General features: G+C 43.5%; 1 protein-coding gene across 1 annotated transcript; it reads right to left on the bottom strand.

Annotated features, from left to right (window-relative positions):
• Positions 1-54,422: 54,422 nt before the first annotated feature.
• Positions 54,423-90,513, bottom strand: LOC311134604 (protein Wnt-7b). Its single transcript, XM_084168339.1, has 4 exons — positions 89,963-90,513; positions 79,213-79,439; positions 60,940-61,211; positions 54,423-56,740 (listed from the first exon to the last, which is right to left on the bottom strand). Exons 1-4 carry the CDS (start codon positions 90,037-90,039, stop codon positions 56,261-56,263), a joined length of 1,056 nt encoding a protein of 351 aa, XP_084024465.1. The 5' UTR covers positions 90,040-90,513; the 3' UTR covers positions 54,423-56,260.
• Between the last annotated feature and the right edge of the window lie 53,666 nt (positions 90,514-144,179).

Raw genomic sequence — 144,179 nt, 5'->3', positions numbered from 1 at the left:
GCATACCCAACTTTAGCCCCCTCCGTGGCGAAGGTCCTTGGCTGCAAGGAGAACTGAAGTCGGCAGCTAGTCAGGAATGGCCGGACCTGGGTTGAATCGCCGTTGAACCGCTCGGGGTTTCCAATCTTGGGTTCCGGAGCAGCGGCTGCAATGACCGGGGCAGGTAACTCGGGGGCAGGGCTGGTGGGCAGACTGGCTGGGGTCAGGTTGGTGAGGAGTTGAATGATCATGGCGAGTTGTTGTTGCTGCTGCTGGAACTGCTGCTCATGCTCATCGGTTTCCATGTCGGGGAAAGTGTGCGCTGAGTCCATAATGGTCAGATCGTACTGTCACGGTTCAGACAGACGACCAGAGGACCACAATTGCGTCACACCAGAAAGTTTATTAAACTTAAGGGAAAAGGGAAGTAGGGAGTGAATGAAGGCTCCAGGGGTAACAGGGATCCCGTCCAATGTGCTGGGTCTGTGCCCCCCCCAGTGGCAGCGATGCGTCCTATGAAGCCGGTGGTGGGTGGTCCAGAAGTCCTGGGGGGGGGGGAGACACAGACACAACAGGGCGGAATGAAACAAGGCAGCAGTACAGTTCAAGGGAAATCCAAAATACGTAGTAGCAAGGCAGAAGGCTGGTCAGAGTTACCGGGATTGAAGAGTAGTCAGGAGTCGTAATGGCAGAAGCAGGTCTGGATCTCCTGGGGCAGACGAGTATCCAAAAATCAGGCAGGTCCGGGGTCACAAAACCAGGGTGAGCCAGAAGCGCGAGCAAACAGGTTCCGGGTGTGAGCTTTGCAGACGATCTGACACCGGAGAGCTGAAAGACAGGGCCTTAAATACTGGGAGAGGTAGTGGGTAATGCAGCGCAGCTGGCAGAGTAATTAGAGCAGAGCAGAGCAGGGACAGGTGGAGCTAGTTAGGCTGAGTAGAGAGAGTGGTGAGCAGAGTGGAAGAAAATTAAGGTGGTAACCCGGTGGAGTGAGAGGCTCATGACACTTCTTAACAATGGTAAGGGCATAGCACAATTGGTGGTGGATCTTGACATATCAAGACCATTACCGAGACCATGATGCAACTCAAGTTATCCATATTCCCAAAAACCGCCAACCCTCTCCTGTCCTCAGTCTTTCTACTTGGTACTACCCCATACTCACACCCTGAGAACACACTACAGTGATGATAGGTCGGGGTAGGAGATCTTCGTTAACAGAGGTGATCCCCAGACCCTATTGGTTCAGTTCTTCTCTCTAACTCTGCATGTGTTCAGTGGTGCTTGCATGTGTTCTTACCTTTTTGCAGTGGGCAATGTGGACCCAGGTTGCTCTTTCTGCTATTCTAATGGCAAAGGTAGTTACCAATATAACCTGATAGGGCCCTTCCCAACAGGCCTGCTTCCAGTTTTTCTTCTTTAGGGACTGGATGCTCACCAGTCACCTGGTTAGAGAGTGGGTCACCTTCTCCTTTAGTTCACCTGTGGGGCACAAAACCTCTGACATACGGGTGTGGTAAATAAACTATCTTCACACGTGTTCAGCTCTCAATTTCTATTTCTGACTGCATTCTCTTTCTAGACTGTATCTAAAAAGTATTTTGTCCTCTCCTTCGTATATATTTATTATTTAATCCTACCATCTCCTACCATCCCCCTTTTGACACATGTTTTGCCCATGTGTCAATATTACCACCTACCTAAACAATCACTTAGGTAATATTGGTAATTTATCATCCAATTGCCATCCCTTATTTTTACCCCCTAATTTTAACATAACAACCCTTTCTAACCATCATACTAGGTGTGTTGTTTTTTATTTGAAAAACCCAATTTGAAAAACAACAACCACTAATAGCCAGGCCCCACTTAATTTGGTAGCTCACTTTTATAACCTAAATACTGCCTAACTTCACTACTGCTCCCCCTAGCCCTGGGCAACATTCCAATGAGATAAGCTAATGACTTTCTCCTGGTTATACATTTTGTTAACCTTCAATTACCATCAGTAATCTAAAGATGGTAGTACACACAAAACATGATACAGATATCCCCAGTCCTAACCCATCAATAATTGTTTGTATCAATGTAATTCCTCATAACTAATCCATAAAACCACTCAAAATTCCTCGAGTATACAATGATTATTTAATTGATTACCCTAAATCTGCTACATGTGATCTCATCTCAAATGATCCATTATCAATTATTTGATCAACCCCTTAGGAAAATCTGGCTCCCCTTCTATTGTCCCTGTCCCCCCTGTAAATGTAATATTTCATTTTTTAGCCAATACAATCACGGTTACATCAAATGTTCCCTCCTTTGGCCATTTAGTTATTATCTTTCTGGTCCTTTTTCTCATTTGTTAGAGATATTACCAATATCTTCACTATTTTCTGGGAACCTTCTCTTCATGATTGCTACTGGTGATCCTGCCATCTCTACTTCTGGTGTGGTCTAATGTCTATATTAGGGTGTAAGGTAAATTATTCCTGTTGTCTTTTTCAGCTAAACATTTTATATCCCTCAGTTAATGGTATTTTCTCCCTAATATATCTTCATACTCTTCCTCTTTCCCTAAATGAGATTTAATCCCTTGCCTTTCCTCTACTATCCTTCTATCATTACTGGATCAATGATAATAACTGTAATAACTATTAATAATAATTGTAATAACTATTTCTCATTAAATTGTGCCTTATTCTGATAATGTTATAATAGTAGCCTATTGCATTACTTTAGTTTAAAATATAAGTTTGTTTATTTAACAAATCTAGAACCCACTATAGGTTGGTGCTATTCCCTCAGCATAATAGCTAAAGCTACTTGCATCCCCTGGTCCCCGTAATGAAAATAAATTATCGTTCTAGAATTCACCAACTATTTGCATACACCACTGGTGTTAAGCAACCTATCGAATAAAGTAATAACAATTAGAATTTATCAAAGCACTGCCTTCCAGTCAAGTATTTAGACCTCTACTTGAAATCTTACAGCTCAATCTAACTCGCTGGACTGTCTCTATTTTTTTTCTTCCCACTAACCAGAGCCATAAATTATTCTCCTTTGTCCTCAACTCAATTTTCACAGCTCTATCGCCATTTCAGTTCGCTATTCAATTTCTTTAACTGTTCTCTCTGATTAGGCCCTAATTAATAAAACAAATACTTGCTATCGTTGATAAGCATACATTTAATGATATTCCTATCATTTGAACTATCTCTCACCCCTCCCCTTGCTCCTTCCTACACAACGGGGGAGGCGCGGGGACCTTGTAACATAGTTTCATAGATCTTTCTAGAATACTTCTACTTAAGCTATCTAATTCAACCTTTCACATTTCTCAATCCACGTAGTAATCTAGGTCTATAGCCCCAATGTGAAAGCTTTACCCACTGTCCCTACCTGGGTTCGAACCAGGGACCCTCCACAACTACTTCCAGTTCACAGAGCAAGTGACGTCACCAAATGAAAATCGCACTAGCTTTCACCTCATTCAGCAACACAAAAACTCTCTCTCTCTGCACCCACTCCCTATCGAATAAGTGAGTCTTTCCATTCAACCCAAACCACGCTACAAATCTTCCATTCAACATCACCAAACCAAACACTCAGTAGTATCCGGTTACCACCCATACCAGCCGTCGAATTCCCCTCATACATACAGACCCCACCCCATGCCACCGAAATGCCCAACAAAACATAATAGTTCAATGGAACCCCCTATTGGCTCTCCACTATTTATACATTACTTCCATAACCACACCAGTCATGGTCCGATTACCCATTAAACCTTATCACATGATCAAACAACGGTACAACCTTAAACTCATATGGGGCGGCAGGTAGCCCAGTAACCAAGAGCACCGTGCCAGCAACCGAGAGGTCGCCGGTTCCAATCCCCGAGCCGACCAGGCGAAAAATCTGCCGATGTGCCCCCGAGCAAGGCACCCAACCCCAATTGCTCCTGCAAGTCGCTCTGGACAAGAGCGTCTGCTAAATGACCAAAAATGCAAATGTAAATATTCTCTACTTTCTCACCCATGATGTACGTCTACGTTCGGGTGAGCAAGTTCATACGTTATACATCTAAGGTTGCTGGGGCCTCTTTCATTCCCTGCCAATAGATTAGGTAAGGCTATCAGTGGGTACTTGCCCCCTCCTACTCTCTCTCTCTCTCACTGCTTCTTCATGCTCTTCTCCCATGTCTATGAAATGTCCTCTGGGAGGAGAGGCTGCTCTACTTCCTTGTTTCCTTTCCTCACTCAGATCTCGCATGGTTTTCTCCATTTCTTTCAGCTGCTTTGCGCCTCTTCTCACTTCCTCTTCCATTCTTTTAACTTCCTTTTTTCTTTCTTCTCTCTCTCTGTCCTCTCGTTCCTGATTTTTAAGTACTGATTGGGTCAAACCCCCATCAAGCATCAGGCTTCCCCTGTCGCCGTCACCCGTCAGGCTCATATGACTTTCTTCTTCCTGTAATCTGGACATGTTCTCAACCCCGTCTCGTATAGCTCTTGCTGCTTCTAGCAGTGCCCCTACCTCCTGTCTCCGATCACCCAGATCGCAAGCCCTCACTCATTTTTCTTCTTCTTCCTCTTCTGGTCGCTTTTGATATTCGACTTTCCCCACAATATCCAGTGTTGGAGCCATTAGCTTAAACTCATATGGGGGTGGTGACGTAGGCAGTTCTGGGTATAATCTGGGCGGGGGCGGAGCCGTAGGCAATCTGGATTCTTCTTTCTTGTCCCGCTTCTCCTTGTTGTTCTGTTTTTCTTCCCACATTTTCTTAAGTTTTCCCAACATTGCCAGTCCTATTCTTTCCTTCAGCCTTGCTTTTTCCATTGCTTCCTTGATTTTGCCTCTTCTGGGTTCTCCCTCTTTCTTCCACTCCCCTTCTGTCTTCTGGGCTTTCCGCTTCAACGTTTCCAGTATTCTCCCTGGTTCGCCTCCTACAGGCACTCCATCGGGGGATAATATACAACCCTCTTCTATCCATTCCATATAGAGTTTCTCTCCTCTCCTTTTCCATTCCTTTCCGTCTTTTCCTCCATTAACTTCAAGGGCAGATCTTAAAACCTTCAAAGTTCTCTCCGCTTCTCCATTGGTAGTCATGTTATTATAATTTTTTTGAATCCCTCGATCGATTTGTTTGAATTAAGTGGTTCCCCACTTAATTATACTCGATATGTATTTATATTTCAATGTTACCCAAGTTATTTTCAACCTAATTATTCTACGTTGGTATTCTCTGCCGTGTCAAATATTAAACATTTGATTCAACTTATAAATCCAGGTATTTCATTTCAATTTCCCAGATCAATATTGTGTGGCGTTAAATATAAAATATTTATATATTAGGGAACTTAATCTCATCAAACCAATTTCATGTTGTTTTAAACCTCAAACGTTAAATTGATGTGGCGTCAAACATAAAACATTTATATTTGGGAACTTAATCACATCAAGCCAATATCATGTTGTGTTGAACATCCAACGTTAAGTTGAATAATATCACATTTCAACTTAATTTCTTCTTTAAAACCAGTATTATGTTATTTCAAACACCAACGTTACAGTTTAATTATATCAGTTCAATACATTTCAATTTAGTTATATTGACTATTCATTATCTTTACCTTTACATTGTCAAATTCAACCTCGCCTACTATCCTCCTCCCTATCTAAAAAATACTCCGCTGAACCTAGCCATACCCTCGTAGTTACGGACCTTGCCAGTCGCTAGTATTTATCTAAAATTTCCCGAACCTAGCCGTACCCTCGTAGTTACGGACCTTGCCGGTGTAATTCTTCTAACCTAGCCGTACCCTCGTAGTTACGGACCTTGCCGATAGATTTCAGTATTTTCCCCGAACCTAGCCGTACCCTCGTAGTTACGGACCTTGCCGGTGGAACAATATTCTATGGTACCATGGTTTAACATCACATTCACCACAGGTTTGCATGTCACAATATGGTGCTTATCTACTCATAATAATTCGTATAATAATTCATAATTTAGTTCACTTACATCAAACAGGTGTTTCACAAAATTAATTTGGATAAAGCCAATGTGCAGAACTTTAGTTATATAACAATAGGTGTCTGTTAACCTTTTTTTTAGTAGTCCGGACTCTTTGTGAAACATACCGTCCAATGACAGAGATGTCCAATGGGCCGGACAATACCCAGCGAAGTCCCTCTACCAGATCACATCGGTGGTCACCAATTGTTAAGTTGCGTCAATTCAAATCTGGTATTGGAACAAAAAGAGGTCAATACACGTCTTCTAAAATAGACTAGTATTTTAATTAATGCAAAACACTTCAATGGTAAATATGATGTTCGTATATACGGGTCCACTGAAACACCACGCAGGGCAGTCAGAGAACTGAGCCATTGTTATAAGTTCTTCTTTAAATACTCTGACAGAGATAGTTCCCGCTCCAGGCAGGCCTATCAGAGTAGAGGCTGGGCGTGGTTTAAACTTACCCAGCCTATCGTTGGCGCTCAGGCTGGTCCCAGCCCCTTGGCGCTTCACTGTTGCCACGTGTTAGTTGTTTTGCAACTTGTCCAGAGAGTCAGCACTTTTGCAGTACACATGTCCTTGAGCGGTTTAACAAAGAGGCTGTGTGTGAGTCACAAGCCTGTCTCAGCCTACCCCTAACAGTTCCTCACATTAATCACAGCTTATTATGTTAAACAATCTATATCAGTACAGCAAAAACCTATTATGTTTAATCATTAATGCATTATTTTTAAGCTAGGCATCACATCTAATTATAAGAAAATAGATCCCCACACCAGCTATGGGTAACTGTAGCTAGCTACGTGACAGGAGTGCTAGCTAGCTACGTTAGCTTGATAGGTACATTAATAGCTTTATTTTTTAATTTTTTTAGCCCAACTTCAAGATTTCCACCAAGGACGTTGCCTCTCCGATCAGCACTTTCCCACGCTTGGGCAAGGGACATTTAAGGTACACTCGGATGTGACGATGTAAAAAGTCATTCAAAGGCTGAGGGTTTAAGGCCGAGGGCTGTCTACTTTGTGTTTGGACTGCAGCCAGTGCTAAATTTGAGCCGGATCCCACCAGGAACAGGATCCGGCACCTCTCAGTTTTGGACTGTTTCATTCTGGAACCTATTTATCCCTATAGCCTACCTCTTGTGGCATTAACATTTTTTTGGTTCACTGTTTGCAATGTAAAAATTATAATACAAAAGTTAATTTGAGTTGCCTCCTCTGTAAATCTCCTGCCCCCTAAAATTATTAAAATGTTTTGCCTAATGTGAAAATGTAGATTTTCAGCCCGTGCCTGATATTCTAAGAATTGATTTGGGTTAACCAGCCCAGGTTTATGGTTTGCGAGAGAAGTGAGCCTGTATCTCACAGAACTAGAATGAGATTCACTTCCTATGATCTCTCTCCCTCTCTGCTCTGATAGACATGAGCCTGCAACTATCATCTCTCCAGCGTTGCACTTCATCATTTATTTCCTTCAAGAAACATAGCTGCAGCACCCCTGATAAATTGAAATACATTTGCCAAGTTATAGAATTACTGCTCTCTGTTCAGAAAGACATTAAATAATTCAGAATACTACACCAGGAGTAGGCCTATACATTGTGTGTAGCCCAATCACAAGGCACAGCCAACAGTCGGGAACAAATCTGTCAGTGAACAACATGCAGTCAAAACAAGCCTTTCGCAATATTTCAAATACAATCGGGAAAACACAGGTTGGAAAGCAAATGGCTCCTGCTGAAAAGAGAAGACTCTAATCTGTCTGTAGGCTGCCAACATATTTTATCAACTTCCAAATAGGCCCATTGAGCGAACAGCATTGTTTTACAAAGTAAAACAAGAGAGAGATAGGCTTTTTGGACAAGGGCAACGGCCATCACCGGTAGGGAGCTGTGCATCATTGGGTGAGTTCGTGAAACTGGAAAGCTTTTTTAGGACTATCATTTCCTCCTCATATTGTACAATATGCATGTATCCACACACCTAGTCCTAGGCTATTGATGGATTCATGATTAGTTCATTTTTATTGATCTCAGATTCTCAGTTTGTCAGTGTAAAAGTAGCCTGTCATTTCGATCATTTGTGCTGTATAAAAAAATATTCTGCTAAAGTTCCACAGCATCAAACACTCACTATATATAAAAAAGTAAGTGGACACCACTTTAAAATTAGTGGATTCGGCTATTTCAGCCAAACCCGTTGCTGACAGGTGTATAAAATCGAGCACACAGCCATGCAATCTCCATAAACAAACATTGGCAGTAGAATGGCCTTACTGAAGACCTCAGTGACTTTCAATGTGTCACCGTCATAGGATGCCACCTTTCCAATAAGTCATTTTGTCAAATTTCTGCCCTGCTAGAGCTGCCCCGGTCAACTGTAAGTGCTGTTATTGTGAAGTGGAAACGTCTAGGAGCAACAACGGATGGCTCAGCCATGAAGTGGTAGGCCACACAAGCTCACAGAATGTAACCGGCGAGTGCAGAAGTGCATCTGTCCTCGGTTGCAACACTCACTACCGAGTTCCAAACTGCCTCTGGAAGCAACATCAGCACAAGAACTGTTCATCGGGAGCTTCATGAAATGGGTTTCCATGGCCGAGCAGCCGCACAGTAACCTAAGATCACCATGCGCAATGCCAATCGTCGGCTGGAGTGGTGTAAAGCTCGCCGCCATTGGACTCTGGAGCAGTGGAAATGCGTACTCTGGAGTGATGAATCACACTTCACCGTCTGGCAGTCCGACGAATCTGGGTTTGGCGGATGCCAGGAGAACACTACCTGCCCGAATGCATAGTGCCACTGTAAAGTTTGTTAGAGGAGGAATAATGGTCTGGGGCTGTTTTTCATGGTTCGGGCTAGGCTTCTTAGTTCCAGTGAAGGGAAATCTTAACGCTACAGCATACAATTATATTTTAGATGATTATTTTCTTCGAACTTTGTGGCAACAGTTTGGAGAAGGCCCTTTCCTATTTCAGCTTGACAATGCCCCCATGCACAAAGCGAGGTCCATACAGAAATGGTTTGTCAAGTGTGGAAGAACTTGACTGGTGTTCGATGAGCAGGTGTCCACATACTTTTGGTAATGTGGTGTATATCTACTGTTTACTTATCTCACCCACCTCTACATCATCAACGTTTTCAAAGTGGAAAGACATGTCTGAATCTGTATCACCAACCAACATAGATACATACAGCCTCTTGCGCTGTAAAAATTAGTGGCCGCTTTGGCGCCGTCATTTTGAGTAAAAAGTCTGGTTGATGACAACAGCCATGTGAATAAGACAACAAGTTCTTAGCAAGTCAATTTAGCAATATTGACAAATATATTATTGTAAGAAAAACAAGGCCAGTCGCAGCCACTATACAGTGAGGGAAAAAACGATTTGATCCCCTGCTGATTTTGTAAGTTTGCCCACTGACAAAGAAATGATCAGTCTATAATTTTAATGGTAGGTTTATTTGAACAGTGAGAGACAGAATAACAACAAAAAAATCCAGAAAAAAGCATGTAAAAAATGTTATAAATTGATTTGCATTTTAATGAGGCAAATAAGTATTTGACCCCCTCTCAATCAGAAATATTTCTGGCTAACAGGTGTCTTTTATACAGGTAACGAGCTGAGATTAGGAGTGCTCCTAATCTCAGTTTGTTACCTGTATAAAAGACACCTGTCCACAGAAGCAATCAATCAATCAGATTCCAAACTCTCCACCATGGCCAAGACCAAAGAGCTCTCCAAGGATGTCAGGGACAAGATTGTAGACCTACACAAGGCTGGAATGGGCTACAAGACCATCGCCAAGCAGCTTGGTGAGAAGGTGACAACAGTTGGTGTGATTATTCACAAATGGAAGAAACACAAAAGAACTGTCAATCTCCCTCGGCCTGGGGCTTCATGCAAGAACTCACCTCGTGGAGTTGCAATGATCATGAGAACAGTGTGGAATCAGCCCAGAACTACTCGGGAGGATCTTGTCAATGATCTCAAGGCAGCTGGGACCATAGTCACCAAGAAAACAATTGGTAACACACTATGCGGTGAAGGACTGAAATCCTGCAGCGCACGCAAGGTCCCCCTGCTCAAGAAAGCACATATACAGGCCCGTCTGAAGTTTGCCAATGTACATCTGAATGATTCAGAGGAGAACTGGGTGAAAGTGTTGTGGTCAGATGAGACCAAAATGGAGCTTTTTGGCATCAACTCAACTCGCCATGTTTGGAGGAGGAGAAATGCTGCCTATGACCCCAAGAACACCATCCCCACCATCAAACATGGAGGTGGAAACATTATGCTTTGGGGGGGTTTTTCTGCTAAGGGGACAGGACAACTTCACCGCATCAAAGGGACGATGGACGGGGCCATGTACCATCAAATCTTGGGTGAGAACCTCCTTCCCTCAGCCAGGGCATTGAAAATGGGTTGTGGATGGGTATTCCAGCATGACAATGACCCAAAACACACGGCCAAGGCAACAAAGGAGTGGCTCAAGAAGAAGCACATTAAGGTCCTGGAGTGGCCTAGCCAGTCTCCAGACCTTAATCCCATAGAAAATCTGTGGAGGGAGCTGAAGGTTCGAGTTGCCAAACATCAGGCTCGAAACCTTAATGACTTGGAGAAGATCTGGAAAGAGGAGTGGGACAAAATCCCTCCTGAGATGTGTGCAAACCTGGTGGCCAACTACAAGAAACGTCTGACCTCTGTGATTGCCAACAAGGGTTTTGCCACCAAGTACTAAGTTAAGTTTTGCAGAGGGGTCAAATACTTATTTCCCTCATTAAAATGCAAATCAATTTATAAAATTTTTGACATGCGTTTTTCTGGATTTTTGTTGTTGTTATTCTGTCTCTCACTGTTCAAATAAACCAGTATTCTGGTCTGACCCGGTGGATCATAGCTCAATAACCCCACTAAGTGACCCAACTGTCTGGGTCAAAAATAACCCAATGTGTGTTCTGTCCACTATTTACCCAGCACCCAGCATTTTTTTAGAGTGTAGGAACTTTTACACAGAGCCTGTCTGCTGCCTCTGTCCACTGTCTAATCCAGAGCCTTACAGTATATTATGATATTCTTTATAAAAGGCTCTGGTCTGACCTTTGGAGCGTGATCCCACAGAAGAGGTCTGGACTGAGGATCTCTGATCTCTGACCATTGACCAACTTCTCCTTTCAGCGGTCAGTTTACCCAGTATCTCTGCCCTTCTGTGAACCTGGTCTGTGCCTGGTCTTTGCATCACTGCCCTCCTCCTCTCTAGCTGTGTCTTTAAACCCCATGACTCATCTGAGCTGTATTGTTCACAACACCTCCTAATAGGCTGGCTGTAGGGTAAGCAAACATGACAGTGGCTTTTTCCACTTTCCCTCTGCGTTGGTTGGCTCTGGTCTGTTAATGGTTTGTTTGGCCACAAGCGGCGGCTCATAGAGCAAGGGGTTGAGCTAACAACAGGTCAATGCTACACTACATTTACTGTTGCAGATGTCAGGCTTGTTAACGTTCAAGATGTGTCCATTTGGTTATGAAATACCCTTTCCTTGACATTTGAAATGTATTGTTTTATTTGTTTCTGATTGGTTGAGGAGTGTCAAAAAGTCAAGTGTAGGGAGGAGTTTGTGATTTGCCTATAGCTAAGTCTCATTCTGACATACACAGTGCTTGTTTTGTTACAGCGATCAATGAGACTGGTGGTTGGTGATGTACTGTAAATGAAGGCAGATGGACCATGGTTGTTTTCATCAGGAAGTTGAAGCACAGAGAAATTGAATACTTCCTGTCTTCATCCCCGGCACAAGGGGCTCCGCTTTCATGATACCAGATCAGGCTTATGAAACGATGGACAGCATAATAGCAGCTTTGATATCATTATTCGTTGCTGTGGTACATCCGTGCATTCCTCCATTCCTCCTCTCTTCCCAGATGGTCCTTGTTTTCAGTCGCATGCCGTTTTTTCATCACTCAACATTTCTACCCATAAAATTACTTTTAGTTCTCAAGTCTCTGTTCTTTAAAATATGCAGCTCTGTATTTTGCAATTCATTTTCCATTATTGTCATTACCTTATGGTACACATTATTAACAATCAAACTAAAGCTGAATAGGAACTTGTATGGCTTTGGGAAGTTTCCCTATTGCTTTCTTTGATTATATGAAGGCTGACCAAATTGAAATACCCTCACATTATAAAGCTCAGTGAACATTTTCAGGGCTTGGATTTAATACCTAACATCTGATGATTATTACATTTTCTACATTGTGACCAATGTCCACCACTTGCCTGTTGTGGATCCATGCAGTGAGAAGGTCTGGTTGAACTGAGTCTAGACAGTAAAGGGTTAACTTCAGGAGGGTAGTTGGGGTTGGGAATTCCTGTGTCCATAGAGGTGAGGAGAGGCCTCTGTGTCCCCTTCACTCCCCTTCACTCACTCACCCCTCTGGAGTGGTACACTTCTTCACCTTCGCCCCGGCCTGCCAAGCAGTGGGGTCCACAAAACACATAGGAGTAATCCATATAATAAAACAGGTATCTGAATGGGTTTTGTCAAGAGCAGAAAAGGGGTAATACTCTGTGTTTTCTAAATGGGGGACTGGGAGGGCTTTTCAGAGTGAAAACATGCTGATTACTGTATTGTAAAGTGCCTTTTGATTCCCCCGCCGGCTCTAATCCCCAGGACACAACAGTTCCCCTGTGTCCCACCAATGGCAATTGAGCCTCTAAAGAGACTTCTATTACCAGCCAGGGGGGATTAATTCTCAACCCGATCGGTCATTAAGGAAGCCAGGCCCGGCTGAATTGGAAACCGGTGGGCCAGTCCTCCACATGGTCCTTTTGACCGTTGTGCCTCAATCTTCATAGAAACTGGGTTCACAGTTTGTTGTTTCAAAACAATGTGTAGGCTTGGATGAATAAAGCCTCCCCACTATAGATTTTTCTTTTTTTTCTCTTCTTCTCCTTTGCATTTTTCCTCTTCTTCCTCTCCTCCTGGCTTCCAGGGAACGCAATTAAAGAGGGGGATTTGATGGGAGGATGGGGCTGCTGAGGGGAGTGGGCCAGTGTGCTATTATCCCTCAGATAGGCCTGAATGGGTCGCCCCCCTCAGAGCACACAAAAGGAGTGGCCAGGGCTGAGCTGTGCTGGAGAATGGTCCGATCTGAAGAATGGTAGCCATCGGTATTATCGGCTCCCAGCATGGCTTTATCCCTGTACGTCCACCAAGGAGGAGGAGACACAGTTTATCTTTTCATTTCATGGTTCTCATTTTACAACCTACTAAAGCACATGTTGAAACTCAGATATTCTGTTTTAAGCAGGGTGATGAAAACATGTGTCCCTATAATCAAGAGGAAAGAGAGGGAGGAGAGTTACAGCGATGGTGATAGCATGGGGATTGACCTCTGAAGTTCATTGCTAATAGCAAGCCAGACATACCATTAGATTTATCTTTGGGCACCTGCAGAAGTAGTGAAGTAGTATCTTTTTTGCCAAGGATTTACTCATGTGCCTTCCCCAAGGTCTTCTCCAAAATCTCAGAATTAGCTTGAGATTCAGAAACAACTGCTAAACCTCAGTTTTACCTCAGCATTCTTAGCAGACGCTTCTCAGTCTCTCGACAATGGTCGATTGAAGACACCCCTGACAAATCTCTGTGGGGCTGGGGCCTGCACTGTGCTGTAACATTACTGCTGTGCTGTGAGCTGAGCTGTGTGCCAGTCTGGGTAAATAGAGGCAGTTTAATATCCGGCAGGGGGCAGAGGGGTGGGAGAGGGGTCAGTGTAAGAGTACAGACTGGACTGGACTCAGTGCCCCCAGAGCAGGTACATTACATTCAGCTCTCAAGTTGTCCTGTAATGGGGTTCAGATGCACACGCATGCACACTGTGCATACTGTAATAAGTCAATATAATGACTTAGTGTTCTAACCCTAACCCTGTGCAGAGAATCTTCTTATGACTATTTTCAGTCTTCCTGTTGACACTTTAAAAACTGTTTTGCAGTTTGCTGGCGATCACATTTTCCTTCCTCCCATGTCACCCCTGCCTGTGACACACAAGGGACCAGAAAAAAGGTCTTACGCATTTTCACCACGCGCGTATCAGGAAAAATCGTTACCCTGTGGCGTGGAGGTTAAAAAAAAAAGAGGGAAAAGCCAAAGTGAAGTGAGTCTCCCCTCTATATTAGGCTGTGTGGTGGGGTTTACTTTACTGGCCTCTGAGAGAGAGAGAGAGAGAGAGAGAGAGAGAGAGAGAGAGAGAGAGAGAGAGAGAGAGAGAGAGAGAGAGAGAGAGAGAGAGAGAGAGAGAGAGAGAGAGAGAGAGAGAGAGAGAGAGAGAGAGAGAGAGAGAGAGAGAGAGAGAGAGAGAGAGAGAGAGAGAGAGAGAGAGAGAGAGCTGCCTGAACGATAACCTCCCCACACAGCTCCATGGAACCCTGCCCTGCTAATAGTTTCCACGCCGGGAGAGGAGTAGAGGAGGAATAGAGAGGGAGCGGTGGGAGACACTTCCTGTGGCTGGGTGCTGGCCACACCACGGAGGGAGCAGCGGGTGCTGCAGTGGGCACTGTGAAGGAAGCTCAGTCAGCGAGCCACTGAAGGGGCCTGGGACTGGGGCAAGGCTGTCTCTCTCTCTATGCCCAGCCACCAGCCTGGGCCCTGCTGATTTCCCTCCAGCCTCTCCCTGACCAGCCAGGCTGTTCCCTTCCCCACATATCAACATGGTGCAGGCCAAGAGCCTTTTAGCCTCTCAGGATTACCACCAAGGGTCCATAGATTTCCTATAGATAAAGAGGGCATTGGGTCTGTGATGTGATGTAATCCAATGTAGTAACATAGGATTATTTGGTAACGCTTTACTTGACACCCAGTGTCATAACACGTTATGACACAGTCTTAAACATGTCAATATATGTCATAACAGCTGACATAACTTGTCATAACCTGTCATAATATGGTCATAACACTGTCATGACCCATATATTTACACCTGTTGTGACATATGTGTTATTTTATGGCTGGTTATGACACCTAGATAAGAGTGTCAAAACCCACATTTATTCAAATTAGTTTTTTCCCTGCCAAGAAGTTTCCTTTCTTTTAAAAGTTTGTTTCTTAAATCCTTTGTTGTTATTGTAATGAATTATTTGCACTCATGTTTATGTCATCATATTTTAAATTACTTGTAGAAAATACACTTTATGACACTGTCATGAAGCATTATGATCATCATGTGTCACTTTACTTGGACTAAGAAAATGCATTTATGACACTCTCAAGAAGCATTATGACCATCCTCTGTCACTTTACTTGGACTAAGAAAATACACTTTATGATACCGTCAAGAAGCATTATGACCATCCTCTGTCACTTTACTTGGACTAAGAAAATACACTTTATGACACTGTCATATAAGCCAGATAGGCCTATTATGTACATGCCCTTATATCAGTCATCAGTCAAAAAGAGGGTGTGTTGTCCTGCTCCTGAAATCTGCTCCTGCATTCATCCCAGTCATCAGCAACAGAGCTTTGGGGTAGGTGCATGTCTGACATCAATGTGTGTGCAATTACAATGATAATTTAATATGGTAAATTAAGAAATATATAATATTACATAAACATGCTGTTGACAAGTAGGGTATGGTGTAATGAATGTTTTGCCTTGTTTTGTGGGTTTTGACACACTTATTTCAGTGTCATAACCAGCCATAAAATAACTAGCATGGTAGGTTTTGTGGGTTTTTACACTCTTATGTAGGTGTCATAACCAGCCATAAAATGACTACCATGGTAGGTTTTGTGGGTTTTGACACTCTTATGTAGGTGTCATAACAAGACATAAAATAGTGCAATATATGTCACAACAGGTCTAAATATATGTGTCATGACAGTGTTATGACCATATTATAACAGGTTATGACAAGTTAAGTCAGCTGTTATGACAGATTATGACATGGTTATGACTGTGTCGTAATGTGTTATGACGCTGGGTATAGACTTGTCGGTTAAATGCCATTTGATTAAATTGCCAACTTTTAAATTCCTACTTTGATACACCATGTAATGATACGCTATATATATAAAAGTATGTGGACACCCCTTCAAATTAGTGGATTCGGCTATTCCAGCCACATCCGTTGCTGACAGGTGTATAAATTAGAGCACACAGCTAACAATCTCCATAGACAAACATTGGCAGTAGAATAGCCTTACTGAAGAGCTCAGTGACTTTCAATGTGGCAGCATCATAGGATGCCACCTTTCCAACAAGTCAGTTTGTCAAATTTCTGCCCTGCTAGAGCTGCTCCGGTCAACTGTAAGTGCTGTTAATATGAAGTGGAAACGTCCAGGAGCAACAACGGCTCAGCTGCGAAACAAGCTCACAGAACAGTACCGCAGAGTGCTGTAGCACGTAGCGCGGTAAAAATTGTCTGTCCTCGGTTGCAACACTCACTACCGAGTTCCAAACTGCCTCTCAAGAACTGTTCATCGGGAGCTTCGTGAAATGCCAAGTGTCGGATGGTGTGGTGTAAAGCTTGCATTGGACTATGGAGCAGTGGAAGCGCTTTCTCTGGAGTGATGAATCACGCTTCACCATCTGGCAGTCCGACGGACAAATCTGGGATTGGCGGATGCCAGGAGAACGCTACCTGCCCGAATGCATAGTGCCAACTGTAAAGTTTGGTAGAGGATAAATAATGGTCTGGGTCTTTTTTTCATGGTTCGGGCTAGGCCCCTTAGTTCTAGTGAAGGGAAATCTTAACGCTACAGCATACAATGACATTCTAGACGATTCTGAGCTTCCAACTTTGTGGCAACAGTTTGGGGAAGGCCCTTTTCTATTTCAGCATGAAAATGCCCCTGTCCATACAGAAATTGTTTTTCGAGATCGTTGTGGAAGAATTTGACTGGCCTGCACAGAGCCCTGACCTCAACCCGATCGAACACCTTTGGGATGAATTGGAATGCAGACTGCGAGCCAGGCCTAATGGCCCAACATCAGTGCCCAACCTCACTAATGCTCTTGTGACTGAATGGAAGCAAGTCCCCGCAGCAATGTTCCAACATATAGTGGAAGCCTTCCCAGAAGTGTGGACACCGTTATAGCAGCAAAGAGGGGACCAACTCCATATTAATGCCCATGATTTTGGAATGAGATGTTCGACGAGCAGATGTCAACATACTTTTGGGCATGTAGTGTATGTTAAACGTACCTAAAATGTATATACAGTATCCAAGGTTAGGTTACTTTCATAAAAGAGTCTAAGCCCTCTCTAAGCAGGGAAGGGGGGGGGGGGGGGGGGGTTCTTCTACTAAGCTATATGGAATTGTTTTAAGAAGGTCATACCAAGGATAATTTAGCTATTTGATTTGTATTTCTAAGACCCCTTGAAGTATAAAAATATATACTGTACCTGTTCGTGAGAGTCTCACCTTTGCACACCTTTGCACATATTAGTGTGTAGTCCTAACTGTTCGAATGCTACAGACAGAAGTTGGCAGATCGGCTGTACTGACTTCAGACGAGTCCCAAGATGCTTGTGGGGGTCATAGAGCAAAACGGAGAACATCATTGTGTTTGTGAGAGTCTCATCTTTCCATAGTTTGTAGGCCAAACCGTTCTGACTCTACAGACGATTTTGTGAGAAGACAGATTTTCGGGATGTCTCATGGTCTGGCAAACACCGCTCTAGCTCTCTCACCTTTCACCACAGATGCGGAAGTGCGACATAGGCAGATGCGATGGATTGAGACGCATCCAATGCAGAACAGATATCTCTATCTTAAACTAACAGGTTTTGATGGGGATTTTTTTTGTAATGTTAATTAGATTTCCACGGGGGCGTGGACATCGACCTAAGGGGGTTAATGTAATCCGTTACAGTTACTAGAAACCTGTCCAAAATTCGAATCAGTAATGTAATCTGATTACTTTTAGTTACTTTTTGATTACTTTCCCCTTAAGAGGCATTAGAAGAAGACAAAAAGAGCCATCGAATGTATTTGGTGTGTCATCATAGTGGTCTCTGACTTGTGGTCAGACTCGTTTGGGTGGAATAAACTTAAACTTTCACCTTTTTTCAATGCTGAATTGAATGTCATTGAGAAAACAGAAAGGTGTCATAATATTCTTTTTTTTCGGCAAACACCATTTCTGTATTTAAAAGTAATCCAAGAAGAAATTATCTAGTTTTGCTGGTAATGTACCTGATTACAGTTACAGTTGTTTTTTTGTTTTTTTATCATGTCATGTTTCTCCAAGCTCCATTATCTCACCACAGGGTCATTCCATTTCATTTCAGCAAGCCATGACACCCACCATCTCAACTCTTTCTGAAATTATATCTGTAGTTAGAAACAGATAAGATAAGCATTCGTGCGACATCATACTACAGTGAGGGAAAAAAGTATTTGATCCCCTGCTGATTTTGTACGTTTGCCCACTGACAAAGACATGATCAGTCTATAATTTTAATGGTAGGTTTATTTGAACAGTGAGAGACAGAATAACAACAGAAAAACGCATGTCAAAAATGTTATAAATTGATTTGCATTTTAATGAAGGAAATAAGTATTTGACCCCCTCTCAATCAGAAAGATTTCTGGCTCCCAGGTGTCTTTTATACAGGTAACGAGCTGAGATTAGGAGCACACTCTTAAATCTCAGTCTGTTACCTGTATAAAAGACACCTGTCCACAGAAGCAATCAATCAGATTCCAAACTCTCCACCATGGCCAAGACCAAAGAGCTCTCCAAGGATGTCAGGGACAAGATTGTAGACCTACACAAGGCTGGAATGGGCTACAAGACCATTGCCAAGCAGCTTGGTGAGAAGGTGACAACAGTTGGTGCGATTATTCGCAAATGGAAGAAACACAAAAGACCTGTCAATCTCCCTCAGCCTTGGGCTCCATGCAAGATCTCACCTCGTGGAGTTGCAATGATCATGAGAACGGTGAGGAATCAGCCCAGAACTACACGGTAGGATCTTGTCAATGATCTCAAGGCAGCTGGGACCATAGTCACCAAGAAAACAATTGGTTACACACTACGCCATAAAGGACTGAAATCCTGCAGCGCCCGCGAGGTCCCCCTGCTCAATAAAGCACATATACAGGCCCGTCTGATGTTTGCCAATGAACATCTGAATGATTCAGAGGAGAACTGGGTGAAAGTGTTGTGGTCAGATGAGACCAAAATGGAGCTTTTTGGCATCAACTCAACTCGCCGTGTTTGGAGGAGGAGGAATGCTGCCTATGACCCCAAGAACACCATCCCCACCGTCAAACATGGAGGTGGAAACATTATGCTTTGGGGTATTTTTCTGCTAAGGGGACAGGACAACTTCACCGCATCAAAGGGACAATAGACGGGGCCATTAGAAAATCTGTGGAGGGAGCTGAAGGTTTGAGTTGCCAAACGTCAGCCTCGAAACCTTAATGACTTGGAGAAGATCTGCAAAGAGGAGTGGGACAAAATCCCTCCTGAGATGTATGCAAACCTGGTGGCCAACTACAAGAAACGTCTGACCTCTGTGATTGCCCACAAGGGTTTTGCCACCAAGTACTAAGTCATGTTTTGCAAAGGGGTCAAATACTAATTTCCCTCATTAAAATGCTTTTTTTTATTTTTTTTATTCTGTCTCTCACTGTTCAAATAAACCTACCATTAAAATGATAGACTGATCATGTCTTTGTCAGTGGGCAAACGTACAAAATCAGCAGGGGATCAAATACTTTTTCCCCTCACTGTATGTAATGTATTCTCAGTCAATTTGGTGATATTCTTTTTCCCCTGTTCAGAGAAACGATTTCAGAACAATCTGTCAATCCTATTTTTTGTGCTTTTTGAGGTGGAACAACTCCACATGCTAGTGAATCAAGCTAGTAAATGCTCCTGTCCTCAGGTGGTGAGATATGATTTTAGGGCCTGCGAAACAAACACAAACGTCCAGGGCCTGCACCACCCAAACCACAGGGCTGCCAGGAGGCTGGGAGGCTGCTGGGACAGTAGTATGTAGTAAAGGACAGCTGTGCATCACATATTATACATTCTGGAGTGGCCCCCGTGCTACAGTCAGCTGGCGGAGAGAGAACCCTCGCTCTCCCTCAGGGAGACTCTGACCCTGGATAGAAACCAACTGTAGCAGTGTTCTGTTTTCTTCTATAGGGTAGTATGAAGGCTTAACATGCAAAGCCCTTCAACTACTAAAATAGGAGGAATATATCTCCAGCAAAGTCAGTCCACCATGCTTGACTGGAAAAGTCACAAGGGTCTTTAACTTCTTTATTGTGTAAGAAGAATATTTTATTCCAGAACATTCAACATGGAAAACATTGCCACTACTACGCCATATTGAAAGTCATATTTACGTAAGAAAGTCTGGAGATGTGCTAGAAATTGCCCAGAACCTAGCAATTACCATCATGCCATTGTCAGTTTAGCATTAAAAAGTGTGTAGAAAGTGACAGAACTTCACTGTCGATCACCTTTGATGCTTTAGCAGTGTAGCATCGGACTCCCTATTCGAGAGCCATATGTGACCGACCGGATTGATTCGGTCATGTAGCACAATTTGAAATTGTGTTTTTCACATTGGATAAAAGTAGAGACTCAGAGCTAGAACATAGTATATCATACACTACAGTTGAGGAACAATGGGAAAGTAATTCTGCTTTGAAAGTTGATTAACTTGTAACCCCACTTTTGAAAAAATGGCCCTTGAATGTTTTGGTACACCTTTTGGAGAGCTCTTCTTTGTCTTCACCCATTCTGCATCGTTCACACCCTCTTAAGCCTTATCCCTTCCCATCTCTTTAAGGATTCACATGTGAGGCCATGTGCTAAACAGAGTGAGTACAGTAGTGTACTAAACAACTAAAGATTTCAAAACTAAAGGCTGGTTTATACTACGTCTATCGACATGTCGGTAGACAGTTGTCGCAGTGACATCATGAACATTCTATTGTCGTCCAACATCAAACTTGTCGTTGTCTTTATGAAAAAGTATAAACACAAAAATGACAGGCTACATGACATCAGCAGCCTGGTGGTCCAAAATAGCATAACTTGTGTATTTTAACACCAATAAACCCATCCATTTAAAAAGGAATTTAATATTCACTGTATGTCAATTTAACAAATCAGGCAACTAAAAGCAGCTTTCTAAACAATGTTTTGGTTAGTTTCTAGCTTCTTAGCTAGCTAGCTAACGTTAAGTTAGCTGGCCAACCAGTTCAAATAATGACCATATCATAGCTGACAACGTCTTAACTTTAGGTCATTTTAATTCATTATTACAGGAAAATAAACACACAACAAGATCATTATTCACAAGTTAACGGTGAGCTAATTACAGAAAATAGCTTACGGTTGTGAGTGTGGCGAAATAAAAGCAGGACATTCTACTGGAGAATTTTAGAACTTGGACACTGTCTCGTTGGCCTAACATTATATCCTAATTTGATTTTCATGCAGGTCATGTTGTTCTTCACATTACCGTCTCTGGTAAACACACACTATATCAAATAAAATCAAAGTTTATTTGTCACATGCACAGGATACAGAAGGTGTAAACGGTACAGTGAAATGGTTACTTGCATAGTGGAGTCTTTTGTTTAGACATGTAGCTAGCTAGCTAAACAATGAAACATAATTCCAACTCATAACATTACTACCATGCATGAATCTGCAGGTAGCTAAAGCTAAACAACTAGGTTCAATGTTAGCTAGCTAGCTAACATTAGGCTATAACTAGCAATACAAATGCTTTCTGAGATACAAATAATATTACTACACAGATCATACACGTAATGTTAGCTAGCGAGCCAGCCAGCTAATGTTAGCTAGCTAGCTAACAGTACGCTTTAACTTGCAATGAAAACAACTTTCTGCCAAAATTAGAAATGTATAATATCTGAAAATGTAGCTAGCTAGATTATCTTCCCGTATACATGGATGAACGCTTCTCCCTCTCTGTCACGGATGCTATGGTTGCCCTTAGTTTGAAGATGTAATCCAGAGACAGGTGTTTTATACAACAGCCTTCTGTGTGTTCTCTTTTCGACTCCCTCCGCATATTTGCAATCAAACGCCAGAATTTTCTCCATCTCCTTAACTATCATACTCTGCTTCCACTGGGCATTCCACTGATTTCAAAACTCTGTCAACTTCGTCTGTGACAACAACACTGTTGATCGCTGTTTCAGAAGACTCTACAATGTCTGGTTCAATGAAAATGTTTTTACCTAAATCAGGGATTTCCTCATAGTCTGATTCATTTTTAGTCAGAGAGAGTCAGCATGGCATGATCGTCCTCCAGAAAGTGGAAAGCATTAGCAACACTTTTGCAGTTTTTCGTGATATCTTTTTTAAAAAAGCCGTGTTTGAAAGGATTACGTACACATACTGAGCAGCTCATGTTATAGACAAAAGCATGCTACATGGCAGACCAATCCGAACTCATCTCTCGGCATGTCCAGCCCATCCATTATCTCAGCCAATCATGGCTAGCGGGAAGGTTCCTGTCTTTTTCTGTGGCTAAACCAACTAAGGTTGTAATTTAAAAAATGCATTCGTATTTACAGATGTCATACAAGTTTGATATTAAGGCACATGAAAGTTGACATGTCCAAGAAGGTATTTCTGCCAAAAAACGCATTTTGATAAGAAAATAAATGTTTACGTTCAAATGCCTCTCCTGTGAAGTAGTGACGTGCGACATACGCCTACTTTCCTGAAACGAGTCACATATGTCCTTTCAGAATTCAATAACTACTTCGGCAACCATCACATATCATCACTTCCCATCGATCACATCATCTGTCAGTGAACACATCATCTGAAGACAATAATTGTGGAGACAGAAACTGGTTGTCCTGAAAACCTTCATAATAGGGGGTCATTGAGACCTGACTTTAACCAGCCCTTAGCCGTGGTATATTGGCCATATACCACACCCCCTCAGGCCTTATTGCTTAAATATACAACGTCTCTGAAGTACAGCATGCTGAAAACATCGGGAACGAGTCCAAGAGCAAAGTGCGTTCGAAGAGGAGAGGGAAGCAGATTGACATTCTTTGGTTTGGTGTGTTTGTTTTTCTATCGCGTCTGTCTTCCTCTGCGAGTCGAGCTCAGAGAGAGAGAGACACGCTGGCCGGGAGGAAACGCTCTGCGCCACACCGCGGCCTTGAGATGGGACGGGAAATCGCCCGCACATTGCATGAGACTCAATCATTGTTCGGTGGTATCTGTGACAGTGGTCGTCAACACAGCATTAATGAAGAATAAAAACAAAGCATAAACAATAAACACAAGGCCACAACAGCCACAACTACCCCCCATACCAATTCTAGGCCCAGCCAAAGAAATTAAATACAATAATACTTTCAAGATTTGTTTCCCCCGCTAGAGAGCCCAGCTATGTAAGGGCAATTGAAATGCAATATTAATCAGATAGAAACGTAAGGATGTCATTAATTGGAAACCGAGCAAGCCGGCATTAGATCCTGTTTCACATGGCAGGGCCTGGCAGTTCCGCTCTGCAGATGTGCAACTTGGCATATTGAGTAATTTCTAAAATAACCTGTTTTTGAGTAGTGTGTGTGTGTGGTTGTATGTGAGTAAGTGAGTGCGTGCAGGGGTTTTTCGGGGGACAGCTGTAACAGAATCACTTCATAAGTGAAATACCACTCCGGGTACAATAGCCCGCCACAAACCAGAGCTGTGGTACAAATGTTTTTCCAACATGGCATAGATTTATCCGAGCGTATTGGGAGTAAAAAACATTCATTCTTCACTTCCTTAAAACAAGAAATGAAAGAGGTTGTGACTCTTGTGTTTGAGTTTGGGGTCCAAGTCTCACACTCTTGAGTAATGTTGGCAATCTTTGTAAAATGTCAAAACTCTGATATTGATTTTCAAGGAAAAGGGAGCACAATGAACACTTCTCCTTTGGGAAGTTTATCGGTCCATGCATTTGTCTTCAACACTGGTTCACTGTTTTGTTTCTGACAAGACATTTACTAAGATGTGGTCTCGGATCACTCTGGTTTAAGTGAGAAGACAGTCTATTCAACGGTAGATAATGCAGGCACTGAAATGCATTAATTCTACATAATTTCACATGGCGAGGGGTATTTTGCATCCCCTTAAGAGACAGAGAAACAATGGCCTCTCACCCTGAATGTTCTAGAATTGCTTATTGAGGAGGGCGAGGGGATGAACTACATTCCACAGGCCTGGTGGATAGAAAACAAGATGGCCTCCTGTCAGTGTGTGACATGTGGCTTTGTTGGTCCAGCCAGGGATGCCTCTCACGGCCATCAGTGTGTCAGAGTGTGTTACCTTTAATCACAGCTGATGGGTGGGGACCGAAGGACGGATGGCTGAGGGAGGGAGGGAGGGAGGGAGGGAGGGAGGGAGGGAGGGAGGGAGGGAGGGAGGGAGGGAGGGAGGGAGGGAAACACAGCAGGCAGGGCCTCGTGATTCAAATCACAACCGGTTAAAAAAGGACCATGACCACACATTGAAAGCTTAACATTCCACATGTTTAACTCATATCTCAGGCAGCTAGGAGAGAGCTGTGAACCACCTTTCCCCTGTCCCCTTCCCCTCCCTCCTGGCCTGAACCTGGGTGAATATTACCATTGGAATGCCCATCGGAATGCTCAGGATGGAATTCCAGTGAATGGTCGCTGACCTGACTCACCACTTAGTGTCGGCACAAGGCACATACTCAATGATTAACAACTGGACCATGGTGACCGCAGCGCTGCAGAATGGATGTCTTGACCTGCCTGGGCCTTATGACTGGCACAGCTACTTATGGGAATGGGCGAGTGGTCAGGGAATCCCATGTAGAGCTGCCTGGCTGCAGTTACTGACCATTAGAAATGACCTCCCATCCATTAGCCATGGTGGGACCAAGTTGTGAGAAAGAATAGCAATGTGAGGGTTTACCTAGACAACTTTTGTCTGCTTGAGTTTGAAAAGTTACTAAAAGGACGAGAATAGAAAGAGATTCGAAATATCTGTGGTATGTTGTAGTTTAAAAAAAGAGGCTCTAGTTTGGAGAAGGGATCCACTCTTTCTGTTGTCAACCGTCACAAAACGGGTGTCAGCTGTTGAGTAGGCAGCAGGCATGGAATGTCCTCACCCAAACATCTAGTTTGGGAAGTCAATTCAGGTTAGAGAACCCTTATATATTTGAGCAGATTATATGGTTGCATAAATTGGTGCTCAAATTCCTCAAATAGCAACTACCCTGACTACCCTCTTCTGGAATTTTTGTCCTCTTTTGACTCACCACCCCTCACCACCAGTGACTGCATTATCACCCTTCAGTAATATAAACATGAGTTCGGTGCCAACCTAGCAATTGTGATGTGAGATGTCTAAATATCGCCACCTTTTATGTCACAATCAGATTCATCATTTTTTGCCCCCAATGTCACGTCTCATTTCCTGTGGCAATGAAGCACATCCCAGTGTCAGACAGAAACATGCACACAGAACATTACATCAGGCATACAGGAGTTTGTAATCACATGATGTAGAGTCTCTCAAGTCTCACAATGCAAAGCAGAGCTAGCAACAAAATCAACAACAACAGAACAACCAATTTAGGCCAAATGTGACAACAGTCTAGGTATGCTGCTTTGATCATGCAATTCACCCCCTGTACACAATTACAAGTGTTCATCAACTGTCTAATTGCCTTGACCACTGACAGACGGAATGCATTCTGCAGGCAGCAAGCTGTGTCCAAGTGTCACTGGAAGGACTTGTCACTTCATCCGATTCACTCATAGTGCCTTACACCAACTCTAAAATACTTTAGGCCACAGATGATAATCTAAATGAACCTGAAAAGTAAGAACGAGACATACAGATGTAGGATCTTAATTTGATCACTCTTTTGTTGCTGATAATTTCCCTGCAAACTTGTAGTGTATTTGAGGTTGGTTGGGGGGGGGGGGGTAGAAAGCATGTGTGGGGCAATGAGAGAGAGAGAGAGAGAGAGCAGGTGTGGGGCAATGAGCGAGAGAGAGAGAGCGAGAGAGAGGGTCAGGAGGAGGCTGATAGCCTGAGCCCTGGAGAGGAGATGGAGAGACAGACAGGTCTAAGAGCTGAAGCATTCACACAATGGGCCCTGAGAGGCTCCTTTCTCCCAGTGGCACCTTCATTTGATCACTCTTTTGTTGCAGGAAATGTTAACTTGTAGTGTACAGTTGAAGTCGGAAGTTTACATACACCTTAGCCAAATAAATGTAAACTCAGTTTTTCACAATTCCTGACATTTAAACCTAGTAAAAATTCCCTGTCTTAGGTCAGTTAGGATCACCACTTTATTCTAAGAATGTGAAATGTCAGAATAATAGTAGAGAGAATGATTTATTTCAGCTTGTATTTCTTTCATCACATTCCCAGTGGGTCAGAAGTTTACATACATTTAATTAGTATTTGGTAGCATTGCCTTTAAATTGTTTAACTTGGGTCAAACGTTTCGGGTAGCCTTTCACAACCTTCCCACAATAAGTTGGGTGAATTTTGGCCCATTCCTCCTGACAGAGCTGGTGTAACTGAGTCAGGTTTGTAGGCCTCCTTGCTCGCACACGCTTTTTCAGTTCTGCCCACACATTTTCTGTAGGATTGAGGTCAGGGCTTTGTGATGGCCACTCCAATACCTTGACTTTGTTGTCCTTAAGCCATTTTGCCACAACTTTGGAAGTATGCTTGGGGTCATTGTCCATTTGGAAGACCCATTTGCGACCAAGCTGTAACTTCCTGACTGATGTATTGAGATGTTGCTTCAATATATCCACATAATCTTCCTTCCTCATGATGCCATCTATTTTGTGAAGTGCACCAGTCCGTCCTGCAGCAAAGCACCCCCACAGCATGATGCTGCCACCCCCATGCTTCATGGTTGGGATGGTGTTCTTCGGCTTGCAAACGTCCACCTTTTTCCTCCAAACATAACGATGGTCATTATGGCCAAACAGTTCTATTTTTGTTTCATCAGACCAGAGGACATTTCTCCAAAAAGTACGATCTTTGTCCCCATGTGCAGTTGCAAACCGTAGTCTGGCTTTTTTATGGTGGTTTTGGAGCAGTGGCTTCTTCCTTGCTGAGCGGCCTTTCAGGTTATGTCGATATAGGACTCGTTTTACTGTGGATAGAGATACTTTTCTACCTGTTTCCTCCAGCATCTTCACAAGGTCCTTTGCTGTTGTTCTGGGATTGATTTGCACTTTTCGCACCAAGTACGTTAATCTCTAGGAGACAGAACGCGTCTCCTTCCTGAGCGTATGACAGCTGCGTGGTCCCATGGTGTTTATACTTGCGTACTATTGTTTGTACAGATGAACGTGGTACCTTCAAGCGTTTAGAAATTGCTCCCAAGGATAAACCAGACTTGTGGAGGTCTACAATTTTTTTTCTGAGGTCTTGGCTGATTTCTTTTGATTTTCCCATGATGTCAAGCAAAGAGGCACTGAGTTTGAAGGTAGGCCTTGAAATACATCCACAGGTACACCTCCAATTGACTCAAATGATGTCAATTAGCCTATCAGAAGCTTCTAAAGCCATGAGATCATTTTCTGGAATTTTCCAAACTGTTTAAAGGCACAGTCAACGTGTATGTAATCTTCTGACCCACTGGAATTGTGATACAGTGAATTATAAGTGAAATTATCTGTCTGTAAACAATTGTTGGAAAAATTACTTGTGTCATGTACAAAGTAGATCTCCTAACCGACTTGCCAAAACTATAGTTTGTTAACAAGAAATGTGTGGTGGTTGAAAAACTAGTTTTAATGACTCCAACCTAAGTGTATGTAAACTTCCGACTTCAACTGTATCTGAGGTTTAAAAAGGCTTCTAAAGTTTGTAATTTCCCTAACAAAAAATGTATCAACCCCTACAAAAATTTCAGTTATTTATTATCCACATAATAATTCAAATGTCCTATTACTGCAGGATTATTTTCCTGCTGTAGCAAACTGTCTCTAATTAAGATCCTACATCTGTACAGTTTCTATGTGTGAATAGTAACTTTGACAAAGTGAAATCTAGTTACTGTGTGATGATGATGTAGAACTTTGTGTAAACCGGGTGAAACATTTAATTCATGGCCATATCAGTTGAGATGTATGCGAGATAGACAGTAAAGTGTGTATGGAGTAAAATCAAGCGAGTGGAAACAGAATCCGTTGGATTACTGCACATGTGCAGTCAGGATGCGGAACCTCTCTGCCAACATTCTGAAGGTTTCCTAGCTCACCACCTCCACACATGGGGATTCTATAGTATTTATCTTCTGGCACAGGCCCGCTAACACTAACAGTATTCTATATGGGTTTTTCACTTTTTCATACAATGTCATCACTACCCTTCTGAAAAATCCACAAGGTCTTTATGTGGATTCTGAGTGATATGGGGTTAGTTAGAGACAAAATACTATTTCCATTCCATCAGGGTGGTGGTGGTGGTGGTGCACCTGTTTAGACCAAACCCAGAAATGGCCAGAACACTGTGGCTGATGATGGCATGTCTTCTTCAGAGAGATTGAGTGGAGTGCAGTGGGTTCATGTATCACATTGCTGTCCTAGATTGAACATAATTGGTTGCTGAGCTCATGCCTTGCACTAAGGTATTTTTTTTTTTTACAATAATTTTGTTACAGATGTGAATACATTCCTTACATCCTCATGTATTCCTTACATTTAAACAACTGTATAATGACTGTTTGTCTCTCAATTAGCCCTTTGACTGGAGCAAACTAGGCCTATACTGTAAAAGTAGCCAAAGAAAGACACCACAGCCATGTAACAGCTGGTGCACTGGGGAGAGAATGATGGGAATGGAAAATACGTAGACTAACTTGTCACTGCTTCTTCTTTCCCTTCCCGCCTGGGCAGTGTGGCCTTCGACTCCCTTTCAGGGGCCAGTCAGGGGCGAGGAGGGACCTGTGAAAGGGCCTGCCACTGGGAGAAAGGAGCCTCTCAGGGCCCATCGTGTGTGAATGCTACAGCTCTTAGACCTGTCTGTCTCTCCACCTCCTCTCCCCCCTGCACAAACTTTTCAGTTTGAAGGAATAAAGATGCATGCCACAATGGCCTGTGTTGCTCAATATGCCACGGTTCTACATATAACCCTTCTGAATCTGAATAAGCTTTTGTATTGTCTTTTTTTCCTTTACTTTAAATAGTGCCTGAGTATTAGTGTTTACCTCAGTGTTTAAACTTTAACCCTCTAGAGTTTAAAATGATAGGTGTGAGAATGATTTAAACTGTACCTACATGGGAATATTTGTACATAGCAAATTGGTCAGTTTTACCTAGTTGATTTTTCAGTGAAACATCGTAGAGTTGATTCGTGTGTTAAATGAACTCTGTAAAGAGGTACATTTACACTCAGTTGTGTAAAAGAACCCAAGTGTTGGTGTTAATAACCAAAGGTGAGTGTGATCAGAGGTGTCATGCCCATAGGGAGCACAGGGGCACATGCCCCCTCAGATTTGTCATGTATCAATCAAGTTAGAGTAACTAGCTTGTCTATCTTAGCTGGCATGCCTGCTGGCAAGGTTGGTAGACCTTAGAAAAAGTAAGCAATAACTAAATGTACTTTATAAAACTCACATTCCTTTCAATCTTTTACCCAGATTTGATCATAGATGCAGAGAAGCATATTTAGTATCTTTAAAAAAGTCAGGAGGACACAGACAGCTCAAGAGGTATGCTTAGATATGCTGATTTTTTTTTTTTTTTTACATAGAATTAAGCATAATGATTATGGCTCTAGATTGCAGGAGAAAGCTGTTTCATGGGTTTGAAAAATGCAAAAACCACACCCATCATTATCATATTTCCCAGCATGCTCTATAGCAGGTTGAATTTTAGATTATTTACTAATCAAATCTGTTAGTAGTTGGACTTATTTCACCCGTTAATGAGATGGTTGTTCCAGATGGTTTACATAGTCTCATTTATCAATCTTCCCTGCCTTAGCAGTCATTCTGAATCCAGGTTGTGGGTGATTAAAAGCACCCATGGAGGCACTCGCACTGAACACACCAACCAGCTGTTTGTGAGTGCTCCGTAGCCAGGTTGCTCTGGGCCCTGTCTGCTCCCTCTGTCATCCAGCCTTGCCGCAGCATCGCTCCTGCTCCAACACCAGCACAGGCCTATGGACACACCCTCCACCACCCCTGCTCCCTCTCCATCCCTTTCCCCCTCCCTCCCTCCCTCTACACTTATCCTTCTCACAGAACCAGGAACCATTCATCACTACATCAGAAGAGGCGATGAGGACGGACCAAAGCCCTAGACCTACGCCCGGAGCGAGCAGGCCACAGGGGAGTACCATCACTGACCTCCAGGTCTTGTGCTTCCAGGTGTCTGCTCGATTCTCAGGTTGTCCTTTCTTCTCTCTGCAGATTCAACTCCAGTCCCGGATCCAGCATCAGACCCATTTCCAGTACCAGACCCAGTCACAGCACCAGAACACTGGAATAGGTGCGGAGGAGGGACCAAACACCAGACCTTCACCCGGAACGAGCAGACCACAGGGGAGTGCAACATTTGACCTCTGCGTCTAGGGCTCCCTCCCCTCTGCAGATCCAGCACCAGTCCAGCACCAAACCAGATCCCATTGGCCAGTCCCAGCACCAGACCACCAGATGAGGTGCGAAGGAGGGACCAAAGATCACACCTTCACCCGGAGCGAGAAAGCCACAGCGAAGTACCACCTTTGGGTCTAGCTCCCTTGTGTGTCTGCTTGCTCATCAGGTTGTCTTTCCTCCCCTCTACAGACTCAGATTCCAACTCAGCACCTGCAGCAGCACCAGTTCCCGGTTCCTGTTTCCTGTTATTTGTTTATTTTAAAAAATATATAATTTTTTTCCCGGTCCCCAGCACCATACCCAGCATCAACCCTTGGCCTCCAGTCCCGGTCCCAGCACGACTTCCAGTCCCGGCCCCAACACCAGTACCAACCCAGGTTTTCCCGGTCCAAGTCACAACACCAGCTCCAACCCTGGACACAGCACCGAACAACCATAACTGCCAATTCCTTTCAGCAACTGCCAGCCCCACCACTTCCCCTCCCACAACACAAAGACAGACACATTGTTGACTGACTGAATGGACTGACAGATATTTCTGATTATTTTTTGATTATTTGATTGCTTTTGTTTTGATTTTGTTTGATTGGATGACCATTTGTTTTTGCCTAATTTGAATTGATTACTTATTGTTTGAATTGTTTATTATTCAGAAATTTAAATTGATGATGGATTTAATTTTAACTTGTTGAACATTTTAAACTGTAATGAATTTTGGAATAACCAAATAAAATGACCTAATAGTTCAAATTGTTGGATATCCTCTCTCTGGCTGGATTCCAATAGAATTACACAGCACTTTGCAAGCCAGCATCATGTGACTTGATGGCGTGATGTGGCCTGTAATCCAGGAGTTTACTAAAATCACTGTGTTAGGGTACAGTGAGGGAAAAAAGTATTTGATCCCCTGCTGATTGTGTACGTTTGCCCACTGACAAAGAAATGATCAGTCTATAATTTTAATGGTAGGTTTATTTGAACAGTGACAGAATAACAACAAAAAAATCCTGAAAAACACATGTCAAAAATGTTATAAATTGATTAGCATTTCAATGAGGGAAATAAGTATTTGACCCCCTATCAATCAGAAAGATTTCTGGCTCCCAGGTGTCTTTTATACAGGTAACGAGCTGAGATTAGGAGCACACTCTTAAAGGGAGTGCTCCTAATCTCAGTTTGTTACCTGTATAAAAGACACCTGTCCACAGAAGCAATCAATCAATCAGATTCCAAACTCTCCACCATGGCCAAGACCAAAGAGCTCTCCAAGGATGCCAGGGACAAGATTGTAGACCTTCACAAGGCTGGAATGGGCTACAAGACCATCACCAAGCAGCTTGGTGAGAAGGTGACAACAGTTGGTGTGATTATTCGCAAATGGAAGAAACACAAAAGAACTGTCAATCTCCCTCGGCCTGGGGCTCCATGCAAGATCTCACCTCGTGGAGTTGTAATGATCATGAGAACGGTGAGTAATCAGCCCAGAACTACACAGGAGGATCTTGTCAATGATCTCAAGGCAGCTGGGACCATAGTCACCAAGAAAACAATTGGTAACACACTACACCGTGAAGGACTGAAATCCTGCAGCGCCCGCAAGGTCCCCCTGCTCAAGAAAGCACATATACAGGCCCGTCTGAAGTTTGCCAATGAACATCTGAATGATTCAGAGGAGAACTGGGTGAAAGTGTTGTGGTCAGATGAGACCAAAATCGAGCTCTTTGGCATCAACTCAACTCGCTGTGTTTGGAGGAGGAGGAATGCTGCCTATGACCCCAAGAACACCATCCCCACCGTCAAACATGGAGGTGGAAACATTATGCTTTGGGGGTATTTTTCGGCTAAGGGGACAGGACAACTTCACAGCATCAAAGGGACGATGGATGGGCCATGTACTGTCAAATCTTGGGTGAGAACCTCCTTCCCTCAGCCAGGGCATTGAAAATGGGTCGTGGATGGGTATTCCAGCATGACAATGACCCAAAACACACGGCCAAGGCAACAAAGGAGTGGCTCAAGAAGAAGCACATTAAGGTCCTGGAGTGGCCTAGCCAGTCTCCAGACCTTAATCCCATAGAACATCTGTGGAGGGAGCTGAAGGTTCGAGTTGCCAAACGTCAGCCTCGAAATCTTAATGACTTGGAGAACATTTGCAAAGAGGAGTGGGACAAAATCCCTCCTGAGATGTGTGCAAACCTGGTGGCCAACTACAAGGAACGTCTGACCTCTGTGATTGCCAACAAGGGTTTTGCCACCAAGTACTAAGTCATGTTTTGCAGAGGGGGTCAAATACTTATTTCCCTCATTAAAATGCAAATCAATTTGTAACATTTTTGACGTGCATTTTTCTGGATTATTTTGTTGTTATTCTGTCTCTCAATGTTCAAATAAACCTACCATTAAAATTATAGACTGATCATGTCTTTGTCAGTGGGCAAACGTACAAAATCAGCAGGGGATCAAATACTTTTTCCCCCTCACTGTATATAGTGGGGGAAAAAAGTATTTAGTCAGCCACCAATTGTGCAAGTTCTCCCACTTAAAAAAATGAGAGAGGCCTGTAAATTTCACATAGGTACACGTCAACTATGACAGACAGAATGAGAAAAGAAAATCCAGAAAATCACATTGTAGGATTTTTAATGAATTTATTTGCAAATTATGGTGGAAAATAAGTATTTGGTCAATAACAAAAGTTTCTCAATACTTTGTTATATACCCTTTGTTGGCAATGACACAGGTCAAACGTTTTCTGTAAGTCTTCACAAGGTTTTCACACACTGTTGCTGGTATTTTGGCCCATTCCTCCATGCAGATCTCCTCTAGAGCAGTGATGTTTTGGGGCTGTCGCTGGGCAACACAGACTTTCAACTCCCTCCAAAGATTTTCTATGGGGTTGAGATCTGGAGACTGGCTAGGCCACTCCAGGAGCTTGAAATGCTTCTTACGAAGCCACTCCTTCGTTGCCCGGGCGGTGTGTTTGGGATCATTGTCATGCTGAAAGACCCAGCCACGTTTCATCTTCAATGCCCTTGCTGATGGAAGGAGGTTTTCACTCAAAATCTCACGATACATGGCCCCATTCATTCTTTCCTTTACACGGATCAGTCGTCCTGGTCCCTTTGCAGAAAAACAGCCCCAAAGCATGATGTTTCCACCCCCATGCTTCACAGTAGGTATGGTGTTCTTTGGATGCAACTCAGCATTCTTTGTCCTCCAAACACGACGAGTTGAGTTTTTACCAAAAAGTTATATTTTGGTTTCATCTGACCATATGACATTCTCCCAATCCTCTTCTGGATCATCCAAATCCACTCTAGCAAACTTCAGACGGGCCTGGACATGTACTGGCTTAAGCAGGGGGACACGTCTGGCACTGCAGGATTTGAGTCCCTGGCGGCGTAGTGTGTTACTGATGGTAGGCTTTGTTACTTTGGTCCCAGCTCTCTGCAGGTCATTTACTAGGTCCCCCTGTGTGGTTCTGGGATTTTTGCTCACCGTTCTTGTGATCATTTTGACCCCACGGGGTGAGATCTTGCGTGGAGCCCCAGATCGAGGGAGATTATCAGTGGTCTTGTATGCCTTCCATTTCCTAATAATTGCTCCCACAGTTGATTTCTTCAAAACAAGCTGCTTACCTATTGCAGATTCAGTCTTCCCAGCCTTTTGCAGGTCTACAATTTTGTTTCTGGTGTCCTTTGACGACTCTTTGGTCTTGGCCATAGTAGAGTTTGGAGTGTGACTGTTTGAGGTTGTGGACAGGTGTCTTTTTATACTGATAACAAGTTCAAACAGGTGCCATTAATACAGGTAACGAGTGGAGAACAGAGGAGCCTCTTAAAGAAGAAGTTACAGGTCTGTGAGAGCCAGAAATCATGCTTGTTTGTAGGTGACCAAATACTTATTTTCCACCATAATTTGCAAATAAATTCTTTAAAAATCCTACAATGTGATTGTCTGGATTTTTTTTCCGCAATTTCTCTGTCATAGTTGACGTGTACCTATGATGAAAATTACAGGCCTCTCTCATCTTTTTAAGTGGGAGAACTTGCACAATTGGTGGCTGACTAAATACTTTTTTTCCCCACTGTAACTAGGCCCTCAAAGAAAGGCCTTATGATATGATATACAGTGCCTTCGGAAAGTATTCAAACCCCTTGACTTTTCCACATTTTGTTAGGTTACAGCCTTATTCTGAAATGGATTAAATAAATAAAAATTCTCATCAATCTACACACAATACCCCATAACGACAAAGCGAAAACAGATTTTTAGAAAAGTTTGCAAATTTATATAGAAAAAAATCCTGAAATATTACATTTACATAAGTATTCAGACCCTTTAATCATACCTTTTTTGAAGCACCTTTGGCAGTGATTACAGCCTTGAGTCTTCTTGGGTATGACGCTACAAGCTTGGCACACCTGTATTTGTGGAGTTTCTCCAATTCTTCTCTGCAGATCCTTTCAAGCTCTGTCAGGTTGGATTGGGAGCATTGCTGCACAGCTATTTTCAGATCTCTCCAGAGATGTTCGATCGGGTTAAAGTCCGGGCTCTGGTTGAGCCACTCAAGGACATTCAGAGACTTGTCCCGAAGCCACTCCTGCATTGTCTTGGCTGTGTGCTTAGGGTCGTTGGCACACCTGTATTTGTGGAGTTTCTCCAATTCTTCTCTGCAGATCCTCTCAAGCTCTGTCAGGTTGGATTGGGAGCGTTGCTGCACAGCTATTTTCAGATCTCTCCAGAGATGTTCGATCAGGTTAAAGTCCGGGCTCTGGCTGGGCAACTCAAGGACATTCAGAGACTTGTCCCGAAGCCACTCCTGTGTTGTCTTGGCTGTGTGCTTAGGGTCGTTGTCCTGTTGGAAGGTGAACCTTCTCCCCCGTCTGAGGTCCTGAGCTCTTTGGAGCAAGGATCTCTGTACTTTGCTCCGTTCATCTTTGCCTCGATCCTGACTAGACTCCCAGTCCCTGCCGCTGAAAAACATCCCCATAGCATGATGCTGCCACCCCCATGCTTCACCGTAGGAATGGTGCCAGGTTTCCTCCAGACGTGACGCTTGGCATTCAGGCCAAAGACTTCAATCTTGGTTTAATCAGACCAGAGAATCTTGTTTCTTATGGTCTGAGAGTCTTTAAGTGCCTTTTGGCAAACTCCAAGCGGGCTGTCATGTGCCTTTTACTGAAGAGTGGCTTCCGTCTGGCCACTCTACCATAATGGCCTGATTGGTGGAGTGCTGCAGAGATGGTTGTCCTTCTGGAAGGTTCTCCCATCTCAACAGAGGAACTCTAGAGCGCTGTCAGAGTGACCATCGGGTTCTTGGTCACCTCCGTGGCCAAGGCCCTTCTCCCCCGATTGCTCAGTTTGGCCGGGTGGCCAGCTCTAGGAAGAGTCTTGGTAGTTCCAAACTTCTTCCATTTAAGAATGATGGAAGTCACTGTGTTCTTGGGGACCTTCAATGCTGCAGACATTTTTTGGTACCCTTTCCCAGATCTGTGCCTTGACACAATCCTGTCTCGGAGCTCTACAGACAATTCCTTCGACCTCATGTCTTGGTTTTTGCTCTGACATGCATTGTCAACTGTGGGACCTTATATAGACAGGTGTGTGCCTTTCCAAATCATGTCCAATCAATTGAATTTACTACAGGTGGACTCCAATCAAGTTATAGAAACATCTCAAGGATAATCAATGGAAACAGGATGCACCTGAGCTCAATTTCGAGTCTCATAGCAAAGGGACTGAATACTTATGTAAATAAGGTATTTCTGTTTTTTATTTTTTATAAATTTGCAAACATTTCTAAAAACCTGTTTTCGCTTTTTCGTTATGGGGTATTGTGTGTAGATTGATGAGGATTTTTATTTATTTAATCCAGTTTAGAATAAGGCTGTAACGTAACAAAATGTGGAAAAAGTCAAGGGGTCTGAATACTTTCCGAATGCACCGTATGTAATGTCTTTTTGTAAATAGTGCTGGTGAAACCTTTCATAGAGGGTTCTAGAACGAACCCTTCAAAGATAAAAAATATTCTTAGTAGGGCCGGGACGATACAAGTATTGCTACACACGTTAGTATCATGGCAAGGAAACAAAACACGTAGCAGATTTAACTTCTTTAGGAAAATAGCCCTAATGTTGGAAACAAACATCATTATGTTGTCATCCAGAGTCACATTTATTTAATTTCCAAGCTACAGCACAAAATGTTTATGTTCAAAGGCTTCTACGAAGGGTTCTACCTAGCACCAAAAATGGGTCCCCTATGGGAACCAACCGAAGAACCCTATATGGTTCTACATAGCACCTTTTTTTATTTGTATGTGTATGGACATCAATACCCTGTAGATTGGGGTTTTCAGTCTAGCTAATTCTGTGTTCAGTTGTGAATTGAGGGGTTAAGTTCTCCATTCCAACCTTGATATTGAGGCTAGATCCATCTGCCAAAGCTTGGTCTGAATGTAAGAAGTGTCTGGGCTCACGGTTTGTTTTGCTTCTGCATCCAGCCTGTAATCGGAGTAATTTATACCCTTTTCTACCCCTGTAATTAACAGGCTTCCTAATACTTAACCTCATACTATACTGTACATGGGTCGTTCCACCAATTTGGTGTCTTTTGAGAAGTGTAAACTTTTGATTTCACCTAATTCTAACATTCTGTCATAAATAGCACATGTTCAACTTCATAAAAATTATGTTTTCTAATCTCAAGAGGTTACATAAAAAAAAATGTCTATAGTAAGTGCCTATTAAGTGCCAAATATAGTAACAGGGTTGACCGTAACAGGGTTGACAACTTCATCTTAAATCGGCCATCAATCCTCTTGTGACAGGAGGAATGGAAGCTTGTTGTGTGCAACAGGGAGTGGCAAATGAATGCAAGCTTCACCAAAATATTTAAATTGTTCAATCATTTCTAGCCTGTCTATCTATGAGTAACAGGGATGACGTGTTATGCTCAACTCGCTCAGTTTTCCACCACAAAACATCAGAAAATGGCCAAAAAAAGTACAACCAGCTCACCTGCTTTGCACTATTATTTGACTATTAGATGTTCAATGTTTCTTTAGAAAATAATATTTTAAAAGGAATAGTTTCACCATATTTAAACGAGAGTTCAGTTCACGTAACAGGGTTGACCTTAAAACGAGGGACAGACCACTAATCACATTAAATAAATAATAATCTTCAGGAATTACTTTGGAAAGCAACAAAATAACTAGGGCTTTACAATGATGGTGAAAACTTGGAGAAATGTTGGTGTTAAGTGGGTTAAAATCTTCCAGAATTCACAGAGGGTGCACAGAGGGAAATGTCAAAATGCTAATTGTTTGTCAGTCTTTATTCATACAAAAAAAATCGGATTTATTGAATTCTCCTTGTGGTCTATATTAAAGGTCACTTCATTTAATATAAGAGGCTTTTAAAATTCAATGTTGGTTCACAATTTATACTTAAAATATCAAAGGGGTGCAAAGGGTACTCTTTTCGTGGAATGACCCACATGTAGAACGTTTAACTGTCCCACATGTCAGCACAACAGCAGCTATTGGGATGTCAGCTTCAAACTGAAAACACAAGGAGGTTGCCATAGTGACAGTCATCACTCACACACTACTCTAACCACCTCCATTTCGTGGCAGTGTTTTTGTCCTCTGGCCAAGTCAGGGCACGTTTCTTGGAGGAAGTCAAAAGGGAAGTCTAATGTTTATCATTCATAAAAGTGAGTATTAGGAATATGATTAAAAGTAGGAGGCTTAGGTTTTATTCAGTCTATTGATATTTGAGTCAATCACAGCACAAAGATGTGTTTGAAGACTCAAGACAGAATATTCTGCAGAATCATTTGATCAACACTGTAAATGTCTTTGAAACTACCAGTATTTTCTGAAATAGTTTGGACTATGGTCAGAAGACTCCTCACCTCTTTCCTAGTCTTCTCTGATGAAGGCAGCACACTAGGAAACATGGCCACAGACAGGCTGAGGAGTTCTATCCATGCTGTCATCCATCTGGAGATGAGAACCACACTGCCGCCTCACCCACCGGCCCGGTAGACAAGCTTCCCAGGTCACGTCTCAGCTAGCACGCGTTGTATGGCCGACCAGTCGGCCCTCTGGTCAGGCACCACGCCCTGCCTACAACCACTGTCTGACAGCTCCCCTCTCAAACCAACCTGGACTCATCGGAAAAGCCTGGCTAGAGCCAGCCAGACAGAGGCTGGGCAGGGGACAGGACAGACAGGGGCTGCCTGGCTGGTGGTGTCTGACTGGGCCTGCCTCAGCCCCATCACCCTGTCCACATAGTCGTCCACATGGCCCAGGGAGCAGGCTTTTATGGCCGGGGTGATGAGAGGTGTAGCTGTGGGTCGCAGGGCAGCCCAGCCAGGCAGGGAGCAGTGAACTAACTGGCTGGGAGTTAAAAATGGATTTTACTGCTGCTCCAGAGACCTAATGGCACTTCCCAATGAGGTCTAATGCGTTTATGTATTCGTGGATTCTGTTTTATTGCAATTCTGCTCAATAAAACAGAGAAATGTAAGGGCAGAAGTTTTCTTTGGAAAGATGATACATACATGTAAAAACCAGAGATATTAAAATTAGAAACACATTAATTTTTCCTTGCTTTTCAGCCTCAAGCCGCTAATTGAACGAACATATCTGACAACTGGTAAGGTGATTTAAAAATGAACACATAACCATGCATTTAAAGACGACACATCTGCAGTCAAAAGCATCAGTACGACTTTGAAAGTCAATTAGTATGTAAACTCAAAGAGTTTATGATATTATTTTCACAAATGGCTTAAAGCTCCACATTGTATTTGTCGTGTTGTGTCGTGAGGACTCATAACAAAGGAGTTAATTAACACCCCATAATAATGCATTACAACCTCTCACCCACAGAACTTAAAAGGCTAAACATCTGCGTGTGTGTGTGCATGTGTGTGCCATGCACGAAAGGATGGTGAAAACATAATGGAGATAGGCGATGCCAGGACATTTACACAACACCAGGAGATTTAACCAACAAAAAAAGAAATACATAAATGAAAACAATAACACTTCAGATGCATGGCCAATGTCAGAGCCAACGCCAAACAAAGGATATAAATGGTTGTATTATTTTATTATTATTATTATTATTATTCTTTCTTAGGGTCAACAATGACTTGTATCATAGTGTCAATTACAGTGTCTTATGAAATGCTGATTGTTGGCCTGTTTAGGTTAACCTTTTAAAATTTATTTTTTATCATTTGTTGTGATTCTGTTGTGATCTAAAACCAATAAATAAAAAAATAAAAAATGTAAAGTCTAAACAAACAGTCAAATTAAACTAATTTGCCCATGACTCAACCTTTGATCTCTTTGATCAAACAGCATCAATTGTTAAGCTGTCGGAGCACCACAAGTAGAGACCGCTTGAGGGTGTCCATCTTAATTTGACTTCAAACAGTGGCAGAAAGCCATGTTTACTGGATGTTTTGTGGTACAAGATTTAAGGAAATAAGTATTATGGAGGATATGAAATAGTTCATTGTGAGTTCACCCATTACTGGGTGGCCCTATGTGTGCTCCTTTGAGACAGATGGTCTTACCTGCTAGAACAATCCAGAAACAAGTAGTGGCTTATTCCCTTCTTGTGTGAATCTTGAGTGGGCGAGGGTTGTGTGCAGGGGGGCATCAAATCACATACTGTATTGCAGAGCCTACTCCTTTGTGTCTAGTTCATGGTATCTGTGCACTTGAGTTTCATTCAAATAATCTGTTTGGTTAGGTTTCATTGATCAGTGAAGTTACTTTTAAGACACAATATAAGCAAGTTGACACAGAGGTGCTTGGCCTTTCTTGAGCATTAAGGTTTGTCCTCCCCAGGCTGTACATACAAGCAAGTACAGAATCCCCCCTCTGTAGCAACCAGGCAGGGCAGGGTGGGGCACAGCGGAGCTTGGCAAAGAAGTGTCTACTGTGCCAGAGCGAGAGAGAGCTGTCTGCCTGCGGAGAGGAGCGCCTTAAACAAAGACATATGTTGCCAGAAGATGTCAGCAGCCTGTTCCTCAGCAGTGTGTAACTCAATCCCCCACACACACTCATCCATGGAGGGAGAAAGGGGGAGGCAGCTGGGGGAGGGAGATGGGGTTAAACGCTGTGATCAAAGGCCCAGCGATGGACCAAAGGGCTCTGCTAGATCATCAGTGCGACCTCGGTGCATCCATCAGGCATTAGGGTTCTGGATTGCGGCTAGAAGCGGACGGGTTGGTGAGGTTGGGCTAGGGGGACGGGGGGATTGGGGGGTGAATAGGACCAGCATAGACAAGAGGGGAAAACTGGGTGGAGGAGGAGTGGGGGGGCTGGATTACAACCCAACCATCTTTTTACTTCGCCAAAACCACATGACGCTCATGTCCAATGCCCTACATATTCAAAGGCATGTACTCCAGCCCGTTCCAACCCTGTGACACAGATGTAGACCGAAATATACAAGCGCCGGGCGATCGGTCTCTCTGATGTTGCCATCGGTGTGGTGTGCTCTGCTGACAGAAAGAGTTAGCCATCAATCTTCTGAAGATAGAGACAGACAAGTCCACTCATATTTACTTTCATACTTTACACCGCCAACTGGTTGAAGCCAACAACGGTTTGAATCAGAACGATGTCTCTGTCATCCAAAAAGTAATGACGGCAAGGGAATCATGTAGTATAGTGAATCAGTTGTCCCGTCACCCAGGATAATAGTTAAATGGTGAGATGACACAACCTCCATTGTATACTGTAGGCCTGTATGTCATAGTAGCCCCATGCTGAACTGTAGTGTTGTAGTGTTTGTGTGCTGTATATGTTGGTCCTTAGACCTTCCATCCCCATGGAAAAGCAATGGGTTAAACAGTTATTTCCAAGTTAGTGACCCAGATCAGTAGCTTCCGCTGTAATCGCCACCTCCACTGCTGCTCTTTCCACAGACAGGCCAGTCCCATAAAGAAGGATGATGCTCAGTACTGGAGTTTACCCATCTCTGTACACAAGCTACCATTTACTCCAACCCAACACCAGCACGAGGCATGTAGCGATATCATATACAATACTTAGTAAATAAATTCCTTAATCAATGTTTAATAAAAAACATTTAAACTGTATCTGAGTTCTAGTTTAACGATTGCCAAAAGTGCCTCAATGAAATGACTGTAAAGTCAGATGTCTTTTCAATGTTGGCAGATAATATTTTAGCTTGTTGACAACATCTCGCATGCTGTGAGAGCTAACCAAAATGTTGATAATTTAAATATTTTCCAAATGTCCAGGGATTTGGGCTGTGGGGTATCGAGTTCTGTGGTCTCAGCTGTGTAGCACATTGATGTTGTTTTATCAATTCAGAACAGATCACTCAGAGCATGGCATTCTGGGCCATTTTCTGGTTTGGACTTGGTTTGGAAAGGCAAGAAAACACAGCATTGCTTCTTTCCTTTCTTTCTTTCTTTCTCTCTTTATTGTTCCCGTTTTATTCTAGCATTATTACCTTTGACAAAATGGCGTTTGTTTTCTGGTGTTTTACATGCCTGTTACTGGTCAAACAGTCACTGGCGAGTTCCAAAGCATTTTGTCCTCTGTGTTTTTTTAGAGGAGGGGGAAGTTTAAATAGATGTGCTATGAAAAGGGTTGTGAAGGGTCTCTCTGAGTTTTCCCTAGGTGGAGTCTGCTTTTAGAACCCCAACCTCACTTCATGAAAACAAAACGCATGGAAGAAAATATCCTCAAGGAGAAGCCGTGGCCTAGCCAACCACTGGAAACCGAGCCGCGCTGCACAAAGCGCGTGTGGGCTGTCCTCGAACTCTCCCCACCAATGTCTCCATGTAGAAATTCACTTCCCTAAGGGATCTGTCTGTCTGTCCCACACAGACACACACACTAACACACATATACCAACACTCATGCATATAGACATTAAGAGAAACAGACATACTGTAGATACAGTCACACAGACACACTCTCATTTCTCTCTCTCATTCCCCTCTCTCTTTCATTCCCCTCTCTCTCTCATTCCCCTCTCTCTCTCTCATTCCCCTCTCTCTCTCATTCCCCTCTCTCTCTCATTCCCCTCTCTCTCTCATTCCTTCTTCTGAAGTTTAGAATGTACTGCTCTCCTATTTTATTTATCCTACTCTCTCTCTCTCTCTCTCTCTCTCTCACACACACACACACACACACACACACACCCTCTGCTCAGCCAGGGGTTAGACCCATCCTGTCATGTAAGAGCGCTGATGTTGTCCTTACTGTAGCTGTGGGGCCTGACTGAGGGCGTCACAGCGTAAGTATTAACCTCGCTCGTATTTTACAAGCACCACTTACCGCCCTTGTCCAACATAAACAGGTGTGCTGGCCAAATTGGGCGTCATTACTCCCTAGGCTAATGTCTCGTCTCCACATATACAGTACATATAACTTTCACTTTCACAATATCTATGAATCTGAAATTATTTATAGTTTCAGTTACGTATAGTTATTAAATATCCATTATTTAACATATTCACCCTGAAACATTTGAGTAAATCATGTTGTATTTGTATGTAATATATCAATGAATTACACATTCATGTTAACATTCTAGAGTTTTGTTCAGAATTGTTGAAAAAATTTGTAGTCTATTATTCAATCACAAACTCCTACCTTGTGTCTTTGTTAATGTCACGTTCGTCGTAGGGAATAGACCAAGGCGCAGCGTGATGAACGAACATGGTTAACTTTATTATCTTTAGTGATAATAGACACCAATAAACAAAACAAGAAACGACTCGTGAAGTCCACGGTAACAATGACCAACACGGAACAAGAACCCACAAACACAAAGGGAAAACAGACAGTTTAAATATGGCTCCCAATCAGAGACAACCAACGACAGCTGACACTCGTTGCCTCTGATTGGGAGTCACTCTGGCCAACCTAGAAATAGACAAACTAGAACCCCCAACATAGAAATATAACACATAGAATAAACACACCCTGGCTCAACAAATAGAGTCCCAGAGCCAGGGTGTGACAGTACCCCCCCCTAAAGGCGCGGACTGCGACCGCGCCTCAACTTGAACAAAACAGGGGAGGGCTGGGTGGGCATTCCTCCTCGGCGGCGGTTCTGGCTCCGGCCTTGCCCACCACCCTCCAATAATCCCCCCATAGCGCCCCTGGTCCGGTCTGGCCCCGCTGGCTGGAGCTGAACTGAACGTAGCAGGAGCGGTTAGCTTCAGCTCCGTTGTGGAGCAGTTGAGCGGTACCTGATTAGGCACCGATGACCCAGGCACGGGTTGTGCCGGACTGACGACGCGCACCCCTGGCTTGGTGCGTGAGGCAGCAACGGACTGGACCGGGCTGACGATGCGCACCCCTGGCTTGGTGCGTGGAGTAGCAACGGGCCGGACCGGGCTGACGATGCGCACCCCTGGCTTGGTGCGTGGAGCCGGAACGGGCCTCACCGGACTGACGATGCGCACCCCTGGCTTGGTGCGTGGAGCCGGAACGGGCCTCACCGGACTGACGACTCGCACCCCTGGCTTGGTGCGTGGAGCAGCAACGGGCTTTACCAGGCTGATGACTCGCACCCCTGGCTTGGTGCGAGTAGCAGGAACGGGCTGGACCAGGCTGACGACTCGCACCCCTGGCTTGGTGCGAGTAGCAGGAACGGGCTGGACCAGGCTGACGACTCGCACCCCTGGTTTGGTGCGAGTAGCAGGAACGGGCTGGACCAGGCTGACGACTCGCACCCCTGGCTTGGTGCGAGTAGCAGGAACGGGCTGGACCAGGCTGACGACTCGCACCCCTGGCTTGGTGCGAGTAGCAGGAACGGGCTGGACCAGGCTGACGACTCGCACCCCTGGCTTGGTGCGAGTAGCAGGAACGGGCTGGACCAGGCTGACGACTCGCACCCCTGGCTTGGTGCGAGTAGCAGGAACGGGCTGGACCAGGCTGACGACTCGCACCCCTGGCTTGGTGCGAGTAGCAGGAACGGGCTGGACCAGGCTGACGACTCGCACCCCTGGCTTGGTGCGAGTGGCAGGAACAGGCTGGACCAGGCTGACGACTCGCACCGTAGACTTGGTGCGAGTCGCAGGAACAGGCCGGGCCGGGCTGGCGACACGCACCGTAGACTTGGTGCGAGTGGCAGGAACAGGCCGGGCCGGGCTGGCGACGCGCACCGTATACTTGGTGCGAGTGTCAGGAACAGGCCGGGCTGGGCTGGCGACGCGCACCGTAGACTTGGTGCGAGTGGCAGGAACAGGCCGGGCCGGGCTGGCGACGCGCACCGTAGACTTGGTGCGAGTGGCAGGAACAGGCCGGGCTGGGCTGGCGACGAGCACCGTATACTTGGTGCGAGTGGCAGGAACAGGCCGGGCCGGGCTGGCGACGCGCACCGTAGACTTGGTGCGAGTGGCAGGAACAGGCCGGGCCGGGCTGGCGACGCGCACCGTAGACTTGGTGCGTGGAGCAGGGACAGGCCGGGCCGGGCTGGCGACGCACACTGTAGGCTTGGTGCGTGGAGCAGGAACAGGCCGGACTGGGCTGACGACGCACCCCGTAGGCTTGGTGCGTGGAGCAGGGACAGGCCGGGCCGGGCTGGCGACGCACACCGTATGCTTGGTGCGTGGAGCAGGGACAGGCCGGACTGGGCTGGCGACGCACACCGTAGGCTTGGTGCGTGGAGCAGGAACAGGCCGGACTGGGCTGACGACGCACCCCGTAGGCTTGGTGCGTGGAGCAGGGACAGGCCGGACTGGGCTGGCGACGCACACCGTAGGCTTGGTGCGAGGAGCAGGGACAGGCCGGACCGGGCTGGCGACGCGCACCGTACACTTGGTGCGAGGGGCCGGAACAGGCCGGACCGTACTGGGGACACACACCACTGGCTCTACCTCGGGATCTGGAACGGGCCGGACCGGACTGGTAACACACCCCAGTACCTCTCGCCGTGCCTCTACACCTTCCTTCCCTGCTTTGACCAGTGGCCCCCGTAACCTGGTGGCCTTCTGAATCCGCCGCTTTTCTGCCTCCGTCAGCCCCGTCGTCCATGCCGTGTGCCCCCCCCTAAACATTTTCTGGGGTTGCCTCTCGCCTGTCCGACGTTGACACTGCTGACGCCGCTGCTCCTCTTTCGCCAGGGCCTTTCCCGGCGCTTCCTCCCATGTCCAGTCCAAGTTCTGCCCCGGGACACGCTGCTTGGTCCTTACTTGGTGGGTTCTTCTGTCACGTTCGTCGTAGGGAATAGACCAAGGCGCAGCGTGATGAACGAACATGGTTAACTTTATTATCTTTAGTGATAATAGACACCAATAAACAAAACAAGAAACGACTCGTGAAGTCCACGGTAACAATGACCAACACGGAACAAGAACCCACAAACACAAAGGGAAAACAGACAGTTTAAATATGGCTCCCAATCAGAGACAACCAACGACAGCTGACACTCGTTGCCTCTGATTGGGAGTCACTCTGGCCAACCTAGAAATAGACAAACTAGAACCCCCAACATAGAAATATAACACATAGAATAAACACACCCTGGCTCAACAAATAGAGTCCCAGAGCCAGGGTGTGACAGTTAATCTCAATAAGGCAATTATTATTTGGGATGAACATGCTACTCATTGATATTGGTTGACCGTTTCCTGCAGTTATGTGTGTAGGGATGTAGCCTTCTGAACACAAGTATTGTGTGTAAAGTTTGTTCCCAAGAAGAGTACATACAGTGACATGCAAAAGTATTCATCCCCCTTGTCCCCACCTGTAATTTAAATTGATTTTTATTTGGTTTTCATGTAATGGACATACACAAAATAGTCAAAATTGGTGAAGTGAAATGAAAACAACATCTTGTTTCAAGAAATTCTAAAAAAAAAAAAGTAACGGAAAAGTGGTGCATGCATATGTATTCACCCCCTTTGCTATGAAGCCCCTAAATAAGATCTGGTGCAACCAATTACCTTCAGAAGTCACATAATTAGTTAAATAAAGTCCACCTGTGTGCAATCTAAGTGTCACATGATCTGTCACATGATCTCAGTATATATACTTCTGTTCTGAAAGGCCCCAGAGTCTGCAACACCACTAAGCAAGGGGCACCACCAAGCAAGTGGCACCATGAAGACCAAGGAGCTCTCCAAACAGGTCAGGGACAAAGTTGTGGAGAAGTACAGATCAGGGTTGAGTTATAAAAAAATATCCAAAACTTTGAACATCCCACGGAGCCCCATTAAATCCATTATTAAAAAATTGAAAGAATATGGCACCACAACAAACCTGCCAAGAGAGGGCCGCCCACCAAAACTCACGGACCAGGCAAGGAGGGCATTAATCAGAGAGGCAACAAAGCTACCAAAGATAACCCTGAAGGAGCTGCAAAGCTCCACAGCGGAGATTGGAGTATCTGTCCATAGGACCACTTTAAGCCATACACTCCACAGAGCTGGGATTTACGGAAAGAGTGGCCAGAAAAAAGCCATTGCTTAAAGAAAAAAATATGCAAACAAGTTTGGTGTTCGCCAAAAGGCATGTGGGAGACTCCCCAAATATATGGAAGAAGGTACTCTGGTCAGATGAGACTAAAATTGAGCTTTTTGGCCATCAAGGAAAACGCTGTCTGGCGCAAACCCAACACCTCTCATCACCCCGAGAACACCATCCCCACAGTGAAGCATGGTGGTGGCAGCATCATGCTGTGGGGATGTTTTTCATCGGCAGGGACTGGGAAACTGGTCAGAATTGATGGAATGATGGATGGCTCTAAATACAGGGAAATTCTTGAGGGAAACCTGTTTCAGTCTTCCAGAGATTTGAGACTGGGACGGAGGTTCTCCTTCCAGCAGGACAATGACCCATGCATACTGCTAAAGCAACACTTGAGTGATTTAAGGGGAAACATTTAAATGTCTTGGAATGGCCTAGTCAAAGCCCAGACCTCAATCCAATTGAGAATCTGTGGTATGACTTAAAGATTGCTGTACAAGAACCCATCCAACTTGATGGAGCTGGAGCAGTTTTGTCTTGAAGAATGGGCAAAAATCCCAGTGGCTAGATGTGCCAAGCTTATAGAGACATACCCCAAGAGACTTGCAGCTGTAATTGCTGCAAAAGGTGGCTCTGCAAAGTATTGACTTTGGGGGGGGGGTGAATAGTTATGCACGCTCAAGTTTTCTGTTTTTTTTGTCTTATTTCTTGTTTGTTTCACAATAAAAACTATTTTGCATCTTCAAAGCGGTTTGCATGTTGTGTAAATCAAATGATACAAACCCCCCCAAAATCTATTATAATTCCAGGTTGTAAGGCAACGTGGTACTGTTGAATAAATGCAGGTCATTGAAATCACTTTGAGGGAGAATCCAAGGTAAATGCCATAGATGAAGACTACACCAATAGATCAATGTGGTAAGATGCAGGGTACGGGGGTAGTCAGGTATGTTTGAGAAGTCTCTGACTGGGGTCTGACGAAACGATCCTGGCTTTGCCGTGCGGTCTATGATGTCACTTAGGCCTCTGCCTTTGAATAGCCATGTGTTCCTCACCACTAATATCAAACAGATGATGCAAAACCTCAAAATTATGGTCTTTCAATAAGACAAGCAGTCAAAACAATGTAAAAGAACTGATGAGAAACACCATTCTAACCTAACAGCAGATAAAATACCATGTTAATTTTAGATTTGTTACAATATTTGTTGCACCTATTCTCTGTTGATTCCATTTACCGCAAGAACACTTCATGAGTTTTGGTGTGTTCTTAGATCACATAATAGGATAACAAGCATTTTAAAGCTGATCTTTTATTTTGAGCTAATTGAGATCCTTGGACTTCAGCTGATTTATCTTTCTTACAGAATCACTGAAGTCAAACTAAGATTACAATCAAATTGCGTAGTATGCTGTAAAACTTCCCAAATCACTGTTACAGAGTGCTATCATACCAGGATGGAGGGTTTCAGCAGCACAGTAGTGCCTTCAGAATCTCTTATGAGCTCATCCAAAGCCATCATGTTCCTCGAATAACAAACAAGACAGGGAAGAATGCTTCAGAATTATACATTACTCTAGGGAATTTTACATATGTTCTCTATGTGTCTCCCAGGCACACTGTAATTGATGTTCAGTGTCTGGAAGACAACAGTACTTTCTTTCTTCTCCCTGGATCCCTGGATAATCTCAAACGTCAACTCCAATGACTCCTTGATTTTAACCCCCCCCAGTTTTGAGGTAATTTATTTTTCGCCACCCTCTCCTCTCTCCCTCACTGCAGCTGTGTCTTATCTATGAGGGCCGGGTCTCTGATCCAAAGGTTCTCGTCTGTTTCACTGAAGTTACAAATGACTGGGTGGAGTCAGATCCCCTGAGCCAAGCTAGAGGAATCTATAGTGCTTTTGTAAATTCAGAAATGTTAAGGGAAAAGACAGGAAACCCTGGCATCTAGACTGGTGTTTTTCCGGGAGTTCTGTGCAAGGCAGGACCGCCTAATGTGTCTTTGTTACTTCTTTAGTGGCCACCCCATATCTAATCTACATAGGGCCTCCCTGAGGCCAGAGCTGGTCTGATACTTGAAGCTGACAGTTGGTTCATGTGCCTTTGGCTCAGGCCCATTAGACCATAGGTGGTAACGGTGCCCCATTTCCAGCAGCAGTGAATGAGGATGTTTGTCAGCTGAAGGAGGATAACACTGCAGTGTCAATCTGTGGAGGCACTTCATTTGGCATTGAGCAGCGAAGACTTTCAGAGAAAAGGAGAGAAAACATTCACTCGTTTTGATCAGGACCTCACGAGGGTGGGCATCCAGCTTCCTGTCCTCTCTTCATCCTGTCTTTGCTCTGTGGGCATCTGACTGTGTTCAAATTAGACTTGGCAGCCTTTTGGGCGCCTCTTATGCTCTTTAGACTCAGCGTGCATCCCAAATGGCACCCTATTCCCTATATAGTGCAATACTTTCGACCAGGCCCCATTGGGAATAGGGTGCCATTTGGGACACATTCTCAGCCATCTTTAAATTCAAGGATCCGCTTCTCTTGCCAAAATGGTGTACATCGGGTCGGACCTCCCCCTCTTGTTTGTCCCCTCTCTAAACGCTTAATCATGACCATAGATGTGGGCTGGTTACAGATACATGGGAGCAGATACAACCAGTGTTCATTCTCACTTGTTTCAATGTCTGTGTTACTTTGCAACTCTCTCACCCCTGGCCGGGCCCTGATTTGGAAAAGCAGGCACGTCGCACTCTCCCAGTGTGAATTAGACCAAATGCATTAGCTTGCAGAATATAACCCAATGAACTAATGATTCTGTCAACTAAACAATAGCCGATTTACAAGAAGGCACACACACAGCAGTCTCTTTTTCTATCTCATATTTTTTTAATGACAAAATGTTTGTCAGAAACAAATGGATTTATTTTTCTCAATCCAGGGTATAGTATGGGGAGCTTATGTGGTTCCGGTCCCCAGGGTTTCAGACAACTAACAAAACACATCTTACTTCTGCTCTGCTGCCCGGCTGTAATGCTTTTCACATACAGGAGAACGAGTAGGAGCGCCCACCAAATGAATAAAGTAGCATGGCTCTATTCACAGTATGTAGCGCCCCTTTATAAAAAGATCTGGATCAAAATTACGTTTAACACACAGAAACCATTTATACTTTTCACATCATGAAAAAAATAAAAATAATTATGAGATTTGTTTTCAATAAATTGTACTTTTGAAAAACAACTGGTCGTATTTTTTGTACAAAGGTCAAAATATACCACTGTTCTGTCATGGACTTATTCATAAATATAGTATTTATATCAATTTACCCATAATATTTACAAATAAAGGTGGACCCTTGTCTGTTCCAAAGCAGTACATATAAATATAGCACGTCAAATATACAATAAAACTCAACAACAACAACCATGGAAATATTGATTATGACTCACAATCATGTAAAAAAAGAGTAATGTTCACACCATTTTTATGTATTGGATTTAAATAGTATTTTGTATCAGAATTTTCTGGTAATGTCGTTTGTATCTCAATTTGGCCAAAGTAAATATAATGTCTGGGATAACTGACGGGCCACCCCCAGGTGGTGAGGGTAGGCAGCAACACATCCGCCATGCTGACCATCAACACTGTGCCCCTCAGGGGTGCGTGCTTAGTCCCCTCCTGTACTCTCTGTTCACCCATGACTGTGTGGCAGTGCACGACTACAACACCATCATTAAGTTTGCTGACTACACAAAGGTGGTAAGCCTGATAACCGAAGACGATGAGAGCCTATAGGGAGTAGGTCAGTGACCTGTCAGTGTGGTGCCATGACAACAACCTCTCCCTCAACACAACATAAAGGAGCTGATCGTGGACTACAGGAAGCAAAGGGCTGAGCATGCCCCCATCCACATCGACGGGGCTGTAGTGGAGCGGGTCGAGAGCTTCAAGTTCCTTGGTGTCCACATCACTAAGGAATTAACATGGTCCATACACATCAACACAGTCGTGAAGAGGGCACGACAACACCTCTTCCCTCTCAGGAGGTTGAAAGGATTCCTCAAAAAGTTCTACACCTGCACCATTGAGAGCATCTTGACTGGCTGCATCACAGCGTTGGTATGGCAACTGCTTGGCATCCGATCGCAAGGCGCTACAGAGGGTAGTACTTACGGTCCAGTACATCACTGGGGCCGAGCTCCCTGCCATCCAGGACCTCTATACCAGGAGGTGTCAGAGGAAGGCCCTAAAAAATTGTCGAAGACTCCAACTACCCAAATCATTGACAGTTCTCTCTGCTACCGCACAGCAAGCGGTACCAATGCACCAAGTCTGGAACCAACAGGACCCTAAACAGCTTCTACCCGCAAGCCATAAGACTGCTAAATAGTTAGTTAAATAGTTTACCAAATAGCTACCCGGACTATCTGCATTGACCCCTTTTGCAGTAACTCTTTTGACTCATCAAATATGCTGCTGCTACTGTTTATTATCTATCCTGTTGCCTACTCACTTTACCCCCACCTATATGTACATATCTACCTAATTTACCTCGTACCCATGCACCCATACGTAAAAATGTATGCGCACATGACTGTAAGTCGCTTTGGATAAAAGCGTCTTCTAAATGGCATATTATTATTATTATTATATTACATTGACTCGGTACTGGTACCCTGTGTATATAGCCAAGTTATCATTCCTCATTGTGTATTTATTCCTTGTGTTATTTTTCTATATTTTTTCTATTTTTCTCTCTGCATTGTTGGGAAGTAAGCATTTCACTGTTAGTCTACACCCATTGTTTACAAAGCATGTGACAAAAACAATTTTATTTGATAACTAATTTGTTATATCAATCATATTGACAATGCTAAAATAACAAGTTCTCAATTTTAAATGCAACGTTCATCCAAATTACTCCTTCAATGTGTCATGGATATTTAGAAAATGACATGACCCTTTTTAGTTCCTCAAATGCTAATTTCAAGCTGGGCTAAGTAAACAAACCCAAGTCTGGGTGACTGACTTTCAGAGTCCATATTAGAATCCATTCAACAGTCAAATTAATAATCAACAACCAACAAGGAAACTAACAAGTACCAACAAATGAAGTGGTTCAAAGACGAGTAGGCTATTGGTTTTTATCTTACTTTTTTATCTGATCTTAAGTGGATTTGACTATTAACTATTAGAGAACACAGAATTTTTATGAAAAGACAACAACGCAAATGTGATTCACACCAATTTCTCTCCTCCACACAGAACTGCTAGCTTGACCCAAAATTGTACTTCCTGAACAGCATCCCCACACAATCTCTCCCTCTCCAAATCAACCATTATCACCAGCCACTCTGACTACACATGCACATCCCTGTTCCATCCAGCCATCCCATCCAGCTAGAAAAACACACTCACAAAAGAATGACACTCGTTTGTGTCCAAAAAAAAGAGGCCGAATGAGGCACTTCTTATTCAGCACAGGTCATTTGCATGGAGCTCCACTTCCCGATTTGTGGTCCTGTGTGGCTCAGTTGGTAGAGAATGGCGCTTGCACCGCCAGGGTTGTGGATTTGATTTCCGGGGCCACCCATATGTATGCATGCATGACTGTAAGTAGCTTTGGATAAAAGTGTCTGCTAAATGGCATATATTATTTACTGACTCTAGCGGCCAATGCTGCCAACACAGAGAGTATGGAGAGGGTTCAGAGAGTTGAGATTATCACTGTACTGGTACTCCATCAACATGTAAAGGCATCCATAACACTTGAGACGTAACTTATTGATATCAATAATCAGTGTTGGGTAATAGTGAACTACATGTTGTTCAACTAGTAATAAACTACATTTTGCAGTAGCTTGGTGGTAGTTCAACTAAATTCAAATCTTGGTAGTGTTTTCAGCAGTTAATTACTTTTTTTGCCATGGTACCTACTGGAACTCCTACACACTACTTTTTTTGCAAAAATAAAATATAATATGTGTGAAGTAGGCAACAATTTCCTTTCTTTTGTGGCATCAGATCTGCCTCATTCTCACTTGAAACATACATTTTGTGTTTAATAGGATAAATTACACATTATGTTAACATCTGACTACAGAGTGATCTGTTCTTGCGATTTGTATTCTATGACATTTCAAGATTTAGATATGATAATTTCTCACGAAGTAGTTTGGATGTAGTGAACTACTTTTTCAAAGTAACTTTAGTTAAGTAAACTATATGTTTCTTAAGGGTAGTTTATCTTCTTCCAGTGTGAAGTAATTGGTAGCTTGGTAGACTATATTTTTAGAGTAGCTACCCTAACACTATCAATAATAGTATCTCTTATCAAATTGCAATATATTGACTACTGCAGGCATACAGTCAGGAACCTGTGCAACAAAATGTGACTGAGTTAGTCCAATTAATCAGATGATAGAGTGAGAAGATGTGGCTTCACAGGCAGCTCTGACAATCCAAGCCAGACAACCCCAATTACCCAGAAAAGACAACATAAGAACTCCCTATGAAACTTTACAAAACCCCAAGACTCTCTCTTCCACTCGCTCTCCCACTCGCTGCCTGCATTTGACTGACTGACTCAGAGATGGGCTGCGAGAGATAATTTACTTTTGTTTTCGTGCGTACCATAATCAAGACAGACGAACCACAGATTATTATGAACATGTGGTGTGTACAAAATAATGTCAAAGTCAGCAAGCTGGTTGATTTATTTATTTATGATATTTAATGATTTATGCTTCCTTCGCAATGCCAATAGCCATATTAACGGTGGTTGGAACTTCTGAATAAGGGACATTTTTTATATAGACATTGGCGGCTTAAAACCTCTACATACAATGGCCAGACATATTAAGAATGTGTTCCATTGCAGGGAGTCAGAGCCCAAATAATAAGCCCTTTGGATATTTGGTGGAACAGTTGTCATGGGCAACTGAGATGAGCACTGACACGCAATATTATGTGAATCAACATGCACTTGGCCCAAACAATACATGGTCTTCTGCCATCAAAGTTTGCGATAACTCTCTGGAACTTGTAGAGAACTTAAACATGGCAAGGTAAACAATTGACTCCAGTTATGTTCATCAGCAACTTCAGGATTATAGCTTTCTAATAGCTAAATGTGCGTGTAGTTATGAGAAACTATCTGAGAGATAATTCGGATCCTTTTCACGCTTTTATCCCCTTGTTTGTGAGTTTATACTGTATCTTGAAATAGTAACAGGCTGCAGTGGTTTAATCATTATTAGAACACATATTAATTTGATAAACCTTCAGCTCTAGATGGCATTAAATAGTTAGCTTTAGTCAGCAGACTATCCAGTTTATTAAATTCCTATTGTATTGGAGTAGCATCTACATTGATACCATAATTGAAAACTATGAAAGTACTAGATTTACATCATTACTACAATAAAACAGCACCTTCACCTAAATGTAGTGTTTATTATTCACTGTGCACACTATGACAGATCTGTCTATCTTATGAAAACCAAGAAAATGAAACAAGAAAGAAACTGGCCTATCTGATAGGTAAACTTTGCATCGTCATGATCTCAAATCAGCAGAAAACATATCTTCTATTATCAACATATGAAGCTTAAGCATGAAAAATAGATGATGAGCATAATGATTGATTATGATAAAGTGCCAAAATGATGTGTTCTGATGTTTTATGTCACTGAAGCTCTACGTAACATGACACTTTTGTAACGCATAACCACAACCAATGAATACAGATGAGAATGAGATCACAGCTTTGTATGCAGTGAATTAATGAAGCCATTGGCTAAAGCCTTACATTTCCTCTCAAGACCAGCAGACTTCACTCACTTTGATTCTCAGTCTTGCTTTTCTTTGCAATACATTTCAAAACTCAGTCAAATTGGAGTTAATTTTATTTTAATTTGAGTCGTATCTGAATAGAAAATAATATCAGTGCAGCTCTCGACAACACATGCCGCAACATATCAATATCACGTTAAATGAATTGAGGAAGGATCTTTGCGGTTAAGAAAGGAGTGCTCTTGCTACTGTCTATGCTTGAAAATGCTAAATAACCCAGACAGGATGTAGGTCTACCATCTGGTTCATAAATGACTGCAAACAAAAGCTATGCTATAGCAAAATAGAACCAATGTGATTGATTATAATTGTGAAATACAATGTAATGTTGATTTTTTTTGTAGTCAACACACCAATCGCAATGAAACCATTTTAGAAAAAAGGGGGATTGATAGTGGGATGGGGACCATTTTCTAAAAGACACGCATAATCTTCAGTCAGAGTTTTCTAAAAAGTATTTTTTACACTTAGTACAAAAAATACATTTCTACCCGTTAGTGCTTTGTTTTAAGATACTATAACATAAATAAACCATTTATTTTCAGTGTTCAAACAGACAGCTCCAGTGTGACTGGAAAACGAACATACTCCACCGTGTTCCAGTTGGCAGCAGAGGGCTTACTATAGAGACTCAGCTTTCGGTGCGCCCCAAGGCACCACGCTAACACAGCGTTCTTCATGTCTACACAACTCCAAAAAGAAAACACCTCCAGTTTGGGGGCTCAAATATTCACCTCTGTTCTCTCCCTCTATGGAAAAACAAAAGAAAACTCCAAAGAGTTCTCACTAGAAGACTTTTAGCTGACTCTTTCCCAGAGTCTCATCCCTCAAGTTACTGTAATTTTCTACGACATCTCCAGTCTCTTTCTGTTCCATTTAAAAGCCATTCCGTGAAATAAAGAACTACAAATCCCAGAGTGCAATGCACAGTTCCCGTCCAGGCACCATTTGTTTCCTGTAGTCCCAACTTTTAGAGTCACTTTGAATGCATAACTACATGAGCACACATTATTTTTTCTCAGTCAGTCGAAGATCTGGGGTAGTATTATTACCTATTGATATTTAGCCTTTACTTTCTTAAAAAGCAAATTTAGATTCTGCTGTGCAAAACGATGCCATGAAGAGCTGATATGAAAAATTCCATTCCTTTTTTATTGTAAAATCTTTCATTGTTCCTGTTCCAAGACATGTCCATTTATCTTTCCTCTGGGGGTCTTCCTCCTCATCCAGCTAGTCCTGTCACGCCCCTCCCCATCATCGTACCGTACCGTAGGTCCGTTATGCCACACCCCTCTATTTGCAGGTAAACACCTCCGTCCTCTCGCTGCACGTGTTGCACTTGACAAAGCAGCACCACTGGAACTTACAGTTGCACTGCCACACTTTGGTGTACTGGTGCGTGTTGTAGCCCCGGCCGCAGCACATAAGGTCGCAGCCATCCGTGTGGGGCGAGGTGCGGTTACACAGCCTCCCCTGGGTGCCCACGCTCCCCGTGGCCGCATCCTCCTCGCAGTAGTTGGGTGACCTCTCGATGTAGACGAGGTCGGTCTCCATGGGCTTGCGGTAGCCCTGTGTCTTCTTCACCTTGAGGAAGGTGGGCTGGCGTAGTCGGCTAGCCCGGACCACCTCCACATGAACCGCCTCGTTGTACTTGTCCTTCAGGATGTAGCCGATCTCTCGGAACTTGGGCAGGGTCGTCCAGCAGGTCTTGGTGGTGCAGGAGCCTGACACGCCGTGACACTTACACTCCAACTTCATCCGCTCCTCTAGGACCTGCATGGACACACAGGAAGAGAGCGTTGTAAGAGGTTACATGGCGTTACATTACATGACATTACATTACATTGCATTCCTGGGACAGTCCCAGCGTTAAAATACAGGAATGACCTGACTTGGGTGGAAACAGAAACCAAGAGAAACCCTAAGGGTGAAGAGGTTCCTAGCTAGCTCTTCTACTAAATGAATAATGGAAAAACAGTCAACAGAAGGTCAGTGAGAAAAGATGGTCCTTGGGATAATATCATATTATGATCAGAGTCTATAATTAAAGACCAAGCTGTTCTCAAATGTTGTTGAACCACCGCACCTTTCTCAAAACTCCCAATTAATTATCTCTTGAGCCAACAAATAGATACTATTTTAGTGCATTTGGCAATAACTCCCAAACACAGTCGTCTAATGCAAGGTTAAAATGTGACACGATTCTGTCCAACAATCTTCCATGGGGCTTGGTGACATTGATGATGTTTATTTTTTAAAGTATGAGAAAATGTAATGATACTTATGAATCAAAATGCTTTAAAGTCTTCCTTGACATTTTAAAAAGGACATACTTGAAACCATCAAGTTTAAACATCTCTCCTTATAACAGTTCATTTAATATTATTTAAATAAAAGTGTGGGAACATACCAGACTGTTGCATGAGCGATAAGGACAACTGTTGTCTATGTTGTATTTGGAGGACTGTTTGGACGGCATGTTTCTATGGATGCTGGTATTTCTCTGATATAACGTCAGCTTCACAGGTCACACCAGTGCTTTCCTAGTTTGTTTTCTCTTCAATGTTACATATACATTCTTTAGAGAAAGACCAAGAGACATTCTGAGTGAAGAGGACATATTTATTTGAGTTCAATATTGGGTCTATTAATGAATAATCAAGAGTTTTCAGCAGATGGTTGGTGAATGCACTCTTTGTTTGGAGGAGTCCCTGTAAATGGAAACGGATGTCCACAATGACAGATCTGTGGAATTCCAAACACATTTGTTATGAAGTATTTGAGTTAATATTGTGTTATAGAATTGGGGAGTTTTGTTTGATCTAAATTCACACTTATTGTTTGTTCTGTGCGTTGTGCAACATCCACTTACGTCTGAGGGTCAAACATTCGCATCCTGGCTAAGCGTAGAGCAGGGGTGTCAAACAAATTTTGCCCCGGGGGCCGTATTCGGTCTTCAACGAGGTCTGGAGGGCCGCACTGAAAATGTGTTATATTTCCTCGCCGTCAAAATCTGCAAGAAATTGTCCTCTATCTATTGTTTTTTACATTTTCAATGCTCCCTGACTGTCTAGCTTTCATTTAGGGGATTATTAGCGACCTGGACACAAGTCAAGAAACTGTATGAATGTAGGTCCATTATCATTTCTACACAAATCTGAGTTGGTTTTAGTTATTTTTAAATATATTGAGTTTGTTTTACACAACCAATTTTCTTTTTCAAAACAATATATATATATATATATATATATATATATATATATATATATATATATATATATATATATATATTAAATATATTTCATTAACTCAAACCACCCGCGGCCCGGATTAGACCCCCTCACGGACCGTAGAGCGAGGAAAAATGCATTTACTGGTGATATTCTACCATGTAATTATCCCTACCTTCCTGAAGACCACATCAATAGCAGGGGGAAATAAATATTAATCTCATTTAACCATACACCATTACGCTTGAGTTAAATGTGGATCATTCGGCTATTTTATGGGTTACAGATATGTTGCGCAGACATCCTCGACAGTTGACCATTAACTGTTTGCATTTGGATCAGAGTGTACGCTGGGATCATGGTTTGGTTTATTAAGTAAAGAAACATGGTGTTTAAATGAAAAAGCTCAATGCATGAAATACTCGATGTCGCAATAAAACAGATCATCCAAACCAACACTTCAAGGACTCTTATCTTGAATCAAAACATGTTCAGATAGCAGACATATCTCTTAGAAACTGAATCGTTTCAAAATGCACTAGCCACGCCCTCACCAAGCTCATCTTCAGCTCCAACATGTGGCACACAGTGTAGTAGAGAACTCCTATTAAATGCCTAATCCTAGGGCATCTGGGAAATATTGTGTGGTGTCCACGGCAGTTTAGTGTCAGGACTGAGACAATCCTTGTTCTACAACAGGCTTCTACTAACCTACTGTAATACTGCATTCTACCACTACGGTACATGCTGTATTCACTAGAGAATAGAGTGGATAAAGTAATTGAGAAATAAGAGACTGTGGCTCTTGTATGGGACATGGAATACATTAACACTTCTGTAGTAGTCTTAACATGACTCTTTCAACCTAATTGGGCGCTTCTACTTGTAGGAACCAAGCACGTATTTATTGTATAAGATGTTCTGTTTTGTTGGCAGGGCATTTTTCCAGAGCAGTTTTTTTTTTTGTGGCACGACGCCTTGCCAGCAGTAGTCATTGTTTCTATCAGACACTTACACAATGTATGCTGAGTTATCGATTAATACATGCCGCCAGACTCTTACATTGACACTGTACGTGATTTGAAATCCCTCATTAGCAGATATTCGATTGAAAGAGTGGGGAGAAGGTAAAATACTTGAGGGTCAACCAACAATCTCGTCACACATGGTGATTCAGAATGAGGATTTCCAAAAATTTATGGCGGCACAAACCACAATTGTCTATGTGAAACAGACTGACTGAATGGTTGGAAACATTTACTTTACACTGTTTCCATCAAACCTCTTGTCTGCTACCAATTAGTCAGATATGACCAGATTTCCTCTAAAAATGTATTGTCAAACATACTGGATCCCAGTATACAGACAGACTAAATAATTCCATGGGTTTGTCTGTATTTATTTGGGATTTACAGAACTGGAGCCTACAGTGTTTGTGTCTGAATGTTCTAGATGCAGAGGGATCTTTGTAGTGGTAGAGTAGTAGACTCTCAACTTGTTGGACACCAGAGTATTTCGTTAAAAGGTCTAGGGCCATCATCAATCAAACCCCAAACACTGTGAAGAAAAGGGCATTATCCCTGTGCTGTGAAAATGCAGCCATTCAAACAAAAAAATATATTTTTGAGTTTCCCTCATCTCGTTAATCAACAGATTGCGCTTGAAAAAGTAATTTTCCCCCACAACTCCAGTTTCTACAGAGTGTGTTTGATTGAATCCCATCATCCATACCAAACCTCTACCAGGCCTAACTCAAACTCAGACAGGTCACCTGACTGCGATACCCTCATATCAGTCTGCCTGCGTTAACTCAGCCATTGTTGCTGAATGGGTGCAGTGAAATGGCAGTGCTGTGTTTTTGGTACGGCTGAGAGAACTGCAATAATATCCTGTTCCTGACTTTACACTTCATAATTCCATGAAAGGGCTGGATGAAGGGCCATGGCAGAACTCCATCTGGCAGCTGGCGGCCGGCCGCGCTCCGCTTCCCCAGCGAGCAGCGAGCACACGATAAAACCCTGAACTTATTAATTAGATCCATTTGTCACCATAATGCCAGAGAAAACCAGGCAGGCAGTCAGGCTCTCTGTCAGGCTCTCTCTCTCTCTCTCTCTCTCTCTCTCTCTCTCTCTCTCTCTCTCTCTCTCTCTCTCTCGCTCTCTCTCTCTCTCTCTCTCTCTCTCTATCTCTCTCTCTCTCTCTCTCTCTCTCTTTCTGTCATTCTCGCACTCTCTCACTCCTTCTTTCTACATCTCTCTCTCTCTTCATTTTTCTCTCTGTTGTTCACTCTGCCTCTCTCTCTCTCTCTCTCTCTCTCTCTCTCTCTCTCTCTCTCTCTCTCTCTCTCTCTCTCTCTCTCTCTCTCTCGCTACCCTCCCTCCCTCCCTCTGTTATGGTTCATGTTGTTCTGTGTTCTGGGATGACTAATAGCAAACAAACATGGCCCAGGAGAAGTGTGCCAGATCACTCGTAGAGAAAAATACACCCCATTATTGTAGAAAAAACAAACAGTAATTGAGCTGAAGCAAAACAAGCTGCTGAGAGGCTTACTGGGACTTGTCAATCAGCACGTCACCCAATCAGGGGTTCCCGCCACCACTCTGTAGCTTTCCACTCTTTCTCAGGCCTAGGGTGTTTACACATGGATGAATATGCACAGACACCAAACATGCACAAACGAACAAACGCACACACACACCAATCTAAAAAGATAAAGATGTATTTATTCTATATAGTGTTTACCTTTCTCCCTGCCTCATTGTTGTGGAGGTTCATCAGCCGTCGCGTGGTCTTCTTGATCTCGCGGGCGTCCACGAACCTCCTGGAGAACTCCACGCCATACTTGATGTCCGCCGAGCAGCCTCCCCACTTCCAGCCCTCCTCCTGATTATAGTAACCCTGCTTCTCCCGGTCGCAGCCACACTGGCTAAGGTTGCCCTGGCTACACGCCGCTGTGATGGCGTGGGCTACGCCGGCGGCCGTGATAGCGTACGTGAACGCAGCTTCCCGGCTACCTGAGAAGAGGAGACGGGAGAGAGAGTAAGGTCGTTAAATAATTGTAGAATTACAACGATGACAAGTGAACACTATAGAAGCTGGTGTGACCTATGACTTCGTTGCTCACGCTTTATTCTATTTCCACTTGATGATCTAGATACGGAAGTCAGGCATAACCCCGCAGGCAAGACCTCCCCTGCGTCCCTCCTTCCTTCCTTTCCCTCCTGCACCTTAGTAACATGGTCACAGCGCAGACCACAAGTCCTTAAGCACAGCCTCCAAGTATGCAGTGCTGTGATTCCAGGCAGAGTGGGGAGAGGAGAGTACTGTAGCTAGGTGCTGTCCAAAGTGCTGAATTCCTCTCCTCGAGCACCTTGTACTGCTGCCCACATTACTACAGCTGTGGTCTGCAGGTCTGCCTGGCTGCTTAGTGCACTAACTTTCCTTTTCCTGGCTATCTCTCTCTCTCCTCTCTCTCTCTAGTAGCCTGGCAGCGAAGGTTTCTCTCTCTGGTGTTCTCTCTCTCTCTATGGTACAGTTTGCAGTGGTTAGGACTTCAGTATTACTGGTAAAGGCCAAGGCCATGTACGCACAAGGTCAGAGGACAAAAGTGATACCGTGTGACATATGTAGTATTTCCTCCAATGAGATTTATTGTTCAGGGCCGTCAATACAAATGTCTTGTTCTACCATCCCTTTTCAAGTATGCATCCACTAGTTCTGTCCCATGGTCAGTAGGCAATAGTCAGTCTTTAACAGGCTGCTGTGCTCTAAAAGGGGCCGTGGGCGCTGTGCTGTCACTGTGAGTGACCCAGGTGTCCCCTGAGCCGTCCTTAATGTGAGAGAGAGTAGAGAGGCTCTGAGCTTCAAAGAGAGAGGGAGAACAAACGCTACTGGTGACTAACCAGTGGGTTTTAGTGGGCCTGTAAGCATTTATGAGGGGGAGTGAGGGATCTTTTTTTTTACATGGCTGTTCTTGTTCTTTTACATAACATACTTTGCCTGTAACATCACAACAAGCATGCTTTAGAACTCATGGTTGTGTTTCTTCTTACTAAAATGTTTGTTCCATCTCATGTAACGAATATTAATCAAGTATTTCAGATATGAAGGAGATTTTATGATCGGACCGACATACTTTCTGCTGTCTGGTCCATACGGCCTACTGTACCAGGCTACCAGCATGAGGGAAGGGGAAAGGATCTTGACATTCAGCAACGTGTGACCACTGCATATTGCAATATATTTAGCCAAATTACAGAAAAAACATGACATACCTCAAACGTGAAAAGTGAGATGTTATTTGCCTAAGCCAATTTAGAAACTTACTAGACTTAAAATCACTGCTTAATTTACCTTATTTTACAGCCCCAACCACTGTGGTCGCAGCCAGTGGAGGCTTCTAGTCCGTGCTGGACCTAGCCCCGTCCATGACTGCTGCTATTGCTAATGCCCTGGCCTGCCTGCCGTATGTACTGTATGAGGAATGACTCACAACCACCAGCCTTACTGGTTACCAACAGAGATGTGACCTGCCAGCTTGTGGTTACTTACAGCTCAGATTGACTTTGAAATTGGACGTCTGTGCTTGTCCTGAGGACGTCGGGAAATGCATTCAAGAACGGCCTCTAGGGGCAACAGTGAGCACTATTTCCATCAAGTAGGTTTGGGTTTGAAGGGTTACTTCGGGATTTTGGCAATGAGACCCTTTATCTATTTATAATAATATAATAATATGCCATTTAGCAGATGCTTTTATCCAAAGCGACTTACAGTCATGCGTGCATACATTTTTGTGTATGGGTGGTCCCGGGGATCGAACCCACTACCTTGGCGTTACAAGCGCCGTGCTCTACCAGCTGAGCTACAGAGGACCTATTTCCCCAGAGCCAGATGGGGAAATAGATTCCACAAACTTGTTTATCTATTTTGTTGTGCTGTTACATTTGTATTGATGTTTCGGTTTAACTATTCGGAATGAATGCCTAAACCTAATGTTTTAACCCTATCCAAAAACGTTAACCCTTAACCTAACTATTCGGAATGAATGCCTAAACCTAATGTTTTAACCCTATCCAAAAATGTTAACCCTTCACCTAACTATTCGGAATGAATGCCTAAACCTAATGTTTTAACCCTATCCAAAACGTTAACCCTTAACCTAACTATTCGGAATGAATGCCTAAACCTAATGTTTTAACCCTATCCAAAAACGTTAACCCTTAACCTAACTATTCAGAATGACGTGGAGCAGGACGAGCAATCCAGGGTGTAAAAAAAAAAAACTTTAAAATCTGACGTTTGGCGCAACATCAAAATTTGACATTTGGAGAAACATCAGAATCTGAATTCAAATTGGTAAAACCGTGTGATCTTGTTGCTGAGCTATCCCCACCTCACACACGCACACAGTCACACACAGTGACACACACACAGAATCGCACACACAACGTCACATTCACACAGACACACACAAAGACACACATACTCAAAATACACACACACACACCGAACACACACATGGCGGGGCAGTGTAATGGTAAAAACAGAATGGATACTGGAGTTTCCAGGGTAGGAAGGGTGGTTCCCTGTGCCATAGATGCAGGCCTGTTTCTGGGCCCATTCTGCCTGCACTAACACTGCTCATTGGGGAAATTATGATGATCAGGTGGGCTGGTATTGGTTGACACCTGCTGTTGGGTCTGGAACCAGGGCTGTAACTAGGGTTTGAGTTTTAGTGAGGTTCCAGGATTGTTTTGAAAGTTGAAGCTCATTTACTGCATTTCTGTACAATAAAACAACTTTAAAATACTATTTGGAAAACAGCAAAAACAAGCAAAATTGACCCCAGCCATTATCACCTTGGCTGCTGTAGGTTTATTCACCTCAGTCGATTTACAAACACATAGCCTATTAGCTATGCAATTGTAATGTTATACCCCTGAAAGAGGGGAAATATGAGAAATGATTCACACTGATATGTAGTATCAGTGACTGTTCAGTCAGTTGTACTGATGAATTGCATAAAATCATCAAATCTTTACATAGATATCTCTTTTCTCAAATTGCATAGCATTCACATTTGTATTCCTAGGCATTACTAATCAAGCTCCGTACAAACAGACATCAATGGAGCACACAGATTATCGTATTATCACTTTAACATTAATTATTACAATATTACTTACGATTCTGTATTAATATCAGTGATGTAGTGGTAAAAAAAAAGATGGGCAATGGATGAACTATAAACTCAAATCAAATCAAATGTAATTTGCCACATGGTCCGAATACAACAGGTGTAGACCTTACAGTGAAATGCTTACTTACAAGCCCTTAACCAACAATGCAGTTTTAAGAAAATAAAAAAAAGTGTTAAGTAAAAAATAGATAATTAAAAATAAAAATAAAGAATAATTAAAGAGCAGCAGTAAAATAAAATAACAGTAGGGAGGCTATATACAGGGGGTACCGGTACAGAGTCAATGTGCGGGGGTACTGGTTAGTTGAGGTAATTGAGGTAATATGTACATGTGGGTAGAGTTAAAGTTACTATGCATAGATAATAAACAGAGTAGCAGCAGTGTAAAAGAGGGGGGGGGGGAATGCAAATAGTCTGGGTAGCCATGATTAGCTGTTCAGAAGTCTTATGGCTTGGGGGTAGAAGCTGTTAAGAAGCCTTTTGGATCTAAACTTGGCGCTCTGGTACCGCTTGCCGTGTGATAGCAGAGAGAACAGTCTATGACTAGGGAATCTTTGACAATTTTTAGGGCCTTCCTCTGTCACCGCCTGGTATAGAGGTCCTGGATGGCAGGTAGCTTGGCCTCGGTGATGTACTGGGCCGTACGCACTACCCTCTGTAGTACCTTGCGGTCGGAGGCCGAGCAGTTGCCATACTAGGTGGTGATGCAACCAGTCAGGATGCTCTCGATGGTGCATCTGTATAACTTTTTGAGGATCTGAGGACCCATGCCAAATCTTTTCAGTCTCCTGAGGGGGAATAGGCTTTGTCATGCCCTCTTCTCGACTGTCTTGGTGTGTTTGGATCATGATAGTTTGTTGGTGACGTGGACACCAAGGAACTTGAAGCTCTCAACCTGTTCCGCTACAGCCCCGTCGATGAGAATGGGGGCGTGCTCAGTCCTCTTTTTTTCCTGTAGTCCACAATCATCTCCTTTGTCTTGATCACGTTGAGGGAGAGGTTGTTATCCTGGCACCACACGGCCAAGTCTCTGACCTCCTCCCTATAGGCTGTTTCATCGTTGTCGGTGATCAGGCCTACCACTGTTGTGTCGTCGGCAAACTTAATGATGGTGTCGGAGTCGTGCCTGGCCATGCAGTCATGGGTGAACAGAGAGTACAGGAGGGGACTGAGCACGCACCCCTGAGGGGCCCCCGTGTTGAGGATCAGTGTGGCAGATGTGCTGTTACCTACCCTTACCATCTGGGGGTGGCCCGTCAGGAAGTCCGGGATCCAGTTGCAGAGGGAGTTGTTTAGTCCTAGGGTCCTTAGCTTAGTGATGAGCTTTGAGGGCACTATGTTGAACGCTGAGCTGTAGTCAATGAATAGCATTCTCACGTAGGTGTTCCTCTTGTCCAGGTGGGAAAGGGCAGTGTGGAGTGCAATAGAGATTTCATCATCTGTAGATCTGTTGGGGCGGTATGCAAATTGGAGTGGGTCTAGGGTTTCTGGGATAATGGTGTTGCTGTGAGCCATGACCAGCCTTTCAACCACCGATATAAAGCTATGACTATTTTAGAACTATATTGTTTGCATTTTGATTGCATTTTAATGGAGGCCTAGGCCATGTCGAGATGTTCATATTGAAACATATATTATTTTTTAAAGTTCCTAACTTGTTTGATAAGATTAGTACAAAATTGCTTTTAGTCCAGCATCTCGCAAACACACTGTCAGCAGCGTCTCTAGTTGCTTTACTTGAGTCCGGAGATGACTAGGGTAGTTGGGGTAGTTCGTTTCACGTCTCACTCATTCGCAAAGAGCCAGGTGCAATCAGAAGTCAGTCAGATCATCAGTATAAGTGTTCTGAGCTTTGATCAACGCTGGGAGCAATATTTAGATGTGTACAAAATAAAAAAATATATAATTTTTTTTACTTGAGGTCCAGACCTCGGTGTCCTCATACGTAGTTATGGCCATGTCTGGAACTGCCAGCCAATGCTAAGAGGGCTTAGCCTAGTAACGAGAGAAAATGGTAGGAAAGCAGCACCCACTTTATTCTGCTGCAGTGATCCTATGCACATTCGGGAGTTCCTTTCGTGGGAATCTGCATTATCCATCACACAATGATGTCAACATAATGCTTGCATGTCTTTACTAATATTGTAATTCATACAACTGGTAATCTTGAATCAGACTTTACGAATATGCAAGGAATGTTTGCAGAACCAAGAACCTAGGGAGTTGCTTGATGCTTGGACTAGCTAGCAGAGGAACATGTGTTGATATTGATTCCATGGAGGAGATGTTTGATGTTTGATGCTGCAACTGTGAGATTTCTGATGCTCCATTTCTGTGTTTAAGTCTCTGAGTATCAGTGAGTGTAAGGTTTGATGGAGTAGTGTTGGTGACAAAGTTTCATCATTGATCCGTGAGGTGATTTATTTTGTATTGATAAGACATATGTTCAATGCTGTGTTGGTGTGTTGGGCGTGATGCTTCAATACATGTACAGTATGAATGGGAGTTGTGTACTGTATGCCCTTGGGGAGCCCCTGCTTGATGAACAGGAATGTGGTTTGTGAAAGAGAAAAAGAAAAAGTCAAAAGAGGCAGCAGGCCCCAGAGTCCTGACAGGATTCCAGGAAGAACCACCCTGGGATAGCCTTCTATGCTGCCAGTGGAAAATTGGACTGACCAGAAAAACCTCACTGAACTTGGAACGGTCTGGGGAGAAGAATAGGGGAATATTAAACCAGATGTCTAATGGAGTTTAGTGGCAAGTGTCTGTGACAGTGTCCAAGATGGAAACTAAGGAAGGGAAGGAAGGCACAAGCTCTTCCCTGAGAGCAGGTACCAGTCAACATCCCGGGGCCATACAGGATGGCTCGCTACACCCTGTATGGAGGAATACACCTTGTATGGAGTGGGTGTGAGAGTGTGGCCTTCGCATAAGCTGACCACTGCCTGGCCTCTGCGTGTTTGTCATGTTTTGCCGTCCCAAATGGACCCAAACATTTCTGGATGTGGTGGCCGGACGCTTTTATGTCAATCTGTGTTTAAAACGGAGGCGAGTGCACCACTAAACACATTTCACATGACACAGCAATGGAGTTTTACAGTCTGAGAGACTACAGACAGTGCTAGGCTACACTAGCAAAACTCTCCTGGGGACCTCTGTCCTCAGCATCCCCGCCACGCCAGGCCTTTTTGATGTTGTTGACAAGGGAGGAAAATAGGACACAAAGGGACACAGAAAGGACACATTGGGGACAGTCGCCGTAGAAACCACAGCTGGTTCACAAGTACTGAGGTTACTGCCAGCCCCTGGCCTGGCCATCTGGTGAGCTCCTGGCCTGGACACTGTGCTGCCTGGAAACACTACAACTAACCATCCCTCTGCTATGGACTGGCAGTATGCTTCCTCTGTAGAGCCTGTGTTTGTTTGGAGCTGTGTACGTGATGGGGGACAGAGGATCAGACCAAGGGGCCAGGGTTCCGGTCTAGAAGCATGGTTTCGACTGCTCCTTCAGTCTTGCTTCGGTACTGCAGTTTAACTGACGTCCGGCCCAGAAATATTTACCATAGACGGACACATAGAGAAGTCAGATTGGAAAATTCCTAATAAGACACTTTAGTCATCACCTTTGTGCACAAAACATCCATTGAATTATTCAAATAATTGTCGCTGAGGCTGATAATTTTTTTTCATCACTCACAGCCGAATATATTAACATTTTATATTCATCCAATGTCTGCCATGTTTTTGGATGACGTGATGATGTCGTCGTGCTGCTCCCTAGCTGCGGTCCAATCGCGTAATTGTTACCCCCTCAGCCCTCGCGCTAGCCACTTTCCCTCGAAACTGGATGCAGTTTGATTGACATCTTATGTGGCGGTCCAATTCACAAAAGTTGCCCCCTCGGCCCTCGATTTAGCTTGAGGGCGAGAGTGAACAACTTGAATCACTTCTGGGGTTGATATGACCATCTATTCAATGCAAACTGTAGTCACGTGTCAAACTCCAGTGGCCGCAAAGTGTCAAATTTAATCAACACACTGCATTTTTCGACATGTGAGACAAAATGACGACGCTAGCTTATTAGCTAGCTAAAAAATATATATAGATGACATTAATTTTAGCGGTGGCAAATGGGAATATGATGCACAACGTGGCTCAGACTCATAGTGAGGAGCCTATAAAACGTAGTTAGCTTGCTAGGTACATCAATAGCTTTAGGTTGGTTGTTTTTAGGCTCAAATTCAAGATTTCCACAGATCATCACTCTCCCTCGCTTGGGCAAGGGACATTTAAGGTACACTCGGATGTGACGATGGCAAACATCATTCAAGGGATGAGGGTTGAGGTCCGAGGGCTGTCTACTTCGCCTTTGAACCACAGCCCCTGTGTGCACTGAGTGCTAGGGCATATGTGAAGTTGGGCTGTGTAAACCGGATGCAACCTGGATATAGATTGTCCATGAATCGGCGTAAGCGAACGTGAGTAGATTACATTGAAAACAACGGTCGGACATCTTGGACGCAGTCTCCAGTTCTTTATACCTCAGTGGATCAGACAGAGAGCTGTTCCAGTGAGTCACAGAGCACATGGATGACTTAATCACTGCTCTGGGGCACAGGGTGAAAGAGCTGGGGAGAGGGGAGTGTGTCCCGGATGGAATCAGGGTGGGAACCCAGCCAAAGCAGAGGCACACGCACACATATACACACAGATACAGATACATCGATACACCCATGCACGCACGCATGCACACGCACACACACACACACACGCACACTGAGCTCAGCAGGGCAGACCAGTGGCCTCTACACACAAGCCCAGCGCATGTAAAAGAGAGGGGGAAAGTCTTGGCTGCTGGAGAGGAAGGCCCCTGTCTCTGACATGCACTCAGAGAGGAGGAGGAGGTGGAGGAGAAGAGAGGAAGGAGGAGAGAGGAGAAGGAGGAGAGAGGAAGAGTGTGTTGCTTATAGCACGGAAGCATTACAGCTGAGGAAGACAGTTCTATAGTTCTAGTTTGAAGTCCATTAAGCACAGACTGAGAGCCCATAAAGTACAGCACAGATGTAATCATTGATTTGGAACAAAGAAAAAAGTGGCACCTGCTGGTAGCCACAAGGTGCTGCAGTTAGGCAGTGTGGTTTGTGTTTGCTTGTTTTTGTGTGCTTGTGTTTGCAATTCAACTGCAACCACACAGGCATGAAAAGGCATTGCAGTTTCAGAGAGTCAGAGTGCCACTAGGAAAAGGGTTGCGCATTATCCCCCAAAAATGTAAGGCAACTAAATACTAATACTAAATCAGTGTTTCTAATGATAACCGAAGAAGTTTATGCCATACATGTATGTACTCCACACTGTACATCCCAAAACAACAACACACACAGTGAAGTCAGGCAAAAAAAGCCTGCACCCAGTGAGTTTGCAGTGCCCTAGTGCTGTTACTTACCCTCTCTCCAGGGCCCCATTAGAGGAAAACCCTTGCTTTGTATACCAACCGAATTCTCTTTCTTTCTTTCTTTCTCTCTCTCTTTCTCTATCTCTCTCTCCCCGAGCTGACTAATGCACTCTGTACTACTGTTTTCCGTTCCGCTTTATGTACCGTTGCTATGAACATATGCTGTGAGCAAATTATAGACAAAGTTGTGGTCCGTGAGGTTTGCAGCTAGAGGAATTAGTGCAGCCATGTTCCTGTACAATAAAATAATATTGTTTTACCAGAACTCCATACTGGACACACTCACATTGTACAGCGCGTGTATACTGTAATGCTGTGGAAGTCACACACTTGGGCAAGCAGAATAAGTCTTAAGTTCTGGTCCATAGGATGATGATGAGGAGAGAAAGAGTTAAGTGTTAGTTAGAACTGAAAAACAATATGAGGGCATTTGGGCGTAATGGTTTTAAATGCTGGGAAGCCAAGCAATCTGCCTGTAGGACATGGACATACAATGCCTTGCAAAAGTATTCAGCCCCCTTGGTGTTTTTCCTATTTTCTTGCATTACAACCTGTAATTTAAATTGATTTTTATTTGGATTTCATGTAACAGACATACACAAAATAGTCCAAATTGGTGAAGAGAAAAATGTTTTAAAAACATAAATCACGGAAAAGTGGTGCGTGCATATGTATTCACCCCCTTTGCTATGAAGCCCCTAAATAAGATCTGGTGCAACCAATTACCTTCAGAAGTCACATAATTAGTTAAATAATGTCCACCTGTGTGCAATCTAAGTGTCACATGATCTGTCACATGATCTCAGTATATATACACCTGTTCTGAAAGGCCCCAGAGTCTGCAACACAACTAAGCAAGGGGAACCACTAAGCAAGCGGCACCATGAAGACCAAGGAACTCTCCAATCAGGTCAGGGATAAAGTTGTGGAGAAGTACAGATCAGGGTTGGGTTATAAAACAATATCCGAAACTTTGAACATCCCACGGAGCACCATTAAATCCTTTATAGAAAAATGGAAAGAATATGGCACCACAACAAACCTGCCAAGAGAGGGCCGCCCACCAAAACTCACGGACCAGGCAAGGAGTGCATTAATCAGAGAGGCAACAAGGAGACCAAAGATAACCCTGAAGGAGCTGCAAAGCTCCACAGCGGAGATTGGAGTATCTGTCCATAGGACCACTTTAAGCCATACACTCAACAGAGCTGGGTTTTTTCGGAAGAGTGGCCAGAAAAAAGCCATTGCTTTAAAAAAAAAAATTGCAAACACGTTTGGTGTTCGCCAAAAGCCATGTGGGAGACTCCCCAAACATATGGAAGAAGGTACTCAAATGAGACTAAAATTGAGCTTTTTGGCCATCAAGGAAAACGCTATGTCTGGCGCAAACCCAACACCTCTCATCACCCCGAGAACACCATCCCATGGTGGTGGCAGCATCATGCTGTGGGGATGTTTTTCATTGGCAGGGACTGGGAAACTGGTCAGAATTGAAGGAATGATGGATGGCGCTAAATACAGGGAAATTCTTGAGGGAAACCTGTTTCAGTCTTCCAGAGATTTGAGACTGGGACGGAGGTTCACATTCCAGCAGGACAATGACCCTAAGCATACTGCTAAAGCAACACTCAAGTGGTTTAAGGGGAAGCATTTAAATGTCTTGGAATGGCCTAGTCAAAGCCCAGACCTCAATCCAATTGAGAATCTGTGGTATGACTTAAAGATTGCTGTACACCAGCGGAACCCATCCAACTTGAAGGAGCTGGAGCAGTTTTTCCTTGAAGAATGGCAAAATTCCCAGTGGCTAGATGTGCCAAGCTTATAGAGACATACCCCAAGAGACTTGCAGCTGTAATTGCTGCAAAAGGTGGCTCTACAAAGTATTCACTTTGGGGGGGTGAATAGTTATGCACGCTCAAGTTTTCTGTTTTTTTGTCTCATTTCTTGTTTGTTTTACATACAAAATATATTTTGCATCTTTAAATGATACAAACCCCCAAAACATCAATTTTAATTTCATGTTGTAAGGCAACAAAATAGGAATAATGCCAAGGGGGATGAATACTTTCGCAAGCCATGGGGACCAGACACAACTGGTTCCCCGACGTAGGAGGTGAGGCCTGCCTAGGCAACAAAGGCATTATGGAAACACTGCCCAGTGTCTAAAGCAGAAGAGATCTGACCTACAGTTTGAACACTGTTCATGTGCCCACACTTCTCCCATATATCTTCCCCGAGGTGAAGATAACGATTCTGACACAATGATGACTGTCAAAAACTTGCCAAAATCCATCTAACTCCATTAATGGAAAATCCTGTAATGAGTCAGGACAGTTCAAGACCTCATCTAATTGAGCAACTCAGAAAGAAGTTCATTTGAGGTCATTGTTAGAGGTTCTAGTCAATTTGAATTATTGACATCTTGTTTGAGTGTCAACTGTCAAGTAGTACGCTGCCTATATATTCAACAGTAGTACTCTGCCTAGATATCCAATGTACTGGTTGAACTGTAACTCAACCACTCACTTGAGTCTCAGTGCATTAACAACATGCAAAGCCTCCTATTTTCATATTGTCATCTCGATAAGGGGTTAAAGCCTCTTGAACATTTTCCACCTCCAAACCTCTCTGTATCTGTCTCTCAATCAACTCTCTTTAATGTTCAATAGTGCTGTGATTGTTGGCACATGTAAATGTGCTCTGCCTCCCTGCGTGTAGTGAATACAGTTAGCGCTGGGATTGTGTGGAACAAAGCGCGCTTTGAGATTACAGCTGATCCTCTCACATCCTGTTCCCCCGCGTCTAGTGGCCAGGCGGACGCAGACGGACACAGATCCCAGCGGACGATAACACCACGCAGGTTATCCACCCACCCCGGCCCATGGCATCAGGCCCCCTGGGGGCCGAGGGGTAGGGCAAGCCGGGACACCCAGCTCCTGTCAGCAGACAGTATACACTGTATGGGAGAGGGGACCCCCATGTTGTCTGAGAGAGAAGGGGAGAGGGGTAGGTGGAGAGAGAGAGCAGCCATGGGGACCAGACACAACTGGTTCCCCGACGTAGGAGGTGAGGCCTGCCTAGCCAACAAAGGCATTATGGAAACACTGCTCAGTGTCTAAAGCGGAAGAGATCTGACCTTTGCCATGCCTTGGGGACTAACAACCCACTCTCTGTAGGTCAGCCCACAGCCAGACTACTGTACCTGATAAAGTCTACAGATACAGCCCACACTGTAGTGGAACCCACAGTCAGACTCACCACATAACAGCACAGTACCTGATCAATTCTAATGATCAACTCTAATGATCAACTCCAATGATCAACTCAAATGATCAACTATAATGATCAACTATAATGTGATCAACTCTAATGATCAACTCTAATGATCAACTCCAATGATCAACTCCAATGATTAACTCCAATGATAAACTCCAATGATCAACTCCAATGATCAACTCTAATGATAAACTTTAATGATAAACTCGAATGATCCTGATAAAGCCTACAGTTGGTGATACACATTCTACATGTTTCCATCAGGAGTTCCTCGTCCCACTCTCTTTCCTGGCCTCAGTGGCTTGACAGGGAGGAGGAGGAGGCCAGCGGATTAGGCCTACCCACATGATGATGGCTCCAAATATAGGTATGTTATTCACCACCACTCTCGCATTGCACAATGCATGCATAATTTGCATAGGGTTATCCACATGAGTTACTTGGCTACGGTTGACTCCATTTACTGAGAACTGTATGTGCATTATGTTGCAGATTAAATCAATTTCTACAGAGTTATCATCTTTCCATGATAACGCTGTAGAAAGTATGATAGCATATCAGCTTTGATTACAATAATTTGCTTGACCGTAATATAGCCAACAGGAAGAGGAGAGTGGTCCAGTATTGCTCAGTTAGTCCATACATGGCGCTTGCACTGCCAGGGTTGTGGGTTCGATTCCCGGTTCCACAAATAGGTCAAATGTATGCACACATTACAGTAAGTTGCTTTGGATAAAAGTGTCTGCAAAATGGCATATATTATTATAAATAGTGAAGTTAAAAGGAATGGCCTCTGTAGTTGTATACTACTAAAGTGATTCATGATATTTTGGGAGAGTTCATCGGTGTCAAAGCATCCACTTATGTTGCTCTTACAGACTTAAAAAATGTGTTTTTCCTCTCTACATTAAACAAGGATGGGTTGGTTAAACACTTGGCTGTGGAATGGAATGTGTTAGGTTAGGAGCTGTGTGGCAGCAGAGACTTTTGCAATCAGATGGGGCATCAAATCATTATTCTAGCAAGAATTTAATTATTACATTTTACTCCCCACCAGTCATGTTGGATGTAAAATATCGGGAGACAAGACAAGCCAATAAACGTACTCAGAGGGAAATAGATGACCACTATCACATGATAATGTACATTCTCTCCTTACTGGTATTCAATGACTAATTTATAGTGTTTACTTTGTAGAGGCTGACATTTTCTGACCGACTCTCTATGCTCTTTTACATTCAGAATGCCTTGGGGGGGGTTCCCAAAAGTTTATATTTTAAGGGAATATGTTTTTTTTTCAGATTTGTATTTGACTTTTCCATTTAAATTAAGAAAGTAGCATTTGTAGAAAACTTTCAGCTGGTCATAATTAATATTCCAAAATTCCTTTCCTTTAATTTAGTCAAATTGGAAGAAATCATGCAATACATGCATAAATTAAACCATATGTGTATGTTTTGATCATAGCAGTGCATTTAAATACAATGTTAGGTTTGGGAGGATAGTAGCTCATAATTAGGATCAAATTCTATAGAGATACCATCTACGTTTGCATTCTTTTAGGATACAGTTTCACCACAAATTACGAAGTGATTCTGAGAAAAGGAAGCAAATCTTTTTTGCAGAAATACTGTAGAAAATGCATGTTCTATGCACAGGCACATGGTCTGTGCACAGGCACAGTATTACATCAAATAAAAGTGTAGAAAACTGAGAAAACTGAGAAGAATCTTCTGCATCTGGCCAGTGGCAAAAATATACATAATATCGCTTGTGAGTCACCTGTTTAAGTCAAAACTTGAACATGATTCACCTTCCTCTGTTCAGCCCACTTCTAAACAGAGATAAAAACACACTAATCAGTCTGACTTACGGAGCGAGGTGATATGTTGACAGTGACCCTTCCCTCTCCCTGTCTGATGTCTGATCCGGGGGAGCTGGTCTGTTTAAGGGAGTAGTATTTTGCATCTTCAGCTCCTGATCAAGTATGTGCCTGTCCTAACCTTTTCCACTCAAGTGGCTTTCAATGAACCTGCTGACTTCCACATCTTTTATCTACATAGATGTCTGTTTGGCTCGGCCTACCCCGGCCCAGCCGCTGGGCAGCAGTAGCACTCCCCCTCTACACCCCTCACCCCACCCCCCGGGGGATGTGTGGGAGTGAGAGAGCGCTTCATTGGGGAGATGATACTGTATTGTATGCGCCCAGGGGAGGGGAAATAGAGACGGAACCACCCCCATCCCCTCCCTGATACCCCCCACCAGCTCCCACATTCCACCCCTGTTAGTTCTTTCCTCTTCTAAAAGCCCCCAGACCTCTTGTTCGCTTGGTAACCAGCCGGTTGGAGCTGGTAGGCATTTTTCATGCCGTCCGTTTGCCTCCTAGCTGGTCATGCCTTGGAGTGCCTCTCTCCAGAGTTGTACTCATGGAGTCAGGCTCAGCGCTATAACTCAACTCACTGCCTGCCTGCCAGCCTGTCTGTCTGTCTGTCTGTCTGTCTGTCTGTCTGTCTGTCTGTCTGTCTGTCTGTCTGTCTGTCTGTCTGTCTGTCTGTCGGCTGCCTGCAGGCTGCCGCTTCTAAGAAAAGGTGCAGTGAGAGCAGGAGGCAATGCAATGTAGATATTTTTGTGTTAAAAGCAACCTGGCCAAAAAACGAAGGGACTACTACTGCATTGCTTTGTCATTACATTTAGGATGTAGATTGAGTTCTCCAGTCTCTAATAGATTCTAACAAGTGGATTCCACAGCCTTTTAGTGTTGGTATGAAATAAAAACAGCATTCCTATGTTGTGCACTGAGAGGTTCACCTGCCCCTGTGCTGCATCCATTCTCCATTCTTGTGCAATGAGCCAGGGGCCAGAGTGATTGAACTTTTGCAATATTTCACCGCTGAGCACAACAAGAACCTCTTTGAGATGAAAAGCATGAATCACTATGGTGACAAACTGGTTGGAACGTTAAACAGAAAGTAACCAGAGCAGGGCATTTATACGATGGGGCCTACGTCTGCCTTTGATGCTGAGTGTAGCCGTTGAAAGGTGTCTGTTTTCATACTATAATCGCAAACGTCAAGTGCTCTGCTCTTCTGTTCAGACTGAGAAAGCTGTTAAAAGCTGAAGGTGCTCAGGCTCAGTGGCTTAGGATATCTCTGGTGCAGATGCTCGCCACAATCTACCATATATCACATAAGATAACATCAACTATTTCCCATTGAAGATGGCATTATTCATCCTAACTGACTAGCGAGCAACAGGCCAAAGTAGACAGCAGTGTTCAAACTGATAAGGTGTTGACTTCCCACAGGTTATGAAAAACTATGGATAGAATTATGGTTGTAATCAACCCACCATACATCACTATTATTCAGCACTGTATCAAAACCTTACTGCTGAATATCACTCTCTTTCCATTGATCCTGGCTTGTTCCACATCTCTGCCCAGCCCTACTGCAACAATCTGCTTTGACTATCCATAGCCCCTCCCTGCCTTGATGATGGATCTGACTTAAATTGTACTATTTACTGTTAATAGAGGGTAATATACCATTCAATAACACCCACTTCTGTTAGCACTGGATAATTCACTCCATATTTTATGGGCTCAAGGTACAGAGCAGTGCCAATGCCATTCTGCTAAGGCAGAATGGCAGTGAGTGAGATCGCTATTGCTTCTGTGTCCAGAGGAGAAAACACAAACATATTTTAATACCCAGTGTTCAGTGTTTATGGCCTTGTTCTCCAGTGTGTCAGTTAGAACATAACAGGAGAGCCAACGACTCTTTGCACAATAGAGGAACTGTTGAAGGACGTGACCGTAATGAGTATGGTTTCATCCATGTTTCCATCCATCTTTTAAAGTCCCATCGCACTAACAGAGCTGCCAGTGTCAAGGAGGGCTGTGTTAGCATCAGCAGATAGAGGATATATATACAGTATATATCTATGTTTACAGTATAATAACACAGAAATAAATATCAAATGACTGGCCTTTTTTTAAACAGAATCTTTCTTGAATCAAGATATTTGGGGTTCTGTCCTACTCAATAACTCAGCTATTAATGTGTTCTTTCTTGGAAAGCGAATGTAATACCACGGAGCTCGGCCAAACTGACCGACTCCATCCAAGTGCAAGCAACGCAGAGAGAAAGCATTAGGCTTGCGGTTCCCTGATCTTTAACTCTTCAGAAAACAACGGCATCTCCCCCGATCCAGAACTAAGGCTGGATCATTGAGAATAGGAAAGGTTTTGTGTTCATAATTTGGGGATTTGAATGAAAAAATTCAGTGGAAGTGGAACATGAATTTTTTCCTTGCAGTTGATTATGATTATGTGGGAATTTGCAGATTCGGGAGAAGGAGACGGATTGTAACATTTGTCTATTGAGGAGGTGTATTCCATGACTTCATATGCCACACTGAACAACACTACTGTCATACATACAACATAATTAAAGAACACGGCTACTCTCATCATTCACTAATTGTACATATCAAACTGGTATCAAAAACAATCTACATAGAAAAATCCATGGCGTATTGACAATAAGGTGTTTACGGAAACCACTAAATAGGGCAATTTTCCCACATTTTAGAAGTGGAAGTTGACATGCAGCAACGGTGGTTGATGTGGTGTCCCATGATGACCTAGTAAGGGGCATGAAAACCCTGAACTGAATACTCGATGGAGTAAAACATCCATCTAAAGTTAAAGTACATGACTAACTAAAGGCTTTGACCATAGATGTGGCTGGTTCATGAGTCGAATAATTAGAATAATTCATACAAATTGTCTAAAAACATAAGCAACACAGTTCACATGCAGTATCAGTAACCTGATCAATTTCTCAGTGATAAGCAAGGCGTAACATGTGGTACTGTTCAGTTCAAGTCTCCCTGAAGCTTGGCAAAAAATTAAATTTGAAAAAGGAGTGTAAAAGAGATGCTGAACGCAGAAGAAAATGAGACGAGATCCATTACAAAAGCGCCAGATTTACAACAAAGAGAAATGCTTTTAGAGGGGTTGGAACTAAGTCAGATGCTCCTAAATAGCAGTGATTGTTAACAGAGCTATTGGATTAAATGCATAGTCGAACCGCACTTTAACAGCGACAAACATTTCTAAATGAAACAAATGTATAAAAGTCCCTGTAAAAAAAGCCATGCAAAAGAGGTCTGCGGAATGCCGTTTCGAACAAAAGCACCGTAAATGTGAATGTTTGTCTGCTTGTAGCTCGTTATGACTGTCTGTACATACACACACACACACACACGAACCAAGCAATGGACACAACCAATTTCCTAAGATTAACAACAGATGTGTCCATCTATTTCTGTTCAACAGCGTTCTCTACAATAATACCATTAGTTGTCTCCTCATTTGCTATATCATTTTTCAACCATACTTTTTCCCCATTAGACTTTAGTGCTTCTGGTAACCCTTCCATAACTTAGGTGCAGCCAGCAATGTACGGCATGCTTTTAACTAGAAGTTCAATGCAAATCTTAAGTCAAAAGAAATCAAGCCATGCTGCAGAAATGTAATGGTGTGAATTGAAATGAGGACACATCGGACTGGAATCTGTTGGAATGGTAACATATGAAGTCGTCTTGAGTTTGAGTTGAGTGCACTATGCAACCATTGCCAACGTGTATTGTTATACAATAGAGAGTCATAGACGTTGTGTGCAGTTGGTTAAACTCTGTGATGTGTGTAGCTTTGGTTTGGCTTGTGAAGAGCCATTTCTCAAAAGGCTAGGGAGGTCGGGGCTTGGTAGTGTATTGAGTTCTACTCTTAGGCTACCATTTGGAGAAGATTGTGACATCCTCAATTCAAAATGTAACCTGTTTTACATCACGGCTTCAATTCTTTGGCAGAAAACAATGACCAATGACTACCATTGCAATTCAGTCCTCCCTGCAAATAAGATTTGAAGTAACTCTTCAAATGTCAGCCTTATGCCTCCCCACAAATGTACCAAACATTTACAGTATGTCTATGTCTGCAAACATGTCTTTCAGAGTTGTGGACATTACAGCGTCAATCCATAGTGCAGCAGACAGTGAACTCTCCCAAGGTGCCCAGACTGACCTACTCGCAGCTCCTGTCCAAAGACAGTCCTCTCCCCCAGGGCGGAGCAATTCCACCGGCCATAGCGAAACTGGTACTGACACTCATTGATGCCCAGCTGGGCGCCCTCCCCCACCACGATGATGGCATCCGGGCGGCTCTGGCAGATGGCCCGCTGGCGAGGGGCCAGCCCAGGGATCTTGTTGCAGATGATGTTGGCACCCAACGCCACCACGGAAGACAGGGCCCTATGGATAGAGACGTAAACATACAGGCACGCACACACACACACACACACACACACACACAGGCAGTTAGTGCTACAGGAGGACAGATAGACTGAATCACATTACATAGACTTTAGGCCACTCCAGACCAGGATTAAATTCAACCAAAGCCTTGATGAGCATTCCATAGGTACTCAGTGCTGTCTTGCAAAAATATTACAATTGAATGGATTAGAGGTGAATCAAAGAGAGCATCTGAAACCATTATCCGACGCAAAGCTGAATAATAACACTACACAGCATGCTAAAACGGACCCAAAGCAGAAAATGACATTGTGCTCGTTTGGCTCGTGATCGTAGAGAAATTAGTTGGGGTTTTACGTTAATTGTTAGGTAACGTGGTTAGAATTGTTTCCAGGCATGGGCAAGCCGTGCGCCGGCACAACCGTGCCTTCAATTTGTAACTGGGCTTCTCAAATTTAGGAATGGTTCTCAACCAAGAAGTCACTCACAACAATGTTATCCTTATTTAATTTGAGATGTACAGTGAGGGAAAAAAAGATTTGATCCCCTGCTGATTTTGTATGTTTGCCCACTGACAAAGAAATGATCAGTCTATAATTTTAATGGTAGGTTTATTTGAACAGTGAGAGACAGAATAACAACAAAATAATCCAGAAAAACGCATATCAAAAATGTTATAAATTGATTTGCATTTTAATGAGGGAAATAAGTATTTGACCCCCTCTCAATCAGAAAGATTTCTGGCTCCCAGGTGTCTTTTTTACAGGTAACGAGATGAGATTAGGAGCACACTCTTAAAGGGAGTGCTCCTAATCTCAGCTTGTTACCTGTATAAAAGACACCTGTCCACAGAAGCAATCAATCAATCAGATTCAAAACTCTCCACCATGGCCAAGTCCAAAGAGCTCTCCAAGGATGTCAGCGACAAGATTGTAGACCTACACAAGGATGGAATGAGCTACAAGACCATCGCCAAGCAGCTTGGTGAGAAGGTGACAACAGTTGGTGTGATTTTTGGCAAATGGAAGAAACACAAAAGAACTGTCAATCTCCCTCGGCCTGGGGCTCCATGCAAGATCTCACCTCGTGGAGTTGCAATGATCATGAGAACGGTGAGTAATCAGCCCAGAACTACACGGGAGGATCTTGTCAATGATCTCAAGGCAGCTGGGACCATAGTCACCAAGAAAACAATTGGTAACACACTACGCCGTGAAGGACTGAAATCCTGCAGCGCCCGCAAAGTCCCCCTGCTCAAGAAAGCACATATACAGGCCCGTCTGAAGTTTGCCAATGAACATCTGAATGATTCAGAGGAGAACTGGGTGAAAATGTTGTTGTCAGATGAGACCAAAATTGAGCTCTTTGGCATCAACTCAACTCGCCGTGTTTGGAGGAGGAGGAATGCTGCCTATGACCCCAAGAACACCATCCCCACCGTCAAACATGGAGGTGGAAACATTATGCTTTGGGGGTGGTTTTCTGCTAAGGGGACAGGACAACTTCACTGCATCAAAGTGACGATGGACGGGGCCATGTACCGTCAAATCTTTGGTGAGAACCTCCTTCCCTCAGCCAGGGCATTGAAAACGGGTCGTGGATGGGTATTCCAGCATGACAATGACCCAAAACACACGGCCAAGGCAACAAAGGAGTGGCTCAAGAAGAAGCACATTAAGGTCCTGGAGTGGCCTAGTCAGTCTCCAGACCTTAATCCCATAGAAAATCTGTGGAGGGAGCTGAAGGTTCGAGTTGCCAAACATCAGCCTCGAAATCTTAATGACTTGGAGAAGATCTGCAAAGAGAAGTGGGACAAAATCCCTCCTGAGATGTGTGCAAACCTGGTGGCCAACTACAAGAAACGTCTGACCTCTGTGATTGCCAACAAGGGTTTTGCCACTAAGTACTAAGTCATGTTTTGCAGAGGGGTAAAATACTTATTTCCCTCATTAAAATGCAAATCAATTTATAACATTTTTGACATGCGTTTTTCTGGATTTTTTTGTTGTTATTCTGTCTCTCATTGTTCAAATAAACCTACCATTAAAATTATAGACTGATCATGTCTTTGTCAGTGGGCAAACGTACAAAATCAGCAGGGGATTAAATACTTTTTTCCCTCACTGTATGTGTTTAAAGCACACTTGTAGTGTAATACAAGACTTCTTTCATTTATCCACATTTGTAGAGCAATGCGACAGTATGCCTGGTTAATATGGAAGGTTTCTGACACCATCCCTCCTGCATGCCCTATGAGGTGTTGTTCCTCAAAGGGTTAAACCCAGATCAAGCAGTCATTTAACCCTTGGCATGACACCTAGGAGCTTCTACTACTGATCATCGCTTTGGGAGTTAATATAATCCCGATTCCTGACACATGTTGGATGGGTTTGGAACAGTCATGTACCAGAAAACAGACTGTTTAACAAATGGGGTTATTTCTCCATTAGTGTGTTTATAGCCATCCAAACCCTGCAGATACATGCCTTTCAAACATGTCAGTAGACAAGGAGCCGTAAAAGAGCATAAAGGCGAATGCCAGCTTTGATGTATGACGTAGGCCTCCAAGGGCTTTACCACAAGCAGGGCAGGCTGATGCAGGCAAGTTGTGTGTCAGCAAAAAATGACAGAGAGGGAGCGAGAGGGGGGGGGGGGGGGGGGTAGAGAGAGAGAGAGGGGGTCAGAGAGAGGGGGAGAGAAGAGAGGGAGAGAGAGAGGGAAGAGAGGGAAGAGAGGAGAGAGAGGAGAGAGAGAGAGAGAGAGAGAGAGAGAGAGAGAGAGAGAGAGAGAGAGAGAGAGAGAGAGAGAGAGAGAGAGAGAGAGAGAGAGAGAGAGAGAGAGAGAGATGAGAGGGAGAGAAGAGAGAGAAAGAGGTCGACTGCATTTGTGAATTACCCTTCAAAAGGATTATGGAACAAAACCATACTGCCCTTATGACTCAAAAAACAAAAAGAGAATGTTGGCCTAACATGTTCATCTTCTGTTGATTAGCTGTCTTTCTATCTTCTATCTTTCTTTCTTTTTATAGTTTACTCTCCGTTAGTCAACACCTCTATAAAACATTTTGGGGTGTGTGTCAGCTTACATTTACATTTTAGTCATTTAGCAGACACTCTTATTCAGAGCGACTTACAATTGTGAGTGCATACATTTTCTATGTTTTTTTCTTTTTAGTTTTCGTGCTGTTGTCAGTTATTTCCATCTTTGCAAAATATGTTAAAATGCTTAAAAATGCAAACATTTGAGTCCCGTGACTTCAAAGGAAACTTGCAAAGGATTTCAATGGTTCAAGAGAGATGATTCAGACATCCCTTCTTGCTTCAAAACTGCTATGCACCATGAGCAGCATAGACCTCTCCCCTATCCATATCCAAAATGATATGATAAATTAGGCTCACCAATGCTTTGACCGTTGCAAAGATAACCTAATCACCATTACCAGGCATTGAGAATTAGGTGCATAATCAATCAAAGTCTGGTAAATGCCATTAGAATTCTCTCAAATGTAATTGAAAATACAGTATATTTTTCATTTATATCGATCCAAAACTAAAAATGAGATATAAAGCAAATAATTAATGAAGCACAAAGCTCCAAAGTAACTCTTTATACCTCTCAAACCTCTGGTTCCTTGATGTCTACTGAACAAAACAATCAAAATGCTCCACCGACCTTCTCTATCGTAAAACAACCCCCATGGAGTTTGTGGTTTAAATGTGTGGTTCATATACTGTATGATGCTACAATTCATGAGGTCAGGTGCACTGTAACTGATGCTCTAGGAATGTACACAGATGCTCTGGATTACATAATGTGCATAGATCCTAAATATCCTATAACAACAGCAATAACCGTAATACCTCTCTGTATCTTCTCGGTCAGCAACAAGTCATTGTGCAGCTCACTGCCTGTTAAAATGGCAATGAGGACTTAATGATGTTGCTATTATTCTCCTCGGAAATGATATCCTGGCCATTTTCACCTGCCAATTCACAGCATCACTGTCTAACATGGGCTTGCAAAAGCATCAGACAATGCAAAACAGAGCATTCCTCAGTTAAGCTGCTAAATCCCTGCATCATCAAAGTGCACAATTGCGATTATGTTTGCTTAGTGGCGACTCTGTGTGCATAGTGGCAGTTTGGAACAGCTAGCACTCCAATAGACAGATACAAAGGCAAAGAACACTAATCAAAAGCAAAATATGCAAATTGGTAGCCATGCTGTATGTTAATACTAGTATAATGCACATTATATATATATATATATATATATATATATATACACTACCAGTCAAAAATTTGGACACACCTACTCATTCAAGGGTTTCTCTTTATTTTTACTATTTTCTACATTGTAGAATAATAGTGAAGACATCAAAATTATGGAATAACACATGGAATCATGTAGTAACCAAAAAATTGTTAAAGAAAATAAATATATCTTTTAGATTCTTCAAATAGCCACCCTTTGCTTTGATGACAGCTTTGCACACTCTTGGCATTCTCTCAACCAGTTTCATGAGGTAGTCACCTGGAATGTATTTCAATTAACAGGTGTGCCTTCTTAAAAGTTAATTTGTGGAATTTCTTTCCTTCTACAAGTTAGGCTGGGTATACAGAAGATAGCCCTATTTGGTAAAAGACCAAGTCCCTATTATGGCAAGAACAGCTCAAATAAGCAAAGAGAAACGACAGTCCATCATTACTTTAAGACATGAAGGTCAGTCAATACGGAAAATGTCAAGAACTTTGAAAGTTTCTTCAAGTGCAGTCGCAAAAACCATCAAGCGCTATGATGAAACTGGCTCTCATGAGGACTGCCAGAGGAATGGAAGACCCAGAGCTACCTCTGCTGCAGAGGATAAGTTCATTAGAGTTAACAGCCTCAGAAATTGCAGCCCAAATAAATGCTTCACAGAGTTCAAGTAACAGACACATCTCAACATCAACTGTTCAGAGGAGACTGTGTGAATCAGGCCTTCATGGTCAAATAGATGCAAAGAAACCATTACTAAAGGACACCAATAAGAAGAAGAGACTTGCTTGGGCCAAGAAACACGAGCAATGGACATTACACCGGTGGAAATGTGTCCTTTGGACTGGAGTCCAAATTTGAGATTTTTGGTTCCAACCGCTATGTCTTTCTGAGACGCGGTGTGGATGAACGGATGATCTCCGCATGTGTATTTCCCACCGTAAAGCATAGAGGAGGAGGTGTTATGGTGTGGGGGTGCTTTGCTGGTGACACTCTCTGTGATTTATTTAGAATTCAAGGCACACTTAACCAGCATGGCTACCACAGCATTCTGCAGCGATACGCCATCCCATCTGGTTTGGGCTTAGTGGCACTATCATTTGTTTTTCAACAGGACAATGACTTAACGCACCTCCAGGCTGTGTAAGGGCTATTTTACCAAGAAGGAGAGTGATGGAGTGCTGCATCAGATGACCTGGCCTCCACAATCCCCCGACCTCAACCAAATTGATATGGTTTGGGATGATTCGGATGAAGGAAAAGCAGCCAACTAGTGCTCAGCATATATGGGAACTCCTTCAAGACTGTTGGAAAAGCATTCCAGGTGAAGCTGGTTGAGAGAATGCCAAGAGTGTGCAAAGCTGTCATCAAGGCAAAGGGTGGCTTACACTTTTTGCTTAACACTTTTTGGGTTACTACATGATTCCATATGTGTTATTTCATAGTTTTGATGTCTTCACTATTATTCTACAATGTAGAAAATAGTAAAAATAAAGAAAAACCCTTGAATGAGTAGGTGTTCTAAAAATGTTGACCGGTAGTATATATGTATGTATATATACAGAATTGTTTGTAGCTATCGTAGATGATATATATAATCTACGATAGCTACAAACAATTCTGCTCCATTTTCTATAGACTACAGTATGCAGCGATGTTAACGATAGGAAATCCAGGGATTCCCACAGTATATTATAGTGCATGCGGGCCACCAAAGTGAAATAACCTTCCCCCAAACCTTCCATTATAAGGTGCTGGGTTTGATGACAGGGGGTAATAGAGGGGGAGGGACGCATGACCTGAAGAGGGGCAGGTTCTACATACCGACACACACAAACACACACACACACACCTATTCCATCAGTTGAATGCCTTTGATGTGACATAGCATTAAGCTCACAGGTATGTTTCACTGAAAAATATGTCAGCCACAATTGTCTCATGAGGCAGATAATTCAAGTGGATTTATTCGGTGAGATTTGTCAAAAGTGCTTCTATGGCAAATTGCTGAAATAGCAATTGTGAAAAAACAAAACAAATCTGCAAGATTTGTATAAACTAAAGATATGATATCAATTCATAATATTTACTTTAAGTAAAAACTAATCTTTCTGTAATCAAAAGCTTTTAAAACCTGACTGTCCAGTCTAACACCCTTATATGTATTTGTGTTATATATGTATGCTATAGCAAATTTGTGGGCAAGTTAAACAAATTAACAGTGCAGCTTGTTTCCATTTGAAATGTCTTATTCCACTTTGATGTTATTAGGGTTTAATATGGAAATCGAAAAAGTGTTTCTAAAGTTCCCATTTTAAAAACCTTATACTGATCATATTTAACAACGGCAGCTTTAAAGGTGTGATTCACCCAACATTAGCATATTCCTTCATGGAATGATGGCGTGTTCTGACTAATACCTCTGTCTGTGGATGAGTCATTTGCCACCCATGTAGTTCACCGAATTTCACTGTTAGATTAACACGCTTTTAGCTGCACACGTAATGAGAGAGGAAGGAGCACTTTGGATGATGGGGATCACAACACTGTGTTTCTTATTCCACTTTAAAATCATCCTCATCCCTAAAACCTATTTCATTTGGGGTACTGTACTGTAATAAAGCATGTTTAAATTATAAAAACAAAATTATATATGTAGTTTATAATGTGCAAACGAATAGGCTACTAAACATAGAGCATAGCCACTTCTAACTGCAACCATAAACCACATCTATTTTAACATCAATTTTGGGGTCTCCAGCACGGGGATGGATACAACGTATGGTTCGGTAATTATTTTTAAGGAAAAAATTAAACGTTCTCCTGCGTGAACAACTGGTTATTTTAATTCAATGATACAATTATGACCAGTGTCAATCACGTGCGTGTCATAGACCGATGTTTTACAGCTACTTTTCCAGATGTGGCTTTAAATTATAACTTGGTAAATCTGCATAAGACTATGGTGATGTAATGCATAAAGCATAATCCCTAACCACAAATTGAGACAGGTAATAATCCACCGCATGCGTAAAAGCTATTCAGAAAGGGGAAATAATGTACTCTCTTCAGTCAATTGTCTTGAACATCTCTGCCACTCTGTGGCCAAATGAAACCGTGTCCAACCGTTATTACAATGTCGTAAAAAAGGATTTGGGTCCTAACAAAAAAAAAGACTGTACTATGTCACCTCATCAAACGACCTGCCCATAAAATAAGACGTCAGGTAGCCTAATTAACATCGACTTCATCCGTTATTTCCCACGTAGACCGGAGGGATGCCCTAGCTACCTGAAGCATTCGCTTTGATAACGAATGTATTTCGAGTATCCTCTAGTCATTTTAAACCGTAACGTCTAGAACATCATCGAATGTGGGGAAATACTAAAATAATACATCAAATTCGGTGCGTAAAATGCACACCCAAGTGCAAAAAAAAAAGATATTGAAATCGTTTTCTATCTCCATTTTGCTATAGCCTAGTTGTCTTAAATGACTAGTTATATATTCAAGCATGTTGTAGGCTATATTTTATATTCAAGCATGTTGAAATCGTTTGGATTAGACTAGAATGTGCACTGTGAAGCAAACATCCATCATAAATATGGGCTACCGTAACCAACAACCTGCGGTAATATTTCGGAGAAAGATTTAACAATAGAATTATCCATCAAGTACATATAATCGAAAATGAAATCCATTCTCAGTATGTCTCCAAACACAAAATCACACCAGTAAGGTAATTAAGGGGCCCGGTGATTGGGTCAACTTACAGGTAGCTCCCACTCGTAAGTATGAGGAAAATCTGTGGATAGTAGACTGACAGTAGTACACTGCGCGACGAGAAGATGATCATGATGACATTGAACAAATGGCTGCTTTCTGGTGGAGTGAGAAAAATAGTGGGATAGAGTCCTCTTTAAATCCTTGATGTCGCGCGTTTTAGTTCCCCTTTGCTCCAAAATCAAAGAGCCCGGTTTGGTGCGATGCGTCTGCGGTGCTCGCTTGAGTGGCAGTGCTATGCAGCTCCTAGCTCCCAGTCCCAGGGCCGTGAGTGTGCAGCGGGCGCGGAGATTGGCTCTGTCATCTCTCAGCGGTAGAGGCTGTTACAGAGTGTGGTTCCCGAGACGGAATGATGATGGTTTTAGGGATTTTGGATGGCAGAAAAGTGCTTTTCTCCACTCTCATGAGAATCGTGGCTGCCATTGGGCAGAGAGAGACACTGCTATCCGCCCACTTCTGCACCACAGCAGGACAATAGGGTGACAGTGATCCGCTGGTCCCCTGGACAGGGCTGCCTTTCATTCATCAAATCAGGCCCAAAAGTAAACAAACACTGGCGCACTCACTGACTGTTTCATCTTCAGGCCTACTGCTTCACACTAACACATCATCAGGCTGAAAAAACGTATGTGCGTAATGTGCGTAAAGCAATTGGTCTTGCACGCATTCTATCCAATGCTTTAAAAAACTCAAAACATTGTGAATAGCCTAATACGTAACCATATATAAATTATCACTTGGTATGATGTGTTATTAATGGCTTTAGCCTATCAATAAAACAGTAGGCTACTGCAGGTTTTAAAGCAGGTTAGCGTTTTTCATCATGCGTTTTTCATCTTGTTCTGGAGGCAGCTCTGCGAAGTGGTTACTAGCTGGCACAGCCACAAAGTCATACAATCAGATTTTAAACCTAGCCCTAACCTTAACCCTAACCTTAACCACACTGCTAACCCTAATGTCTAACCCTAACCGTAAATTAAGACCAAAAAGTTCATTTTAGTTTTCAGGAATTTTTACAATATAGCCTAGACAATTTTGACTTTTCAGCTGGCCTATATAAGGAGAAATCACTCCGTTTTGCTTCTAGGACAAGACTCATGACAATAAACGTCAACCTGCGGTTTTAACACAGGATCTACAGGGTGATCTCGGTGTTGAACCTGGTGAGTGAAAGGCTCTGTCTGCACCATCGCTTCAGCACAAAGTGATGTCACTCGTCACCTGCAGACTCCAGTCATTGTGTGTGAAGAGGGTATCATGAAAGATTTTCCCAGGCTAAAGAAGGGGGGAGTAAGCGCGGGAATGAGCTAACTGGTTTGGCTTGATAAAACCCTGAGATATCTGGTGACGCTCCACTTGGTGTGATTTTTTCCCTATTCGAACTGTTAAGATATGAATACCTGTGGAGGTTACCCGTTAGGCCTATTTCACTTAAGGCTTGTGTAGGAGAAGGAAAAATGAACTCCCACGAATGGATCGCGCTGGGGGATGACACCTGTTGTTTTTGTTTAGATAACCATGACTGGCTATGGATGATGAGGAACATTAGCCTGAAAGATTTATGAGTAAAGAAAACAGGGCCTTGAGCTGTCCAAGGTTTGACTCTTGTTGAAATATCCTAACGTTATATATGTTGTGTATAACATTTTTTTAAACTGGTTGCTTATATTTTTACTCATACCAATTCAGTCCAAACCATCAGGGTAGGCTACCTTGTAGACAGTACAGGCCTACAACAGAGACAGGTAAACAAAATGATCTAACCGTTTGCTTAATATCCTTTGTATTTACACAAATAGAAATTAGCCATGCTCTGGGTAGGAATAGAATAAAGTCCAAAAAGGCCTATGACTGATGTTATCCGTTTTTTTTTTTTGCATACAAAGAGCATATATAATTCCTCTGTATTTTATACATCAAGATGAGCTATTGCGAAACAAGTAAAAACTCTGTCTGGGCTGTGGAATGTGGAAATACAACTCAGCCAGGCTGCCTCTATTAATGAAGGTATGCAGCAGTGAGCCGGAGCCCGGCGGAGACCGACAGCGGGTCAAATGATCTATAGAGCGACAAACCAACCAGACTCTGAGCAGATTAACCACAACTGAGACTGAATATGAATTAATCTATTATTTGGCAAACCGCAAAAAAAAAATTGCACAGCTTTTACGCACGTCCAGCCGTTGTCCATGATGGCTATGGGTGTCAAGTTCATTTAAACACTGACATGGATGGATTAGGCTAGGATCACACTGAGTTTTTTAGATTGTTTGTAAAGGTTAGTAATTGTTTGTAAAAGTCAGTGAGGTCAAAAGGGCAGTTGCGTCTTCCACCCGCAGAACACTGCATTTGTATGGGCATTCAGAATATCCATGTGGCACAGCGTGTTGTAGGATATATTTAAAACAACAATAATAATGCAGACAAGAAGATAACATAAACATATAAGCAGTTGATATAAGTATTACATCTACACTTACCCAAGCCTTAAGTAGATGATGCCAAAGCACAAGAAGACGTAAAAACTCCACCTTCGGAGGGGTCTGTGCATGATCATAACCTCTTCTGGAACGGGCCATTCACTAGAATGAAGTGGTCATTCTTGCGTTCACATTGGCAACACTACAATATCTAACCTTTCCAGATGCAGATATAACCTATATTTTCCAAAATGTCAAATCTAAACTCTTTTGAAATCTTTAACCGTTTAAAATCCATAGTCAACGGGTCACAGGTGAGACAGAGAGTGATGGTGATCCAAAACGTGGTTGTTAAAGAGTTCGAAAACAAAATACTTATGAGAGAGCGATGGGTCGAGGAGTAAGATGAGTTCTCGAGTGAACCATTCTTATATTTCGTCCTTTGTATCAAAGTAGGACAAGTTATGTGTTCTCACTTGATCTTGCGTGCGCCAGGTACATTTACACCCGGTGCAATGTCCTCCTTTTCGACAGAATCTCGTCTGTATTGAGGCCGTAACACATCGGTTGCAGCTCCTCTCCTTTGACGACATCTTAAATTCTTTCCATGTAGCTGCAGGTATTCTAATGCAGGTAACAAAAGCCCTATCCACGCCTCCTCCTTTGAGCTGGTATGGATATGCAAGGATTGGGACGGGCTTCTGGGCTGAGCTGAACACGTGCAGTTGTTGTACAGCTACAGTAACATACAGCGAAACTAACCGAAACTTCCTTATATAGGCTATTTGAGGTTGCAACCTTGGGTATTGCCCAACAGGAGATACTAGACTACTCTCATCAAGTAGCCAAATAATGCTAGCGATTAGTCCATGCATCAGCTTACATTATGAACCTTAAGTAGAATAGTATTCTGCGGCATTTCATGCGTATTGCATAACCGATCATACATTCAACTTGACTACCACCTGTTATGAATTAGTGTATAGACAATATTTAAAGATCATTAGGGAAATGCATTTCTTATTATTTGTTACTTAAAATCATAGGGCTCGTTTTCAATAAATAGGCGACAGAATTGCCTACTGTGACAAATGCGTTTTAAAACATGTCAAAATAGGCAGTTGACTTTGCACAGGGGGACCATAACTTCAGGATGCGCACAATCTTGATGCTTCTTGAGTGTCTGTCCCCTGTGGTCCCCTTCTGCTGTATAGTACTCCCCCTGGTGGTTACAGGAGACAACTGTTGGTACTGGTAGGGGGAAAGGTCTTCTGTATTACTGTAGAGGCCTACATGATGTGAGTGAGTGTGCCTTTGAATGTGTTTCTGACCTTCGGTTAAGATAGGCCGGCTAGACATATCTCACCACTACTCTTTTCACATCAATATGTCAGTATCACAATTGACATTACAGACAGTTTGGCTAAGTTCCTGCACTTATATTTTAACATGATGTGCACCTGTGTAATCTTTAGAAAGTGTAAATCACCATCAATATGCAATATGCAAATGTATTTAAATATGTTCCTGTTAATTTCTGTTTTTTTATTGTTACATTTTAATGGTCTTGCAAAGAAATGTAATTCGTTATTCAAGATTCTATACGATTTTATGATTCTATGATGCACTTTGTTAAAACAACACATAAACCGTAAGTCATATATCATATTAGAACAAAACTATACGGATGAAAACGTCTAAACTGGAATAATAGTTGCAGCATAAACTAAAATTACAGACATGACCCATCTCTGTGCTGCTGAGAGTTGTTGTTGACCACGAGAAACAGACAAAACCACAGAAACCTTTGTTTCAAGACATCCCTGCTTTGTGGTTTCCAGGCCTTTTTCTTCTAAACATGCCCATCCAAATTCCAGATGGATTTATAAAATAATGAATGTCAATATAAAGACCCAGGGTGACATAAAAAGACACGTATTTGATGTGTTCCTGTAAAAGATGGACTTGTTTCTCTCTCTTCAAACGTAACTCTTGGTAAAGGCTGGGTGGGGATGGTCCTGTTTAGTTTAATTAAAATGTTCAAAGGAACAAAACATTTTTATTAAGCCTGATCATCAAAGACCAGCAGGGACACAATTCGTCACCCACCACTGTCATTGCAGACATGTCACACACATAGTAGGCCTAAACACACACACACACACACACACACACACACACACACACACACACATACACATACACGCTCGCGACACTGAGGTAGCTGGCATGTGGAGGTCTTTTGACATAGTGTTTATTCTACTTTAAAGAGCTTAGGGGACAGGAGCAGGGATGAGAGCATTTGGGACAGGGAGGACTCATCAATCTAGCCAAGTCATATGCCACATAACACAATGCACCCAGTGGTTTGAAAGGGAAAACTGTGGTGATATTCATGTGGTTGTAATTAATGTCATAATTAATTAAGACAGTCAAAACAGTTGCAGACGGTGAAGAACATTTAGATTATATCTATCATTTAGATATTGATGATGTTCAAATTAGTTACATATTTACAGTGCATATCATATGTAGGGCCAGGAGTTCTTCCTGACCACCAAACCTTGGGTCCCAACTACATAATCAGGAAAACTCCTGGACCTAGTTGGTTTTGTTTTGTGTATTTGACCACTTCCTCTTACCTGTAGATAGAGTCACTATTTGACCCAATCACAAACATTGTGTTACACTTGTAATACCTGTATTATAATCATACACTACATTCTATGGGCAGTTTTGGCCCATTTAAATTGTGTTACTAAAGTCCAAAGGCTGTCCCCTGAAAGGTTCTGATATCTCTACAGTATGCTCCTCTATCCAGCATTGCTTTCCAACGTGCAGCGAAACAAGTTTGAAGATTGCACAATTGTATCTGCTTCTTTTAATTTACGATCTTTTCAAACTGCAGGAGGGAAGAAGGAAAGTGAAAAAAATATTGGTCTGTATTTTGGCAGACGTCAGATGATATGTCGTACTGTCTTCTTGAATATTATTAAGTACTCTTGACCGACAACTAAATAAGAAAACCCACCAGGCATCCATATGTTTGTGTGGGAACCCTGTCAGCTGGAAAGCGGCTGCAGCAATGCAGTGAAATGGATGAATGCAGCAGCATGCCAAACCATGGAGCGGCGTCTGGGGCTGGGTCCGCCACATCTACACAAGGCCCCAGGCAGACACAGGCAGGAGGGGGAACCAACCGGCTATTATACTGCTCCCTGATGGCCCGGGCTACATCAGCTCCACACTCTTTCTGCCTCCAGATTTTAACACTTCCCTCAATTAGCCCAGGGAAGATTTAGTTTGGCACGGAGAAGGTCTGGATGAAAGGGGGCTTCCTATCCCTGAAAGGGGGCCCCAGCCCATGGTCTGCCTGAGAGAGAAGAGACTGAGACCAGGATATGGATCACTGCAGAGAGAGAAAGAGAGGGAGGGAAAGAGAGAGAGGGAGAGAGTTAGAAAGGGACAGAGACAGAACGCGAGAGAGAGTGTGTGACCTGTATGACCTGGGCAGAAAACATCACCTCGTACATCACACAGTGAGGTATTTTGACCATTCAAAGGTCAAATGTCAAAAACTGCCCCAACAGGTCCTCCACTCCTCCTAACCAGACAGATGTGATTGAACTCCTCCTTTTCTGGTCGGGCACAGCTGCGGATGCCCGTACAGGGTTGTGGAGTGGAGTGCAACCTGATTAATTCCCCAACATGCCCACTGATATTTTGGGTCCTGAGAGGAAGGGGCCTGACTGGGCGTGTGTAGATACGCCAGACTGTGTCCACATGCGGCCCGGCTCGCTCCACTGGCTGATTAGTGCAAGCTGAAATGCTCCATCATGCCCTCTCGATGGAAAGCAGCTTTTCCGAGGTTCACCGTTGCTTGCCAGAGCCGAATGCCACATCGGGTGCTTGGATAAAGATTAATAAAAAAATCTAAAGTCAGCAGTGTTTTTGCTCATGTTAAAACTTCAAACGCTAATTTGCGATGTTGCTATTTTAAATATGGCTCATTTCTCACCGGGGCCCCTTGCCAACCTTTCAAGTGTGTTTTTCTGATCAGCCTGTCTCAGAGACAGTGCAGAGAGACCCGGATCGATTTACCCAGATCTGACAGTCTGGGACTCAAAGCCAAAGCCCCTTTTTTAAGAGCACATTCACAAAAATGGTCTAGTGGCTTAGAGGAAGAAAAGCGTTCAGTTTCAAGCTGGAGAGGAGCTCTCTCTGTATGAGATGAGATTAGGATGGGTTGCTGCTACTCTGTCTGGGTCCATGGTGTATTGAGTAGGATCAGGAGTTTTTCCGAGAACAAATGGCCTGATTAGGAGAAAACGTGTGTTCTTCCTGGTCAGGTCACATCAAGTGTCTCTCTTCTGTGGTGAGCGACCAGAGATTTCTCAACTCTGTTAAACAGAATGGTCCCATGATTTAACTGAAGGCCTCAAATGGAGAGTGGTGACTCTGTTTAGGATGTCCACCAGTGGAGGCTGCTGAGGGGAGGACAGCTCATAATAATGGCTGGAATGGAATCAAAAACATGGTTTCCATCATTATGAGCCATCCTCCCCCCACTCTGCCCAGAGTGGGTGAAAAGGAACTTTGGTTATGACATTTCTTGTTGTTGTTTTTTTTTTGTCATTTTAGCAGACACTCTTACCCAGAGCGACTTACAGTTAGTGAGTGCATACATTTTCATACTGGCCCACCCTTGGGAAACAAACCCACAACCCTGGTGTTGCAAGCGCCATGCTCTACCAACTGAGCTACAGGGGACTACATTTCACTTTGTTCAGTGGGGTCTATCTCTAACATATCATTAACCAGAGGCGCAACTTTCACTGGGGACCGGGGGACCTGTCCCCCCCCTAAATTCTGAAATTGCATTTTTGTCCCTCCCAGTTTTATCATCGGAATGTGATACAAAAAGAGGCAACGGTGTGCTTTAGGACCATGTGGATACCTCCGAGCAGTCGGTTAGGCTGTTTGGAGTGTTTATCCGACTGGATAAAAAAAAATACATATTTTACATTTTAGTCATTTAGCAGACGCTCTTATCCAGAGCGACTTACAGTTAGTGAGTGCATATATATTACCCCCCCCCCCCCCCCCCCCCCCCCCACACACACACACTTTTAAAACCAAAGTTGCACCCCTGTCATTAACATTATATGCAAAAAGTCTAATTTCCTAACCTAATACATCCGATAATAAGCACCAAGCTCTGTTGACATAGCGGTGCAGGTTTCTCATAATATATACAGTACCAGTCAAACGTTTGGACACACCTACTCATTCAAGGGTTTTTCTTTATTTTTACTATTTTCTACATTGTAGAATAATAGTGAAGACATCAAAACTATGAAATAACACATATGGAATCATGTAGTAACCAAAAACGTGTTAAACAAATCAAAATATATTTTAGATTTTAGATTCTTCAAAGTAGCCACCCTTTGCCTTGATGCACACTCTTGGCATTCTCTCAACCAGCTTCACCTGGAATGCTTTTCCAACAGTCTTGAAGGATTTCCCACATATGCTGAGCACTTGTTGGCTGCTTTTCCTTCACTCTGCTGTCCAACTCATCCCAAACCATCTCAATTGGGTTGAGCTCGGGTGATTGTGGAAGCCAGGTCATCTGATGCAGCACTCCATCACTCTCCTTATTGGTCAAATAGCCCTTACACAGCCTGGAGGTGTGTTTTGGGTTATTGTCCTATTGAAAAACAGATGATAGTCCCACTAAGCGCAAACCAGATGGGATGGCGTATCGCTGCAGAATGCTGTGGTAGCCATGCTGGTTAAGAGTGCCTTGAATTCTAAATAAATCACTGACAGTGTCACCAGCAAAGCACCCCCAAACCATCACCCCTCCTCCTCCATGCTTCACGGTGGGACCCACACATGCAGAGTTCATCCGTTCACCTACTCTGCATCTCACAAAGACACGGCGGTTGGAGCCAAAAATCTCAAATTTGGACTCATCAGACCAAAGGACAGATTTCCACCAGTCTAATGTCCATTGCTTGTGTTTCTTGGCCCAAGCAAGTCTTTTCTTCTTATTGGTGTACTTTAGTAGGGATTTCTTTGCAGTAATTCGACCATGAAGGCCTGATTCACGCAATCTCCTCTGAACAGTTGATGTTGAGATGTGTCTGTTACCTGAACTCTGTGAAGCATATATTTGGGCTGCAATCTGAGGTACAGTTATTCTAATGAACTTATCCTCTACAGCAGAGATAACTCTGGATCTTCCTTTCCTGTGGCGGTCCTCATGAGAGCCAGTTTCATCATAGTGCTTGATGGTTTTTTGCGACTGCACTTGAAGAAACTTTTGAAGTTCTTGAAATTTTCCGGATTGACTGACCTTAATGTCTTAAAGTAATGATGGACTGTCATTTCTCTTTGCTTATTTGAGCTGTTGTTGCCATAATATGGACTTGGTCTTTTACCAAATAGGGCTATCTTCTGTATACCACCCCTACCTTGTCACAACACAACTGATTGGCTCAAACGCATTAAGAAGGAAATAAATTCCACAAATTAACTTTTAAGAAGGCACACCTGTTAATTGAAATGCATTCCAGGTGACTACCTCATGAAGCTGGTTGAGAGAATGACAAGCGTGTGCAAAGCTATCATCAAGGCAAAGCGTGGCTATTTGAAGAATCTCAAATATAAAATATGTTTGGATTTGTTTAACACTTTTTTGGTTACTACATGATTCCATATGTGTTCAAATCCCTTGAATAAGTAGGTGTGTCCAAACATTTGACTGGTACTGTACATTTCTTTAGATTTTGTAGTCTGCGGGTCGCAAAAAGCAAAATTAGCACGACAGGAGCTGATTTAAATGTAAAAGGCTTTGAAAATAAAAAGGTTGGTATAGGATCAGTGCTCCGTACTTTTTTCAGAGATACACTTGTTTTTGTTAGAAATCTTTGAAAAAGAACAGGAATTTAGAATTAATATGAAAAGCGTATACTAAAATATGTCTTGTCTCAAAATCCATCTTACCTCTCTATTGTTTTATGTCCTGCGGATTCGAGAAGAAAGATTACGAGTTCAACGCGAACGTGAGCCTGTAGCCAGTAGCCGTAATTATTGCACAGAATCCAGCCCAGCTGACGCGATGCAATTGTCGTCATTTTTACCACTTTTTTCTCTGGCCTCCATTGATTTAGTCACACTAATTCTGGCAGTCCTACAAGGGTAAAAACTTTTTAACGAATTATGACAGAGACATAAGGTTCGGAACATTGGTTCTTAGAGGATTATCTACACAATTAACATATTATTATACCCATTGGTCAAAATATGCGCTTTTAATTGGACACCCTACTCTGTAGTGATGGACTGGTCACGTCCCACATGACCCCGGCTAGTCATAGTGATTACAGGGGACAACAATCAGTTGATGACTTATGATCATGTTTGGGTGTCCATTGTGTGATGTGTCCTCCCAAAAGCTCTGAGATAATAGACTCAACAAACACTTTGGCCATATGTAATACTGAGTGAGTCCCACTCCCTGCAGCGTACCAGATGTCTCCCGGCCATGCTGAATATGTGAGCGCCAGCCGCATCCAGACACAATGTGCCTCTCTTAAGCCCCTTAGATCCAGTCATTATGTATCAATACTCCAATTCATTCCAGGGAGAGAAGTCTCCTATTTCTGCTCTCAGGGCCTCTGCAATACTTAGAGAAACAATTTGTATGCAGATGTTTCAACTGAGATCAAATGGACAAGAGGCCATAACCACATTTGTGGACGGGGATTGTCAGATGGAATGAGGACGTCCATAAATGAGCATATGTGTTGTGTTTTGGGACAAATGACTATATTAAGCTTTATTTACTCCTGTTTTCATATGCTGCTTATGGACAGGGTCCAGTTAGTCTAATAGCAGACACAGGTAACTGCAACCACTAACTGTAGTCATATGTGAGTTTATCATTCAAAAAACAAAACAAAAAATGATTGCAGGTCTGCAAATGGAACTGAAGAATTTACATTCACAATAAAATCCAGGGTATTATGTGCAGTTGAGAAAATACGACCAATGCCTCTCTGTTCTATGTTAATAACTCAGTGTATATGAGAGAAACTATTAGAACAGACAAATACATGTAATTTAGTGAAGTAAAATGTAATGTAATGATTTTGTCTGTAATACTAGCATTATAACATTTTTATTTATGTCCAGAGGCAAAGGCGTAGGAGCCGGGGGAGACAGGGGGGAGACACATGTCCCCCCAATGTTAGAAGCAGGTAAAATGGTACCCCCCCCCCCCCCCCCCCCCCCCGCAAAAAAAATATAATTCAAAAATAATAATAATAATCTGCGAGAGTTTTATTTAGAAAAACAAGTCTCCAGATTTGTTGAGTGACTTTTATTTTGAAAAGGCCTCTGCTGCTGGAACTTGTGTCACTTCCCCTGCCCCCACTGACTGCTTTGTTCTCACTCTACAAGCAGTGTGGCAGTGTGTGAGTGAGAGAAAAAGCACTGTGCAGCACCACCTTCATTACTCACCGCACTGGGTAAAGTAATTGTTGTTGCAACATCAAAGTGTAAGGATGTGAATAAAACGTTCATATAGAACGAACATGAGCAACCATAATCTTTCTCCTGGCTAGTAGTTAGTTAGCTTTACATTTACAGTTGAGTCATTTTTAGCTGTCAGGTTTTATTTAACTAGCTAATGCTGGGTAGTTCTGGCAGTGTGAAAAACTAATAGTGAATGTTTTGAAGCCAAGAATACTTGCTAGCTACAAAATAACTTGCACAATCACTGTCTTAGTCTTCATCATAGGGTCAGCCAAATAGCAATGGAGAAAATCGTTTTTTCCAAAGGAGTGTAAGTAAGGTGCTTACAACTTAGACATCTTTAACTTCATCACAGTGATTATGGGTCATGAAGGTGTGTTCCATGTGTTAAGACTTTGTTTGGTGCTACATGATCATGGCAGGAGAGTGACAGCCATGAACAGACAGACAGGCAGAGAGGGGGAGAGAGAGAGCGAGAGAGAGAGAGAGAGAGAGAGAGAGAGAGACAAAGAGAGAGAGAGGGAAGGAAGGAAGGAAGGAAGGAAGGAAGGAAGGAAGGAAGGAAGGAAGGAAGGAAGGAAGGAAGGAAGGAAGGAAGGAAGGAAGGAAGGAAGGAAGGAAGACACAAATCAACAGGCAAGATAGTGAGAAGTGCCTCTCCAAGCCGATAGAGTTCATAGACTGATGGTCTGTCATAGCGTGAATACATCTGAGTTATCATATATGATCTCTGATGAAATGACAGCATCTTAAGTCTAGAGGGTATGTATTGCATGTGTTAACTTCATGCAGGAGAGAGGCAGCCATGATGATATTACATTTTTGATAATTGTGTAGAGCAGATATTGATTAATTTCAGTTTGACCTTTAATGGCTATTTTTTTTATTGTTAAAATTGTTAACTGTGTATGTTGCTGGTTATTATTACAGTATAATAACTGTATTCTAAGTTGAAAATATCACGTTAAGTTTCAAACCAAAAAGTATATAGAGAAGCAGTAGTAACAACCTGACATAGGGGAAGTGAGAAACATACTAGGTAATTAATCATACAGTAGCAGTGAAAGAGTACAAAATGGTTGTTTCATTGAATATATCCACATAAACAGTCACACTGGTATTCGGAACAGTATGAATGGCCATGGTCTTCAGACTGATTGGACTACCAGAGTAAGTCCCCCTCCGCAAGGCCCCCCTTTCCTTGTAAATTTGCACATTTTAAGTTAATATTTGTCTGTATCCTTTTCTCAGAAGTCACTACACATTAGCATTTAAAACCTGTTTAAAACCCCCATCCCCCCCTTCCCCAGCCTTAAATAATTCATTTTAGTTTACCTGTAGACGGTATGACAGAGATAGACAATAATAGCCTACATTTAACAGATTGTGCTTATTTCCATAGTTGTGTCACCATTGCAAGTCATAAGGCTATCCAGTAAAGTAATGTTAATGAAACAAACCTACTGTCATCCAAGTAATATTACTGTGTTGCTTAGTTGGTATTGATTTATTTCAGCGGATATTGCTATGTAGGTCACAATACTAACTTTGATCTCTTTGTCATTCCTTGGGCAAACGTTACGCATACATCAAATGAATGGGAGTCCACGAGTTTACATACCTGTAAAAAACTAAACAGACTGCATTGACTCAGGGCGCAGCCCTGCGATCGTACCTGACCGCAGTTACGGACGGACCTCTCAACACACACACCCACACACACACACCCCGCTCCTCTACCTCTGAACAGCTGGGGGTGTTTGCTGTGTGAGTGGGTGACCTATTCTCCTCTCTCTCACACACCATAGCCCTGTGTACTGTCTGTGTTTGCTCTGTGTCCAGTTCAAACAGACAATGTTTCCATCCACAGCTCATTCAACCACACTCAAAGCTTGGCTTTTGTTACAAACACACACTGCAGAGAGAGAGAGAGAAGGCCTCAGAGCACATTCACTTGAAAAATGAGAGCCTCAGTTCATTGAGAAATCAATTGGAATCCCAGTAATGTACCGAATATGTTCTCTCAACGTTCTGTGTCATCCATTGACAATGTGTTGGTATTCCAAGCACTTTCTCACACCAGATGAGCATGCTGAGTATGTCTTGGGTGCTCTGCAGAAGAGAGATGTGTACAGTGCTAGGTCAAATAAATTCTAATACTTTCAAGTATTTGAGGTGCTCAGCTTGTTTCAGCATACGGTTTGCTCTCTATCCCCTCCATCTCACTCTCTCAATATAACATCTACCCTGTCCTTAACTTATTCTCACTGTTTATCTTTAACATTGTACTTTGGTGTTTTTAAGGCTCGTATTCCAATATGGTATGGTCTGATATGTTTAGCTATAAGATTGTGGTTTTCTTTCTTGGCATTGCGATAAGGTACTTTCATTTATATAATCATAACATCAAACACAACGTATTGATATCACGGCTGGCATTTCCTCACGTCCATTGATGGCTTGGCAACGCAGCAAGAGAATGAGTCTTCTACAACCAGTTTTTCATGACTTCTAAGCCCATGCCATTCTCAAAGCTCAAAGGCACAGTAGGTCATATGCAGTATACTGCATACATAGTTGACAATTTGTTTAACAAGTTTACTTCAAAACTATTTGTCATGATTAAGCCAGCTTTTATCCTATACTATTGCTACAGGCCAAAGGTTATAGCCTACATAGAGCCAACAAAAGTTTTTCATGGTCAGGTCACATGGGCAGAAAATACTCCTATTCCTATACTTAAACACATCGTTTGAATGTACTGTACTGTACTTCACAGCATTCTACACAACACACTGTAACAAATTGCTGTAAATGTACAGCAACAAATGTACAGTTAGCTACTGTAATTCTATATTACAGTACAGTACAGTAAAGAGCAATGCATTATAGGGGCTCAATGGCATTCCATAACAATGCTGTGGGCAGGGGAAAAAATCTCTGGCTCATTAAAATATTTTGAGGCGTGCCTTGTAAGAGGCTATATTTGCTGCACCTGTTAGTGAGAATGCTGTACCCCACAGAACACAGTACTGTATTTTTTAAATCTAAAAATATTTTCCTGTAACGCTACAGTAATGTACTGGCTACTGTCTTGCCAGTAATTGACTTTAATTCAGTACCACCCCACAGAAGACATTACCATACCGTATTTTGGGAGCACCAAAAACTTTTTGAACGTTAGTGGGTGTATGGTATTGTTGTTACCTTCTCATTAACATATTTTGAGGCGTGCCTTATAAGAGACTATATTTGTTGCATCCGTTAGTGAGAGCACTGTACCAATTTAACTGAAATGTGGTGGTAATTTCCTGCCAATTTATAGTGGACAGATCAGTGGTAGCAAGTCTTAAACTTGTAATGGTTGAGTGTTTAGCCATGTCCTTTTGCCCTGTAGCATTGCCAGTTTGGAAGCCTTTGTTTAGGCCTCTACAAGTACAAGTGAAATAAAACACAAAATATTCATTGGTATGCTGTAATATATAACTACATATTCACTTTTAGTAATTACTGTAATTTTAATATAATACAGCACTGTATTGCTGTTTTGCTTTATATTTACTGCACCATTCTGCAAAATGATGGTGCATTGCGTAAAAATATTGTGGGAGGGCAAGAATCACTGCCTCATCAACATACAGTATATATACAAAAGTATGCGGACACCCCTTCAAATTAGTGGATTCGGCTAATTCAGCCACACTCGTTGCTGACAGGTGTATAAAATCGAGCGCATAGCCATGCCATCTCCATAGACAAACATTGGCAGTAGAATGGCCTTACTGAAGAGCTCAGTGACTTTCAGCAGCTGCACACAAGCCTAAGATCACCATGCGCAATGCAAAGAGTCAGCTGGAGTGGTGTAAAGCTCACCGCCATTGGACTCTGGAGCAGTGGAAACGCGTTCTCTGGAGTGATGAATCACACTTCACTATCTGGCAGTCCGACGGATGAATCTGGGTTTGGCGGATGCCAGGACAACGCTACCTGCCCTAATGTATAGTGCCAACTGTAAAGTTTGGAGGAGGAATAATGGTCTGGGGCTGTTTTTCACGGTTCGGCTAGGCCCCTTAGTTCCAGTGAAGGGAAATCTTAACGCTACAGCATACAATGACATTCTAATTTATTCTGTGCTTCCAACTTTGTGGCAACAGTTTGGGGAAGGCAAGGCCGTTTCCTGTTTCAGCATGACAATGCCCCGGTGCACAAAGCGAGGTCCATACAGAAATTTATCAAACGTAACATCACTAGCATTTACTTTCTTACAGTATAGTAGGCTAATTTTACATTATTGTACTGTATCGTTGTTCTGATATTACAGTAACTTACAGGAAGCTGGTGGCAAATTACTGTGAATATTACAGTAACGTACTTGGCACTTGCCAGAGATGGGCAAAGATACATCTTCTTCTTCGGTGAGCTTTAACGGCAGTTGGCCTCCAAAATGTTGCATTATTGCCCCTGAACTATAGTATAGATCCATTACACTTTGTGATACAAAATGGGAAAGGGGAACCGGGAAAAATAAAACATTTATAAAATAAAATATATATTTTAATTACCTTTCCAACTAACCCTATACTCATTAAAACCCATTACCTTATTCCACTACTTTAACCCTATTTGATCCTACCCCAGGCCAATGGCCTGAGAGGACGGGACACCACCACTCAACACACACTGTAACTCTTCTGACATCAAATCTCGTTCCCCCAAGTACTTCTCTGCAGCTGCCACCACAACATGATTTACGTTCCATTTCTGCGGTACAGTTGATAGCCATTCCTATGAACGCTAAGAAGCCAACCTTACTGAAGCATATATCACTCATTGGCCTATCCCTCTGTGATGGCACATATCTACTCACAGAGATCCTCTCTGAATCCTTCACCCTTAACCCATCCTCCTCTACTTTCTTCACTGCCTCAGCATACGACACCTTCTGCACTACTCTGACTCTAGCCACCTCAACCTGCCTCTCTCGCACCGGACACTTCCGATCCCCAGCAACATGTGCACCCTTACAGTTGACACAGACAACTTTATTCACCGAAACGACACAAGACCTAGTGTGTGTGTTCTCTCTGGCCTCAGGTTTTGTATGGTGCTGCATGTCAAACACAGGTGCCTTTGTTGTGTCTGTCTGCAGTTCAGGAGAGTGCCTCTGCCTCCACAGGGCTTCACAAACAAAGGAATGTTTAGAGGGATACATTACACACTGACTGCTTGTTTGTCTGGGACCTCGCAACAGTAACCTGACGATATCTCAGTCAAGTCAGGGAAGGATTTCAACCTCTACAGTAGAGTGAATGTTGAACCTTTTTCACAGGATTTGATGTTTAGTTTGAGGACATGACTTTAAAAAAGCCACAAAAAGTTCTCAATGTCTTCTAGATACCATTTGTACTCAACACACACTCTATTTCAACCCTAATCTTGTAGCTGGCCCGTGGAGAACCCCAAGTTCTTCTCCCAGTGTTTGTGAGATGATGAAAAGGCTGCTTTGTTGTGTTTCAGTAATGGAGCAGCACATTGAGCTTGACGTCCTCACAGAAATGACTGTTATTTCAACTCAAGCCAGTTTAGTGCCTGTGGTCTGTCTGTCTGTCTATTTGCCCCCTGGCTTTTCCTCAGCCATGTGTGACTGAGGATGGAAAGTGGACAGTTTCAGCAGCGACAGAAGAGTGACAGTCACTATGGGTGACCCAGATTCCCCGCGGAGAGGCTGAAGTCTAGTGGAACTGCAAGCAGAAAGCATTCTGGGGGTTTTGGTGACAGAAGGTCAAAGGACACATTTGGGTTCTCTTGTTGGAGTTTGTCTGTGGTTGCTGTGACGACTCTCTACTCCCCTCCCCCACCTTCGTTATTTCTTATTTTTTTCCGTCTTTGTCGCTCAGTCTGCTGTCTCCATCTTGTTTCTCTCCAGTGTGTGGCCGAGGTGACAACAGCTGGAGACAGACTCGGTGAGGGAGCCATCTTCAAGGCTACGCTGAAGCCATTACCTCAGCTGCCACAGAGATGACAATGACATTTTCAGTCACCACGTAACTCAGCTATAAACTGGAGCTGTTTGACATGAAAGGCATCCAATTCGTTTTATTTTGCTGTGGTGCATGAGTTCACTACATGTGTTTTCTTTGAGAATTAAGAAGACAGTTTGGTCTGTAGTTGTCTTTAAACAATTACTCAGAGGCCACACTCAAATGTAAAACAGGTCGCCGTCAGGTCCTGCGTGCATGAGGCCCGTCTAGAGAGACTCACTGGGGAGCCATGGGGAGCCATGTTGTCATACAGTGTGATATGTTTATGTGGAATAAGTTGTGATGTCTCTATTCCAGAGGCCCTCTTGAGGCCCTTTGCTCCACTAGGAGTTAAATGTAATAAGTCAAGTCCTTATTCCGCATCCAGGGGCCTTCTTTTTACACTGTAAAACAAGCTGGGATCAATAATTACAGTCGTGGTCAAAAGTTTTGATAATGACACAAGTATTGGTCTTCACAAAGTTCGCTGCTTCAGTGTTATGAGATATTTTTGTCAGATGTTACTATGGTATACTGAAGTATAATTACAAGCATTCCATAAGTGTCAAACGCTTTTATTGACAATTACTTTAAGTTTATGCAAAGAGTTAATATTTGCAGTGTTGACCCTTCTTTTTCAAGACCTCTGCAATCCGCCCTGGCATGCTGTCAATTAACTTCTGGGCCACATCCTGACTGATGGCAGCCCATTCTTGCATAATCAATGCTTGGAGTTTGTCAGAATGTGTGGGTTTTTGTTTGTCCACCCGCCTCTTGAGGATCGACCACAAGTTCTCAATGGGATTAAGGTCTGGGGAGTTTCCTGGCCATGGACCCTAAATTTGATGTTTTGTTCCCCGAGCCACTTAGTTATCACTTTTGCATTATGGCAAGGTGCTCCATCATGCTGGAAAAGGCATTGGTCGTCACCAAACTGTTCTTGGATGGTTGGGAGAAGTTGCTCTCGGAGGATGTGTTGGTACGTTGGGAGAAGTTGCTCTCGGAGGATGTGTTGGTACCATTCTTTATTCATGGCTGTGTTCTTAGGCAAAATTGTGAGTGAGCCCACTCCCTTGGCTGAGAAGCAACCTCACACATGAATGGTCTCAGGATGCTTTACTGTTGGCATGACACAGGACTGATGGTAGCGCTCACTATGTCTTCTCCGGACAAGGTGTTTTCCGGATGCCCCAAACAATCGGAAAGGGGATTCATCAAAGAAAATGACTTTACCCCAGTCCTCAGCAGTCCAATCCCTGTACCTTTTGCAGAATATCAGTCTGTCCCTGATGTTTTTCCTGGAGAGAAGTGGCTTCTTTGCTGACCTTCGTGACACCAGGCCATCCTCCAAAAGTCTTCGCCTCACTGTGCGTGCAGATGCACTCACACCTGCTGCTGCCATTCCTGAGCAAGCTCTGCACTGGTGGTGCCCTCCGCAGCTGAATCAACTTTAGGAAATGGTCCTGGCACTTTCTGGACTTTCTTGGGCGCCCTGACGCCTTCTTCACAACAATTGAACCTCTGATGGTGTTCTCGGGGTGATAAGAGGTGTTGGGTTTGCGCCAGACATAGCGTTTTCCTTGATGGCCAAAAAGCTCAATTTTAGTCTCATCTGACCAGAGGAACTTCTTCCATATGTTGGGGAGTCTCCCACATGCCGTTTGGCGAACACCAAACGTGTTTGCTTACTTTTTTCTTTAAGCAATGGCTTTTTTCTGGCCACTCTTCCATAAAGCCCAGCTCTGTGGAGTGTACGGCTTAAAGTGGTCATATGGAGAGATACTCCAATCTCCGCAGTGGAGCTTTGCAGCTCCTTCAGGGTTATATTTGGTATATTTGTTGCCTCTCTGATTAATGCCCTCCTTGCCTGGTCCGTGGGTTTTGGTGGGCGGCCCTCTCTTGGCAGGTTTGTTGTGGTGCCATATTCTTTCCTTTTTTAAATAAGGGATTTAATGGTGCTCCGTGGGATGTTCAAAGTTTCCGATATTTTTTTATAACCCAACGCTGATCTGCACTTCTCCACAACTTTGTCCCTGACCTGTTTGGAGAGCTCCTTGGTCTTCATGGTGCCACTTGTTTGGTGGTGCCCCTTGCTTAGTGGTGTTGCAGACTCTGGGGCCTTTCAGAACAGATGTATATGTACTGAGATCATGTGACAGATTATGTGACACTTAGATTTCACACAGGTGGACTTTATTTAACTAAATATGTGACTTCTGAAGGTAATTGGTTGCACCAGATCTTATTTAGGGGCTTCATAGCAAAGGGGGTGAATACATATGGACGCACCAAGTAATTTTTTTCATTTCACTTCACCAATTTGGACTATTTTGTGTATGTCCATTACATTAAATCCAAATAAAAATCCATTTAAAATAAAGGTTGTAATGCAACAAAATAGGAAAAACGCCAAGGGGGATGAATATTTTTGCAAGGCACTGTATAAATGCTGAAGTGACTGTTATGAAGAGAGGCTAGAAACAGCATGCAGCGGCTCCAAACACTGTTCCGCTGGGAATTTATTTATTCTTCACTGAATTTATTTGCTTTATGGTCAAATCGGCCACCTCCATATCTGGCGAAGCCAATGTTACACCAGGGAGTGGTTGGCTATGAGTTGATTAAGACTTTTCCATTGACCAGCGGTTTACAGAGGTTATAATCTTGGGTCCCATCGAGTGATTTCCCGTTAAGCCCAGGAAAGCTGTCAAATGCTACTTACTGGAATCCAGTGGAATTTGTAGCTAGCGCTGAGTCGTTGGCAGCGATGTGCATGGACACAAAGCTCACAGGAAGTGGCAAATAGGACTGTCTGTGGACAATGAGGTTCTCTTTTATGTAGTACAGAACAGAACATAACAGGGCAATAAACTAGTATTTATTTTATCATCATTTTTTACTGAAAACATGCCTGTAATGGCTCCCGAACGTACACATGGCTGGCGCCGAGTGTTGTTGGACAGATAAATAATTTCATAACCAAGTGATTTAATAATTTGAGGGATATACTGAAGTTGCGGGCGGTCGGTCTAACCCTGGCAGTCTTACATGATATTCAGACCTGCCTTTCATGCACATTGGCATTCTATGCATGTTAAAATAAGATATCTCATCATGTCTTTGTGTGGTTAAATACATTGAAGTCTTAAAGCAATATGTTGTAGACTAGATGTTTCAATATTTAACCTCTGTATTTTATTGCCATTTCTGTTAAAATCATTGAGTAACTGGCCGTTACTGTATGTTGGTGAATATATGCTTCTGTAATTTCATAGTAACACACACATCCACTGCCATAGTCAAATATTTTGCAGTCAAGCTTGTCTTCATCACCCATGGAATGTCCTCCACTGTTGCATTGAGAGATCAGTCAGTCTATGCTTGTTGTGTAATGGCTTGAAAGATAAAATCAGGTTGCCAAAGAAATAGAAGTAAAGAAGAAGTTCCTAACCCTCCCCATAGATGGAGACAGAGTAGGGTGAACAGATCTAAAATTGACTAAAATCGTCTAACATTTATTCAGAGGGAATGCTGTAGGCCTAACAAGTCATATCACCACAGATGAAGAAACAGTATAGAGAACATGATTTGTAGGGTGAACAGATCTAAAATTGACTAAAATGGTCTAACATTTATTCAGGGAGAACGCTGTAGGCCTAACAAGTAATATCACCACAGATGAAAAAGTATAGAGAACGTGATTTGTATTATGCACTATAGCTTGGATGATTTTGCATGTGTTCTAGTTTGAGAAGCCAAGTGGCTGAACTGTTGCAGGAAATTCAAACGGAAGATCATACAGGATTTACACACACACAAACAATGGATGACAAGGTCCATTGGATTTTACAATGGCCATTTATTTTCAGCATAAAATGTGTATAAACGTCTTGAATTCATATTAAGTTTTATTAACAAGGCCCACCAGAGGGTGGTATTCCCTAAGTATTCACAGTGAGTTAAGCAGGAGGTCCTGCCTCAAACAGTAAACACCCACAACAGTGGAGTGGATCTGGGCTGGAGTTACGACTGTCCTCCAGTCATTCCGCCATCTTAATTGCTGCCGTCTTAGTAGGAATGTCTCGCGCCATTATCGAGGCATTTTCACGCCACATCGACGGCTACTCACCGTAATAATGGGGGCTGAATTTCTGTGAGGTGTGGATGGGTGGAGGGTGGTTCTGTTGACTTTCTACATCGTCTGTGTTAATTGTTATCGTCGCATATGCTTACTGTAAACTAAATATACTCTTTCTACATCGTCTGTGTTAATTATTATCATAGCATATGCTTACTGTAAACTAAAGATACTCTGTGGTTAAGAGCACATATGTTCCATATTCTGATTATTATCTGCTAAAGTCAGGCAACATGTGGAGGCTAGGTTGAACTCACTGTCTGCATATAATCATTTATCACTAATGTATAATAAGCACTCCCTTTACTTGTCCTCAGGCTCACACACAGAGTATCTGGATAAGAACTCCCTATTTAAATTTTAATATCAACCCAAGTATTTCTCAGTTGGTCATTGAGGCATTTCTCTGAGACTGCTGTGAGTGTCCCAAATGGCAGACTATTCCCTATAGTGCTATGGGTCCTGGACAAAAGTAGTGCACTATTAAGGGAATGGGTGCCATTTGGGATGTAGAACCTGGTGTTGCATGTCACAAAGTCTGGTGAAAGGCCTCATCTCCCCCCACCCTCACCTCCTCTCTCCCCCTGACAGGGTACTTTGATTCCCCCCTCCACCTCTCTCTGTCTCACTATTAAAGGGGGTCTGAATTTATGGATTTAGCCTCTGTTTCAATCGTCCTCACTAGGAAATGCAACTGAGAGTGAGATTTGGGTCACAAAGGTGTGTTTTGATGTGGGTGTCTCTTGTGTGTGTGTTTGCATGTGGGAAGTGTTTGTACAGTCACTCTGCCAAAACAGTACACAGTTACAGTCACTCACCCTTCTAGTTATTTTGAAACAGCCTAACCACGTCTTGTGTCTGGAAGTAGCCAACTTCTTTCAACAATTGTCTTCAGCCGGCCGGTGTGCAACCGTGGCAAAGTTGGCTCTGACTTTGGATAGATCTATGGGGCTAGTTAGGAACCGTCAACAGGGGCAGTTTCTAACTAGCTACTTACATGCTACTTACACACACAGGCAGTAATGCTACTGACACATAACATAGGCAGTACACTATAGTACAGCGTTTCTCAGCTTGTACCAGTGAACAGTGAATGATAGTCCTCCTCCTTTTTTAATAACCAGTTATTTTTAACCAGCTCAACATGTAAAGGCACCACTGGAGATAAAACTCACTACCAATGTTCCCTCTAATTTTCCCTCTAAAGGTCTGCTGAGCACAAACTTGAACATTGTGAAAGTTCTGTGCAACTTCCAGCACGTGTTTACTGTGAACGCTGAGGCTGTACCTGCTTTAAGTTACAGTTTTAACAGTGGCCATGTAGGCTACTGTGGCTATTTGATCATAATGTAGGTCTACCAGAGTGGCCTATAATCAAAAACAACAGAGAAAATGCATCCCATATCATTTTAACATGGAAATTGATGTTCTATCGTTCAGCCTACACTAGCAGCCAATGTGTGGTGTTCAATGTAGGCCTACATTCCCCATTAGACTTTTGAAAAAAAATATGCAGGGATCGGATATGATTAAGGATCGGAACCTTTTTTTCAATTTAGCCTAAAATGACATACCGAAATCTAACTGCCTGTAGCTCAGGACCTGAAATAAGGACATGCATATTCTTGATACCATTTGAAAGGAAACACTTTGAAGTTTGTGGAAATGTGAAATTAATGTAGGAGAATGTAACACATTCGATCTGGTAAAAGATAATACAAACAAAAAAACGTGTTTTTAAATAATTTTTTGTTCCATCATCTTTGAAATGCAAGAGAAAGGCCACAATATAATATTGCAGTTTAGGGACAATTTAGATTTTGGCCACTAGATGGCAGCAGTGTGTGTGAAAAGTTTCAAATTGATCCAGTGAAGCATTGCAATACTGGACTATTTTGTATCAAGTCTGCCCAAATGTGCCGAATTGGTCAATTGATACATTTTCAAGTACATAACTATAGAGAACATACAAAAATGATATGGTAATACAAAATGTAAGTTTACACACTCCCAGGAATGTCATACATGATGGATCATTAGCTTATACACTAACTTTCACACATCTAGATGGCCGGGCGGGGTGGGTGTGGAGCCAGAGACAGCAAGGGTTCAAACTGTAGAACCCATTTCCTACATTTGAATATAAAATTGATTTTATCAAACAAAACTATGCTACATTTTATCTCTGGGACCCTCATGATGACAAATCAGAGAAGATTACTGAATGTAAGTACATTATTTACCTTCAGAGGTGAATGTATCAAACCAGTTGCCGTGATAAGTTCTTTGTTGTTGTGCACTCTCCTCAAACAATAGCATGGTATTTTTTCACTGTAATAGCTACTGTAAATTAGACAGTGCAGTTAGATTAACAAGAGTTTAAGCTTTCTGCCCATATAAGACATGTCCATGTCCTGGAAAGTTTGCTGTTACTTACAACAGTCATGCTAATCACATTAGCGCACGTTAGCTCAACCGTCCCGTATATGGGACACCGATCCGGTAGAGGTTAACCTGTTTAACCACTTGTCCTTCAGACAAGGAGGTGAATGAAAATGTTGTTGTGTTGTTTGATGCAAGAAACCACGTTACAAAATAAAATGCATTATCATTCCCATACCATTATTACAGGTAAATTATGCTACCCTCTGCCTATTGTCTATTCAAGCCTGTCTCACAAGACAAAAAAAAGCTCTTTACCTGACTCGCTTTTCAAAGATGTCTAGAAATGTACACGTTTTGTGCTCTTGTAGGAAGCAATCACTCCCCTATTGCTGACTACAAATGATCTATAACTGGGCTAATAACTCACTAACTAGCAAAGGATATGAACAAAATGTGCACACGTGGCTACATGCAGCTCTCACTTTGATCTAAAAAGAAGCGCATCTACTCACGACCGCTCATGCTGTAAACACAGTCCAGTTCAAAGTAAATGGCACAGATCCATATACGGCAATGTACTATTTGCATATAGGCCTACTGCAGCTCTGATTGGTTATGCCGCACCGGTCTGTGTAGAGTAGAGTCTGAGTCATGCGTGTCAATGCAATAGAAAACTCTCCTATGCGTTCTGCCTACAACAAAATCTTTTGCATACTTCATTTTGTTTCAGTATGTTGCATTGAAAGTGGCTAATATTAAATTGATTCGATCACAATTGCCACAGTAAAGGGAAACGTTTGTAGTGTTAACAGGGAAAACTCTAGAACAGTGGTCACCAACCTTTTCTGAGTCAAGATCACTTTGAGTCAAAATGCAAGCCGAGATCTACCGCTCAGATTTTCTTTTTAAATGACTTAAAAAACGTAGGCCTATGCAACATTAACCAAATAAAAACAGTACTGTAGCAATGAGGTTTGTGCAGTAAGCTATAGGCCCAATACATTATCACCTCATATTGGCTTTGCTTGAATTGCCCTGCCAATACATAGTTTTTCTGGCCATTTTATAAAATTTGAGGTCGGCTATATGATCACACCGGTAATAGATCTGTTGTTGTATTACTTGTGAAGCACAGCTGAGTGAGCATACACTTCAATAATTTGCTTTTTATTTTTATTTTACTGCGTTGATGCAGCAGACTGAGGGTCCACCTCTCAACATCCCTCCGCTCTCCCATTCCTCCACTGACACTGACCAAAAAGGGACACTATCTTCCAGCTGATGGCGAAACTCGAGAAGCACCGTATTATGTTTGCCTCATGCACAAATTTATGTTGTTACTCCAATGAACAGAGAAAGTGAAATATTCCTCGATATAAAAAAAGACCCAGGCAGGTAAAATAATAACAACGCAAGCATATAGATACATTTTTCTTTCTCATTCATTACTGCTGCAGTGCTTGTTGTAGCGCTGAGTGGAAATAGGAAGAACACTTAGTTTATGGCTTATAAAAGTGTTGAATACAAAGTGTTGACAGTGCTGAGTAAGAACTTACACATGAACTCACTCATAAAAACCGCATCTCTTTGCTGTATTCATTGACAGTTTCTGTAATATATTAGCACACTGAGGCAGGGATGCGGTTAGAAGAACAACGTTTATCCCTCAGGCACTCCAGGTAAGTACATGTACACACATGACATCTCCCTTTCTTTAGACTATTTTCCCCCCTACAAATAAACTGTTCTTTCAACTCAGTGTTTCACATTGCAAACAATATGCAAAACAATAACCTATTTTTTTTGTTTTACAACATAACATAGACATCACAATTGTCATCGCATTGTTATTATTTTATCACAGCTCCCAAGCCTGGGCTTGCATCCACAGATGGTGTCACAGGTTTTTTTTTTACATCGTAGTACTTTAACACTGTCGCTTTGCTGACAAATGTTTTCAAGCTTTTGAAGCTCTGTTCCTGTGAAGACTCCCAGTGCCACTGAACGTCTCCTTCCAGCAGTTGTCTTAGTGGTGCGCTGACATCTGAGAGATTTGGGATGAACTTTGCGAGATACTGCAACATTCCCATGAACCTCTGAAGCGCTGCCTTGTCCTCTGGCTCGGGCATTTCTAGTATTACTCGGACCTCTTTGGAGTCTGGTTTCAGGCATTCTTTGCTTAACACATGTCCAATGTAGCGAATTTGATGCTTCTCAGTCTGTCTAGTAGCTGTCTCAGTCTCTGGTCGTGCTGCTCTGTGTCATCACCCCAGACAAGAATGTCATCCATGATGTTTACGACATCTTCCAGACCTTCCAAATGCTGGGCGATGCACCTCTGGAACACCTCTGAAGCGGACCCGATTCCGAACGGCAGTCTCTTGAATGAGTATTGAACGTGCAGAGTCGGGAGCTATCTTCATCCAGTTGGATTTGCCAGAATCCTTGGTTTGCATCAACTACTGAAAATAACTTGGCGTTAGGCATTTCAGCAACTACCTCTTCAATGGTACATAAAGGATAATGTTCTCTCTTGATGGCTTTCTTTAGATCCTGTGGGTCCATGCATACCCGTATTTTGTTTGGCTTCACGATTGTCACCAAGATGTTTACCCATTCAGTAGGCTCACTTTGCCTGAAGACGACATCCATGTTTTCCATGCGGTTCAGTTCCTTTAAAAAAAAAATGTTTAGTGCTACAGGCGCTTTTCTGGGTGAGTGAACCACTGGTGTGACTTCTGGGTCTGTTTGTATGTGATGAACTCCTGGAACACATCCAAGTCCAGTGAATAAATCTTCATATTCACTCAAAATGTCAGTCTCTGTCCTTTGTTCAAGCTTTGAATATTTTCTGTATTAAGGCCATTTGCAGACAAGCTGATCTTCCAAGTATTGCAGGTGCATCTTGTTCTATCACTTGACATTCCAGTTTTCTTGCCTTTTGACTCCATCTGGTGGCCAGAATACGTCACTAGCTTGCAGTTGGATTTTTGCATGGAATCGCCCTTCACTTTCACTTTCAGCATTTTCAAGTCTCTCACAGCCAAGATGTTACACTCAGCTCCTGTATCCAGCTGAACAGTAAGTTTGTGGTTGTTTATTTTCAGTGTTTCTGTCCACTGCTCTTTCTCAGTATTTTTCTCGTTGACATTCACTAGCTGAGCTACACATTGTACTTCACTCTGTTTCATTTCAATTGTCCCAATGAACATGTCCTCATTTCCTGCTGTCATCTCCCTGTCAATACCGTAAATCCTCCGGTTTTCAGTCTGTGTGCGTGAGGAGGACATTTTGGCGTAATGTCATGCTTTGCATATCTGACCGTATGCTGGACACTTTTTTGGTTCATGTTTGTACCCACAACGTGAGCATTCTCCCTGTGACCTCTCTTTTACTAGCTATGCACTGTCTTTGTCTTTTTTCAATTTCTGTGTTTTTTTTTTGCTTGTGCACCTTGTGAACGGGTACCTCGACATCATCATGAAGCATTTTTAGCTGGCGCTGGCTCACTTCACTCGAACAGGCAAATGTATATTGCTCTAGCTAGCAGGAGATCTGGTTCTCTGAGTAATCTGCTTCGCACTTGGTGATTTGTGATTCCACACACAATTTTGTCCCATATCAGTGACAGTTGTTGAAACTCCCAGTCTTATGCTTTATTTTTTAGATCAGTCACATAAGCATAAATTGACTCTGTTTGTCCTTGAGCTCTTGTAAAAAAGATATGCCTCAGGTACGTCAGATTTATTCTTGGCTCACAGTACGTTTGGAAAAGCTATTTTAATACATCCAAGTCATCAACATCATCATCATAATCAAAAGTGTTGAATACCTTGATTGTATCATCTCCGGCTACGTACAGGAATGTGGCACATTTCACTTTTTCAGAATTCTCGGAGATGCCACTGGCGATGATATAAAGGTTGAATTTCTGGATCCACACTCTCCAATTTTCGGCTAGATTTCCCTCTAGGTTCAGAGTAGTTGGTGGTCTCATTTGTTCCATGTTTCGGAATGTTGAGCTTTCCTTGTATTACTTTTTAACTTCTGACACCGTGTAATTCATTAGAACACTGACAACAACGTTTATCAGATGTCATGGGTCAAGTGCAAATACAGATGATCACATGTAGTAATTAGTAACAGTGCAACCCTCAGGCACTCCAGGTAAGTACATATACACACAGTACAGCACATGACAGTTTCTATCTAGTCATGGTTTTAAACATTTTTAAATCTCACAGTATCGACTTTGCTGTTGCTTTCTTTTATGCCTGCTACATTACTGCAGGCACGTTCATCTGAGCCATCCGATTGGCCAGCGGTAGGCCTATAGTGCACTGATTTGTTCTCTGGGCCCTCCAGGAAGGCAGAGTTTGTACCTTCAGACATATTAAATGTTTCAAAATGGCAACAGTTGGCCTACCTCTGCGTGGCAGTCTCGGGCCGCGCGTGCGCAGTTTAAAGGGAACATTACTCACTACTATGACTGTGCCTCTGTTGCCTCCCTGGTGTGCAGTCTGTCTCTGCATCTTCTCTATTGTCACTCTGTCTGTCTGTCTGCCTGTAACTGTAACTGTAACTTTAAGTATGTGCTTCTCCTTGTGCTCCTCTATTGTCACTCTGTCTGTCTGTCTGTCACTCTGTATGTCACTCCTAAATGTTAACTTATTAAGGAACCCCCCCCACCCCATATTATTATTTTGTAATTCTTACACATGACAATATGTGATGACATGTCTGTAAACAATCCAATGAGGTGCAGAAGTTGGTACGATGTATCAATTTGGGCAGGGGCCTTCTTTCAGAAAGCAGAGAAACATGAGTGCATGGTGTGATTGAAGGGTAAGATACATTGCATTCTTTTGCATGTTTAAATAGCAATAACATGAAGGTAAAAAATATGTACTTGTGTAGTAACCTCTAAAGAAGCACATTTGATTTAATATACAGTATCATTCAAAAGTTTGGACACACCTACTCCTTCCAGGGTTTTTCTTTATTTTTACTATTTTCTACACACACACATATCCTTTTTAAAATTATATTTCTCTTCATTACTTTCCAACCCCACCACCCCTTCCCCAATTGGAGTAAACTAGTGAACAACAACGCTTAAGCCTCTACTTCCAGCCCATACATACTACATGCATTTTATGGACACAGTCAAATTCTACAATAATTATATTTTGTTTGTTTTTACTCCTGAACTTCCTCAGATCATTTTCATGAAGTCCATCTGGTTTGCTTCTATATGACATATTTTTCTAACTGTGCTCTTTCACAAAAGCTCTCAACCTATAACCTATATACTTATTATGGACACAGTATTCTTTACATTAGTTATCTTGTTGTTATTAGTTGTTGTTATTAGTCCCATCCTTCAGCTCCATTCAACACCTCCCATCTATCTCTTAACACAATCCATATTGGATTTCTATTTGCCATATCTTTTTCAACTGTACTGTGATGTTTTACAAAAGTTCTGAACCTTTCTATTCTCATTGTTTCTACAGATCGTAAATTGAAAATATTTTTTTGGGCTAAAAGTATTATTATATTATTGATCGATTGACTATGACTTTTCAGATCACCCAGTTGTGCTATCTGCAGGGTTAGCTCCAGGTAAATATTGCAATCCTTTAGCCGTTCCTGGACCTTTGTCCAAAAACAAGCTACAAATGGACATTACCAAAACAAATAATCTAATGATTCTGTCTCTTCGCAGCAAAATCTACAGAGCTGGGAAGATTGTATCCCCCATATAAATAACATTCTATTGGTAGCATTTTATATAATAATTTAAATTGAAAAATTCTAAGTTTTGAATCCGGCGTCGTTTTGCGTATCAATTCATAAACACTATTCCATGGAATCGGTACGTCAAAAATCTCTTCCCAACTATTTTGCAATCTATATGGGACGGCTGTCAATCCTTTGGTCCTTAAATAAAACTGGTATACTTTTTTTCACAATTTTCTTTAACCAGTTATATTCTTTAATGCAAGGCCGACAGACAAGTTCCTTACTTTTTCCCCCTTCCACTTTCCTTTTTCATTTTTGCGGTAATGCTGCAATTATTTGGTTGTACTTTTGGGTAGAGCAGACATGTCCATATGTTTTGTTAGCTGCATGTGCGACATAACTCCACCAGTCCTACCGATAATATCTATTATACCTTTTTTAAACATTTTGTAAAAAAAAAAAAAGTTGTTTTATCAATTAGTATATTTGAGTTTAACCACAATATTTGTTGCATTATTTGTTCTGTCATTTCTGGAGGATTAAATTGAAATTGCAACCAACTTTCTATGGCTTGTTTTAGAAATAGTGATATTTGGGAAATTATTTCCTTTTCAAATAACTTAAAGTGAGAGGTTGTAATCTGAATAAAGGGAAAAAGGCCATTCTTGAACATTGGGTGAGACAATCTTACTAATTTGCTAGAGAACCAGTTCGGATTTAAGTATAACTTTTGTGTCACACCCTGGCTCTGGGGACTCTATATTTTGAGCCAGGGTGTGTAGTTTCTATGTGTTTGTGTTTCTATGTCGTGTTCTAGTATTGTATTTCTATGTTGGCCAGTGTGGTTCTCAATCAGAGGCAACGAGTGTCAGCTGTGGCTGGTTGTCTCTGATTGGGAACCATATTTAAACAGTCTGTTTTCCCATAGTGTTTGTGGGATCTTGTTCCAGTTGGTTTTGTGTTTGTACCGTGGACTTCACGTATCGTTTGTTGTTTTGTTTATTGTCCGTATTTATCACTAAAGATAAATAAACATGTTCGTTCATCACGCTGCGCCTTGGTCTACTCTCTATAACGATCGTGACAGAAGATCCCACCATACCAGGACCAAGCAGCGTGTCCAGGAGCAGGCAGCCTGGACGTGGGAGCAAATATTGGACGGGCAGGGGTCCTGGACCTGGGAGGAAATCCAGGCCGGGATGGATCGCCGTCCATGGAAGGAGACGGTAGAGGCGCGACGGAGAGAGGAGCAACGGCGTCAACAGTGTCGTCGTCGGACGGACGAGAGGCAACCCAAAAAAATTTTTAGGGGGGGGCACACGGCATGGGCGACGGGGCAGCAGGAGGCAGCTACAGGGCGTATTAGGAGGTTAGGTGAGGAGGCCACCAGGTTAAGGGGGCTATTGGTGCAGAGGGAGCAGGAGTTAGTGGTGCAGAGGGTAGAGTTACTGGAGGCGATAAGGGAGAAGGTGAGAATAGAGGCACGGCGAGAGGAACTAGGTAGGCAGCTGAGGGAGCGGAGGGTTATGACGAAACCCAGTCCCGCTCCTCACACCAAGCAAGTGGTGTGCGTCACCAGTCCGGTCCGGCCCGTTCCTGCTCCCCGCACTAAGTTAATGGTGCGCGTCGCCAGCCCGGCCCGGCCTGTTCCTGCTCCCCGCACCAAGCCTACGGTGTGCGTCGCCAGCCCGGCACGGCCTGTTCCTGCCACTCGCACCAAGCCTACGGTGCGCGTCGCCAGCCCGGCCCGGCCTGTTCCTGCCACTCGCACCAAGCCTACGGTGCGCGTCGCCAGCCCGGCCCGGCCTGTTCCTGCCACTCGCACCAAACCTACGGTGCGCGTCGCCAGCCCGGCCCGGCATGTTCCTGCCACTCGCACCAAGCCTACGGTGCGCGTCGCCAGCCCGGCCCGGCCTGTTCCTGCCACTCACACCAAACCTACGGTGCGCGTCGCCAGCCCGGCCCGGCCTGTTCCTGCCACTCGCACCAAGCCTACGGTGCGCGTCGCCAGCCCGGCCCGGCCTGTTCCTGCCACTCGCACCAAACCTACGGTGCGCGTCGCCAGCCCGGCCCGGCCTGTTCCTGCCACTCGCACCAAGCCTACGGTGCGCGTCGCCAGCCCGGCCCGGCCTGTTCCTGCCACTCGCACCAAACCTACGGTGCGCGTCGCCAGCCCGGCCCGGCCTGTTCCTGCCACTCGCACCAAACCTACGGTGCGCGTCGCCAGCACGGCCCGGCCTGTTCCTGCCACTCGCACCAAGCCTATGGTGCGCGTCGCCAGCCCGGCCCGGCCTGTTCCTGCTACTCGCACCAAGCCAGGGGTGCGAGTCGTCAGCCTGGTAAGGCCCGTTCCTGCTCCACGCACCAAGCCAGGGGTGCGTATCGTCAGCCCGGTCCGGCCCGTTGCTGCTCCACGCACCAAGCCAGGGGTGCGCATCGTCAGCCCGGTCCGGTCCGTTCCTGCTCCACGCACCAAGCCAGGGGTGCGCGTCGTCAGTCCGGCACAACCTGTGCCTGGGTCATCGGTGCCTAATCAGGTACCGCTCAACTGCTCCACAACGGAGCTTAAGCAATCCGCTCCTTCGATGTCCAGTCCAGCTCCAGCCAGCGGGGCCAGACCGGACCAGGGGCGCTACGGGGGGATTATTGAAGGGTGGTGGTCAAGCCCGGAGCCGGAACCGCCTCCGAGGAGGAATGCCCACCCAGCCCTCCCCTGTTTGGGTTTTGTTGAGGCGCGGTCGCAGTCCGCGCCTTTGGGGGGGGGGGGGTACTGTCACACCCTGGCTCTAGGGACTCTATATTTTGAGCCAGGGTGTGTAGTTTCTATGTGTTTGTGTTTCTATGTCGTGTTCTAGTATTGTATTTCTATGTTGGCCAGTGTGGTTCTCAATCAGAGGCAACGAGTGTCAGCTGTGGCTGGTTGTCTCTGATTGGGAACCATATTTAAACAGTCTGTTTTCCCATAGTGTTTGTGGGATCTTGTTCCAGTTGGTTTTGTGTTTGTACCGTGGACTTCACGTATCGTTTGTTGTTTTGTTTATTGTCCGTATTCATCACTAAAGATAAATAAACATGTTCGTTCATCACGCTGCGCCTTGGTCTACTCTCTATAACGATCGTGACATTTTGTATGACTGAAGCTTTAGTGATAGGTCTAATTCTTTAATATTTAATCATTTCTGTCCTCCGAATTCATATTCATTATATAAATAGGCCCGTTTAATTTTGTCTGGCTTGCCGTTCCAAATAAAATGGAATATCTTTTTCTCATATAATTTAAAAAACTGTTTGCTAGGCGTAGGCAAGATCATAAGCAAATAGGTAAACTGGGATAATACTAAAGAGTTAATCAGGGTGATTTTTCCACAAATTGACAGGTATTTACCTTTCCATGGTAGCAAGATCTTATCTATTTTTGCTAACTTTCTCTTAAAATTTATTGGAGTGAGATCATTTATTTCATTTGGGATACAGTGGGGAGAACAAGTATTTGATACACTGCCGATTTTGCAGGTTTTCCTACTTACAAAGCATGAAGAGGTCTGTAATTTTTATCATAGGTACACTTCAACTGTGAGAGACGGAATCTAAAACAAAAATCCAGAAAATCACATTGTATGATTTCTAAGTGATTAATTTGCATTTTATTGCATGACATAAGTATTTGATACATCAAAAAAGCAGAACTTAATATTTGGTACAGAAACCTTTGTTTGCAATTACAGAGATCATACGTTTCCTGTAGGTCTTGACCAGGTTTCCACACACTGCAGCAGGAATTTTAGCCTACTCCTCCATACAGACCTTCTCCAGATCCTTCAGGTTTCGGGGCTGTCGCTGGGCAATACGGACTTTCAGCTCCCTCCAAATATGTTCTATTGGGTTCAGGTCTGGAGACTGGCTAGGCCACTCCAGGACCTTGAGATGCTTCTTACGGAGCCACTCCTTAGTTGCCCTGGCTGTATGTTTCGGGTCGTTGTCATGCTGGAAGACCAGCCACGACCCATCTTCAATGCTCTTACTGTGGGAAGGAGGTTGTTGACCAAGATCTTGAAAATACATGGCCCCATCCATCCTCCCCTCAATATGGTGCAGTCGTCCTGTCCCTTTTGCAGAAAAGCATCCCCAAAGAATAATGTTTCCACCTCCATGCTTCACGGTTGGGATGGTGTTCTTGGGGTTGTACTCATCTTTCTTCTTCCTCCAAACACGGCGAGTGGAGTTTAGACCAAAAAGCTCTATTTTTGTCTCACCAGACCACATGACCTTCTCCCATTCCTCCTCTGGATCATCCAGATGGTCATTGGCAAACTTCAGATGGGCCTGGACATGCGCTGGCTTGAGCAGGGGGAGCTTGCGTGCGCTGCAGGATTTTAATCCATGACGGCGTAGTGTGTTACTAATGGTTTTCTTTGAGACTGTCCCAGTTCTCTTCAGGTCATTGACCAGGTCCTGCCATGTAGTTCTGGGCTGATCCCTCACCTTCCTCATAATCATTGATGCCCCACGAGGTGAGATCTTGCATGGAGCCCCAGACCGAGGGTGATTGACTGTCATCTTGAACTTCTTCCATTTTCTAATAATTGCGCCAACAGTTGTTGCCTTCTCACCAAGCTGCTTGCCTATTGTCCTGTAGCCCATCCCAGCCTTGTGCAGGTCTACAATTTTATCCCTGATGTCCTTACACAGCTCTCTGGTCTTGGCTATTGTGGAGAGGTTGGAGTCTGTTTGATTGAGTGTGTGGACATGTCACGCTCGTCGGGAACAGAGGAGGACCAAGGCGCAGCGTGGAATGCGAACATTTTATTATTATAAAGTATCACACGAACCAAACAACAAAACGAAAACGTGACGTCCCTGGTTACATACACAAACCAACACGGAACAAGAAACCACAATGAATGAATGCCAAACGGCTACCTAAGTATGACTCCCAATCAGAGACAACGAGCTACAGCCGTCTCTGATTGGGAGCCACCCTGGCCAACATAGATATACAAAAACTAGAATACCCAAAGGAAACTCACACCCTGGCTCAACATACAAGTGTCTGTCACGATCGTCTACGAGAGAGGACCAATGCGCAGCGTTGAAGGTGAACATAATATATATTTATTAACTGATCACACGATCAAAACAATAACCAACGATGCGTGACGTCTAAGGTTACAACACGAACAAACCTTAACGGAACAAGAAACCACAACACAAAGTGAAAAGACAGATAGTTAAATATGGCTCCCAATCAGAGACAACCAGCTGACACTCGTTGCCTCTGATTGGGAGTCACTCAGGCCCACATAGATATACAAACATAGACTTACATACCCTGGCTCAACATAACATAGTCCCCAGAGCCAGGGCGTGACAGTACCCCCCCCCAAAGGCGCGGACTCCGACCGCGCCAAACAACCACAACAGGGGAGGGACCGGGTGGGCACTCCGCCTCGGCGGCGGATCCGGCTCCGGACATGACCCAGGCACGGGTTGTGCTGGACTGACGACGCGCACCCCTGGCTTGGTGCGTGGAGGAGGAACGGGCCTTACCAGGCTGACGACGCACACCGTAGGCTTGGTGCGTGGAGCAGGGACAGGCCGGACTGGGCTGACGAAGCACACCACTGACTTGGTGCGGGGAGCAGGAACGGGCCGGACCGGGCTGACGAAGCGCACCCCTGACTTGGTGCGGGGAGCTTGGATGGGCCGGACTGGGCTGGCGACGCGCACCACAGACTTGGTGCGGAGAGCAGGAACGGGCCGGACAGGGCTGACGAAACGCACCACAGACTTGGTGCGGAGAGCAGGCACGGGCCGTGCCGGACTGACGACGCACACCACTGGCTTGGTGCGGGGAGCTTGGATGGGCCGGACTGGGCTGGCGACGCGCACCACAGACTTGGTGCGGAGAGCAGGAACGGGCCGAACCGGGCTGACGATGCGCACCCCTGACTTGGTGCGGGGAGCAGGAATAGACCGGACCGTACTGGGGACACACACCACTGGCCCTACACCGGGATCTGGAACGGGCCGGACCGGACTGGCAACACACGCCAGTACCTCTCGCCGTGCCTCTACATCCTCCATCCCCTCTTCGACCAGTGGCCCCCGTAACCTGGCGGCCTCCTCTGGCAACCCACTGGGCCGCTCTATCGCGGCCTCCTGCTGGTCCGACGTCGTGAGCCCCCCCCTAAAAAATTTCTGGGAGTCTCTCTTCCCCGTGGGCCAGGCCTCGATAATTCTCGCCCACCTCTCGCTCCTCTGCTTCCAATCTCCATCATTCAGCTCCTCATTCGGCTTGACCCAGTCGAAGCTCTGCCTCCACTGTTGCCAAGTCCACCTACTCTGCTCCTCACTAGGCTGCTTGGTCCAGTTCTGGTGGTTTCTTCTGTCACGATCGTCTACGAGAGAGGACCAATGCGCAGCGTTGAAGGTGAACATAATATATATTTATTAACTGATCACACGATCAAAACAATAACCAACGATGCGTGACGTCTAAGGTTACAACACGAACAAACCTTAACGGAACAAGAAACCACAACACAAAGTGAAAAGACCGATAGTTAAATATGGCTCCCAATCAGAGACAACCAGCTGACACTCGTTGCCTCTGATTGGGAGTCACTCAGGCCCACATAGATATACAAACAGACTTACATACCCTGGCTCAACATAACATAGTCCCCAGAGCCAGGGCGTGACAGTGTCCCCAGAGCCAGGGCGTGACAGTACCCCCCACTAAAGGCGCGGACTCCGGCCGCGCCAACCAAACACCACAGGGGAGGGACCGGGTGGGCACTCCACCTTGGCGGCGGATCCGGCTCCGGGCTTGATCCCCACTCCCTCTCCAACCCCCCAAAGTACCCCTGGTCCGGTCTGGCCCCGCTGGCCGGAGCTGGACTGTACACTGGTGGAGCGGATTGCTCTAGGTCCGGCGTGAAGCAGCTGACCGGTGCTGAACCAGGCACCAGTGGAACAGGCACGGGCTGTGCCGGACTGACGACGCACACCACTGGCTTGGTGTGGGGAGCAGGAACGGGCCGAGCCGGGCTGACGAAACGCACCCCTGACTTGGTGCGGGGAGCAGGAGCGGGCCGGACCGGGCTGACGAAGCGCACCACTGACTTGGTGCGGGGAGCAGGAACGGGCCGAGCCGGGCTGACGAAGCGCACCACTGACTTGGTGCGGGGAGCAGGAGCGGGCCGGACCGGGCTGACAAAGCGCACCACTGACTTGGTGCGGGGAGCAGGAACGGGACGAGCCGGGCTGACAAAGCGCACCACTGACTTGGTGCGGGGAGCAGGAACGGGCCGAGCCGGGCTGACGAAGCGCACCACTGACTTGGTGCGGGGAGCAGGAACGGGCCGAGCCGGGCTGACGAAGCGCACCATTGGCCTGGTGCGGGGAGCAGGAACGGGCCGAGCCGGGCTGACGAAGCGCACCACTGACTTGGTGCGGGGAGCAGGAACGGGCCGAGCCGGGCTGACGAAGCGCACCACTGTCTTGGTGCGGGGAGCAGGAACAGGCCGGACCGTACTGGGGACACACACCACTGGTCCTACGCAGGGATCTGGAATGGGCCGGACCGGACTGGTAACACACCCCAGTACCTCTCGCCGTGCCTCTACACCTTCCATCCCCTCTTCGACCAGTGGCCCCCGTAACCTGGCGGCCTCCTCTGCCAACCCGCTGGGCCGCTCTGCCGCGGTCTCCTGCTGGCCCGTCGTCCACGGCGTTAGCCCCCCCCTAAAAATTTTCAGGGCGTCTCTCCTACCCGTGGACCAGGTCTCCATGTCCCTCGCCAGCCTTTCGCCCTTCTGCTTCCATGTCAAGCCCTTCTCTTCCTCACCCGGCTTGACCCAGTCGAGGAGGCGAAGGAGATCTGCTAGAGATCTCCCTGGCGATGGCTCCTGGACACGCTGCTTGGTCCAGTCTTGGTGGTTTCTTCTGTCACGCTCGTCGGGAACAGAGGAGGACCAAGGCGCAGTGTGGAATGCGAACATTTTATTATTATAAAGTATCACACGAACCAAACAACAAAACGAAAACGGGACGTCCCTGGTTACATACACAAACCAACACGGAACAAGAAACCACAATGAATGAATGCCAAACGGCTACCTAAGTATGACTCCCAATCAGAGACAACGAGCTACAGCCGTCTCTGATTGGGAGCCACCCTGGCCAACATAGATATACAAAAACTAGAATACCCAAAGGAAACTCACACCCTGGCTCAACATACAAGTGTCCCCAGAGCCAGGGCGTGACAGGACAGGTGTCTTTTATACAGGTAACGAGTTCAAACAGGTGCAGTTAATACAGGTAATGAGTAGAGAACAGGAGGGCTTCTTAAAGAAAAACTAACAGGTCTGTGAGAGCCGGAATTCTTACTGGTTGGTAGGTGATCAAATACTTATGTCATGCAATAAAATGCAAATTAATTACTTAGAAATCATACAATGTGATTTTCTGGATGTTTGTTTTAGATTCCGTCTCTCACAGTTGAAGTGTACCTATGATAAAAATTACAGACCTCTACATGCTTTGTAAGTAGGAAAACCTGCAAAATTGGCAGTGTATCAAATAATTGTTCTCCCCACTGTATGTATTCGAGTATATCCACATCACCATCAGACCATTTTATCGGTAAACTACATGGTAATGTAAAACTTTTATTTTTTTAGTGATCCAATACGTAATATTGTACATTTATCATAATTTGGTTGTAATCCAGAGATGTTAGAACATGTATCTAGATCCTCTATGAGGCTGTGGAGGGATTCAAGTTGTGGATTTAAAAGAAAACAAGAATCATCAGCGTACAATGACACCTTTGTTTTTAAGCCCTGGATTTCTAATCCCTTGATATTATTGTTGGATCTGATTTTAATAGCTAACATCTCGATGGCAATAATAAATAGATATGCCGATAGTGGACAACCTTGTTTCACTCCTCTTGACAGTTTAAAACTTTCTGAGAAATAGTCATTATTTACTATTTTACACCTAGGGTTACTATACATGATTTTAACCCAATTTATAAGAGATTGTCCAAAATTGAAATGCTCCAGGCATTTATATATAAAGTCGTACTTTATCAAATGCCTTTTCGAAGTCTGCTATGAATAGTAGGCCTGGTTTCCCAGATTTTTCATAGTGTTCTATTGTCTCCAGTACTTGCCTTATATTATCTCCAATGTATCGCCCATGTAAATTACCTGTCTGATTAGAATGAATAATGTCCGACAATACCTTTTTAATTCTATGCGCTATACATTTTGATATAATTTTTGCATCATAACACTGAAGTGTAAGGGGCCTCCAATTTTTTTAATGGACTGGATCTTTATATTTTCCACTTGTATCCTGTTTCAGTAATAATGAAATCAGACCTTCTTGAGTGTCTGATAATCTACCATTGACATAGGAGTTGTTAAAACATGCTAATAACGGTCCTCTGAGAATATCAAAAAAGGTTTGGTATACCTCGACTGGTATGCCATCCAACCCTGGAGTTTTCCCGGACTTAAAGTCTTTAACTGCATCCAGAAGTTCCTCCTCTGTAATTTCACCTTCACATGAGTCTTTCTGTATGGCTGTTAATTTTACATTATCAATAGAAAAAAATCTCTACAATTTGCTTCAGTTAGAGGAGATGGAGGCGACTGAAACGAAAACATTTGCTTAAAGTACTTTGTTTCCTCCTTCAAAATATCATTTGGTGAATCATGGGTGACTCCGTCATTTGTAACCAGGTTCAATAAAAAAGAATTGGTAGCATTCCTATGTTGAAGATTAAAAAAAGAATTTGGTGCATTTTTCCCCATATTCCATCCAGTTTGCTTTATTTTTATAATATATTACACTTGATCTTTCATCAAAACGATGAAATAACACATATGGAATCATGTAGTAACCCAAAAAGTGTAAGCCACCCTTTGCCTTGATGACAGCTTTGCACACTTTGCATTCTCTCAACCAGCTTCACCTGGAATGCTTTTCCAATAGTTTTGAAGGAGTTCCCACATATGCTGAGTACTTGTTGGCTGCTTTTCCTTCACTCTGCGGTCTGACTCATCCCAAACCATCTCAATTGGGTTGAGGTCGGGGCATTGTGGAGGCCCGGTCATCTGATGCAGCACTCCATCACTCTCCTTCTTAGTAAAATAGCCCTTACGCAGCCTGGAGGTGTGTTGGGTCATTGTCCTGTTGAAAAACAAATGATAGTCCCACTAAGCCCAAACCAGATGGGATGGTGTATCGCTGCAGAATGCTGTGGTAGCCATGCTGGTTAAGTGTGCCTTGAATTCTAAATAAATCACAGACAGTGTCACCAGCAAAGCACCCCCACACCATAACACCTCCTCCTCCATGCTTCACGGTGGGAAATACACATGTGGAGATCATCCGTTCACCCACACCACGTCTCTCAAAGACACGGCAGTTGAAACCAAAAATCTCAAATTTGGACTCCAGACCAAAGGACGAATTTCCACCGGTCTAATGTCCATTGCTCGTGTTTCTTGGCCCAAGCAAGTCTCTTATTCTTATTGGTGTCCTTTAGTAGTGGTTTCTTTGCAGCAATTCGACCATGAAGGCCTGATTCACACAGTCTCCTCTGAACAGTTGATGTTGAGATGTGTCTGTTACTTGAACTCTGTGAAGCATTTATTTGGGCTGCAATTTCTGAGGCTGTTAACTCTAATGAACTTATCCTCTGCAGCAGAGGTAACTCTGGGTCTTCCATTCCTGTGGCAGTCCTCATGAGAGCCAGTTTCCTCATAACCCTTGAATGAGTAGGTGTGTCCAAACGTTTGACTGGTAGTGTATATTCAAAACATTTAGTTTTCTTTTTGTTGTCTCATGGTAACGTTGTGCAGTTAGGCTACCCTTTTTTGTTGCCTCAGGGCAACGTTGTGCAGTTAGGCTACTTTTCAGGGCAATATCATACTCAATGAAAGACATTTGCAATTATGTAAAATGTTGGCCTTGGTCAATGTTTTTGCCAACATATCCACTGACGTTCACAGGCAATGGACACAAGGGCATTCTATGGGTGAAGGGAGCCTAATGGAGCAGTTAGGATCATACCCTCTGATAGTGAGAACAGTGAGCTTGAGGACAGTGACAGCGAGGAAGAATGGACCCCAGAGGCAGGTTTGAGGGGCAGTGAAATACTAGTTTATGCCCAAATTCTGTTTTCTTATGAAAAGAGTGCTTGTTTTTACTATATTTCACTTAATGTTCAGAAAATTTCTGATTTTTCTTGGTATTTTAGTACCCTTATGGCACAGCGTTGTCCTGAGGCAACAAAACATTTTCTGGGTGTGGGGGCTAGAAGTTATTTTTTTAAATTATTGATATATTATCAGAAAGCCTAAATCTTCCAAAAAATAGGATGGAATATTTTTTTAATTGTTGGACATAAAAGACTGTAAAAACACCAGCAAATCAGCTCCAAGTGATTTTAGTTTTGGAAATCTGTTCCAAAGTATTCCCACACATAATAGAGAGATATAGGGATCATATACAAAAGCAAACAAGGTTTGACATGATTATGTTTTAATCACTCCAAAAATACTTTACTAATGATTAGTACATGGTTTATTAATGTGGGAGTAATGATTAATACATGGTGAACACACAATTTATAAATACCTTATAAATTGTTTATTTCAGACCCTTAAAATAAAGTGTCAACTGTCCCTGTTGTGAATAAATAAACACATACATGTATATTAGACAAAAAAGAACATCAATAAACGCCTTATAGATGACCATTGGCTTAAATAATACCTTATAAAAGCATAACTACATATTTCAAATAAGTGCCTGTCATGAGTTCCCCCCTGCCCACTTACCTAAGTGTTTAAATATTAGACTACATATAATTCAATAGGAGAAAACAGAGAGAGAGGAGAGAGAGAGACTGCCAGTTCCTTCATATTTTGGCTGTATGATACAGCCAATGGCTACACTAAGGAACTGACAGTCTCTCTCTCTCCTCTCTCTCTCTGCATTTTCTTCTATTGAATTCAATATAGAATCTTCTGTGTTTGTCATAGAATGATGCAGGGACTAGTTTATGTGGACGCGGTTAGACAATTAACCTTCTACTGCACACAATTAAACACATATTTCATCCTATTTTTTAGATGATTTAGGCTTTCTGATAATGTATCAATAATTTAAAAAATCACTTCTAGCCCCCACACCCAGAAAATGTTTTGTTCCCTCAGGACAACGCTGTGCCATAAGGGTACTAAAACACCAAGAAAAATCAGATATTTTCTGAACATTAAGAGAAATATAGTAAAACCAAGCACTCTTTTCATAAGAAATTAGAAGTATGCAAATCTTTCTGCTAGCAAATGAAATAGGCGGGAAATAGGCGGGACTTTGCAGCCTCCAGAGTCGGTGCCTATGTAATGTAATCCAACACCAGAATCACTCGTTACTACAGCTCATAAACTAAGACCCACTCGCTGGCTGAAGAGACTGAGATTCAGTAGCAAATAAACATTGCTAAAACAATTAAAATACACAGACAGTCCCCAAATTGACCTTTTATAACACATAAGCCAATTGCAATCAAATGACTTTTTAGGCTATTGCAAGTTAGTGCCTGTCATTTGTGTTCCCCCGAATCCCCCCTTCCCTAATTAGCCCACTATTTCATACGATATACAGCCTACATTTTTCATATTAGCAGCAATAGGCTAAATCTGTGTCAGTGTGTATGTCTTTCTCTGTTTTCTGCCTACCTCGACTGCACTGTCTTCTGCAGCAGCAGCTGATCTGTCAGTGCAAAGCACCCAGACCAGCAGAACCAGAACTTTTAGAAAATACGTCGGTTCATTTCACACATTTAGCAGTGTCGGCCTCAAGAGCCTGATTTTGGTCTCTCCGGCACCACCTTTCAGTTTTTTACGATCCATGATCTGGGCTGACTGATGACAGAGAGTCAGAGCGGGTCTCTTTGCTGATGTGCGTTTGAGTTTGAATGTGAATTTTTGTGCGACCTAAGCACTGCCCATCAGACCACCGGGCTGGCCCATCTTGGTAGAGGGGGCCGGCCGTTGCTCACTGATCAGGCAAATGCTCAAATATATTATTATGACAACAGAGGAACTGCAAAAAAAATTATTATAATAAACTTAACAGGCCCATGGGCCGCCGGCCATGTCTTTTTTTTTTCGAGCAGCCCATCCAACAAAAAGAAGGTCCGGCCCATCTGGCATTTGCCAGAATTGCCAGATTTCCAATCCGCCCATGATCGTCAATATATTACACAATGTAAATGGGACAATATTTTCATGTTGCACACCTTTTAGTTTTCTCCTTAAATGCTTTCAATATTCATACATGAATTTCTGCAATTTATAGTTGGTTTGAGGTTTTTATGTCATTGAAATTTGGAGCTATTGAATTATCTATATATAGGCCCATTTGTAATTTTGCTGATGGTCCAGCTGTGGACAGGTTGGCAGGATTGAAATAAATCCAACCCAAGGAAAACTGTTACATTCCCTTCATTCCGTGACATACCCTTTACTCCTAATAATCTCGCAAAATCTGAGTTTTGGACAAGACTGACTTTATGACTTTGTAGACACTAGAATAAATGTTTGTGACTCATATCAATGCCACGTACATGTAGGCCGTTTTCAACCAGATATGTTTTTTTTTAATTCAGTCGCTCTTTAATCACCACTAACCAAAGCTGAGTAGGAGCTACCATCAGCCCAGTGCTTGCAAGGCATGGAGCCAGGGCTTGCACGGCACCGCAGCACACATGCATATCATTAATAACTTAATTAGTGCTTCCTGACTACAGCCAAGGCCATGGTTTGGATTGCTAGCTAAGGAGTGTGTGTGTGTGTGTGTGTGTGTGTGTGTGTGTGTGTGTGTGTGTGTGTGTGTGTGTGTGTGTGTGTGTGTGTGTGTGTGTGTGCGTGTGTATGTGTGTGTGTTTGAACGCACTGTGCATGCGTGTGTGCTCCATGCCTGCATGCATGTGTGTGTCTGTGCATGTGTGTGAGAAAGAGAGGGGTTCTCTTGATTGCATCCACCCCTTGAGGTTCAGAAAACACATCTCCTCCCACTGTGATGAGAACAATGCGTACTTGGGACACCCACACCATTCACCATTCCCACTGTGCAGATCGGATTCCTAACCTCGATAAGGGTTCAAAGACTTTAAAATGATCAAAGATTGACACTGCACACACTGCATGAAGACAGAATATATTATAATGTGAAGTATGCTAACGTGTTGGCTATCACATGTTATTATTGATAGACCGGATCAAAGGGTCTGTTTCATTCTGGAGGAAATCAACTATCTTAGATTAATCTGCACTGGAATGAAAAGGCTAGGCTGTCTCCTCTTATATCTTTGATTGAAATCATGCAATACACGCAAATTGTATAATTCATTATCCTTTCATTCTCTGCTGTCTGAGGGAATTTTCTAGCACATTCAGTTGGAAGGAAAAGAGGTCCCACTGTTAAGAAGAAATACTTATCTTATACCTGAATACCTGAAAAGAACTGTCAGCCAGACATGAAACAATACTGGTAGTACACTTAGAAAGAAAGGTGCTATCTTGAACCTAAAAGGGTTCTTGGGCTGTCCCCATAGGATAACCCTTTGAAGAACCCTTTTTGGTTCCAGGTAGAACCCTTTAGGTTCCAGGTAGAACCCTTTTAGGTTCCATCTAGAACCCTTTCCACAGATGGTTCTACATGGAACCCAAAGGAGTTCTATCTGGAACCAAAAATGGTTCTACCTGGAACCAAAAAGGGTTATCCTATGGGGACAGCCAGAGAACCCTTTTGGAACCCTTTTTTCAGAGAGTGTCTTGACATAAGGTTTTGAATGATTACAATACACAAGGTCTGACTGCGCTTTCTCTCAACATGCAAGCAGAATTTTGATGACCCAAAAAATTATACCTCATGTGCACACTCCACTACCCCGACATAATCAACTTCCTCTCGCTCTCAATCTATTTTTGGCACCTTTCAGCAGAGCCACAACCTAGTCAACCACAACACTTACAGCAAATGTGTTAGCCCAGCCACTTGATCTTACTTTTAATCATATGGGCCAGCTGGAAGCTCAGCTCAAAACAACTGTACATTTGGCACTTTTGAATGATGAGTTCCATCCTTTGTTCAGCTCTAGCGTTCCAACATGCAGGTTGAGATCAAACCCTTTGAACATGTATTCAGTCATAACCCATTTAGTTGTCTTGAGTGGAGTACTTCTGAGATAAAGGCTTGGGTGATCTGGATATAATTTTTGAATTGTTCAGAGACCCATAGGGAAAACAGCATTATAAAGACACAGCAGGTATACTGTTTCTGCATCTCAAAGTGCCGTCTGTGCCTGGTATTAATTTTTTATTATTGTCTACTTCCCCTCAAGTTTTTGCTCTGCCCCTTCTCTCAGAGCCTGCTCTGCTGATATAACACACCATCTGACTCCACCCCTTTGTCCTTCCTGGCTCTGTCATTGGGGGAGACCGAGTTCTGTCGCTGATGCAAGGGCCCAGCTCAGCAGGGCAGATGTGTGATCTACAGAGAACGAGGGAGGGAGGGAGGGAGGAGTTTTCTAGCAGGCAATGCTCTCTTAAAGTAACTGTCCAGTGAAAATCTCACTTTTAAAAGTTCATATTCTGTTAACTCATACCCAAATAATGTTGTTGACTCATCCTATACTCATATTTGTGACGAAAGCATACTGTCACACCCTGGCCTTAGTTATCTTTGTTTTCATTAATATTTTAGTTAGGTCAGGGTGTGACATGGTGAAGTATGTGTTTTGGTTTGTCTAGGGGTTTGTAGGTTTATGGGGTAATGTCTTGTCTAGGTGTTTGTATGTTGATGGCTGCCTAGATTGGTTCTCAATTGGAGACAGCTGTGGTTTATTGTCTCTAATTGGGAGCCATATTTAAGGCAGCCATGGGCATCATGTGTTTGTGGGTAATTGTCTATGTTGAACGTTTGTTGCTTGTCTGTGCACTTACGTTATTTAGCTTCACGGTCGTTTGTTGTTTTGCAAGTTTTGGATAGTGTTCGGTTTCGTGTTTTCTCTCTTCCAAAATAAAGAGATGTATTTTGCACACGCTGCGCCTTGGTCCTCCATTATGCTTGACGATCGTGACAGAATTACCCACCATCAAAGGACCAAGCGGCGTGTCCAGGAGCCAAGGGTCTGGACATGGGAGGAGATTTTGGAAGGTAAAGGGTCTTGGACTTGGGAGGAAATCCTGGATGGAATGGATCGACGGCCATGGTGTGAAACAGTGGAGAGGCGACTGAGAGAGGAGCAACGGCGTCAGCAGGGCCATCGTCGGAAGGACGAGAGGCAACCCCAAAACGTTTTTGGGGGGGGGCACATGGCTTGGGCGGCTGGGCAGCAGGAGGCTGCCACAGGGAGACGTGGAGAGAAGGCTACCGGTTTACGGGAGCCATTGGCGAGTAGAGGGAGGGAAGCAGTTGAGGCACGGCGTAAGAGACTGAGGTGTGTTACCAGTCCGGTCCGGCCCGTTCCTGATCCCCGGTTAAGGCCAGTGGTGTGTGTTCCCAGTACGGACCGGCCTGTGCCTACTCCACGCATCAAGCCCACGGTGTGCGTCGCCAGTCCAGCCCGGCCGGTTCCTGCTCCACGTACGAAGCCTACGGTGAACGTCGCCAGCCCAGCCCGGCCTGTTCCTGCTCAACGCACAAAGCCTACGGTGTGCGTCGCCAGCCCAGCCCGGCCTGTTCCTGCTCCACGTACGAAGCCTACGGTGTGCGTGGCCAGCCCAGCCCGACCTGTTCCTGCTCCACGTACCAGACCCACGGTGTACGTCGCCAGCCCGACCCGGCCTGTTCCTGCCACTCGCACCAAACCTACGGTGCGCGTCGCCAGCCCGGTCCGGCCTGTTCCTGCCACCCGCACCAAGTCTACGGTGCGCGTCGCCAGCCCGACCCGGCCTGTTCCTGCCACTCGCACCAAACCTACGGTGCGCGTCGCCAGCCCGGTCCGGCCTGTTCCTGCTCCCCGCACTAGCCCTGAGATGCGTGTCCTCAGCCCGGGACCACCAGTTCCGGCACCACGCACTAGGCCTTATGTGCGTCCCCAGGGTCCAGCATGCCCTGTTCCTTCTCCCCGCACTAGACCTGAGATGCGTGTCCTCAGCCCGGTACCTCCAGTTCCGGCACCACGCACCAGGCCTCTAGGGCGTCTCGGCCGGCCAGAGTCTGCCGTCTGCCTAACGGCGCCTGAACTGCCCGTCTGCCCAACGCCGTCTGAACTGTCCGTCTGCCAAGCGCTGCATAAGCCGCCCGTCTGCCCTGAGCCTTCAGAGCCGTCCGCCAGACCGGAGCCGCTAAAGCCTTCCGCCAGACAGGAGCCGCTAGAGCCTTCCGCCAGACAGGATCAGCCAGAGCCTTCCGCCAGACAGGATCAGCCAGAGCCTTCCGCCAGACAGGATCAGCCAGAGCCTTCCGCCAGCCATGAGCAGCCAGATCCGTCAGCCAGCCATGAACAGCCAGATCCGTCAGCCAGCCATGAGCCGTCCAGCCAGGATCTGCCAGAGCCGTCCAGCCAGGATCCGCCAGAGCCGTCCAGCCAGGATCCGCCAGAGCCGTCCAGCCGGGATCCGCCAGAGCCGTCCAGCCAGGATCCGCCAGCCAGCCAGGATCCGCCAGAGCCAGCCAGCCAGGATCCGCCATTCAGTCCGGTGCTGCCCCTTAGTCCGGTGCTGCCCCTTAGCCCGGTGCTGCCCCTTATCCCGGTGCTGCCCCTTATCCCGGTGCTGCCCCTTAGTCCGGTGCTGCCCCTTAGTCCGGTGCTGCCCCTTAGTCCGGTGCTGCCCCTTAGTCCGGTGCTGCCTCTTAGTCCGGTGCTGCCCCTTAATCCAGTGGGGTTAAGTTGGAGGGTGGTCATTTGGAGGAGGCTACGAAAGCGGGTAGTGACTATGGTGGGGTGGGGACCACGACCAGTGCCAGAGCCGCCACCGTGGACAGACGCCCACCCAGACCCTCCCCTAGACTTTATGCAGGTGCACCCGGAGTTCGCACCTTAAGGGGGGGGTTATGTCACACCCTGGCCTTAGTTATCTTTGTTTTCATTAATATTTTAGTTAGGTCAGGGTGTGACATGGTGAAGTATGTGTTTTGGTTTGTCTAGGGGTTTGTAGGTTTATGGGGTAATGTCTTGTCTAGGTGTTTGTATGTTGATGGCTGCCTAGATTGGTTCTCAATTGGAGACAGCTGTGGTTTATTGTCTCTAATTGGGAGCCATATTTAAGGCAGCCATGGGCATCATGTGTTTGTGGGTAATTGTCTATGTTGAACGTTTGTTGCTTGTCTGTGCACTTACGTTATTTAGCTTCACGGTCGTTTGTTGTTTTGCAAGTTTTGGATAGTGTTCGGTTTCGTGTTTTCTCTCTTCCAAAATAAAGAGATGTATTTTGCACACGCTGCGCCTTGGTCCTCCATTATGCTTGACGATCGTGACACATACATTTGAGAGAAAAAAAAAACACTTAAAAACCCCCCACCTCAAACTTGTATCTCAAACAGACCGTTTAAAAAATGCTTGCTATTTCCTCATAAAGGATTATGTCATCCTCCTGATGAGGATGAGCTGTCCAATCAGCAGTTTACTAAGCAACCTGCAACAGTCTACTTGTGTGGAAATGCAACAATTAAAGAGTGAGATGGGTACTCTGGGTATTGCTTTGGGTGTTGAGAATGTTAGAAGTATAATATTTTGGGTCATCAAAATTCTGCTTACATGTTGAGAAAAGAAAAGTCAGACCTTGTTTATTGTAATCATTCAAAACCTTATGTCAAGACACTCTCTGAAAAAAGGGTTCCAAAAAGGTTCTCTGGCTGTCCCCTTTGAAGAACCCTTTTTGGTTCAAGGTAGAAGCCTTTTTGGTTCCATCTAGAACCCTTTCCACAGATGGTTCTACATGGAACCCAAAGGAGTTCTACCTGGAACCAAAAAGGGTTATACCTGGAACCAAAAAGGATTCTCCTATGGAGACAGCCGGAGAACACTTTTGGAACCCTTTTTTCAGAGAGAGTCTTGACATAAGGTTTTGAATGATTACAATAAACAAGGTCTGATTGATTACAATAAACTAAGGGCCTCCTGTAGCTCAGTTGGTAGAGTATGGCGCTTGCAATGCCAGGGTAGTGGGTTCGATTCCCACGGGGGGCCAGTATGAAAAATGTATGCACTCACTAAAACTGTAAGTTGCTCTGGATAAGAGCGTCTGGAAAATGTAAAATGTCTGACTGTGCTTTCTCTCAACATGCAAGCAGAATTTTGATGACCCAAAAAATTATACTACATGTGCACACTCCACTACCCCGACATAATCAACTTCCTCTCACTCTCAATCTAGTTTTAGCACCTTTCAGCAGAGCCACAACCTAGTCAACCACAACACTTACAGCAAATGTGTTAGCCCAGCCACTTGATCTTACTTTTAATCATATGGGCCAGCTGGAAGCTCAGCTCAAAACAACTGTACATTTGGCACTTTTGAATGATGAGTTCCATCCTTTGTTCAGATCTAGCGTTCCAACATGCAGGTTGAGATCAATCCCTTTGAACGTGTATTCACTCATAACCCATTTAGTTGTCTTGAATGGAGTACTTCTGAGATGAAGGCTTGGGTGATCTGGATATAACCTTTGAATTGTTCATACACCCATAGGGAAAAGAGCATTATAAAGACACAGCAGGTATACTGTTTCTGCATCTCAATGTGTCATCTGTGCCTGGTATTAATTTTGTATTATTGTCTGCTTTCCCTCAAGTTTTTGCTCTGCCCCTTCTCTCAGAGCATGCTCTGCTGATATAACACACCATCTGACTCCACCCCTTTGTCCTTCCTGGCTCTGTCATTGGGGGAGACCGAATTCTGTCGCTGATGCAAGGGCCCAGCTCAGCAGGGCAGATGTGTGATCTACAGAGAATGAGGGAGGGAGGGAGGGAGGAGTTTTCTAGCAGGCAATGCTCTCTTAAAGTAACTGTCCAGTGAAAATCTCACTTTTAAAAGTTCATATTCTGTTAACTCATACCCAAATAATGTTGTTGACTCATCCTATACTCATATTTGTGACGAAAGCATACATTTGAGAGAAAATACCCCACTTAAAAACCCCAACTCAAACTTGTATCTCAAACAGACCGTTTCAAAAATGCTTGTTATTTCCTCATAAAGGATTATGTCATCCTCCTGATGAGGATGAGCTGGCCAATCAGCAGTTTACTCAGCATCCTACAACAGTCTACTTGTGTGGAAATGCAACAATTAAAGAGTGAGATGAGTGCTCTGGGTATTGCTTTAGGTATTGAGAATGTTAGAGAAAGATTAATAGCTGTATCCAGATGATCTAATATAAGTAGTTTTTTTTGCCAAATTCATACAACAAATATTAGAAGTAATATGTAAATAAGAGTTTTACATTGTTGTTTATAATAGCATACCTACAGTATCAGAAACCAGTAATAGTCACAGCCAGTATGAAAATGTATGCACTCACTAACTGTAAGTCGCTCTGGATAAGAGCGTCTGCTAAATGACTAAAATGTAAAATGTAAGCCATCTTTTTGGGGAAAACTCATTTTCTTCATAAACATACAGTAGATGGCTATGATTCTGTTGACATGATTGAATGTCTTGAAGCTCTTAAAAGTTCCCTGACCTTGCTGGACCCGTGAGTGTCTGCAGCACAAAGGAAGTGAGTGTTCTGGTTCTGCACTGGGACAATGCATGTTTGTCATCACTGGGTGCAGAGAGGGGGTGTATGGGACATACAGTAATGTTATTGTGTATCCATGGGTGGGTCTGGCTCAATACTGTAAGTTCAGAGAGGTCATTTGCTATAGGGAGGGAGAATATTGTTCAGCTACAAATCCACAGCAGGCTTAGCATAACCATTCATTACGCCATTGTCTTGCCTGTGTGTTTCATAAGCAGGGTTTTTACTGTAAGTACAGGCAAAGATAAAACAACATTGATCTGTTATATCACTTCAACATAGACATTGAAATGTCCTCCTGCCTTTGAGTTATAACACGGTGTGTCCTCAAAAGCGAGTTAACATAAATGATTAATTAAACTCAAATTAAATATGATAACTCAGACAAACCACAAAGCCAACAAATCAGTTTGGTAAACAGGCGTCTTTGACAGCTCATGACAATGTATGACAAATGACACACAAAGTGTTGTGCAACGACTGCAGCAAGGCTGGGAGCTGGCCAGACAGTGAGCCTAAATCTCTGCAGATCTCGGGGCAGATGCTTGGAGGAACCCTGGAGTGGAGCAGATATGAGCTAGCCTAGGACGGAGTCCAACTGGGGAGAGGGAGAAATGCCACTGGAAACAACGGATCAAGGTTGTTTAAGATGAACAACACCATCTGACACACACGTGCACATGCACGCAGACACACACACACACATTTATACACATATATACACACATTACAGACAGCGTTCCCTCAAGCGTACACAAGTCTAGAATTAAGTGATAAATATTTGCTTTCTGTCTAACTTTTATGGGGGTATTGTTTTTGAATCTCTTCAATACTATTTTCTACCACTGTGAGTTTTAAAGTGTTGAACCAACAGAGTTATAGCTATGGTGAAGTCCTAGTAAAACTGAGGTTCCAGTTTATTTTGATAATTTGTTTACCTGTAGGGAACTTGCAAATCGTTTGATTTCCCTGAGCTGCTACTTCCAGGGGTGAGCGAGTCCATGGAGTCCCGTGATGACCTAGAGTGGCTGTGAGCTAATTTTAATGTATTACTGGGGCCTGATATCTTGTTAAGACACATCTGCCAACCAGCCTAAGCCTATCGTTGTGTTGTGTAGCTAGGGAAAACAAACAAGAGACAGCAGAGACAGCTAGGAGAGACAGTTGGCAGCAGCCAATGGGAGCTCACCGTTAGGGCTCAGATACACCACTAGTGTTTGCTGGCCGAGAGTACTTAGCACCGCAGAAAGTCATTTGCAAACCGAGTGCCCACCGATTTGACATGTAGAACCGTGTGAAAAATGTCTGCAGTCAGACGTCTACAGCGGATGGTCCCTCAGCAAACAAACACTAGATCCACATTCGGTCTGATGTGTGCAAGCCTATAGAGTTATCCTTAAAATAGGTCACAGGAAGCAGAGAATAAGGATATAGAGCAGCCTTTCTTATAGATGCACTTTGCAGAAATCGCTCTGCCATTTCCTGGTTGCTAAAATTCTAATAGTTAGCCTAATTTCAGTTTATGTGACAAAACAAGCAGGAAATGTACCATCTAAATTGCTGTGAAATATATTTTCCATAACCAAAAATATTGTATTTTCAGCTGTTTGAAGCTGGTGTACAAAACCGAAAGTAAAAGACACAAAAACTAAACTTAAGAATGGGAAGCATAGAAATAGCGCACATAGAACATATCTACCACTTCTTAGACTTGCTTTCAATGAGAGTTTTTTTCCACATGAGACGAAAGTGGGACAATAGCTTGGACTGTGTCCTCACATAAATTCACTGGTTCATATATGCTAATTAAATCACTTGATATGATTTTGGATCTTCGAAAAGGAGCTATTTTAGAAGATCTATGTCCTCATAAAAGGTCACTCTTACAGATGTATGAGACTGAAGGACAGCCAGGCAGACAGCAGCTTAGGTACATTATCATATTGCAGGTTAAAGGACAGATGCATAGAAGACTGAGACAAAACAACAGCTTGGTCTGTGACCTCACATAGATTCACATTCAATTATAGTAATGTACCAGCAGGTGACTTGGCCACTTATGTCACAAGCCTGGTGACTGTGTCCTAATAAAAGTCATGTTTAGTTTATGTATAAAACAGAACAAAGGGAACAGACAGCAGCCTAGGCACTGTGTCATAGCTTTGTTGGCACAACCTGGGCACCTTGTCCTCACACAGGTTCATCAAGGTCAATAATTACATCTCAACCTGCCTATGTAGCAGCTATAGGGTAAACACCATTCAGCTAGTGGCTGAGCCCTAAGGTGTACAGTGGCTCAGATTACATTATCATAATTATCATGGATAAAATACATATAAGCTACAGGCAGAGCCTCACATAGATGAGTCGTCTATTCTTCTCTGGTGGGGTTATCTCAGGTGAAGAAGAGATAATGCAGGCACACAGGAGGCACCTTACCCAATGATGTGGCAGTGGCAGAACTTGGCCCCATATACCGTGGGTGGCTACATTAGCACTCAGGTTGACAACACAGGTTGATACGCAGCCAAAACCCAGGACATTCAGACAAGTCAGAGGGCTGTCCTCTATATCAGTGGTTCCCAACCAGGGGTACTAAGACAGCCTAAGGGTACATAGACTATCCACAGGGGGTACTTGAGAAGACTCATGAGACCATAGGCCTACTGGTAAAATGCACGTGAGGGGGTACTTCAGGGGTACTCTGGGCTGAGAAAGATTACGTTTGTGGTACAGTAACCGAAAAAGGTTGGGAATCGCTGCTCTACATCAGGGATTCTTAAAAATCTTCAGCCTGGGACCCAAATGAGAAATTCAGTGTTTTCCTGGGACCCAAGCACATGAAAACATGCCCCCTATCGGGGGCCAAAAAGCAAGATTCGGTGGCTAGACTAAGTTAACAATCCAAAAATTGTTCGCTGACATGGCTTATTGAGTAACTGTCAGTAAGAGAAGAGAAAAACTGATGATGTACAACCAAATTTCGAAATTGCACCTTGTGTATTCTACTATTCTAAATCAATGAGAATGACAGATCTATAACTCACATTTCTATGTGAGTTTTGTCGGGTCGCCCCAAAAGTTACATATTACAAAAGGTGTGTGACTATGAGAGCGAAGTATTGTATCTCGGTCATCTCAATATCTGCGGTGCTGCTCGTGGCAACTTCATTTCAATGAGTCTACCTTTAAAGTGGCAATATGTAACTTATTGGCCGACCAAAAAAAATTCGCATAGACATGCTGTTGTTTTTTTGTCGGTAACTAGTTGCTTGACAAAGTCCTACAATTTCAGAAGGATAAAAAAGGGTGCCCTGGTCAAAAGTATCGCACTATATAGGGAATAGTGTGCCATTTGGGACACAACCTTTGACATGAAGGATTTGGGGATCCAGATCATGTGTTTCTCCAGCAGTGACAGAAAAACTATATTCCCACACAGTGAAACGATCTGTTGGCATTAGATCGTTCTGAGTGACACATCAGACCCAGAGCTCTCATATATTAACCCAGGCCAGGTTTATACTGTAGCTGTGAGAAGCGGTGCAGTGAAAGACTGTGTTCCTTTCCAAACACGGCCACTTATTCAATCCAGAACCAACTTCCTTTTAACGTTCAAACTCCTAGAACACGAGAGCCCTGCTGAAAGACTAATTATTAATATGACCAAGTTAAAGGATTTCTGGGCATTCCGAGGCCTGCAAATTTATCGTGGAATGCATGCCTGCAAGCCAATGTTACCATACAATTTACAGTAACAAGATTTCAACTAATATCAAGTTGTCTTAAGCTGACAACATGAAGTGATACGTGTTAAAGAAAACCATATAATAATCAACTGATGTATGAAGGGGGGTACAGCCTGAAGTATGACATATTGAAAAACATATTCATCGCCAAAATGTAATGAATTTCATCCATATCGAGCTTCATGCTGTACTCTATAGCCTAATAGAGTACAGCCTAAAGGCATTTCACTGTACCTTGTGCACATGACATGAAAACTTGAATCTTGAAACTCTGAGACCGATCAATTCAATACAGTTGAGCCCAGAGGCCTGTTGGCCAAATCCAGGGGAGTATCTGGTGCTAGTGCAAGTACTCCGCTGGTGAAGAGAGCCGGTGTGTGTGTGTGTGTTCCTGCGTGTGTGTGTGTGTGTGTGGGTCCACGCAGCGCGCCTGCCATGAATTTAACTAATTTAATATTATGGCGAGGCTGCAGGTTCATGTTCAAAACATGAAAAACATACAGAAACGTATATTACAGTGCATTCGGAAAGTATTCATACCCCTTGACTTTTTCCACATTTTTGTTACGTTACAGCCTTATTCTAAAATGGATTAAATTGATGTTTTTCCCCATCAATCTACACACAATACCCCATAATGACAAAGCAAAAACATGTATATATTTTTTGTTGTTAAATTATGAAGCAAAAAAACAGAAATATGACATTTGCATAAGAATTCAGACCATTTACTCAGTACTTTGTTGAAACGCCTTTGGCAGTGATTACAGCCTTGAGTCTTCTTGGGTATGACGCTACAAGCTTGGCACACCTGTATTTGGGGAATTGCTCCCATTCTTCTCTGCAGATCCTCTCAAGCTCTGTCAGGTTGGATGGGGAGCGTCGCTGCACAGCTATTTTCAGGTCTCTCCAGAGATGTTAGATCGGGTTCAAGTCCAGGCTCTGGCTGGGCCACTCAAGGACATTCACAGCCACTTGTGCATTGACTTGGCTGTGTGCTTAGGGTCTTTGCCCTGTTGGAAGGTGAACCTTCACCCCAGTCTGAGGTCCTGAGTGCTCTGGAGCAGGTTTTCATCAAGGATCTCTCTGTACTTTGCTCCGTTCATCTTTTCCTCGATCCTGACTAGTCTCCCAGTCCCTGCCGCTGAAAAACATCCCCACAGCATGATACTACCACCACCATGCTTCACCGTATAGATGGTGCCAGGTTTCCTCCAGACGTGACGCTTTGCATTCAGGCCAAAGAGTTCCATCTTGGTTTCATCAGAACAGAGAATCTTGTTTCTCATGGTCTGAGTCCTTTAGGTGCATTTTGGCAAACTCCAAGTGGGCTGTCATGTGTCTTTTACTGAGAGTGGCTTCCGTCTGGCCACTCTACCATAAAGGCCTGATTGGTGGAGTGCTGCAAAGATCGTTGTTCTTCAGGAAGTTTCTCCCATCTCCACAGAGAAAGTCTGGACCTCATTCAGAGTGACTATCAGGTTCTTTGTCGACTCCCTGACCAAGGCCCTTCTCCCCCGATTGCTCAGTTTGGCCAGGTGGCCAGCTCTAGGAACAGTCTTGGTGGTTCCAAACTTCTTCCATTTAAGAATGCTGGAGGCCACTGTGTTATCGGGGACCTTCAATGCTGCAGAAATATTTTGGTACCCTTCCCCAGATCTGTGCCTCGACACAATCCTGTCTTGGAGCTCTACGGACAATTCCATTGACCTCATGGCTTGCTTTTTGCTCTGACATGCACTGTCAACTGTGGGACCTTATATAGACAGATGTGTGCCATTCCAAATCATGTCCAATCAATTGAATTTATCACAGGTGGACGCCAATCCAGTTGTAGAAACATCTCAAGGATGATCAATGGAAACAGGATGCACCTGAGCTCAATTTCGAGTCTCATAGCAAAGGGTCTGAATATTTTCTGTTTTAGTTTTTTTATACAGGTCCGCCAGTCTATACACAAACAGTCTCTTGTCAGGGGAGCCTGGTTTGATGTAGATGATAATGTGTAGATGATTTTCATGTATGCCGAATAAGCCAGATATTGTTGTTGTGGGGGGAGGACAGAGCGAGGTGCTGATTCTGGAAGTGGGCTGCTCAGTCGACTGTTACATGGAGCAAGCTTTTGCAGACAAGCTCCTCAAATACTAGCCCCTCATATCTCACCTACTGTAGACAGCCTGGGATACAGATGAAGGTTGGTGGCACTGATATTTGGCAGTCTCGGCCACGTACATAGGCTTACTGTACAAGGCCTCCAGATTGCAGGCCTGCCTAAGACCAGAGCATTGCAGCTGGCTAGGTACCCACATGAATAAATATTACAGTTTACTATAGAATACTACAGTACTTACTATAGAATTCTATTGTAAACTGTAGTATACTGTAGAATACTATACTACAGACTGTAGCATCCCTCGATTACTTGTAGTACTTACTATAGAATGTTGTCGTATTATCCGCCCAAAACACACTGTAGTAAATACTACAGCAATGTCAGCAAAAACACTACAGTCCACAAAAACACTACACTTTTTTAAAGGTCATGAACAGTCAAAATCATGTTTTCATGAAATCGGATGATATTTGAAGGAAACCAGATCAACGTATGATGACCAAAGTATGAATGACTGTTGCTTCTACATTGATAAAGTTTGATCATAAAGTTACTGGTCCCCTCCCCCATGCAAAACACTTGGATTCATTATTAAGGGGACAAGGTGACATCACCTTAACTCTCATGTTAATACACCAACGGTAACATTATATTCTCTTACCTAATTTAAATAAGTACCGCCTTGTAACCAACATCAGAGAAGGCATGTTTGCACAGGAGCGTGGTTTATATAGCTAGATAGCTACTCTACTGGTGCCAAAATTCCACTGTAGGGTGTCAGCAAATGTAATTAAAAGTT

The sequence above is a fragment of the Coregonus lavaretus genome (assembly GCF_964263955.1).
Source record: "Coregonus lavaretus genome assembly, chromosome: 9".
NCBI classification, from domain to species: Eukaryota; Metazoa; Chordata; class Actinopteri; order Salmoniformes; family Salmonidae; genus Coregonus; species Coregonus lavaretus.
Note: the sequence above shows the minus strand (reverse complement) of the source record. Positions and strands in the feature narration are given on the sequence as shown.

Bases quoted from the DNA above. Each gene is read 5' to 3' on its own strand.
- LOC311134604 (XM_084168339.1), bottom strand. From the start codon at position 90,039: ATGATCATGCACAGACCCCTCCGAAGGTGGAGTTTTTACGTCTTCTTG. The intron at 61,212-79,212 runs GTCAGTCTGGGC...TCCTCTTCTCAG, and splicing joins TGGACAGGAGCTGCGAGTAG to GTAGCCGGGAAGCTGCGTTC. The intron at 56,741-60,939 runs GTAAACACTATA...GTGTCCATGCAG, and splicing joins ACAATGAGGCAGGGAGAAAG to GTCCTAGAGGAGCGGATGAA.